The sequence below is a fragment of the Cetorhinus maximus genome, chromosome 14 (genome assembly GCF_964194155.1).
Source record: "Cetorhinus maximus chromosome 14, sCetMax3.hap1.1, whole genome shotgun sequence".
NCBI lineage: Eukaryota > Metazoa > Chordata > Chondrichthyes > Lamniformes > Cetorhinidae > Cetorhinus > Cetorhinus maximus.
Window position 1 is genome coordinate 108,241,734 of NC_135892.1, and position 121,961 is coordinate 108,363,694.

Sequence of the window (121,961 nt, forward strand, 5' to 3'; positions counted from 1 at the left end):
GATGTTAAGGATCCTGTGAAACTATCTTGAAGAAGAGCGGGGAAACTCTCCTGATGCCCTGTCCAATACTTACCCCTCAAGCAGGAGGATCATTATCACATTGCTGTTTGTGGGATCTTGCTGTATGCAAATTGGCGGCTGTGTTTCCTAAATTGCTGCGGTGGCTTTGCTTAAAAAATAGCGCTTCATTGGTTGTAAAGCACTTTGGAACATCCTGAGGTCATGGGTTATGATCTTTTAAAAATTGCTGTAGTCGAACACACTGAGTGTCGAGGGTCCTAATAGATCTCTTTCAACATTGTCCTAATCACATGGAATCACAGTCTTTTATGGGCAGAATTTTTAGGTTGGCGTGCGGGCACACGCCTGACCCGATTGGACGCGAAATGGCGCGAGGTGACGTCAGGCGAGCCAATGCAATCCTGCGCTCACGCGATATTTCGGTCGGTGGGTGACTGCGAATGCTGGAAGCACGCCTAACGACAATTAAAATTGTTACAGTTCCAATTGTCCCAGATTTTTCGTGGCCCGTCCAACATAATGTTTGGCGGACGGGCGAATCTGTCAGGCGGACTTCGCATTTTTGATGAAACCTCATCCAAGGGCGGGATGAGGTTCCCGTTATTTAAATGAAAGAAAAAAAAACCTATGGACAGGATTTTTAACACGTACACGTTCAGGTAACTGATTGTGGTGGTTGGACATTTCTTTCGTGATTTTGAAATCTTTATTTAATTGTTTTGGAGTCTTCCAGCTCCCTGAGGCAGCTCTCTGCCTTCAGGGAGCTTTCATTCAGCGCTCGCCCGTGCCCGCTCTTACGTAAGTGCCCGCCCCCCACCCGTGCTTCACGCTGGCTGGCTGTTGATTGGCCTGTCAGCGTGAAATCACGGTCGGGGGTCCGTTCACCAGCCAATCCCGGACCCACCAGACCCGACCTAAAGATTCTGCCCTATGGCACAGAAGGAGGACATTCAGCCCATTGAGCCTCTGCTGGAATATACTACGACACCATTCTTGTCCCTCACATTTTCTTCCTATGCGCTAAGACTTTATAGATACCTATAACGTATTAAACGTTATGGCCCATTGCTTTGACCACTTGTCCAAATCATTTGATGTGGACTGCAGCAGATCAGGAAGGCAGCTCACCACCTCCTTCTCAAGGGCAATTAGGGTTGGGCAATAAATGCTGGACTAGCCAGTGATGCCCACATCCCATGAATGAATAAAAAAAAGATTTCCAGACCTGTTTTCTTAGGACCAACGGCTCCCCTCATATCTCAGTGTGATTGGGCCAATTTGCTTTTAAATTTTGAATCTGAGGCTATTAATGCAAATTAAAAACAGTAGTGCTTTAGTGTGCTTTGATGTTAGATCTATTTTAGCACCTTGACTTTATAAATTATTAAATGGCAACTCAAGTACTCAGTGGTTATAAACCAATGGAGGCCTTCGAACAATATTTGATTAAAAAGTAAAGCAAGCCAATGCTGGACATCTAAAATGAAAACAAACAAACTCTTATGGGCTGCTGTGCGCTGGTAGCATCTTCAGGCAAAGCCTCAATTTTAAAATTCTCATCCTTGTGTTTAAATCCCTCCTTGGCCTCCACCCTCCATATCTCTAACTTTCTCTAGGCCTAAAACCCCCCCAAGATCTCTGCACCCCTCCAATTCTGACCTCTTGTGAATCCCTGATTTTTATCACTCCACCGTTGGTGGCCATGTCTTCCGCTGTTCAGACCCTAAGTTTTGGGAAATCCCTCCCCAAATCCATCCGCCTCTCTGTCCCCACCCTTAAAACCTACCTCAGAACCAGCTTTTGGTCACTTGTCTTAGCATGTGGCTTGGTATCAAATTCTGGCTGATTTCACTTCTCTGAAGTGCCTTGGACTATTTGCATGATACTAAAGGTACTTTATAAATGTAAGTTGCTGTAGCATAAAAGATGTGATCATGATTCGTCAGCCCATTATGCATTCACATTTTTATTTTCTTTCAAGTAGAGGCCTAAAATGCGCCACTGACTCACTATCACCAGTTTTCCACTCTTGTCCAAATTCAGCATCTATTGTATCTGAGATAATTAAATTGCGCACTATCGACAGGGTGTTTGATATTAGGAATATAAAATTGCAAGAAAAAACATTGAACGAGTGGAATCCTTTAAGAAGAAATGTTTTGGTTCGGTCCTTTGGGTGGTCTCATTTTAAAAAAAAATCATTTATGGGATGTGGGCATCACTGGCTGGGCCAACATTTATTGCCCATCCCTAATTGCCCTTCAGAAGGTGGTGGTGAGCTGCCTCCTTGAACCGCTGCAGTCCATGTGGTGTAGGTACACCCACAGTGCTGTTAGGAAGGGAGTTCCTGGATTTTGACCCAGTGACAGTGAAAGAATGACGATATATTTCCAAGTCAGGGTGGTGAGTGGCTTGGAGGGTAACCTCCAGGCAGTGGTGTTCCCATGTGTCTGCTGTCCTTGTCCTTCTAGATGCTACCAGTTGTGGGTTTGGAAGGTGCTGCCTAAGGAGTCTTGGTGAGTTCTTATGCACACATTTCAAGATTGGCTTAATCTTGCGCCCACTCAAGCTTGATGCTGAACATTTTTAGGGTCTGAATAAGAAACGGCAGTGTGAAAGGCAAAGGACCTTTATCCACACTTGAGCCCCCACCACCACCACCCCAGCCACTGTGACATTATGTTTTTCCTGGTATAATTATAGTTGTGGAACTAGCAGAATGTTAAAGTAAAACAGGTATGCTGTCAAAGTTTGATATCAGGGATTGATATGTTTGATATCAGGAACAAAACATTTGGTTAATTGGGTCATGCAGTCACTCAAATGACTTTCATAGAGTTCACTGTCTTCACCACACTTCCTGGAGCACAGGAAGTTGTGCGTTGATCTGATCAGGGTTTTTAATGTTAGAAGGACTTGACAGGGTAGATAGATACAGAGGTAGAAAACGGAGCCCAGTGAATTGTGCACCTTCTCAGCCCACTTTCTTCCTCTGCAGCAAATGCAGCACAGTAGCTCCCGACCCACACCAGGCAATGCTTAACATGGAAAACAAAAACAGAATTACCTGGAAAAACTCAGCAGGTCTGGCAGCATCGGCGGAGAAGAAAAGAGTTGACGTTTCGAGTCCTCATGACCCTTCGGCAGAACTGAGTAAAGTTAGGAGAGGGGTGAAATATAAGCTGGTTTAACTTTGTGAGGAGGGGGGAGAGAAGTTGAGGGTGGGATGGTTGTAGGGATAAGCAAGCAGTGATAGGAGCAGATAATCAAAAGATGTCACAGATAAAAGGAACAAAGAGGTGTTGAAGGTGGTGATATTATCTAAGAAAATGTGCTAATTAAGAATGGATGGCAGGACACTCAAGGTACAGCTCTAGTGGGGGTGGGGTGGAAAGACTGACGACAGGGTATTACAGTTATAGATTTAAAAATAATGGAAATAGGTGGGAAAAGAAAAATCTATATAAATTATTGGAAAAAACAAAAGGGAGGGGGAAGAAATAGGAAGGGGGTGGGAATGGGGGAGGGAGTTTAAGATCTAAAGTTGTTGAATTCAATATTCAGCCCGGAAGGCTGTAAAGTGCCTAGTCGGAAGGTGAGGTGCTGTTCCTCCAGTTTGCGTTGGGCTTCACTGGAACAATGCAGCAAGCCAAGGACAGACATGTGGGCAAGAGAGCAGGGTGGCGTGCTAAAATGGCAAGCGACAGGGAGGTGTGGGTCTTTCTTGCGGACAGACCGCAGGTGTTCTGCAAAGCGGTCGCCCAGTTTGCGTTTAGTCTCTCCAATGTAGAAGGGTCATGAGGACTCGAAACGTCAACTCTTTTCTTCTCCGCCAGTTCTGCCGAAGGGTCATGAGGACTCGAAACGTCAACTCTTTTCTTCTCCGTTTTGGATATCCAGCATCCTCAGTAATTTTTTGTTTTTATCTCAATGCTTAACATGGGGTTGACCATCACGGTGAAAACCATCATTCCACAAGATGAAAGGCCGTCAAAGTATTTCCTGTGTTGGGGAGATTCTGAAACAAGGTGCCATAATCTTCAAATTAGAGTCAGCCGATTCTAGAGGTAATCAGGTAGCACTCCTTTCTTTCAAAGTGAAGTTGAAATCTGGAACTCCATTCTGTCCAAAATGCTGAGGATGTTCAGACAATAGAAACTTTCAAGGCTGAGACTGTTAGAGTTTTATTGGATAAGACCGTGAAGGGATATGGATTAAATTGGGTTGAGGTACAGATCAGCCATGATCTTTTATAAATGGTAGGGAGAGGTTTGAGGGGCTGAATGGACTACCCTTGTTTATGTTTCACAATACAGTAAGTGTATGTGCTTCACTGAATCTTTTGAAATGGTTCTGCTTTGGCCTCCTTATATAACCGGTCTATATCTCTCTGTATTTCATCTCGTCCATTCGTGGATTCTGATGGAATCCAGCCTCGCAATTACAAAATAAAGTCAACTAAAGTCCTGCACTTTCAGTTTGTTATTCTCTTCTTGGCCTTTAGTATAGCCTCAAAACTCATTGTGCAATGATCAAACACTTCCCCATCACTGATTAATGTACAGTGGTGACTAAATACAAAAACAAATAAATCACAAAGTGTTAAGAAACAGTTTCCGGTTACTTCTTAGAAATTTCTTGTGGGTTTCACCTGTTCCCTCTGGTTATTGTCAGTCTGTCCTCTTTACCATCGGGGCGTTGAAATTCCTTGGTAATATGAGTTTGTCTTAAGCTGCTTCTATGATGGGCTGAGGAAGCTGCCAGTGTCACCAGGTCATAGTGCAACTGCTGCCAGTCCTGGAAATAAGCTCACTAAATACCAACAACTTTAAACCTGTTCACTTTTGAGCGGTTAACCTGGTTACCAAGCTCAGTTAATCTGGCTGGTTGTTTATTTTGTTATTTCTGTTGACAGCACATCATAAACTGTAAGAGACCAACTGATCCCTCAAAACTGTCCCACGTCATGATGAGTGGAACCTCAGCATAACAGAGAATCACAGAATTATTACAGTACAGAAGGAGGCCATTCGGCCCATTGTGTCTGGGCCGGCTATCCGAATGAGCATTATGACTCTGCCATCCTCCTGCCTTTTTTCCCTGTAATCCTGTACATTGTTTCTATTTAAATAATCATCTAATGCCCTCTTGAATGCCTTGATTGAACCTGCCTCCATCGCACTTTCAGGCAGCACATTCCAGACCCAAACCACTCGTGTAAAAAAGTTCCTTCTCGTATCGCATTTGCTACTTTTGCAAATCACTTTACACCTGTGCCCTCTCATTCTTGATCCTTTTATGAGCAGGAACAGTTTCTCCCTATCTACTCTGTCCAGCCCCTCATGATTTTGAACACCTCTATCTTTGTAAATGCGAGTAGGCTCTTTCCACTTAGATTAGGAGAGATAAACATGAGAGGACATGGCTTTAGGGTGAAAGGAGAAAGGTTTAGGGGGAACATTAGGGGGAACTTCTTCACTCAGAGAGTGGTGGGAGTGTGGAACAAGCTGCCATCTGACATGGTAAATGCGGGCTCACTCTTAAGTTTTAAGAATAAATTGGATAGATACATGAATGGGAGAGGTCGGGAGGGTTATGGACTGTGCGCAGGTCAATGGGATTAGCAGAATAATATTTCGGCACAGACTAGAAGGGCCGAATGGCCTGTTTTCTGTGCTGTAGTGTTCTATGGTTCTTTGGTTCGATCTAATCTCCTCTTAGCCTTCTCCTCTCCAAGGAGAACAATCCCAACTTCTCTAATCTATTTTCAGAATTGAAATTTCTCATTCCTGGAACCATTTTTGTGAACCTCTTCTGCACTCTGTCCAATGCGTTCACACCCTTCCTAAGGTGCGGCGTCCAGAAGTGTGCACAATACTCCAGCTGAGGTCTAACTAGTGTTCTATACAAGTTCAGCATAATCTCCTTGCTCTTGTATTCTATGCCCCTATTAATAAAGCCCAGAATACTGTATGCTTTATTAACTGCGCTCTCCACCTGTCCTGCCACCTTTAATGGCTTATGTACATATACACCCAGGTCTCTCTGCTCCTGCACACCCTTCAGAGTTGTACCCCTTGTTTTATATTGTCTTTAATGTTCTTCCTACCAAAATGAATCACCTCACACTTCTCTGCATTGAACTTCATCTGCCACCTATCTGCCCACTCCATCAACTTGAAGAACTTTTGAAGTTCTACACCGTCCTCCTCACAGTTTACAATGCGTCCAAGTTTTGTATCATCCGCAAACTTTGAAGTTGTCCCCTGCACACCAAGATCTAGATCATTAATATATATCAGGAAAAGCAAGGGTCCCAATATTGACCCCTGGGAAACTCCACTACAAACCTTCCTCCAGCCTGAAAAATATCCATTAACAGTTATTCGCTGTTTCCTATTACTCAGCCAATTTTGTATCCACGTTGCTACTGTCCCTTTTATTTCATGAGTTATAACTTTCCTCACAAGTCTGTTGAGTTGCATTGTATTGAATGCCTTTTGGAAGTCCATGTACACCATGTCAACAGCAATATCCTCATCAACCCTCTCTGTTATGTCTTCAAAACAATTCCAGCAAGTTAGTTAAACACGATTTTCCCTCAAGAAATCCATGCTGGGTCTTCCTAATCAACCCACGTTTTTCCATGTGACTATTAATTCTATCCTGAATAATTGTTTCTAGAAGCTTCCCCACCACCAAAGTTAAACTGACTGGTCTGTAATTGCTAGGCTTATCCTTACAAAGTTTTTTGAACAAGGGCATAATGTTTGCAATTCTGCAGTCCTCTGGCACCTCCCCTGAATCTAGGGAAGACTGGAAGATTATGGCCAGTACCTCTGCAATTTCCACTCCCTCTTCCTTCAATATCCTTCAATATGCATTTCATCAGGTCCCAGTGCCTTGTTAGCTTTAAGTACCGATCGTTTATACAATACCTCCTCCTTATCAATTTTGAACCCTCTTTTCTCATTCATAGGATGTGGGCATCACTGGTTAGGCCAGCATTTATTGCCCATCCCTAATTGCCCTTGAGAAGGTGGTGGTGACCTGCCTTCTTGAACCACTGCAATCCACTGTGCTGTTAGGGAGAGAGTTCCAGGATTTTGACCCAGCGACAGTGAAGGAACGGTGATACATTTTCAAGTCACGATGGTGCGTGGCTTGGAGGGGAATTTCCAGGTGGTGGTGTTCCCATGTGTTTGCTGCCCTTATGCTTCTAGGTTTAATGGTCGTGGGTTTGGAAGGTGCTGTCCAAGGAGCCTTGGTGAATTCCTGCAATGCATCTTGTAGATGGTACACACTGCTGCCACTGTGCATTGGTCAAGGAGGGAGTGAATGTTTGTGGATGGGGTGTCCATCAAATAGGCTGCTTTGTCCTGGATGGTGTCAAGCTTCTTGAGTGTTATTGGAGCTACACTCATCCAGGCAAGTGGAGAGTATTCCATCACACTCCTAACCTGTGCCTTGTAAATGGTGGACAGGCTTTGCGGAGTCAGGAATTCCTAGCCTCTGACCTGCTCTTGTAGCCATAGTATTTATATAGCTGGTCCAGTTCAGTTCTGGTCAATGGTAACCTCCCAGGGTTTTGATAGTGGAGAATTCAGCAATGGTAATGTTATTGAATGTCAAGGGGCGATTGCTAGATTCTCTCTTGTTGGAGATGGTCATTGCTTGGCATTTGTGTGGTGCGAATGTTACTTGCCAGCTATCAGCACAAGCCTGGATATTGTCCAGGTCTTGCTGCATTTGGACATGGACTACTTCAGTATCTGAGGAGTCGTGAATGGTAAATGCTGAACATTGTGCAATCATCAGCGAACATTCCCACTTCTGACCTTATGATGGAAGGAAGGTCATAGATGAAGCAGCTGAAGATGGTTGGGCTGAGGACACTACCCTGAAGAACTCCTGCAGTGATGTCCTGGAACTGAGATGATTGATGTCCAACAACCACAACCATCTTCCTTTGTGCTAGGTATGATTCTAATCAGCAGAGAGTTTTCCCCTTGATTCCCATTAACTTCAGTTTTGCTAGGGCTCCCTGATGCCACAGTCGGTCAAATGCTGCTTTCCTGTCAAGAGCAGTCACTCTCACCTCACCTCTGGAGTTCAGCTGTTTTGTCTATGTTTGAACCAAGGCAGTAATGAGGTCAGGAGCTGAGTGACCCTGGCAGAGCCCAACTAAGCATCAGTGAGCAGGTTGTTGCTAAGCAAGTGCCGCTTGATAGCCCAATTGATGACCCCTTCCGTTACTTTACTGATGATCGAGAGTGGACTGATGGGGCGGTAATTGGCTGGGTTGGATTTGTCCTGCTTTTTGTGTACGGGACATACCTGGGCAATTTTCCACTTGGCTGGCTAGATGCCAGTGTTGTAGCTATACTGGAACAGCTTGGCTAGGGCCGTGGCAAGTTCTGGAGCACAAGTCTTCAGTACTATCCCTGGTAACATTGTCAGGGCCCATAGCCTTTGTAGTACCCAGTGCCTTCAGCTGTTTCTTGATATCATGTGGAGTGAATCGAATTGGCTGAAGACTGACATCTGTGATGCTGGGGACCTCCGGAGGAGGCCAAGATGGGTCATTCATTCGGCCCTTCTGGCTGAAAATAGTTGCAAATGCTTCAGCCTTATCTTTTGGCACTGAGTACAGAGTTTTCTCCTCTGTCACTATGGCCTGGGTAGCATCTGTTTCCTTGGCAAAGACAGATGTAAAGCATTCATTAAACACTTCAGCCATGCCCTCTGCCTCCATGTGTAAACCCCCTTTTTGGTCCCTAATTGGCCTTACTCCTCCTTTTACCAATATTTTACAATTTATGAGCCCATTAATGTGACATTGAGATTCCCTTTTATGTTGGCTGACAGTCTTTTCTCATAATCCCTCTTCGCTTCTCTTATTTGCTTCTTCACCTCTTCTCTGAACCTCCTGTATTCAGTTTGGTTCTCAGCTGTATTTTCTACCTGCTATCTGGCATAAGCACATTTTTTCTTCTTTACCTTAATTTCTATCTCCTTTTTCATCCAGAGGGCTCTGGATTTGTTTGCCCTACCTTTCCCTTTTGAGGCAATATACCTTGATTGTGCCCAAACCATTTCTTCTTCAAAGGTGGCCCATTGTTCAGCTACAGTTTTACCTGCCAATCCTTGGATCTAGTCTATCCGGCCCAGTCCTGTTCTTGCCCCACTGAAGCCTGTTCTCCCCCAGTTAATTATCCATACTCTGGATTGTCCACTGTCCTTTTCTACCGTCATCCTAAACCTTATGATACAATGATCATTGTCTCCTAAGTGTTCCCCCACTGACATTTGATTATACGCTTTTCTAATTTGCAACTATTTAAACACACTCCCTAACAGCAGTTTCTTACCAACCAGTGAACTTACAATTTTCCTGTGATGTTACTGTTCAATTCTTTTTCAATTCTTGGAAATCTATCATGTGAAACAAAAATAAAAATACCTGGAAAAACTCAGCAGGTCTGACAGCATCTGCGGAGAGGGATACAGTTAACGTTTCGAGTCCGCAGATGCTGTCAGACCTGCTGAGTTTTTCCCAGGTATTTTTTATTTTTGTTTTGGATTTCCAGCCTCCGCAGTTTTTTTTTGCTTTTATTCATGTGAAACAAAAACATCCTTTCCCGGAAAGTGAGCAAGGCAAAACTGAAACTGTCATGACCTGCCTAGGACTCTCAATTTGAACTTCCTGCAGAGACTCCCATTCGCAAAAGCTTGAGTCATTCGTGTTTACTGCAGTCTTACAGATTTTAAATGCTTGTTTCAAGTGTGCAAGAACAGGAGGAGAGGACCTCAAAGATAAAATACAAAGATAAAATACAGAGGACCTCCCCAGTTTAGAGTCCGGTACTCCTTATGGTGCCTCAGTTTTGGGATCAGACCTTAATGTGTGCGACTGAAGTTTCTCTTTAATGCTAGCATCAACCCTTTTAAAACAGAGAGAGAGATACCCTTCAGATGCACGTGTTAAAGCTCCTATTTTCCATACAATCAGTTCAGTGTCATCCACATTGTAATCAGCACACCAGACTTCCTCCCACACGCGGGAATTCCCCGTGAGTGGGTTGGGTCCCTTTATCTGCTCTAATTACCCAACACTATCAATCCAACACAATAATACAGAATATTATACCCATTGTTATTGAAACGCTGCCACCTTCCACCCTTCCTCTTGATTTTCCTTCTTCTACACTTATTTAAAATCTGGCCATCAAAAATGCGTTCCAGTTCTGATGAAAGGTCATCAACCTGAAATGTTAACTGTTTTTCTCTCTCTCCGGAGACCTGACTTTCTGAGCGTTTTCCAGCATTTCCTGCTATTACTTCAAGTTAACAACTTCCATGGTGCTTTTCTTTTAGCGTAAGTCAGCTTCAGGTTTCTGAATTTTGAGGAGAAGCAAAATTGGATTGCAGAATTTGCTATATTCACTCACTAAAAACTGCTGGCTTTAGCCATAGCCCACTTTGCATAAACCATTGATTTCCCATTGCTAAGGAGAAAGGGGATGGGATTAAGGAATGTGAGCCTCAAAGCCCACTAAAAGTCCCAGACTCCTACCTGATACATTTGAAGCCAGTTCTGGTGAAAGGTCACAGACCAAAGACCATAAGACCATAAGACGTAGGAGCAGAAATAGGCCATTCGGCCCATCGAGTCTTCTCCGCCATTCAATGAGATCATGACTGATCTGATAATCCTCAACTCCACTTTCCTGCCTTTTCCCCATAACCCTTGATTCACTTACTGATTAAAAATCTGTCTATCTCAGCCTTGAATATACTTAATGACCCAGCATCTACAGCCCTCTGCAGTAAAGAATTCCAAAGATTAGGCAGTAAATTAAAAAGCAAGACCTCTCGGGTTGTAATCTTTGGATTACTCCCAGTGCCACGTGCTAGAGAGCTCAGAAATAGGAGAATATCGCAGATGAATACATGGCTTAAGAGTTGGTGCAGGAGGGAGGGTTTTAGATTCCTGGATCACTGGGACCATTTCTGGGGAAGGTGGGACCTGTACAAACGGGACAATCTACATCTGAACCAGAGCAGGACTAACATCCTTGCGGGCGGGTTTGTTAGTGCTGTTGCGAGGAGTTTAAACTAATTCGGCAGGGGGAGGGGACACAGAATGTTAGCAGAATAGGGACACATCATAATACATTAAAACAATCAAGTCAGAGGGAGTACAGCTGCATTAAGTTTCAAGGGAGTAAGGCAAGGCTGGATGGCCTCTACTTTAATGCCAGGAGTATTACAGGTAAAACGGATGAGTTAAGGGTGAGGATTGACACATGGAATTGCGATATAGTAGCCATCACTGAGATGTGGTTGAGGGAGGGGCAGGATTGACAGCTCAATATTCCGGGATATAGAATCTTCAGGCAAGACAGGGGAGGGTGTAAAAGTGGAGGAGGCATTACATTATTAGTTAAGGAGTCAGTTACTGCAGCAAGGAGAGATGGTATCATGGAGGGGGCATTGAATGAAGTTTTGTGTGCAGAGTTTAGGAATAAAAAAGGGGCAGTCACATTGTTAGTCGTTTATTATAGACCCCCAGATAGTCAGCAGGAAATTGAGGAGCAAATATGTGCACAATTTGCAGAGGTGTGTAAAATCAATAACAATAGGGTAATTACATTAAGTGATTTCAACTTTCCCAACATTAATTGGGATAGACATAGTGTTAAGGGCTTGGATGGAGTGGATTTCTTGAAATATTTACAGGAGAACTTTTTAGGTCAATATGTAGAAGGCCCAACAAGAGACGGCGCAGTGCTGGACCTAATTCTGGGGAATGAAGCCAGACAGGTGGCTGAGGTGGTGGTGGGGGAGCATTTTAGTGATAGCGACCACAACATGGTACAATTTAAGTTTGTTATGGACAAAGAAACAGACAAGTTACAAAACATTGTTTTGGATTGGGGGAGAGCAGATTTTAGTAAAATAAGGCAGGATTTGGCCAAGGTAGACTGGGGACAGCTACTTGTGGGGAAATCTACGGAGGAGCAGTGGGGGTGTTCAAAAAGGAAATGGGGAGGGTACAGGCTCAACACGTTCCCTCTAGGGTGATAGGAAGGAGTAACAAGCCCAGAGAACCATGGATTACCAGAGATATTCAGGTTACGATGAGAAGGAAAAGAGAGGCTTTTAGTAGGTACAAGGGAAGCAAATCAGCAGAGGCATTAGTGGACAACAGACAGTGCAGGGTGGAGCTTAAGAAAGCAATTAGGAGAACAAAGAGGGGATATGAGAAAGCTCTGGCTGGTAAAAGTAGGGAAAATCCCAAGATATTCTATAAGTATATCGATGGGAAGAGGATAACCAGGGAAAGAGCAGGGCCCATAAGGGACCAAGGGGGCAATCTATGGGTGGAGCCAGAGGACATCGCTAGAGTGTTGAACGAATACTTCACGCCCGTCTTCACTCAAGAGAATGAGGATGAAGGTATTGAACTCGGGGAGAGAGACTCCGAGGTTCTTAAGCAAATTGATATAGGGAGTGACAAGGTATTGGAGGTGTTGGCAGGCTTAAAAGTGGACAGATATCCAGGTCCGGATGATTTGTGTCCCAGACTGCTGAGGGAGGCAAGAGAGGAAATCGCAGGGGCTCTGACCCAAATTTTTAATTCCTCTCTGGCCACGGGGGTGGTACCAGAGGACTGGAGAACAGCTAATGTGGTTCCGCTATTTAAGAAGGGTTGTAGAGATAAGCCAGGGAGCTAGGCCAGTGAGTCTCACGTCAGTGGTAGGGAAACTATAGAAGAAAATTCAGAAGGAGAGAATCTATCTCCACTTGGAGAGGCAAGGTTTGATCAGGGATAGTCAACATGGCTTTGTCAGAGGGAGGTCATGCCTAACAAATTTGATTGAATTTTTTGAGGAGGTGACCAGGTGTGTAGATGAGGGTGGTGCAGTTGATGTAGTTTATATGGATTTCAGCAAAGCCTTTGACAAGGTCCCACATGGGAAACTTATAAAGAAGGCAAAGGCACATGGGATACAGGATAATTTGATAAGGTGGATTCAAAATTGGCTTAGTTGTAGGAGACAGAGGGTGAAGACAGAAGGATGTTTTAGTGACTGGAAGCCAGTGTCCAGTGGCGTAACACAGGGATCTGTGCTGTGTCCTCTATTATTTGTCATTTATATAAACGACATAGATGACTTTGTGGGGGAATAGGATTAGTAAATTTGTGGATGACACAAAGATTGGTCGGGTGGTTAACAGTGAGGTTGAGTGTCTTGGGCCACAGGAAGATACAGACGGGATGGTCAAATGGGCAGATAAGTGGCAGATGGAATTTAACCCTGTAAAGTGTGAGGTGATACACTTTGGAAGGAGTAATTTGACAAGGAAGTATTCAATGAATGGCATGACACTAGGAAGTTCTGAGGAACAAAGGGACCTTGGCGTGTGTGTCCATAGATCTCTGAAGGCGGAGGGACATGTTAGTGGGGTGGTAAAAAAGGCAAATGGGACATTTGCCTTTATCAATTGAGGCATAGATTACAAAAGTAGGGAGGTCACATTGGAGTTGTATAGAACCTTAGTGAGGCCACAGCTGGAGTACTGTGCGCAGTTCTGGTCGCCACATTATAGGAAGGATGTGATTGCCCTGGAGGGGGTGCAGAGGAGATTCACCAGGATGTTGCCTGGGATGAAACATTTAAGTTATGAAGAAAGGTAGGATAGACTTGGGTTGTTTTCGTTGGTGCAGAGAAGACTGAGGGGTGACCTGATCGAGGTGTACAAGATTATGAGGGGCCTGGACAGGGTGGATAGGGAACAGCTGTTCCCCTTATTTTAAGGGTCAGTCACAAGGGGACATAAGCTCAAGGTGAGGGGCAGGAGGTTTAGGGGGGATGTGAGGAAAAACCTTTTTACCCAGAGGGTGGTGACGGTCTGGAATGCACTGCCTGGGAGGGTAGTGGAGGCGGGTTGCCTCACATCCTTTAAAAAGTACCTGGATGAGCACTTGTCATAACATTCAAGGCTATGGGCCAAGTGCTGGTAAATGGAATTAGGTAGGTAGGTCAGGTGTTTCTCACATGTCAGTGCAGACTCGATGGGCTGAAGGGCCTCTTCTGCACTCTGTGATTCTGTGATTCTGTGATTGAATCCTTCTGAGAGAAGAAATTCTCCTCATCTCTGTTTTAAGTGGGCACCCCCTTACTCTGAGATTAGGCCCTCTGGTCCTAGACTCTACCAGAAGGGGAAACAACCTCTCAGCATCTACCCTGTCAAGCCCCCTAAGAATCTTATATGTTTCAAGAAGGTTGCCTCTCATTCTTCTAAATGCCAATGAGTACAGGCCCAACCTACTCAACTTTTCCTTATAAGAAAATCCCTCCATCCCCGGGATCAACCTAGTGAACCTTCTCCAGACTGCCTCCAATGCCAATACATCTTGGCCAGGATTTAATGGAGGCTGCTGACGCGGTCTAGGTGGCGGGCAGGCAAGCAGTGCGGTCCATGTCAATGTATCGGTAATTACATTGTCAAAGTCCAATAACAATCTTCTTGTTAACTTTTCCATCACAGATACAAACACTGGCATCTACCAGACTATGTGGAAAATTGCCCAAGTATGTCCTGTACACAAAAAGCATGACAAATCCAACATGGCCAATTACCATCCCATCAGTCTACTCTCGATCGTCAGTAAAGTAATGGAAAGGGTCAGCAACAGTGCTATCAAGCAGCACTTGCTTAGCAATAACCTGCTCACTGACATCCTGTTTTGGTTCCGCCCGGGCCACTCAGCTCCTGACCTCATTACAGTCTTGGTTCAAACATGGACAAAACAGCTGAACTCCCAAGGTGAGGTGAGACTGACTGCCCTTGACATCAAGGCAGCATTTGACTGAGCGCGGCATCAAGGAACCCTAGCAAAACTGAAGTCAATGGGAATCAGGGGGAAAACTCTCTGCAGACTGGAGTCATAGCTAGCATAAAGGAAAATGGTTGTGGTTGTTGGAGGTCAGTCATCTCAGCTCCAGGACATCACTGCAGGAGTTCCTCAGGGTAGTGTCCTAGGCCCAACCATCTTCAGCTGCTACATCAATAAACTTCGTTCCATTATAAGGTCAGAAGTGGGGACGTTCAAGGATAATTGCACAATGTTCAGCACCATTTGTGGCTCCTCAGATACTGAAGAAGTCCATGTCCAAATGCAGCAAGATCTGGACAATATCCAGACTTGGGCTGACAAGTGGCAAGTAACATTCGCGCTACACAAGTGTCAGGCAATGACCATCTCAAACAAGAGAGAATCCAACCATAACCCCTTGATGTTCAATGGCATTACCATCACTGAAATCCCCACTATCAACATCCTGGGGGTTACCATTGTCCAGAAACTGAACTGGACTAGCCATATAAATACTGTGGCTACAAGAACAGGTCAGAGACTAGGAATCGTGTGATGAGTAACTCACCTCCTGACTCTCCAAAGCCTGTTCACCATCTACAAGGCACAAGTCAGGAGTGTGGTGGAATACTCCGCACTTGCCTGGATGAGTGCAGCTCCCACAACACTCAAGAAGCTTGACACCGTCCAGGACAAAGCAGCCCACTTGGGGATTGGCACCACATCCACCAACATTCACTCCCTCCACCACCAATGCGCAGTAGCAGCAGCGTGTACCAAGAAACAAGATGCACTGCAGGAATTCATCAAGGCTCCTCCGGCAGCACCTTCCAAACCCATGACCACTACCATCTAGAAGGGCAAGGGCAGCAGATAGATGGGAACACCACCACCTGGAAATTCCCCTCCAAGTCACTCACCATCCTGACTTGGAAATATATCGCTGTTCCTTTATTGTCGCTGAGTCAAAATCCTGGAATTTCCTCCCTGACAGGACTGTGGGTGTACCTACACCACATGGACTGCAGCGGTTCAAGAAGGCAGCTCACCACCACCTTCTCAAGGGCAACTAGGGATGGGCAATAAATGCTGGCCCAGCCAGTGAAACCCACACTCTGTGAATGAATCAAAAAAAAAACTGGCAATTACATTGTGCAGCAATTACATTGCTAAGGCAATTGCATTGTTAAAACAGATGGGCATTGATTCACCAATAAGTGGGTACAGCTGTAACACCCTAGGGTGGAAGCGGCTGTGAAAACCTACTACACTGCAGAGCTGTCTTGAGAATAAACCACCTAAAAAGTAAAGGACTAGCTTGGACTCATTCTTCCATGACAAGCACATATTGTGAGTAATAGTCCATTCCTGTCGGTGGGAAAACTGGGATGGGGTTCAACAACTTCAGATCATGAACTCTCTCCTCCATCCACACCCCCTTTCTGGTCCCCCCTTTTCCAATAATTTATAATTTTTAAAATATATTTTTCTTTTCCCACCTATTTTGAAATGTATTTCGATCTGTCGTTTTACCTCCACCTTTTAGCCTATTTCGATCCCTTCCCCCCCACCCCACCCCGACTAGGGCTATCTGTCACTTGCTCGTCCTGCTTTCTACCCTTAATGTCACCATTAGCACATTCCTCAGTTAATATCACCACCATCAACACCCCTTTGTCCTTCTGTCTATGACATCTTTGGCAATCTCTTCTTTGCCTCCACCTATCACTGGCCCTCTATCCAGCTCTACCTGTCCCACCCCCCTCAACCAGCTTATATTTCACCACATTTCTATATTTCTTTAGTTCTGATGAGGAGTCATACGGACTCGAAACGTTAACTGTGTTCCTCTCCGCAGATGCTGTCAGACCTGCTGAGTTTTTCCAGGTATTTTTGTTTTTGTTTCATTACTGAGCCGCTTAAAGGCCATTATCCCTGAGTCCATAACATATATTTGGTAGCAATTCTCGACCACATGCAGAGTGTATGCTGAAGTACTCTGCAGCACTTTATCATCCCACTTCAAAGAAGGACAGCGATGAATTAGCAAACATAGAACCTTTCTTTTTTAAGGGATCCTTTTCTGAGAAACCCGATTGTGACTGGTCTTAAATATTCATCAGAGGCAGGCGGGGGAGTTTAGAAGAATGAGAGGTGACCTCACTGAAACATCTAAGGTCCTGAGGGAACTTGACAGGGTAGATGTTGAGAGATTGTTTCCTCTGGCTGGAGATGCTAGAACTAAGGGGAAAGCTAAAAGCAAAAAACTGCGGATGCTGGAAATCGAAAACAAAAACAAAAATACCTGGAAAAACTCAGCAGGTCTGGCAACATCTGTGGAAGGGAGCACAGTTAACGTTTCAAGTCTGAATGATTCTTCAAAAGAACTAATGAAAAATAGAAAAGGGGTGAAATATAAGCTGGTTTAAGGGGGGTGGGACAAGTAGAGCTGGATAGAGGGCCAGTGATAGGTGGAGATAACCAAAAGATGTCATAGACAAAAGAACAAAGAGGTGTTGAAGGTGGTGATATTATCTAAGGAATGTGCTAATTAATGGTAGAAAGCAGGACGAGCAAGGTACAGATAGCCCTAGTGGGGGTGGGGTGGGGTGAAGGAATCGAAAAAGGCTAAAAGGTAGAGATAAAACAATGGATGGAAATACATTTCAAAATAATGGAGATAGGTGGGAAAAGAAAAATCTATATAAATTATTGGAAAAAACAAAAAGGAGGGGGAAAAATCAGAAAGGGGGTGGGGATGGAGGAGAGAGTTCATGATCTAAAATTTTTGAACTCAATATTCAGTCCGGAAGGCTGTAAAGTGCCTAGTCGGAAGATGAGGTGCTATTCCTCCAGTTTGCGTTGAGCTTCACTGGAACATTGCAGCAGGCCAAGGACGGACATGTGGGCACGAGAGCAGGGTGGAGTGTTGAAATGGCAAGCAACAGGGAGGTCTGGGTAATGCTTGCGGACAGAAGGAAGGTGTTCTGCAAAGCGGTCACCCAGTCTGAGTTTGGTCTCTCCAATGTAGAGGAAACCACATTGGGAGCAACGAATGCAGTAGGCTAAGTTAAGGGAAGTACAGGTGAAATGCTGCTTCACTTGAAATGAGTGTTTGGGCCCTTGGACGGTGAGGAGAGGGGAAGTAAAGGGGCAGGTGTTGCATCTTCTGCGGTTGCATGGGAAGGTGCCGTGGGAGGGGGTTGAGGAGTAGGGGATGATGGAGGAGTGGACCAGGGTGTCCCGGAGGGAACGATCCCTGCGGAATGCCGCCGGGGGGGGTGAAGGGAAGATGTGTTTGGTTTTGTCATCATGCTGGAATGATGACAATTGGCGGAAATGGCGGAGGATGATCCTTTGAATGCGGAGGCTGGTGGGGTGATAAGTGAGGACAAGGGGCACCCTATCATGTTTCTGTGAGGGAGAGGAAGGTGTGAGGGCGGATGCGTGGGAGATGGGCCGGACACGGTTGAGGGCCCTGTCAACCACCGTGGGTGGAAAATTTCGGTTAAGGAAGAAGGAGGACATGTCAGAGGAACTGTTTTTGAAGGTAGCATCATCAGAACAGATGCGACGGTGGCGAAGGAACTGAGAGAATGGGATGGAGTCCTTACAGGAAGCGGGGTGTGAGGAGCTGTAGTCGAGGTAGCTGTGGGAGTCGGTAGGCTTGTAATGAATATTGGTGGACAGTCTATCACCAGAAATTGTGACAGAGTGGCCAAGGAAGGGAAGGGAAGTGTCGGAGATAGACCATGTCAAAATGATGGAGGGGTGGAAATTGGAAGCAAAATTAATAAAATTTTCCAGGCCCAGACGAGAGCATGAAGCAGCACCGAAGTAATCATCGATGTACCGGAGAAATAGTTGTGGGAGGGGGCTAGGGTAGGACTGGAACAAGGAGTGTTCCACATACCCCATAAAGAGACAGGCATAGAACTAAGGGGCACAGTCTCAGGGTCATTGAAGACTGAGATGAAGAGGAATTTCTTCACTTGGAGAGTTGTGAATCTTTACCTTAGAGGACTACGGATGCCCAATTGTTTAGTCTATTAAAGGTAAAGGTTTCTGTGGGAATTAAGGAATAAGGGGATCAAGCAGGAAAGTGGGGTTAAGGTAGAAAATGAGCCATGAGAGGAGCACAGTTAATGTTTCGAGTCTGTATGACTCTTGAACAGAACTAAGGAAAAATAGAAGAGAGGTGAAATATAAGCTGGTTTAAGCGGGGGTGGGACAGGTAGACCTGGATAGAGGGCCAGTGATAGGTGGAGATAACCAAAAGATGTCACAGACAAAAGGACAAAGAGGTGTTGAAGCTGGGGATATTATCTAAGGGATGTGATAATAAAGGTACAGATAGCCCTAGTGGGGGTGGGGTGGGGGGAAGGGATCGAAAAGGCTAAAAGGCAAAGATAAAACAATGGATGGAAATACATTTCAAAATAATGGAAATAGGTGGGAAAAGGAAAATCTATATAAATTATTGGAAAAAAGGGGGATCGGAAAGGGGGTGGGGATGGAGGAGAGAGTTCATGATCTAAAATTATTGAACTCAATATTCGGTCCGGAAGACTGTAAAGTGCCTAGTCAGAAGATGAGGTGCTATTCCTCCAGTTTGCGTTGAGCTTCAATAATTTATATAGATTTTTCTTTTCCCACCTATTTCCATTATTTTTAAATGTATTTCCATCCATTGTTTTATCTTTGCCTTTTAGCCTATTTCGATCCCTTCCCCCCACCCCACCCCCACTAGGGCTATCTGTACCTTTATTATCACATCCCTTAGATAATATCACCAGCTTCAACACCTCTTTGCCCTTTTGTCTATGACATCTTTTGACTATCTCCACCTATCACTGGCCCTCTATCCAGCTCTACTTGTCCCACGCCCCCTTAAACCAGCTTATATTTCACCTCTTTTCTATTTTTCCTTAGTTCTGTTGAAGAGTCATTCGGACTCGAAACGTTAACTGTGTTCCTCTCCGCAGATGCTGTCAGACCTGCTGAGTTTTTCCAGGTATTTTTGTTTTTGTTATGAAACTATCATTGATTGTTGTAAAAACCCATCTGGTTCACTGATGTCCTTTAGGGAAGGAAATCTGCCGTCCTTACCTGGTCTGGTTTACACATGACTCCAGGCCCACAGCAACGTGGTTGACTCTTAACTGCCCCCTGAAATGGCCGAGCATGCACTCAGTTCAAGGGCAACAAATGCTGGCCTTCCCGGTGACACCCAAATGCCATGAAAGAATTAAAAATAAATCCAGTCCTGAGTGATTAGCGCTGGCATTCAATCAGATGGGGAACAAACAATGCATTGTGCTTTTCAACAGTGAATTTCATTGCTGTCCAGGGTTGGATTTTATACTTTTTCTGGTGGGGCGAGGGAGGCAGAACAGAAAATGAGTGGCTCGCTCATTCCCGCCCCCACAGTCTCAGCTATGCGAATGAAGCATCAGACAGCCAATTAGCGGCTGCCCAGTGGCAAGGCAGCCAATTAGCAGTGCGAAGGGGGCCCCCGCACCCAATTGAGCGCCTAGGCCGGGATGTCAACCACCACAGAAGGCGAATTTAGGACAGGCGAAAAAAAGCTTGGGCAAGGAGGTTGGTTTTAATGAATCTCTTAAAGAAGGAAATGAGGTAGAGAGGTGGAGTTGGGTAGGGAGGGTATTCCATAGCCCAGGCAGCTGAAGACGATGGAGTAATTAAAATCAGCAATGCTCAGGAGGCCAGAATTAGAGGAGGACAGATACCTCTGTGAGGGAGGGGGTGGGTGAGGGTTTGCCATGAACAGGAAGTCAAACACAGCAACAATATAAAGGCCCCCTTATATCAGGCTCAAAATAGTGAATGAATAAAGTCAAAAAACATAGAAATGCTGTGTTCATCAGCAGGCTCTGCTGCTACATGCAGCCAGGGTCCTCGTTGGAAGGTATTTTCTTCTGCCCTTGTGCCTCCTCTTCATACCTGGCGTAAAGCAGCCCCAAACCTTTCCCTGTCCGGTGCCCGAGGAATGGAACGGCCAACAAGAAGTTGCATACAATTGGGCCTTTCACAAGCCCAATAGCTTGTTGATTGGTTATTTAAAAATTGGGGGCGGGCTTCCGATTTCCGTGTCCGCTGGCCTTCTCCAATATTGGAGACCGGCATCACGACTTCAGATTGCTGACCCGACATCATCATCACACCGTGTTTTACATTCCTGCGAGGGATGAGGTGGGAGGAGGGGTTGAGGAGAGGTGGTTTGGGAGGGGGGTGGGGGGCAGTGGTGGACTGTCGGATTTGCAGCTGTAAAACCCAATTCACCATTTCTCAGTCCCTCAAATTCAGTTTCATGCTAAAGGATGATAGCCACAGGTCAGAAATTCTGCCTCATTGTTACAATAACATCAGATGAATCACATCTTTTACTTAATGGAAGTGTAACAGGAGATTTGAAAACAATAAGCAGGATGTGAGGGAGAAGTTGCAGGCCATTTCTTTCCTGTATTACTTTGAACAAAACATAGAGAAACCAAATGATATTGTTATTCCTGACATCCACTACACACTCTGGCCCCTGTACTGATCATCAGTCGGAGAAGAGCACATGAAACAGGAGCAGGAGTAGACCACTCGGCCCATCAAGCCCGCTCCACCATTCAATTCAATCACGGCAGGTCTTGGGCTTCAACTCCCCTGAGAGACCAAAAATCTGCCTATCCCAGCCTTAAAGGCCTCAAGTGAACCAATAAACACTGCTTAGATCCTCTCCAGGGTCACCTAGGGATGGGACAAGACTTTGGGAGAGAAGCAGGTGGCCAGACAATCCTTCAGCATTTGGCCAAAGGTCACTGAAGGTACGGTTACTGAGGTGGGCTTTGAGGTAAAAGAAATGTGGAGGGGGCTTTACCTTGCTTTTAACATGCAAGAGAAAATATTGGTTTTGAGGTTGAACCTCCTTTAATGGAACTATAATTTATCAGATAAAAATGACTAAAGTACCCAAAATAATCACAGCCAATAGCTGTTGCTGTAAGATGACAGCTGTCATTCAGTCTGCTCAGAACAGTAAGGACTTAACACAGCAAAGTTTGTACCATTAAGAAGCTGTTTTATTTAACCATATTCACAACATACCAAGAGAATAGAATTACCAATACAATTGTCACAAATTCAACTCCATTTCAGGATTATAGCTTTATCTGAGAATTACACCTTATTTTTAAAGGACAGTTCGCTTCCTTTCCACTAAGCACAATAAATTTGTCCCTGTGTTTGAGCCTAGGCTGGTTGAGTGCCTACCTCTTCCAGCACAATCAAACGTTTGACAAACTTGAACGTCACTCTATTATCTGTACCTCCAGCTGAAAGTCTTGTCTTAGTCGTATCAGTTATTGCATGGCACTTTCAGTTTCTGTGTCCCTCGGTTAAAAATCATTCAAAATTGATATGTTCTTGAGGCATCTCCTGTCTTAATCTTATTACCCATTGAATCATATGATTTTATAGCACAGATGGAGGACATTGTGCTCATGACGCCTCTTGGAAAGCATCGACCCACTTCATCCCCTTTCATGTCCTTTCCCAATACCCTTTCTTTTCACAATTATTTACCTACTTTAAAAAAAAACCTATTATGGATTCTGCCATCATTTCTAGTGGGCCCTTCCTTGTCCTAACAACTTCCTGCATGTAGAAACTTCTTTCTTTATTTTCTCTCTCAAATGTTCTAATACCCTGCTTGGCCTGAATGAAGACAGGCACAGTTTCACTAGGCTTTCCTTAGAACAGCCTCTCATCTCCAATATCATCACAGTCAATCATCTTCACAACCTTCCCAATGCAAGGCCTCAAAACTGGATTTACTATTCTAAGTGCAACCCAAGCAATGCTTTGTGTAATTTAAACACTACTTTGCTTTTGTACTCACTCACTTTTCCACAGCCTAATTCAGGGTCACAGGGAGTTGGAGCCTATCCTGACAGGCAATGGGCAGCAGGCAGGGTACAGCCAGGACAGGACACCAGTCCATCACAGGGCACGATTTACCATAGCTAATCCACCTAACCAACATATCTTTGGACAGTTAACCAGAGCACCCAGCAAAAACCCACACAGACAGACAGGCATCCAAGGTCAGGATCGAACCCAGGTCCCTGGAGCTGTGAGGCAGCAGCGCTAACCACTACACCACCCTACTTTTGTACTTTGTGTTCCAATTTATAATACTGAGTATCCCGTACGCTTTACCTATTTATTTATAAACTCGTTTTAAGCTTTATAAATTCCCTATCTCTGTAACCTCCTGCATCTCCACAAATCTCTGAGATACCTGTGCTCCTCTAACTTTGGCCTCCTGAGCATTTCTGATTTTAATCGCTCCACCATTGATGGTCGCACTTTCAGCTGCCTGGGTCTTAAGCTCTGGAATACCCTCCCTTCCCAACTCTACCTTTCCACTTCGCTTCCTTGAGACATACATTAAAACCTCCCTCTTTGACCAAGCTTTTGGTCACCTGTTCTCATATCTCCTTGTGTGGCTTAGTGTCATATTTCATTTTACAATGCCCCTGTGAAGTACCCTGGGATGTTTTATTACATTAAAGGCACTATGTAAGTATAAGCTGCTATTGTTATTCTACCATTTTTAATGCGCTGGCTTGGCCACGTTCATTGGATGGATGATGGTCATATACCCAAAGGCCTTCTACACGATGAGCTGACCATTGGGTCACAACCTCCTGGGCGTCCATACATCCGCTGCAAGGACACTTGCAAGCAAGATATGGAGAGGGCGGATACTGATACTGACAACTGGGAAACAGTGGTTGATGGCGTTTCCTCTGGAGGCTGACGGGAAGGGGATTGGAAGAGGCGAGCAGAAATGAAAAGCTGGGCTGGCCCAGAAAAGCGCCCAGAGAAAGCAGAGGCCAGCAAATCATGGTCGTTCTCAGCCCATGTCTTCCTCTGCAGCAAATGCAGCAGAGACTACCATGTCAGGTGGGGCTCCTGAGCCACACCAGGTGATCCTTAACACAGGGTTGACCACCACAGTGCAAACCATCGTCTTATGAGATGGTGAGATGGAAGGCTGCCATAGCAACCATTTTTAAAGATGTCACTGAACTAAGTTCATTTGCTCCTCTTTTCTTTTTAACATTTGACCAGTTAGTGTCTATTTCCCCGTTTCCTTTCTCTCTGAGGTAGCACCTCACATTTACCGGCATTAAGTTTCATTTAATCTGCCCAAGACTGCCTATATTCTTCTCTTCACCTTCTGTATTTTGTGTCAGCTTCAATAGTCCTGATCATTTATATATATGGGGAAGAACAATGGGCCAACACTGACCCAAGGGGAATACGAATTCAAAAAGAAAATATGAATGCCTTAATTTTCTGTCATTTACCAGCTTCCTACACATGCTGCCATATTCCTCTTCATACCGTGTGCTTGAATTTTGACATCAACTTTCAGAATTTTTGACCATTTTTCTACATAAATCATTTGGAAAAAGAGTTTAAAAGCAAAGTGTGTTAGTTCAGTGACATCTTTGCACAGGTTTGGAGTGGGGAGAGGCACCTAAGCGAAATAAAGCATTTAGTTAACCCTAAAGGAATTTGTTTCCCCAAAGACTGTAAGCAATGAGGAATTATTTAGCCTGCCTGAGCAATTGATAAGCACTTCACAATCACTGTGCTGGGATGTTTCTGATCCATTCAGACTGAACAGAATCATGATACTAAAAAATGGAGAGAGAGAGACACAAACAGAAACAATAGGACAACATTGAAAGAAGGACTTGCATTTATACAGCACTTTTCACAAGTACTGGTGGTCTCAAAATACTTTACAGCCAATGAAGTACTTTTTGAAGCGTATTCACTGTTATAATGTAGGAAATAGCAAGATCCCACAAAGAGTAAATGAGACAATCAATGACCTGATAATCTGTTTTTTTTTTGTGTGATGTTGATTCAGGGTAAACAGTGGCCAAACACCCTGGCCAGGATTTTCCCCCTGGCGATTTGGGGGCGGGGCCCGGTCGCCGAGGGGAAAATGACGCGGGATGACGTCGGGAGGAATCCCCGGTCCATTTAAATTTTTAGGAAGGCGGGTGGACAGTGAAATCAGCTGTCTGCCCGCCGACCTGTCAGTGGCCAATTGAGGCCGTTGACAGGCTATTTAAAGTAATTAAAGCCCTGCCTGTCCAACCTTAAGGCTGGCGGGCAGGTCAGGAGCCCCAGCGGGCTCCAGATTATTCATAAAACTTCATCCACTGGCGGGATGAAGTTTCATGTCCGTATTTTAAAAAATTAATAAAGTTTATGTGGTCTTTATTAACATGTCCCATCTCGTGTGACATTGTCACACGAGGGGGATCATGTTAATAATTTTTTAATTTTTGTATTTTTAAAGTTTTTCGGACTGTCACTGGTCTCCCTGAGACAGCACTTAGTCTCAGGGAGCAGTGCGTACTTTGACAGATGGGGATTCCACCCCCCCCCAACCTGGAAAAGGAAGCGCATAGCGCTTCCCATCGGGGATGCTGCTGGGCAGGCCTTAATCGGCCCGCCCACTCAAAATGGCGGCGGGCCCCGTTTCAGTGGCGGGGGTCAGCTGCCCACTCACCGCCAAGCCGGTGGGGCACGCCCGCCATCCAAGGGCAAGGTTCTGCCCCCGTTTTTATTTTCGAAATAATGCATTGCGATCTTTTACATTCACCCAAGAAGGTAAACATCTCATCAGAAAGATGGCATCTCCAACACTGCAGCGCCCCCTCAGTACTGTACTGGAGTGACAGCCTTGATTTTTGTGCTCAAGCCCTGGACTGGTACTTAAAACCGGAACCTTCCCACTGAACTATGGCTCAGTCAGTTTTGCTAAACTGAAGTCCGAGAAGCAGTTTGCCCTAGCGAAGGCTGCAAGAAGGTTAGAATGCAGCAGCATAATTAGAAGTTGCATGTTTAAGGCAAGCAAGGCATCCTACTAATGTGGGCAGGTGCATTATGTTCATTATCTCACATAGACAAGTTGTACTGATTGAGTTATGCAAATCCATTCATAACAGTTGATATGTATTATCACTCACTGTGACATAAGCAGCTGAATGGTTTGTAAGAACATAAGAAATAGAAGCAGGAGTAGACCTTATGGCCCATCGAGCCTGCCCCGTCATTCAATACGATCATGGCTGATCTTTGGCTTCAATTCCACTTTCTCACCCGCTCTCCGTATCCCTTGGTACCCTGAGAGACCAAAAATCTGTCTATCCCAGCCTTAAATATATTCAATAATGGCACATCCACAACCCTCTGGGGCAGAGAATTCCAAAGATTCACAATCCCCTGGGTGAAGAACTTCTTCCTCATCTCAGTCCTAAATGCTCGGCCCCTTATCCTGTGCCCCTGGTGTTCTGGATACCCCAGCCAGGAGAAACAAAAACTGTCTACCTGTCAAGCCTGTTTTGAACCTTGTAGGTTTCAACCTCTCATTCTTCTAAACCCCAGAGAATCTAGGCCCAATTTGCTTAGCCTCTCATCACAGGGCAAACCCCTCATTCCAGGGACCAATCTATTGAGTCTTTGCTGTATCTCCTGTGATGCAAATACATCTCTCTTTAAATACAAAGAATAAAACTGTGCACAGTACTCCAGCTGTGGTCTCACGAAAGACTTCCTACATGATATTTTACTGAATGCCTTTTGACAATTCATATACACAATATCTACTGCAAATCCTTTATTGGTGCAAGCATTTATTTTCTTGTATGAGTTCAGACATTGTGGTCAATTGCAATCAAACAGATAGCTCATAAATTAAGCACATTTTCTAAATATCTACTACTTTTGGTCTGGAAGTATTTGATGAAACTGGGTACAAAAATAAAGCAGGGAAGAATTTACCAACACAACCCTCAACACAGTCACCAAAAAAACGTTTTCCCACGTAAATATATACAGAGTGACCTCGCTGGACAAAGAATCATTGAAAGGTGGAGGATTGATAGGGCTCATTGTGGTCCATCTAGCAAGTCCCAAACTCCAAAACACCGCAAATGTAACTCTCACATACCTCAATCCCCTTCTCTGCCAACTATTCATCCTGCACCCAGTTGAATTTGCCAACACTATCCTCCATCTGGGCAGTCTGCTCCATATATTCACTGCCCTGTATTTGTCATTGTATAGATCATAGCTGCTAGAACAATGCTTGACTCTAAAGATAACAACTTGAGTTACAAAGCTTCATGTGCATAAATGTTTCTTCTTGGCCAGTCAAATGTCTGACATGTGTTAAAATCCATCATCGTGTTTCGCATTTCTGACTCAAGCTGTCAAAGCCTTCGCCTGTAGTGTTCTTGTTTGTTTGATAATGAAGCTGTCCCTAAGTTTCTTAATATTAATTTTTGGGTGATGAGCATTGTTAGCAAGGCCAGCATTTATTGCCCATCTCTAGCTATCCTTGAGAAGGTGCGAGGGCCTTCTTTGTGAACTGCTGCAGTCTGTGTGGTCAAGATGCTCTGATAGTGCTGTTAGAGAGAGACTACTAGGGTATTAACTCAGCAAGAATGAAGGAACAGCATGATGCATATCCAAGGGGGGGATGATGTGTGACTTGGAGGGGAACTTGGATGTGGTGGTGTTGCCATGCACCTGCTACCCTGGTCCTTCTGGGTGATGGAGACCACAAAGGCAATATTGTCTTTAGAGAACATCTCTTGTTCAACTCTATTATTGATATCCCATAATCTCCACACCGATACTAGAGGAGTTTGCATCCTAAATGCTGAAAAGATATAGCATCTTTTATAGGACGCCCCAAAGCATTTTGCAGCTAATTACGTACTGAAGAGGTGTAGTCACTGTTGTAATATATGTAATGCTGCAGTCAATTTGTGCACAGCAAGAACCCACAAATAAGCAGACCAGATATTGACCAGATTAATCTGTTTTAGTGATGTTGGTTAAGGGATAAATATCGGCCAGCACAGAATTCACTGGGGCTTCAGAAGTGGTTGGGGACAAGCTTACTGAGATATTAGAAGGGGTATGAGTAGAATACTGTTTAATGGTTGGGAGCAGAGTACTAAGCGGGTGGTAAATGGTGGCTCCTAGAGACTGGGATTGATTGACACATATTATCTTCATTTGGTATTGTATGGAAATCTAACCCTTCAAAAAGCAAAGAGTTACAGAATTCTGACAAGATACTTGATCAATCTGGCAGACCATGAGATGGCACTGGCTGTGTCCAATATAATGCTGGCCACAATACCCAAGAGATCTTGGGGAACTGTGGCCACCGTGACAATTAGGTACTTGACCATGATGGTTAGGCAGTTGGCACAGTCGTAGATAATCCCGAAGGGGACTCTTAAAAGTGTTACAGCCAAAATGCGGACAATGTTGACAACAGTTGTGATGAGTCGGGCAAAGGCTGATGCCCCATTGGTGACTAAGGTGATCATCCTTCCAATTGGAGCCAAGGCACTGGCAGTGGTGGATTGGCAAACGCCCTCATCAACCTCTTCACCGGCTGGTTCCAATGGTGTGTCAGTTTGTTCTGTTGCCAAATCATCGCCATCGACTACTGGGCCTTGTTCTGCAGGTACTGGGGGAGAATTCTCTTCCACTGTGTCCTGATCATCTGCACTAATTACTAATTTGTGTATCAGCTCTTCAACCTCTTCGAAGGTCTCTGCCTCATCATCTTGGCTCGTTCCTCTGCAGCTGTCAAAGATTTTGACTGCACGCAGTCTGTTCTCTAACTCTCTCACTGTTAGGTGTTCTGCCTTTGTTTCTGGTTCCATTTGTTTCATGAATGCGATGGAAAAATCCTTATCGTACGTTGCTATATCCTCTCTCTCCGGTCTCATGTCCTCCTTTAGACAGGTATCATTATTCTTGTCCTGTGGGAAGGTGCAGCAAAGAGCTGTCCAGACTAGCCCAGGCACCGAGACCCTGTTTTTGATTTTATTTCCCAAGGGGTTGTCAGCCCCTGTCACCAAGTACATCGACCTATTGGACTTGTGGCATGTCTGTGCCAGCTTCTGGGCCACCAATTCCACCTCTCTTGACCACCTGACATTGGCCTCATGACTCCTGGGCACTGCGTTGGTGAGGGTGCAGGTACTTGTGGCGGTCTCGTTGTGATTCAGTGTGAATGGGTAGAGATGGCCTCGCTCATAACTCTCACCCTGGTAGTCTGAGTCAACTGCCTGCAATTCACTGGAAGACACATTGCAGCTCTTCATCTCCTCTGTATTAGCAGAATCCTCGATCTGAAACCAACATAGATGCAAGTATGAGAAAGATGCAAGCCTTATTATATGATTTCTTTATATGCCCAAACAGATCCACACCAATGACCAAAGATGGCACAGTGCCCACAGACATCACCACACCAGGGGCTGAATCTTCTGCAAGTGGCAGAGCCCGCACGCCAGCGCTTAAAAATGTCGCGCGACGTGCCGACTTCAGCGCGCGGCATCGCGATGTTTCGGTCGGTGGGCGCGCTATGCAGCGGGACTCGCGCCTGCCATTAATTAAAGGCCTTGTTAGGGCCATTAAGTCACCAATCGACCAGGATTTTGAGGGGCCCGTGCGAAATTCGGCTCGGCGCACGGGCCCAACGGGCAGGCGGGTATGTGATTTTTTTAACAAACCTCATCCACTGGCGGGATGAGGTTCGATTTTGGTTTTAAAAAAGTTTACTAGAGTTTTTGTGAATTTCATTAACATGTCCCATCTCGCGTGACCTTTTCACATGTGGGGGACATTTTAGTGATTTTTTTATTTTTCTACTTTTGAACTTCCACCACTTTTCAGTGATTTCCCTAAGGCTGCACTTAGCCTCAGCGAGCTGTGCGCTCTTTTGTGCGCATGCGCGAAAGAGCGCACTCTCGCAGTTGGGGAACTCCCCCCCCCCTGCACAGGAAGCTCTTAGCGCTTCCCGTCGGGCGACATGCTGGGCAGGCCTTAATTGGTCCGCCCACTTAAAATGGCAGCGGGGCCCGTTTCGGCTGCGGCGATTGGCTGCCCACCTGTCGGGCCCGCCCGCCCTTCAAGGGCAAAATTCAGCCCCAGGAATCACTGGAGCAATGAGATTCACTGCCAGTTCACACCTTTGTACATCTGTTTCCCCTGGTTTGAATAAATTCCAGCCATTTCTTCCATTTGCCTTATTATAAATGATTTATTTCAGAATAAACCATTATTGTGACTAATTTATTCATTTATTTAAATTCATTTGCTAGTTAAGTAAACAAATGTTTAAAAATCATAGAATCACACAGCACAGAATCATAATTTTAGAATGGCCATTCAGCCCACCATTTCCATGCTAGCTCTCTGCAAGAGCAAATACACATAGAAACATAGAAAATAGGAGCAGGAGTAGGTCATTCATCCCTTCAAGCCTGTTCTGCCATTCAATATGATCATAGCTGATCCTCTATTTCAACGCCGTACTTCCACTCTCTCCCCATATCCTTTGACAACTTTAGAGTTCAGAAATCTATTTCCTTCTTAAATATATTCACTGTCTTGGCCTCAACAGCCCTCTGTGGTAGAGAATTCCACAGGTTCACCACCCTCTGAGTGAAGAAATTTTTCTTCATCTCAGTCCTAAATGGTCTACCCCATATCCTGAGTTTGTGACCCCTTGTTCTAGACCCCCAGACAGAGGAAACATTATCCCTGCATCCAATCTGTCTATGCCTGTCAAAATTTTATATGATTTAATAAGATCCCCTCTCATTCTTCTAAACTCCCATGAAAACACGGCTAGTCGGCCCAATTTCTCCTCATACAACAATTCTGCCATCCCAGGAATCAATCTGTTGAACCTTCATTCCACTCCCTCTATGGCAAGTATATCCTTTCTTAGGTAAGGAGACCAAAACTGTACATAATATACCAGGTGTGGTCTCACCAAGGCCCTGTACAGCTGCAGTAAGACATCCTTGCTCCTGTACTCAAGTCCTCTTGCAATGAAAGCCAACATAACATTTGCCTTCTTAACTGCTTGCTGCATCTATATGCTTGCTTTCAGTAATTGGTGTACAAGGGCTCCATTTCTACCTCAACATTTCCCAATCTATCACCATTTAAATAATACTCTGCCATTCTGTTTTTCTTATCAAAGTGGATAGCTTCACACTTAACCACATTATACTGCATCTGCCATGTATTTGCCCATTCACTCAACCTGTCTAAATCGCCTTGAAGCCTCTTAACATCCCCCTCACTGCTCACATTCCCACCAAATTTTGTGTCATCAGTAAACTTGGAAATATTACATTTGGATCCCTCATCCAAATCATTGATATATATTGTGAATAGCTGGGGCCCAAGCACTGATCCCTGTGGTACCCCACTGGTCACCGCCTGCCACTCCGAAAAAGACCCATTTATTCCTACTCTGTTTCCTGTCTGCCAATTCTCAATCCATGCCAATATATTACCCCCAATCCCATGTGCTTTAATTTTATACACTAACCTCTTATGTGGGACTTTATCAAAAGCTTTCTGAAAATCCAAATACACTACATCCATTGGTTCTCCCTTATCTATTCTGCTACTTATGTCCTCAAAAAAGTCCAGTAGGTTTGTCAAACGTGATTTCCCATTCATAAATCCATGTTGACTTTGTCTAATCCCATTGATATTTTCTAAATGTCCTGTTATCACATCCTTTATAATAGGCTCTAGTATTTTCCCTACTACTGATATTAGGCTAACCAGTCTGCAATTCGCTGTTTTCTCCCTACCTCCTTTTTTAAATAGTGGGGTTACATTTGCCACCCTCCAATCTGCTGGGACTTTTCCAGAATCTACAGAATTTTATAAGATGACAACTAACCCATCCATTATTTCCATGGCAACCTCCTTTAGTACCCTGGGATGTAGATTGTCAGGCCCTGGGGACTTATCAGCTTTGAGTCCTATTCATTTCTCCAGCACGATTGTTTTAGTAATACTAATTTCCTTCAATTCCTCCTTCTCACAAGACCCTTCGTTCCCTAGCATTACTGGGAAGTTATTTGTGTCTTCCTCCATGAAGACAGAACTAAAGTAGCTGTTTAATTGCTCTGCCATTTCCTTGTTCTCTATTATAAATTCTCCTGTTTTGGATTGTAAGGGACCTACATTTGTCTTCACTAGGTTTTTTTTTTACATACTTATAGAAGCTTTTGCAGTCCACTTCTGTGTTCCTTGCAAGTTTAGCCCCATTCTCTATTTTGCCCTCTTAATCAATCTCTTGGTCCTCCTTTGCTGAATTCTAAACTGCTCCCAATCCTCAGACTTGCTATTTTTTCTAGCAACTTTATATGACTCTTCTTTGAACCCAATACTATCCTTAATTTATTTTGTTAGCCATGGTTGGGCCACTTTTCCTGTTGTATCTTTGCGCCAGAAATGAATGTATAATTGTTGCAATGCATACATTGATTCCTTAAATACTAGCCTATCCACTGCCACACCTTTTAATGAAATTCCCCAATCTATCTAAGCCAACACATGCCTCATACCTTTGTTTAGATGTAGAACCCTAGTTTCAGATTGGACTACTTCACTTTTCATCCTAATGAAGAATTCTATCATGTTATGGTCACTGTTCCCTACATCACACAACAAGATTATTAATTATCCCCTTCCGATTGTATAATATCAAATCTAGGATAACCTGTTCCCTAGTCGGTTCCTCGACATACTGGTCTAAAAAACCACCATGTATGCACTCCAGGAATTCATCTGCCACAGTATTATTGCGAATCTGGTTTGCCCAGTCTATATATAGATTAAAATCACCCATGGTTACCGTAGCACCCTTGTTACATGCATCTCTAATTTCCTGTTTAATCCTGTCCCCTGCCTTATCACTACTGTTTGGAGGCCTATAGGCAACTCCCACTCATGTTTTCTGCCCCTTGTTGCTTCTTAGCTCCACCCAGATGATTCTACATCTAGATTTTTTGACCCAATATCTTCTCTCACTATTACACTGATTTCATCCTTAACTAGCAATGGGGCGATGGTGGCAAAGTAATATTATCACTGGACTAGCACTCCAGAGACCCAGAGTAAAGTTCTGGGGACCTGGATTCGAATCCCACGACGATTAATGGTAAAATTTGAATTTAATAAAAATCTAGAATTAAAAGTCTAATGACAACCATGAAACCATTGCCGATTGTTGTAAAAACCCATCTGGTTCACTAATGTCCTTTAGTGAAATCTGCTGTCCTTACCTGGTGTGGTCTACATGTGACTCCAGACCCACAGCAATGTGGTTGACTTTTAAATGCCCTCTGAACAAGGGCAGTTAGGAATGGGCAATAAATGCTGGCCCAGCCAGTGACGTCCACATCTGATGAATGAATAAAAAAATACCCACCTCCTTTTCTATTTTGGCCTGTCCTTTCCTTTTTGGCCCGTTCGTCCTAAATATTGAGCACCCCTGGATATTCAGTTCCCAGCCCTGGTCACTCTGCAGCAAGGTCTCCGTAGTTGCAATCATGTTGTACCCATTTACATCTGTTTGTGCTGTTAATTCATCTACCTTTTTGCGAATGCTCTCTGCATTCAGATACAGTGCCTTTAGACTTGTCTTTTTAACATTTTTACACATTCTTTTTGTACTATGGCCCTATTTGCTGCTAGCCCTTGATTCCTCTGCCTTCCACTTTTGCTTTCTACTTTTCTATCTTTCATTCCTATCTTTGTTTCCCTCTCTCCCCGCTCAGGTTCCCAGCCCCCTGCCAGTCTAGTTTAAACCCTCCCCCACAGTACTAGCAAATACCTCTGCGAGGATATTGGGCCTGGTCCTGCTGGTGTGCAACCTGTCCAGCTTGTACAGGTCCCATCTTCCCCAGAATCAGTCCCTATGCCTCAGGAAGCTAACTCCCTTCCTCCTACATCATTTCTCCAGCCACGCATTTATTTGGTCTATTCTCCTATTCCTGATCTCGCTAGCATGTGGCACTAGGAGTAATCCTGAGATTACTACCTTTGATGTCCTGCTTTTTAATTTATTTCCTAGCTCCCTATATTCTGCTTTCAGGGCCTCATCCCTCTTTTTACCTATGTTATTGGTACCGATATGGACCACCCTCCCCCTTCAGAATGTCCTGCAGCTGCTCAGTGATATCCTTGACTCTGGCAGAAGGGAGGCAACATACCATCCGGGTGTCACATCTGCGGCTACAGAAACATCTATCTGTTCCCCTTACAATAGAATCCCCTATCACTATTGCTCTCCCACTCTTTTTTTCTCCCCCTCTGTGCAGCTGAGCTACTTGTGGTGCCACAGACTTGGCTTTGGCTGTGTTTCCTGAGAAACCATCTCCCCCAGCAGTATCCAAAATGGAAAATCTGTTGGACAGGGAGATGGACCTAGGGGACTCCTGCACTACAAGCCTAGTGCTTTTACTCTGTCTGGCAGTCACCTATTCCCTTCTTGCCTGTGCACTCTTTACCTGCAGTGTGACCACCTCACTGTACGTGCTACCCACCAAAATCTCAGCCTTGTGGATGCTCCACAGTGTCTCCAGCCGCAGTTCCGGCTCTGAAACGCGGATTTTGAGTGGCTGCAGCTGGAGAGACTTCCTGCACATGTGTTTGCCCTGGACACTGGAAGGGTCCCTGACTCCCCACATCGCAAGGAGGAACATTTCAGGTGGCCGAACTGCCCTGTCATGACTTACCTTAAATGACTCCCTTACTTTTACTTCCTCTAGTTTAGAGAATATTAGGGACAGAAGAAATAATTACCAGGTATTACTTACCAAAGCCGCCACTCTTCTTTCTGAGGAAAGGTAGAAAATGAAAGGATCTCTCCTTCCCTCTTCACTGAACTCCCTCCCTCACCCAACTCCAACTGAAGCATTCTAATGCAGCCCAAAGCAGCACTCCAGTGCAGGCAAAAGTAACACTGTAGATCGCTTGCTTTTATGCTGTCTGATTTTAGCTCTATAAAACCTGTTTAACTAAGTTAACCAGTTAACTAATTAACTAGCTGCAGCTGCAAGCAGAGCCTGTACAACCCCTGTTTTAAAGCTGGACTAAAACTCATCCTCTCCCAACCCAAAGAGCAACTTTTAGTTAGTTGCTAAATTAAAGCAAGATTAGACTTTAGGTAGAAATAAACCCTTAAAAGTCTCCCTGTCACCAAACTCCAACCGAAGCACTCTAATGCAGTCCAGATCAGTTGATCCCACTTCCTCACCCTTCCCCAATAGCTCTGTAATGTTCGTTTGCTCCAATTTCCTTTTGAAAGCCACAAAAGGATCAGCCTCCATCATGATCTCAGCCAGTGCATTCCAGATCCTAATCACTTACTGCGTAAACAGGTTTTTCCTCAAGTCGCTGTCCTTTCTTATGCCAATCCCCTAAAATCTGTGTCCTCTGGTTCTCAAACTTTCTGCCATTGGGAGCAGTTTCTCCTTATCTACTCTGTCTGGACTACCCATGATTTTGAGCACCTCTATTAAATCTCCTCTCGACCTTCTCTCCTCTCAGGAGAATAATCCCTCCTTCTCCAATTTATCCATGTAACATGGAGCCCCTCATTCCTCGAGTCATTCTTGTAAATCTTTTTCTGCACCCTCTCTAAAACCTCCACATTCTGCCTAAAGAACTGGACACAATACTGAAGTTGAGGCCAAACGAGTGTTCTTTAAAGGTGAAAGCAAAATACTGCGGATGCTGGAAACCTGAAACAAAAACAGGAAATGCTGGAAAAACTCAGCAGGTCTAACAGTGTCTGTGGGGAGAGAAAAAAAGTGTTAATGTTTTGAGTGCATATGACTCTTCTTCAGAGCCAAAGAGAAGTAAAAACGTAATGAAATTTATACTGTTTAAGGGGGGGTGGAGCAGGTGAAGCTGGATAGAAGGCTGGATAGATAGGTGGAGCGAAGGAGTGATTGCCAGAGATGTCGTGGACAAAGGGACAAAGGGTGTTAATGATAGTGGTACTGGCTAAAGGAGGTGCTGATGGTGGCATTAAGGTCAGAAAGCAGAATGTGATAATAGCAGGACAAGGGTAAGAATTCTGGAAAGAACAACATGAACAAGTGACAGATGGCCCTTGGGGGGTGGGGGGAGGGGACGGTGGTGGGAAAAAAGCTGAAAATAGGATAAAAGGTGGGGATAAAACAATAAATAAAAATGAAAATAATCAAAAATAAAAATAAGTGGATAAAAAATAAAAATTAAAAAATGAAAAAAATAAAAATTTTAAAATTAAAATGAATATTGAAAAAAAGGGGATAACGAGGGGTTGGGGATGGAGGAGAGAGTTCATGATCTAAAGTTGTTGAACTCAATGTTAAGTCCAGAAGGCTGTAAAGTGCCTAGTCGGAAGATGAGGTGCTGTTCCTCCAGTTTGCGTTGGGCTTCACTGGAACTATGCAGCAGGCCAAGGACGGACATGTGGGCAGGAGAACAGGAGAGGGACCTTTTCTTTATTCTTTCACGGGGTGTGGGCCTCGCTGGCTAGGCCAGCATTTATTGCCCATCTATAATGTGACCTTCTCAAGGGTAATTAAGGATGGGAAATAAATGCTGGCCTAGCCAATGATGCCCACACACGGTGAAAGAATGAAAAATAAAGTCCACCGCACTTTTTGCTATTATACACTATGCTTCTATTTAGAACAGTCAGGGTCCCGTATGCCTTTTTAATCGCTTTCTCAACCTGTCCTGCCACCTTCAATGATTTGTCTACTCACCCGCCCCTCCCCCCCCCAGGTCTCTCTGTCCCTGCATCTCATTGGAATGGCACTGTCTATTTTATTGTGCCTCTCCTTGTTCTTCTAGCCAAAATGAATCACTTCGTACTTCTCTGCATTAAATTTCATCTGCCAAATGTGTGGCTGTTCAACCAGCCTGTCTATGTCCTCTTGAAGTCTATTACTATCCTCCTCACATTTCACAATGCATAGGAACACAGGAAATAAGAGCAGGAGTAGGCCATTTGGCCCATCGACCCTGCTCCGCCATTCAGCTAGATCATGGCTGATCATCTACCTCAATGCTGCTTTCCCATGTTATTCTCATATCCCTTCATGTTTATCAATTTCTGTCTTGAACATGCTCAATGACTGAGCTTCCACAGCCCTTTGGGGTAGAGAATTCCAAAGATTCATCACCCTCTGAGTGAAGAAATTCCTCCTCATCTCATCCTAAATGGCCTCCCCCTTATTCTGAAACTGTGCCCCTTGGTTCTAGACTCACCAGCCAGGAGAAACATACTATCTACATCTACCCTGCCACGTCCTGTAAGAATTTTCTTCCAAGTTTTGTGTCATCTGCAAATTTTGAAACTGTGCCCTGTACACTGACAGTCTAGTTTATTAGTATAGATAAAGTAAAGCAATGATCTAGTGCCGATCCCTTGAGAGACCACTGTAAACATTCCTCCAGCCCAAGAAACAACCGTTCACTACTACTCTCTGTTTCCTGTCACTCAGCCAATTTGCATCTATGCTGCCACTGTCCCTTTTATTCCATGAGCTTCAACTTTGCGAACAAGTCTGTTATGTAGCACTTTATCAAAAGCCTTTTGGAAGTCCATGTATACCACATCAACTTCATTACCCTCATCAACCCTCTCTGTTACCTCATCAAAAACTCAAGCAAGTCAGTTAAAAGTGATTTGCCCTTAACAACTCTGTGCTGGCTTTCCTTAACTAATCCACATTTGTCCAAGTACATACAAAGATACGAAATAGGAGCAGGAGTAGGCCATTCGGCCCCTCGAGCCAGCTCTGTCATTCAATAAAATCATGGCTGATCTGTTTGTATTTCGAATTCCACATTCCCATCTGTCACCGATAACCTTTCATTGCCTTGCTTAACAAAATCTATCTACCTCTGCCAAAAAAATATTCAATCACCCCGCCTCCACTGCCTTCTGAGGCAGAGAGTTCCAAAGTTGCACAACCCTCTGAGAGAAAAAAAATTCTCCTCATCTCTGTCTTAAAAGGGTGACCCCTAATTTTAAGATGGTGTCCCCTAGTTCTGGACTCACCCACAAGAGGAAACATCCTTTCCATGTCCACCTTGTTAAGACCAAGTAACTGCTCATTTTGTCCCAGATTATCACTTCTAATCTAATCATTTTTAAAAGCTTTTCCACCACTGAGGTTAAAGTGACTGGTCTTTAGTTGTTGGGTTTATCCTTATATCCTTTTTTGAATAAGGGGGTAACATTTGCAATTCTCCAATCCTCTGGCACCACCCATGTGTCTAAGGAGAATTGGAAGAATATGGCCAGTGTTTCCGCAATTTCCTCCCTCACTTCCTTCAGTATCCTTGGATGAATCTCATCCGATCCTGGTGGCTTACCAACTTTAAGTGCAGCTAGCCTATCTAACACCTCTTTATTAGTGTTTAGCCCATTCAGTATCTCAACTACCTCCTCTTCTCACTATGACTTGAGCAGCACCTTCCTCCTTAGTAAAGACAGATTATTAATGTATTAATTCAGTACCTCAGCCACGTCCTCTGCCCCCATGTGTAAATTGCCTTTTTTGGTCCCTAATCGCCTCGCCCCTCCTCTTACTGCCCTTTTCGATTCCCTTGCAGAAGGCGGCCACTCTGCCCATCCTGGCCGTGCCGGCTCTTTAGCCGAACTCTCCAGTTAGTTCTGCAACACTTCTGCCATATCCAATTCCCTTTCAAAAGTTCAGATTGCATCTGCTAATGGCCGCCCTTTCAGGCAGTGCATTCCACAATTCGCTGCACACATTCTATTCATCTGGCCTTTGGTTCTTTTGCCAGTTATCTTAAACCTGGTTACGAACCTCCTGCCAATGAAAGCAGTTTCACTGCATTGACTCTTATCTCTGCTCATTAATCTGAATCGATTTGTTCATGTTAACCTGTTGTGTCCGAGGGGGTTTGATATAAAAGCAGAAAATGCTGGGGAAAAACTCAGCCAGTCTGGCAGCATCTGTGGAGAGAGAAACAGAGTTAACGTTTCGAGTCCCTATGACTCTTCTTCAGAGCTAAAGAGAAGTGGCAATGTGATGTTTTTTTATACTGTTTAAGGCGATAGAAGGTCAGGGATTGGTGGGGGCTAAGGAGAGATTGACAGTGATGTCATGGACACAAGACAAAGGGATTGTTAATAGTAGCAGTAAAGACTGAAGAAGGTGCTGATAGTGGCACAAAGGTAAAATAGCAGAGGGTGTTAATAGTGTGAAAGCACAGCACAGAAACAAGAGACAGATGGATGTTTTTTTTAGGTTGGGTCCAACTGAACCTGCAATTGCCACATTTTTTTAAGGAGCAGGGAAGTTATGGTGCAGACGAGTCTGTTACCTCTTTACCTGCGGTTCGTAAAACCAGGGGCTGGGTCTGTAACCTTCGCTCTCGCCCATGCTGCAGGGGTACCTGTAAGCGGAATAGACCGGGATCCGCAGCTCGGTATTGTACAGGGTGGCGAAGTGATAGCGGTCTTGGAGTCTCTGGCAGATGTTGACCTGGTCTGCAGTCCCGGGTAGGCGCGGTGGCATCCGGCCCTGGAAGAACCAACTGCACTTGTCAAAATCTCCGACCACTTCTCCCTGCACCGGTCCCGCTAGGAAGAGGAGCAGGAGCAGATTCCCTGCCTCTCCGCCCATGGCTCTGCAGAATGATGAGGTTTCCCCCCTCTCTCTCCCTGGGTGAAGAGCAGGCGATCAGTTGGGACTCGGAATTAATTTTTTCCTCTGCAGCGTTTAAACAGGGAGGGGTTGGTTGCCGGTATCGGATCCTTCCTCCTCTAGCGCTGTTGCATGTCTCAGCCCGTCAAGAATGCCGCTCCCCTGGGCATTGCTGAACACCCCCCCCTCTCTCCCCACCTTTTTTCACATCTCACCCCGGCTGGAGTCAGACAAGCGCAGCCTCCCAGCTAGAGGCGGATGCACCAAGCAGAGACATTGCACGACCCTTTAAAGGTCTACCTCCCCTTCGGACAGGTGCTTTCTGCACTTGTCAGACACAGTTACGCTGGTCTGACGCCCACTTGCAAAGCTCTGCATTGCGCCGGATGTTATCATTCGCTGTTTAGGGGAGGCTTCTCTTGGACCTGAGATGGAAGCTTTCTGCACCCCACGGATTCCTGGGGCTTGTAGTTTACAAACAACATCTTAAAAAGGCTGGTTATTATGACAGTGCTTTCTCCTTACAGCAACATTAACTTGCATTTATGTGGCGCCTTTAAGGTCGTCGGATGTAAATGCCTTGGAAGCAGTTCAGAGAAGGTTTGCCAGACTAATATCTGGAATTGGGGGGTTGTCTTATGAGGGAAAGGTTGGACAGATGAGGTTTGTACCCACTGGAGTTTAGAAGAGTGAGAGGCAACTTGATTGAAACATTTCAGATTCTGAGGGGTCTTGACAGGGTGGATGTGGGGAGGATGTTTCCTCTTGTGGGAGAATCTAGAACTAGGGGAGGGGTCACTGTTTAAAAATAAGGGGTCACCCATTTAAAACAGATTTGAGGAGAATTTTTTTCACTCAGAGGGTTGAGAGTCTTTGGTGCTCTCTTCCCGAAAAGGCGGTGGGAGCAGAGTCTTTGAATATTATTAAGGCAGAGGTGGATAGATTCTTGGTAAACAAGGGAGTGATAGGTTATCGGGAGTAGGTGGGATGCGGATTTCAGGTTACTATCAGACCAGCCATGAACTAATTAAATGGCGGTGGAGGCTCGAGGGGCTGAATGGCCTATTCCTGCTCCTCGTTCGTATTTTCGTAAGACACCTGACCACCACCACCTTCTCAAGGGCAATTAGGGATGGCCAATAAATGCTGGCCCAGCCTGTGATGCTCACGTCCCGTGAAAGAATAATAAAAATAAAAGTTCTAAGGTATTTCACAGGAGAAACAAAATTCAACACTAGTCACATAATAAGGAGATTAGGATGGGTGATGGTCAAAGAGGGAGGTTTTTAGGATGGTCTTAATGAAGGCTAGAAAGGTGGAGAGATTTAGGGAGGAAATCAGAGGGAAAACTCTTTGCTGGTTGGAGTCATACCTAGCACAAAGGAAGGTGGTTGTGGTTGTTGGATGTCAATCATCTCAGCTCCAGGACATCACTGCAGGAGTTCCTCAGGGTGGTGTCCTAGGCCCAATCATCGTCAGCTGCTTCATCAATGACCTTCCTTACATCATAAGGTCAGAAGTAGGGATGTTCGCTGATGATTGCACCATTCACGACTCCCCAGCTAGTGAAGCAGTTCATGTTCAAATGCAGCAAGACCTGGACAATATCCAGATAAAAGCAAAATATTGTAGATGTTGGAAATCTGAAACAAAAAGAGAAAACGCTGTAAAAACACAGCAAGTCTAACAAGATCTGTGGAGAGAAAAACAGAATTAGTGTTTCGAATCCACATGACTCTCAGCTCTGAAGAAGAGACATATGGATTCGAAACGTGGACAATATCTAGGCTTGAGCTGGCAAATGGCAAGTAACATTTATGCCACACAAGTGTCAGGCAATAACCATCTCTAATAAGAGCAAATCTAACCATCGCCCCTTGACATTCAATGGCATTATCATGGCTGAATCCCCCACTATCAACATCCTGGGGGTTACCATCGACCAGAAACTGAAATGGACTAGCCATATAAATACTGTGGTTACAAGAGCAGGTCAGAGGCTGGGAATTGTGCGACGAGTAACTCACTTCCTGACTCACCAAAGCCAGTCCACCATCTACAAGGCACAAGTCAGGAGTGTGATGGAACACCCTCTACTTGCCTGGATGAGTGCAGCTCCAACAACACTCAAGAAGCTTGACACCGTCCAGGACAAAGCAGCCCCACTTGATTGGCATCACATCCACAAACATTCACTTCCTCCACCACTGACGCACAGTGGCAGCAATGTGTACCATCTACAAGATGCACTGCAGGAACTCACCAAGGCTCCTTAAAACAGCACCTTCCAAACCCACAACCTCTACCACCTAGAAGGACAAGGGCAGCAGATACATGGGAACACCACCGCCTGGAAGTTCCTGACGCTGATTGCCACTCAGAGGAAGTTACAGCCCATTAGCTTGGGGAGGGGACACTGCTGTCGGATTGTCTTTCTTGCCACTTCCCTGCTGATGGCACTTGCCCAATACTTTGAGGTGCCTGCTGCAGGCTGTCCAACTCCCTGAAGCCTATATAGGGAATGTTCCTGAGAGGAGCTGTGAGTGGGAAAGGGAGTAGCCTGGCTCCAGTACGGTGGGTAAATGTGGAGGTTGTTGTTCAGTGTGGGTTCAGAGAGTGGCGAGAGGACTTTATCATCAGGGTATGGGGGAGGTGTTGAGGGCAAAGGGATGTGCGTCAACAGTTCTCCAATCCTCGTGGATTACAGGAACTTCCAAAAATAAACTTCTCTTATTCGCTGCTCCCAGTGGAACCGGAACAGAGGGAAGCAGCAGCCAATGCGAGCGAGACTGACCCGCTGTTCGACCGGGAGGAGAAGCTCAGTCTGCGGGATGGGGGCAATGGGGGGAGGGAGCTTCCTCTTCTTTCTGCTCCTCGCAGCCCTCGACCCCGGGACAGTGCGGGGGAAAGTGGTCCGGAACTTCGACACATGCAACTGGTTCTTTCAGGCCAAAGTCCCGCCGCAGGGGTTCCCCGTGAGAAACCGGGTCAGAATCTGCCAGAGATACAAGAACCGCTATCACTTCGCCACCCTGTACAATACCGAGCTGCGGGTCCCGGTCTATTCCGCTTACAGGTACCCCTGCAGCATGGGCGAGGGCGAAGGTTACAGACCCAGCCCCTGGTTCTATGAACCGCAGGTAAAGAGATCTTGTGTCCTTTGTCTAGTTGCACCTCTGTCCGAGAGATCACTGTCCTTTCCACCTGACAAGGCGAAACATTAGGACATAAAAGTTTGATGCACTTTCCCCGCCGCCCCCCCCCACCCCACCTTACCCAAAAATAACCTGAGCTTCTGACTCGGACCCAAGTCTGCAGGCAAGCCAAGCCCTTGTACATTCCTGGGATGTATGGCTCTCTGGCTGGTCAGCACTTATGGTTAAGTATGAAATGTTTAGCAGGGAGGTTTGTAATAAAAAAAAACAGAAGTGAGGGAAAAACTCAGCAGCTCTGGCAGAATCTGTGGGGAGAGAGACCCCCAGTTAACATTTCCAGTACAATGTGATTCCTTATCAAGGGTTGCAGAGTTCTGGATCTCCCTGGGAGCGTTTCTCGGAGGGATTAATACCCCTGATTCTATATTAGGGGTAAGGCTTGCAATGTACCTTTGCCTATCCCCCCACTTTCTTCACCGCCCTCCGTTGGCGGTCGCACCTTCGGCTGCATAGGACGGAATTTTCCAGCCCCTCAGGCCGGCAGGATGGTCCTGTCCCGCCGGTGTGAATGGACATTGCAATGGCTCGCCGGGGGTGCTGGAAATTTCCGGCCATAGGTCCTAAGCTCCAGTTCCACACCTCCCTCCCCTAAACATCTCCAGCTCCCTCCTCCTTTAAGATGCCCCTTAATACCCCCTGGACCAGGCTTTTGATCATGTGGTCGAACATGTCCTTATGTGGCTTGGTGTCAAACTATTGTCTGATAACACTCCTGTGAGCTCCTATGCTTTGCCAGGTGGGTTAGGGGAGGAGTTGTCCAACTGTCTGGAACTGGAGTGGTGTGAGAGTACATCAGGGAGTCTCATCTCACTACCCTGCGTTGAAAGTTCAGAAACAGAGTCTGGATTCAAATCTCCAAGTGTAGCTTAGACCATTTTGTACTGACACTAAACTTATAGTTTGACATTTCTTTAATTGTTTATGGGCTGTGGATGTTGCTGCCTTTATTGCCCATCCCCAATCCCCCTTGAGAAGGTGGTGGTGAGCTGCCTTCCTGAACCGCTGCAGTCCATGTGGTGTAGGTACACCCACAGTGCTGTTAGGAAGGGTGTTCCAGGATTTTGACCCAGCCACAGTGAAGGAACGGTGATATATTTTCAAGTCAGGATGGTGTGTTAGCTTGGTGGGGAGCTTCCAGGCCGTGGCGTTCCCATGTGTCTGCTGCCCTTGTCCTTCTAGATGGGAGAGGTCGTGGGTTTGAGAAATGCTCTTGAATTGTATCCCAAAACCAAAGTCGCCCTGAGACGTGGCCTCAACTGATTGGACAGTCTCAAAAGGGATTATTCGATGATTTGCACTCTTGGAACAGAGCTTTGCCTGCCAAATAGACACATTGGGAATTGGGCATGATTATCCAGGAATTTGGAGCAGAAATTATGAATGAGGAGTGGGTTAAAATCCCAATTTGCACTGGCAGCAAATGAGACAAAGTTTACAAAGCCACATCCTGAGAATGAAGACGACACAAGGAGAGCTGGGCGTTTGTAACAAAAAATACCATCAAGTTCACTAATGTCCTTCAAGGAAGTGACATGTGATAGAGTGAATCTCATTAAGACTATGCTTTGCCCACTCTGGAGTGACCTACTGAGTCCCTCAGTTGTAACAGCAATTGCTCGAGATGTAGATACACCATCATCTATTACGGGCAACTTGGGATGGACAATGAATACCTCCTTGCCCATAGCCCTTGAACGAATATAAACGGCATGTTGACAACGTGTGCACTGGGCCTGTGGCTCTTGAACGTAAGGATATAGGAACACAAGTAGGCCATTCAGCCCCTCCAGCCTGTTCCGCCATTCTATGAGATCATGGCTGATCTTTTAAATTTGCTGCCTGCCCAGCTGTGTTGATTACTGGGAGATCAGATTTTAATGAACACAATGTAAAGTTTTAGTTTTCCTAACACTTTTTATCTACTTTGATTACAGATCGACGATCAAAACGCTGCAGCTTCAATGAAAAGGAGTAGTGCACATTCCAGTGACAAGCAGGCTGTGGATGAGGATTACTACGACTCGGGCTATGACAGGGGCCATCTCTACCCCTTTGCGCTAAATGAGAGGGAGAGTGCCACAGCCACCTGTACCCTCACTAATGCAGTGCCTGAGAAGAATGCAGCCAATGTCAACTGGTACCAAGAGGCAGAATCCATTGTCCAGAAGTTGGGACGGATATGCCACAAGTCCGGCCGGTCCACGTATCTGGTGACAGGTGCTGCCGATCCCACAAGGATCAAAATGAAGAACAGGGTCTCGGTGCCTGGGCTGGTCTGGACAGCTCTTTGCTGCACCTTCCCACAGGATCAGAATAACGATCCCTGTCTCAATGACAGTGTCGGACCAGAGGGGCAGGATGTGCCAATGTACAATAGAGACTTTTCCTTCGCACTCATGAAATCAATGGTGCCAGAAAAAGACACAGTGTATGTGACTGTGAGACAGCTGCAGAAGAAACTGCGAGTGGACAAGTTGTTTGACAAATGCAGGGGGACAAGCGAAAACGATGAAATGGAAGTCTTAAAAGAAGTGAGAGGGTTGATTCAGAATAAAACAATTAATCCCGTAAACACAGCAAGTTCCCCATTGCGACCGTTCGGCTATGAGGCGGCTGTGGGAATCTTCCAATTCATCTCCTACAAGTTCCTGGCTCCTGGTAAAACCATGGCGCAAGTGGTGATGGGCGGCATGAAAGAGGTCACCAGGGTTATCACTCCGGTTTTCCTTGGCATCATCATGGTGTTTGGAGTTCTCGCTGTAAATGTGCTCGACATCCTCCTCAATAACACTGGCTACGTTGCTGAAGTTAGGGCCAGCGTCCTCTGTGTCGCCAGGTCCTGGCGTTGTAAACTCCAGGGCTTGGCACCATGAGCAAATCCGTGATTGGTGGGCAGCTAATGATTACTAGGAACTCCATGATTGTGACATTTCTCAGAAACATTAATTATTACAGAGTCAGCAGGCACTTAGGAACACTCTTAATTTTTAACAGAATCAAGGGGCAAACTACCAAAACCTCCTCATCAATCCAGAAAGATTTTGATCCCAGTAACGTAAACCATCATGAGTTCCTTCCCACAGCAACCCTGCCATTTGATTCTCAGCTGGCCATAGACTCAGAGGATCCTGTTCCCAAGCAACTTAATACCTCAAGGAATTACCTTTCAAGGGAATCAAAATCCTTGGCAGGGATTTTCCAGCCCCGCCCACCGCCGGAATCTTCCGATCCCGCCGAAAGTCAAAATCCCGCGCAGTGGGTCCTACCATGACGGGGCCAGGAAACCTTCCCAACCAGTCCAGATGCCAGAATGTTGGATCGTCAAATCTTCCAAAATCCAAGAGGATCATAAGACCATAAGACCATAAGACATAGGAGCAGAAATTAGGCCAATCGGCCCATCGAGTCTGCTCCGCCATTCAATCATGGCTGATAAGTTTCTCAAGCCCATTCTCCCACCTTCTCCCCATAACCTTTGATCCCCTTACCAATCAAGAACCTATCTATCTCGGTCTTAAATACACTCAGTGACCTGGGCTCCACAGCCTTCTGTGGCAATGAATTCCATAGATTCACCACTCTCTGGCTAAAGAGGTTTCTCCTCATCTCTATTCTAAAAGGTCTTCCCTTTACTCTGAGGCTGTGTCCTCGGGTCCTAGTCTCTCCTACTAATGGAAACATCTTCCCCACGTCCACGCTATCCAGGCCTTTCAGTATTCTGTAAGTTTCAATCAGATCCCCCCTCATCCTTCTAAACTCCATTGAGTATAGACCCAGAGTTCCTCATATGTTAAGCCTTTCATTCCTGGGATCATTCTCGTGAACCTCCTCTGGACCGTCTCCAGGGCTAGCACACCCTTCCTGAGATACGGGGCCCAAAATTGCTCACAATATTCTAAATGTGGTCTGACCAGAGCCTTATAAAGCCTCAGCAGCACATCCCTGCTTTTATCTTCTAGTCCTCTCGAAATAAATGCCAACATTGCATTTGCCTTCCTAACTACCGACTCAACCTGCAAGCTAACCTTAAGAGAATCCTGGATCCTATAGCAAATTTGTAAAAATAGCCCTTTACTGGTGTTCAGTAAGAAACCCAACATTTGGAAGGGGGCCCAGGCGTTGGACCTGTTAACATCTGGGCTGTGGGATCTCTAACTGTCCCTTCAGTATTAGTTTGCCCTTCTGCCGTGGAAGGTTTGCCTGCCTTTATAAAGGGATCCCTCTCTCAATTTAACAGCCTGGTTTGAAAACCTTCTTGTGGTAAGTATTGTCTGCAGTCACTGACTGTAGGTGAGGAACTGACACTTTCAGAACTGAAGTTGGCAGTATTGGTGTTTTTGAAAATACGGAACTATGCGGCTTGTACAGTAATCGTTTAGATCGTGTCAGAACTAGTATTTGACTGGGGGTATGTTCGCTTTTGGTTATCCACAGCCATTTTTTTTTTTACGTATTTGGTTACCGCCTTAATGGAAAATTCCATCAGGAATCTTGTTTCTCAGTGCCAGATGCTGTGCTCAATTCATTGCCATATTTATGAGGGTTGCCATTCTTTCACTGTAATCTACCTCCGAGAGATACAATGCTTTGACAGCCATCACTGTAACTATGGTGAGAATTAGTATTCTAGTTTCTCCAGTATCACTACTGGGGATGATGGCATTATTATGAGTATTAATGTATAGGAACACCAGTACCTGCAAGTTCCCCTCCAAGCCACTCACCGTCCTGACTTGGAAATATATCGCTGTTTCTTCACTGTCGCTGGATCAAAATCCTGGAACTCCCTTCCTAACAGCACTGTGGGTGTACCTACACCACATGGACTGCAGCAGTTCAAGAAGGCAGCTCACCACCACCTTCTCAAGGGCAATTAGGGATGGGCCACAAATCCTGACTTTGCCAATGATGCCCACGCCCCATGAGAGAATAAGAAAAAATATTGTTATTACTGGAAAAAATAGAGGTCCTTTAAACCCTATTAGAACAGATAAAACAGGGTGGCACTCTTTTCTCTATAAAGGACTAAAGGTGGCCTGAATGAAGGCCCAAGTGTTTGATAGGGTAGACATAGAGAGGAATTTCCACTTGCAGGCAAGACCAGAACTAGTGGCCATAAATATAAGGTAATCCCTATTAAATCCAATAGGGAATTCAGGAGAAAGTTATTTACCCAGTGAATGGTTAGAGTGTGGAATTCCCTATCACAAGGAGTGATTAAGGTGAATAGAATGGTTACATTCAAGGAGAAGCTAGGTAAGTATGTGAAGGGGGAAGGAATAGGAGGATAGGATTAGATGAAGCGGGCTGGGGAAAGAATTGTGTGGAGCATAAACACCAGCATGGGCCCATAGGACCGAACGACCTGTTTATGTGTAAATACTTTGTCATCTCCATGTGTGTGGTAGGTACTATTTGAAACTACAGGGAATATGCAGGCTGAAATCAGGCCATTTGGCCCAATCAGTTGGTGTTGGCATTTATCTTCCATAAGAGCAAATAGTCCAAATCACATCTCCCCTTCCTGTTCCCACATTCCTCCAACCCTTTTTCTGTTATCCACCTGTCTGATCTAATCTTGAATGTTGACAAACCCTGGAACACAGGAAATAGGAGGAGGAGAATGTCATTTGGCCCCTGAAGCCTGCTCTGCCATTTAAATAGATCATGGTGACCATTTACCTCATCGCCATTTTCCCGCACTACCCCTATATCGCTTGATACCTTTAATATCTAGCAATCTATTGATCTCTGCCTTGAATATCGCAATAGGACCATAGAACCTAGGAGCCATTCATCTGTTCGAGCCTGCTGCGCCATTCCAATAAGATCATGGCTCATCTGGTTGTGCTCTCAATTCCACTTTGCCATCTGCTCCCCATAAGACCTCAAGACGTAGGAGTAGAAGTAGGCCATTCGGCCCTTCGGGTCTGCTCTTCCATTCAATTCCACTTTCCTGCCTTTTCCCCATTACCCTTGATTCCCTGACTGATTAAAAATCTGCCTATCTCAGCTTTGAATATACTTAACGACCCAGCTTCTACAGCCTTCTGCGGTAAAGAATTCCACAGATTCACTACCCTCTGAGGGAAGAAACTCCTCCTCATCTCTGTCTTAAATGGGCGACCCCTTACTCTGAGATTATGCCCTCTGGTCCTAGACTCTCCCACAAGGGGAAACAACGTCTCAGCATCTACCCTGTTAAGAATCTTAGATGTTTCAATAAGGTTGCCTCTCATTCTTCTAAACTCCAATGAGTACAGGCCCAATCTACTCGACCTCTCCTCATAAGAAAATCCCTCCATACCCGGGATGGGTAAGAAAATCCCTCCATACCTGGGATCAACCTAGTGAACCTTCTCTGAACTGCCTCCAATTGCCAGTACATCTTTCCTTAGATAAGGGGGCCAAAACTGTTCACAGTATTCTAGGTGTGTTCTAACTAGTGCCTTTATAGTTTTAGGAAGACCCCCTTATTTTGATACTCCATTCCCTTGACTCCCTTGTCTATCAAAAATCTGTCTAACTCAGCCTTGCATAATCTCAATGACCCAGCCTCCAGTGCTCTCTGGAGAAGATAATTCCATAGACTAATGACCCTCTGAGAGAAAATAATTCTCCTCACCTCTGTCTTAAAGTGTAGACCTCTTAGTCTTCAACTATGCCCCCTGGTCCTAGTCTCTCCCACTAGTGGAAACATCCTCCCAGTATCTACCCTGTCAATGACTGAGCCTCCACAGCCATCTGGGGTAGGGAATCCCAAAGATTCGCCACCCTCTGAGTGAAGAAAAGTGAATTGAATTGTGAATTCTACACTTGCATTCTCTTCAAAACTTGAAGGCTTCGGAGGGGATGCAGAGGAGATTTGTTAGAGTGATTCTTGGAATGAGGAATTACAGTTACTTGGATAGTCCGAAGAAGTTGGGGTCGTTCTCCTTAGAGCAGAGAAGGCTAAGAGGACATTTGAAAGAGCTGTTTAAAACCATGAAAGGTTTTGATAGAGTAAATAAAGAGAAACTGTTTCTGATGGTTGAAGGAGCGCTAAGCGAAGGGCACAGAAGAATCAGTGTTGTCATAAGGCAAATTTTTTAGGCAGCAAGTGGTTAAAATTCTGAATGAACTGCCTGATAGAGTGGTGGGTACAGATTCAATAGTAAACTTCAAAAGAGAATTAGATAAATAATTAATGGAAGAAAAATTGCAGGGGAATCGGGAAATACCCAAGAACTGGGACTTGGAATCCTGCCAAAAAGGTTATAAATCAATGGCTCAAGGGAAAAGGATAAATGGTGGAGTCTTTGAAATGGTGTCCGCATTACACAGTTAGTCTCTCGGCACTGGCCTGGGAACAATCGATGGTTCTTGCACTACTTTTCAGGTGAACTTCGAGAAGACCTTGCAGTTTCTGAACTTAGAGCGATTTTGGAGCAGCTTCCAATCACTTCCTGTTCTGGACTGGGTCTTTTCTTTGAGGAACCTTTGTCATCTTGTCCCAAGCAGTCGGTCTCCTTCTCAGCAAAAACTTCACCAGATTTTTTTTTTGTTTAAACCCAGTTTTCAAGGTGTGGTTTTGTTTTCGAAGCCATAAACCACCATTTGACCCTTTTGTAAACCGTCCACCAGGGAAAAGGGATCTCCCAGCTTCTTAAAAAAAAGTTTAATTCCTTTTCTTGTAAAATGCTGTCTTTTCCAGGAACAGCAGCCACAAGAGCCCTTGGTTCAGTTTTCATGGTTCAGTGTCTTTTAAAAACACAAATTCTTCCAGCATGTTCTTAGTCCTTGAAGATGAACCATTTTCTGCGACTAAAGCATTTACGACAATAATATGTATGGCAGGGCAACATGTCTCACTTAACCTGGTGGGTTTATTCATGGAAAGGGAAAGATATTGTGGAGGAGGGAACAAAGTCCCAGATGTTGATTAAATTGATCTTCACCGGTAGTGATTCATAGCAGTCCATATTACACTGTGCTCTATCTTCTTGATTTCAATGTCATGCTGCTGGTTCACAATAGCCTCATTTCACACATCAACACGAAGAGCAATTTCATCCCCAAAGTGCCAAAACGAGGCAGCCCATGGCAAATATATTGTGAATCTATCAGTAGCCATGCAATGTGTTATTATAGGAAGATTGCAGTGGGCAGGGCAGGTAATGGCGCAGATCAGTTCTCAACTTGGAAAGGACCATGTAGAAGGGTCAATGTGGGGAGATTTAAGGCCATCATTACAGATGGATCTTGGTAAAGACAGGATTAGACCAACTCATTCACAAATGCTTTCCGTGTTTGGTGCATAAAGTCAATTATTTTTCTAGTAATCGTGGTTTTAACAGTTAAAAGGCCTCATGTAGAGTTTGTCATCTCAGCATGCATGTGCATGCGTATATGAGTGTGTAAGTGTGTGTGCCTACATGAGTGTGTAAGTGTGTGTGCCTACATGTGTGTGCTGCAAGTTCCAGTGGTTTTTTTCAAAGGTCTTGAAAGAATATCAGAGGTGCTTGTAAATGTCTGCTCATGGAGACTTGATCCGCACAATTATTGCTGTTAATTGACAAAACTGATCATGTAAAATTTTAGTTCCTGGGGTAAAAGCTCAATTTATATGTTTGCAAACTAACTTTTATTGAAATATTTTGGTGCAAAACAGAATAAGATTCTTAACTGATTTCAATACTGACATCGGGATCAACTGGTTTTTCTTAAATTATTTCAATGCAATGTGATTAAAGTGTACAGCAATCAAAAATAAATATGATATTCTTATTCGTTTTATGCCTTATTTAGAAGCATCAGCACCTCTTATTTAGACCTTCTTCATCAACTGGAATTTTTGACTTTATTGTCTTTCCCCATCTTAATTGGAATTCCAAAATCCTCTCCATTGCAAACTTTACCTCCAAGGATACAACAACTTATATTTATATAGCACTTTTAATGTAATAAAATGTCCCAAGGCACTTCACAGGAGCATTAAAAAAACAATGTGTGGCACTGTGCCATGTAAGGTGATATTAGGTCAGATGACCAAAAGCTTGGTCAAAGATGTAGATTATAATATGTGTCTTAATAGAGAAAAGTGAGGTAGAAATATGGAGTGGTGTGGGAAGAAACTCCAGATCTTAGGATCTAAGCAACAGAATGCACGGCCACCAATAGTAAAGCAATTAAAATCAGGGATGCTCAAGAGGCCAGAATTAGGTGAGAACAGACATCTCAGAGGGTTGAGTGATCGGAGGAGATTACAGAGATAGAGAGGGGCGAGGCAGTGGAGGGAGTAGAAAACAAGGATGAGATTTCTACAAATAAGACATTGCTTGGCTGGGAGCCAATGTAGGGCAGTGAGCCAAGGAGTGATAGGAGAACAGGCTTTGCTGCGAGTTAAGGCAGAGGAAGCAGAGTTTTGGATCGAGCTTATGGAGGGTAGAACATGGAAGACCAGCCAGGAGTGTGTTGGAATTCTAGAGGTAACATAGGCATAAATTCGGTAGCAGGTGGCGATGGCACCCCATCCACAAACCATCACTGACGCATAGTAGTAGCAGTGTGTACCATCTACAAGGTGCACTGTAGGAACACACCAATACTCCTTAGAAGGCACCTACCAAGCCCACAACCACTACCATCTGGAAGGGCAAGGGCAGCGACACATGGGAACACCACCACCTGGAAGTTCCCATCCAAGCCACACGCCATCCTGACTTGGAAATATGTTGCCATTCCTTCACTGTCGCTGGGTCAAAATGCTGGAAATCCCTTGCTAACAGCACTGTGGGTGTACCTACACCACATGGACTGCAGCGGTTCAAGAGGGCAGCTCACCATCACCTTCTCAAGGGCAGCTAGGGATGGGCAATAAATGCTGGCCTAGCCTAATTGAATAATGCAATGGGCTTGAGAAGCTGAATGATCAGCGCCTGTTCCTTTGTACCAGCTAATAAAATTAATTCATAGAATCCCAAGGAGGAGTGGGGGACGCAAAACCCATTTTCAGTGGTGCAATAATTTATCTTCAACTCCATGAGTTTTAATTTCAGCTGTCAGTCTCTTATGTGGAACCTTGTCAAACACCTTTTCATAAGATGGTGGCAAAGTGGTAATGTTGCTGGGCTAGTCATTCCTGAGGCCCAGACTAATGCTCTGGGGACCCTGGTTTCAAATCCCACCATGACAGGTGTTGGAATCTAAATTCAATTAATAAACTCGGAATATAAAACTAGTCTCAGTGATGGTAACCAAGAAACTGCCATTTAGTGTTGTAAAAACCCATCTGGTTCACTAATGCCCTTTAGGAAAGGAAATCTGCCTACATGTGCCTCCAGAACCACTCCAATGTGGTTAACTCTTAAATGGCCTAGCAAATTACTCAGTTCAAGGGCAAGTAGGGATGGGCAACATAATGAAGACCTTGCCAGTGACGCCCACATCCCACCAAAGAATAAAAACAAACCTTCTGGATGTCCATATAACCTACATCTGTTAAAAACTCCCTCTGCTGCCAATTCCTCAAAAAAAGCATTTAGCTTCATTAGATATGACCTACCCTTTACATTTCCATCTCACTAATCAACTGAAATTTCTCCAAGTGCTCAGTCACTCTGTCCTTAATTTAAAATTCAATAACTTCCTCACAGCAGGTATTAAACTAACAGGGCTATAATTTTCTGGCTTCTCTCTCTCTCTCTCTCTCTCTCGCACCTTTCTTACGTAATAAAGCTAAATTTGCAAATTTTCCAATCTAAATGGAAGATTACAGTTGAAGCATCTGCAATTTCACCACCTCTTTCTTTAATGGTGTAACATACAATGACTCAGAACCAAAAGGGGGAAGGGAGTTTGGAAATTCAGCTTACGCTAAGGACTGAACAGGCTCAAGTTCCTAAGCCCAGTGGTGACACAATATCTCAATGAAAGGCTTCTGAATGGAGCCCTGAGGTCTTGATGTTGCAACCAGGTATTCTGAAGGGTGGCCAGCATGATGGGAGGGCCTGATGCTCAAATGTGGTGGGAAGTTAATTGAATCTGTCCACCAGCCAATTAATTCCTATTTTACCAGGGTTTTCAAATTTTCCAAAGATTGCACAGGAACCAAGGAACTTCAGGGCCTCGCCAAGTACAAGGAAGTGGCGCATTAGCGGGAGTTCAGTGCTTGTTCCGGTTGGCAGCCACCATGAACACTCGCTTAGCTTGGCAGGAATGGCACAGGCATTGGCAGGGAAGAAGATGGCAGTATTTCGGGGGCATACTGTCAGAGTGCCTTCTCAGACATAGCACTTGTGTGAACAAAGTGGGAGTGGGCAGTCAGAAGCCCTGGTACTCTTGGCGCCATGTCCCCAATGTGCTGGCTCACGTCCCTGCCCCGCTTACCCAGGTATTGCTGCACAAACTCATGGATTTGCCAATGGCATGCAGGCCTGTGCGCATCTACAGCCTCCACCGAGCGGCCTGTTGGATCTGGCTCTCCATGAGTGTCACCAACCTCTCAATGGAGGACAGCATGGCGCACATACATCAGAGATGTGGCAGCACTCATGGCCTGAATGTACGCCTCCATCGCCCCCTCCTGGCTGCACACAGCCTCTGGTGGCTCCGCCAGATGTTTCCTTTCTCCTCGCTGCAACTCCAGCATTTGCCATGTTGCTGATGACACCAAAGGGGTCGGCCATTTAAGACTGAAATGAGGGGGAATGTCTTCACCCAAAGGGTGGTGAATCATTGGAATTCTCTATGCCATGGGGGCTGTGGGGGCTCAGTGATTCAGCATGTTCAAGACAGAGATCGATACATTTTTTGGATACTAATGACATCAAGGGAAGTGGGGATAGCGCAGGAAAATGGAGTTGAGGTAGATGATCAGCCATGATCCAATTGAATGGCGGAGCAGGCTCGATGGGCCAAATGGCCTTCTCTTGTTCTTATGTTCCAAAGGCCCATCATCAGCCTGGGGCTCAGCATAGGCCTGGTTACCCACAGCCCTCTGGGGGTTGGTGGCCTCGGCTGCCACAGTTGGCAGGGCTCGTCTACGGTATGCTCATCAGGTTCAAATCTACTCGCCCGGGCCCTTCGCAGAGAGGCTGACATGCCTTTCCCAAGCAATGCTGCTGCCTGTCCATCGCCAGTGCTTGGTGGGCATGCCCTTTCTACCAAGCTCGCCCTCACTCACAGCCACAATCTGTGGGATAAGCAATGTGTGGTGCACTCAACTTGGTGGATCGCATGAGGTTATTCCCCCCCTTGGGGCCCACAAGTCCAGTTTGGGAAATGCACCCACGGCTGATGACCTCCTCTGAATATAAATTGGATTTTATATTCTCTAGGGTCTAGGAGAATGAGAGTTAATCTCGTTGAACCATAATTGTGAAGGGGCTTGACAAGGTAGACACTGAGTGATTGTTTCCGCTGGTCGGGGAGTCTAAAACTCGGGGGCACAATCTCAGGATAAGGGGCCGATCATTTAGGACTGAGATAAGGAAAAATTTCTTCACTCAAAGGGTTGTGAATCTTTGGAATTCTCTACCCCAGAGGGTTGTGGATGCTCCATCGTCGAATACATTTAAGGTTGAGATAGGCAGTCTTATTGCTGAGTAAGGAACATTTTTTGTCGAGGCTTCTTGTCTTGCACTCATCAGGATATGGGGAATTGGATACTGCTACCTGTACTTTAGTGTTTTGTGCAGTCTTCTCCTGGAAGCACATTAATGTCCATCATTAGTCACCCAACAAAAGGCAAGCACAATTCCTACGCTGGTGGCAGCCTGACTGTCCATGACTCACCATACGAGCTTGATGCTGAAATAGGGCGCATCAAAGACACCCTGCGGGACAATGGCTACCCTGATCAGACCATTTCACGCTACATATCGCCCAAACTCATGAACGGGCCCAAGGCTGTCGCTTTCGGTCCTGAAAAGTGCCCGGTCTACCACAGGTTACCCTGGAAGGGCAAGATATCTCAAAAACATTTGAGCAAAATGTGAAGCGAGCTGTTTGGCTCTGCTACTGTGCAATAGCAGCATGAGTGGTATTCTCCACTAACAGGATGCTGCTGTCAAGTCAGAAAGACGTTCTTCCTATCACACAAATGAGTAATGTGTTATAGGAATTTCAATGTCAGTGTGTTGCTAGGTATGTAGGCCAGTCTGCGTTTGTTCTCCCTGATGTACAGGAGACAACATCATGAGCAACGAATACAGTATACTAAATTGAAATGTAAATCACTGGAAGGAGTGTTGGACAGTGAGGAGGGAGGAGGTAATAGGGCAGATGTTTCATCTCCTGCACGGAAAGGCACTGTGGGAAGGGGAGGGGGTGTTGGGGGCGTTTGACAGACTGCTTTATTGGCACCTCAGCTGCCACTTTACACATTCACTCCCTCCACTACCAACGCACAGCATGTACCATGTACAAGATACACTACAGCAATTCGCCAAGGCTCCTTTAACAGCACCTTCCAAATCTGGAGCCTCTACATGCATGGGAACACCACCACGTACAAATTCCCCTTCAAGTCACTCACCATCCTGTCTTGGAACTATGTCACCATTCCTTGACTGTTGCTGGTTCAAAATCCCCTCCTAACAGCACTGTGGGTGTCCCTACACTGCACGTCCTACTGCAGTTCAAGAGGTGGCTCATCATCTTCTCAAAGGCAATTAGGAATGGACAATAAATGCTGGCGTTGCCAGCACCACTCAATCCCAAGAATGAGTAAAAAAAAGTTTCCAACTTGCTTTTTTAATCACATTATCAATTTCTTAGGATGGTTCTACTTAATATGGAATTAATTTTCTTCTGAGACTCAATTACTGGGACAAAGCCCATGTACTGTTCCTGATAGAACACTGGTTCAACGAAACAGACATTATTTTATGGGAACCCAAATACAAATTGCTTCAGTCCAACATCTCTTCCCCTATTTGTGATGAGTCATTGCACTTTGGAAATGCTATCTATGCAAATGGTGGAAATTAACAGGGGTTGCACTTGAGCACATAGAAAGAGACATTTCAAAAATGATGTTGTGGTTGCGTTGGGAGATGCATATTTGTAATGTTTCACTCTGTAAACAAATGTAAGACTAATTAAAGATTGGCTCCACCACTATCCTTCACCAACTGACTTTCCAGAGAATAAGCCCCCCCCACCACACTGCTCCCAACCTAACTCTGGGCTTGTTAACTGCATGCACAGTGTGTGGCCTTGTTAATTTCACAATTATGTCTTAACCTACAAGGCACAAGTCAGGAGTGTGATGGAATACTCTCCACTTGCCTGGAATGAGTGCAGCTCCAAGAACACTCAAAAATCTTGACACCATCCAAGACAAGGCAGCCCGCTTGATTGGCACAGCTTCCACAAACATTCACTCCCTCCACCACTGACACAGTGTCTACCATCTACAAGATAGACTGCAGCAATTCACCAGAACCTTCCACACATGTGACCTCTACCAACTAGAAGGTCAAGGGCAGCAGATACCCACCACTTGGAAGTTTCCCTCCAAGCCACTCACCATCCTGACTTGGAAATATATCACCGTTCCTTCACTGTTGCTGGGTCAAAACCCTGGAACCCCCACCCCCCCCTAACAACACTGTGGGTGTACCTACACCACACGGACTGTAGCGGTTCAAGAAGGAAGCTCAACACCACCATCTCAAGGGCAATTAGGGGTAGCCTAAAATGCTCACATCCTGTAAATCAATAAATAAAAAAAACTCCGTACTTTGTTCAATTGTTATCATAAGGAAGTTATTCCAAAGATTGCAAAATTTCTCAATAATCCTACTGACGTCACACATTAGAGATACCCAGAGGCCAAGGCTAGTTAGACATTAATTAGCACCTCCAACTATGGGAAAATGGAGTCTTATTGGCTGACAAGCATTACGCAATTTTTAACAAGAAAATGAGTGACGACTCCAATGTCCGAGAGCAGTTTTGAAGGGGGAACCTTGAGTGGGAGAAGGTCCAGTTCAGAGCCAGCAGAAGTTAGTCTAAGAGTGACTCATGTGTGTGTGAGTGATGAGGGCAGCAGAGAGCGGAGGGCAGAGGGCAGAGGTTACTCGCTTTGAAGTTTGCCCTGTGAGTCTAATGGTCACTTGAGTGGTGCTGGATTTAACTGTGTCTCTCTCTAAAGCTTGTGTGCTCTGTAGAACTGGCCTGATGTTGCCTTAATGCTATGAAGCTGAGGAAAGCCGCCCCTGTAAGTGTTGGCATGAGAAGACATGAATATAAAGAATTTTTAAAAAACCTTTAATGGGATATGGGCATCGCTGGCTAGACAAACAGTTTTATTGCCCATCCCTAACTGTCCTTGAGAAGGTGGTGGTGAGCTGCCTTCTTAAACTGCTGCAGTCCCTGTGGTGTAGGTACACCCACAGTGCTGTTAGGAAGGGAGGTCCAGGATTTTCACCCAGTGACAGTGAATGAATGGTGATGTAATTCCAAGTCAGGATGGTGAGTGGCTTGGAAGGGAACTTGGTGATGGAGTTCCCATGTGTCCGCTGCCCTTGTCCTTCTAGGCGGTAGAGGACACGGGTTTGGAAATTGCTGCTGAAGGAGCCTTGATGAGTCGCTGCATTTAGATAGCACCTTTCATATTGGTAGGATGTCCTAAAGTACTTCATAGCCAATGAGTCAGTGTTACAATGTAGGAAATGCAGCAGTCAATTTGTGCACAGCAAGCTCCCACGAACAACAATAAGATAAATTTCTGGATAATCTGTGTTTAGGTGTTGGTTGAGGGATACTTACTGACCAGGGCACAGGGAGAACTCTCCACCGCTGGTCTTTGCATAGTCCAATGGGATCTTTTACATCACCTGGTAGAGGCAGAAGAGCCTCATTTTAATGTCTCATCCGATAGCTGGCACCTCTGACAGTGCAGCACTCCCTCAGCATCAGGCTGCATTATACGCTGCAGCCTCTGGAGTGGAACCTATGAACATACATACGAGCACATCAGTTAGGAGCAGGAGTAGGTCACTCGGCCCCGTGAGCCTGCTCCGCCAGTCAATAAGATCATGGCTGATCTGATTGTAACCTCAGCTCCACACTCCCGCCTACTCCAGGTAACCTTCCACCCCCTTGCTTACCAAGAATCTATCTGCCTTAAAAATATTCAATGACTCTGCTTCCACCACCTGGTGAGGAAGAGAGTTTCAAAGGCTGGGATTCTCCATGCCCGCCAGCGTCGGGCGTGTTCGGTGGCACGAGGGGACAATATGACGCGATCAGTTTCACGACGCCGTGAAACCAGTTTGTGGCCATCTGCTCAGCCCGCTGATGGAGGGCCGCGTTTCCCACCCCATCGGACGTTGGGAGCACCATAGTCAGACATCTGCATATTCATTATTAGGCCAGGCTGCTGGAATTGTCCCCCACCACTGCTGGATCATCCACCCACGTCGGCGGGAAAACACGCTGACATGTTTCACTGCAGCACATGAAAGGTGTACACTTGGTGGGCTGCACTTTGAGGGGAGCTTGGAGGTGAGTGCACAGTAACGATGTTCAGCGCTTGCCAGGGCCGCCTGTTGGACTTCAAGCTTGAGGCATGTTTGTGAGGGGGGGGGGAGGTGTCAAGGGCTGCCTTGCGGTTGAGATGATTTGTGGAGGGGCAAGTGCTGCCCTGCTGTTGAAGCGGCTTGGGGAAGGGGAGCCTTGTCGTTGAATGTAGTGCACAAGCATTGGGGGGGTGGGGTGTCGGGTGGGTGAGGGAAGCGGCCACCTTATATAAAGTGACCATTCCTCTGCAACTGAGACAGTTCAGGCACAGCCATTGGTATGATTGGAGTCGGGCTTCTGGCTTATCTGCCCAACTCAAGCAATGCAGAGGCATCAAAGTGCCACCAAGTGTTCCAGGAATTTTCACCCCTTGGGCACAAACTGCAAAGTCATGAGTGTTTTAGGGGACTGCAGAACAGTTGGATGACTGGGCACATTGTACAATCTCTTTGTTAAAGCTGGCCATGGGGCAGTCACTGGTGGAGGTGCTCACAGCCCTTTGCAATGTCATCATCCCGGTTTAGACCAGTCTTCCCCATGGTTCAAGCTAACAGTGCAGCCTTGCAGTGTGGGTTAGGAGAATGCCTGTGCCTGAGCTGAGAGCACAGTCTGCAGTCCAGTGGGTAAAGCTGCCGCCTATCAGTTGGGTGGAGTGGGGCGAAGGTGGGTGGGGTTTCGGGCAGCCATGCAGCGCACTAAACTCTGGCCATCCAAGTGGTGGCCAGTGCTCTCCGGGATGCGTTAAGGGACCTTCACACTTAACCAGGACAGGCTCTTAGTACACCCATGCTAACCATGCCTTTCATCCTGCAGGAGGAGTACATCAGGATCATGGAGCCTGGTGAACTAGCTGTATGCTTGATGGCCTCCGGAGAGTGACTGAGGGGCCTGGCTGTGCAGAGAGAGGAGCAGCACCTTCAGGAAGAAGGGGTGGCTGAGGGTCCTGCACATGCTGCTGAAGAGCTAGAGTGAGCCGCTGCCGGTCGGAGCTTAGCGACACCCAGCGTCTATAGACACTGCCTTTCATTCCTGCAGATGACCGAGAACCAGTGTCACCAAAGACTGCACATGTCTAGAGAACTGGTCCGTCACTTCTGCCCGCTAACTGCAGGATTTGGCACCATGGGGACATGGAAGGCACCCATTGCCAGTGGCTGTGAAAGTGATTGCGGTGCTCAATTTTTATGCCAGTGGCTTCTTTCAGGGCTCCACAGGGGACCTTTGTGGGGTAACGCAGGCCTCCACCCACAAGTGCATCCATGAGGTCGTGGATGCCATCTTCACGAGGGCACACAACTTTGTGCATTTCGCCCAGGACCAGGACAGCCAGGATGCGAGGTCGATTGGATTTGCCCAGATCTCAGGTTTCCTACAGGTGCAGGGTGCCATTGACTGCACGCACATGGCGCTCAGATCTCCATCGCAATACGCGGTCAACCACATCAACTGCAAGGGCTTCCATTCACTCAATGTGCAGCTTGTGTGCGACCACCAGAAACACATCCTGCAGGTCTGTACATGGTTTCCAGGGAGTCTGCACGGCTCCTACATTCTCAGTCGGTCACCAATCCCTGATGTATTCCAGGGTCCACAGAAGCTGCAGGGATGGCTCCTTGGGGACAAGGGCTACCTGCAGAGGACCTGGCTGATGACACCCGTGCGGTGGTCTCAGGCTGCAGCAGAGTGATGCTATAATGAGGCTCAGGCCGCAACTTGCAACTTGGTGGAGTGAACCGTTGGGATGCTGAAAATGAGGTTCCAGTGCCTGGACAGGTCGGGAGGAGCCCTCCAATATAGTCCACAGAGGGTGTCACACATCGTTGTTGTCTGCTGCGCCCTTTACAACCTGGTGCTGCAACGGGGAGAGGAGCTGCTTGAGGAAGAGATGGAGGAGTTGGAGGGCTCTTTGGATGAAGAGGACGCTGATGGGGAGGAGGGTGAGGAGGTCCTCAAAGGTAGCAATAACGGCAATGAGGCCCTCGCACTGACCAGACAAGGCATCGCGCTCAGGAGGCCCTCATAGCTGCTAGATTTGTGGAGGATGATGACGACATGCAGTGAGGAGACACCATAGATCCTCACATCGCATCTGTGAATGTTTGACTCCAGTCTGGCCTATGGCAGCGCGCATACCCCTTGTGATAATGCTCCTGTCATGGAGATGCAGTGGAGGCCCTAATAGTCGCTCGATTGCAGGTGGATGATGACGATCTGCAGTGAGAACACTCCATAGATCTTCACACAGCCTCTGAGAATGTCTGACTCCTGTCTGGCTGAGGGCAGCTCACTTGCACTCTGTGAGCAGGGTCATATCATAGAGATGCAGCCATGAAACTTTAGAAGCACCTGATCCTTTGTCCACCTTCAGCACCGGAGGCCTTCGGGAGCACAGCGTCACTGGTCACAGATGCTGAAGAGATGGGGGTCAGCCCCATCTTAAAGGTGCTGAGTGCACACAGAGAGAATGAGGGAACTCTGTGACACCTGCCCACGACATTCTGGCAGCAATGACCAGCACCGTCGAGGTGCAGGCATCAGTAATGTGTCCAGGGAGTGTGAGGCTGGACCATCAATTTGGTCCGGAGGCTGCACAGAGCACAGGGGAGAGTCCCTGGACTGAGACACCTGCCTTTATCTTGTGCAGAAAGGCTTCACATCTGAGTGACACGAAATCTGATCATCAGGACAAGGAGCCATAGGCAGAGAGACATTCTTGGGAGTTTATTGACAATAGTGAACATTATGTACAAGTGATTAAAACTGTGTCCAAGTTGTGCAACTACATCTTCTTAACTTTCCTAACACTGCCGCTATGTCTTGGTGCTCCCCCGACATCCACAGCAGAGGTGGAGGCAGCCTGCTGACTGCTAGACCCTGTCTGTGATGACCTTGGTGAGCGTCCGCTGGAGGAGCGAGACTTGGAGGGCCCTGGCCTGCTTTCGGGGTCCTGCTGTGTGGCAGTGACACTCTCCTCAGCTTCTGGAGCTGGAGCTGCTGAGGTCACAGGAAGAGGGGATACGGATGGGCCGGACACTCCCGGAGTCACCTGGATGGATGGGCCTGGGGTGGGACACACTGGCTGATCCTCCTTCCTATGGGTGTCCAAGGGCCCCTGGCTGACTCCTTGAGGAGAAGGGGTAGCTGGAGTGAGATCGAGCTGCCGGGTACCACTCTTGCACACACACTGTTGGAGGCCAAATATGGCATCAGCGATGGAGTTGATCCCGCGCAGCAGTGCAGGAGAGACGTCCTGGACCAAAGTCTCCACGGCAGCAACCATCCTACCAGTATTGACCTCAGTGTGTTGATATGCCGGCACAAACACCTCCGAGTGAAGGTGGACAGATTCCTCTATCGTGCCTTGCAATCTGAGGAGTGCAGCGGACATCCCTCCCTGATGTTCCCGAGCTTGCCTTTGCAGCTCCAAAAACTGTGACTTGACCAAGTCCAGAGGCAGTCCTCTGAGTGCCAGAAACCTGGAAAGTTCCTGCCTCCGCCTGCTGTGGATCAGACTGTGCGATGTGCTCACCAGATTGTGATCCCGAGGCTATTCTAAAGCTAGGTCCTACCGAGATGTGTGTCTCTGCGCTGGTGGAGGGTGTGGGTGAGCGCTGTGACGGGACTTCAAGGAGGTTGCCTCCAGGTTCCTCTTCAGAGGTTTCTTCAGGGCTTGATTAGAGGCCCTGGGTCTTGGCAGTTTCCCAGATGTGTCTCTGCGGAAGCAAGGAGAGATAATTAGTGCGTGGCAGTGGCCTGTGAAACAGGACACATCACTCACAGCATGGTTATCTGATGGATATTGCATTGCTGGACCCTCACTTGGTAGACCACTGCCGACCTCACCATCAGCACAGGAATGGTCCTGATCCTCGCCGGCCAGCTGGATGGCTCTGTTTTCAAAGTCCGTGAGGACCTTGATTTCAGGCATTCACCACCGGTCTGTGACCTCTCCCTCTTGATGTATGTCAGCTGGTTCTGCATGAAGAGAGATGGAGAGAGTGTAAGCAGGATGCCTGCCGGGCCAGATGATAAGTATGCCTGGCATGTGTGGGTGGTGAGTGGTGCCATGGATGGGATGAGTGTGAGAGAGTGAATGGTGATGTCCCTTGAACTGGCAGTGAGTGAGATCCCTGTGGATGTGTGATGGGTTTGAGAGTTGAGAGTGTGAGAAGCGTGACCTACCCTGGCGGAACAGAGGAGATCATTCATCCTCTTGTGGCACTGGGTGGCTGTCCTCTTTTGAAGGGCGTTGGCGCTAACCGCTGCTGCCAGTGCCTCCTAAGCCTGGTTGGCCACGCTGCTGACCATCCTGCGGCTGAGTGGGAGTAAAGGACATTGAGGCGGGACTCCACAGCATCCTAAAGGTATTCCAGTGATGCGTCGCTAATCCTCGGGGCTGCAGTCTTTTTGTCTTTCATGGACAGCTTCCCTGTAGCAGCCGTGGGGCTGGAATCACTGAGATGTGTCCACGTGGGTTGGAATTTAAATATAGTGCCCAGCGCGATGAAGCAGCGAGGAGATGGTGGGCGGGTGAATAAGAGCCCGTCCGCCATGGAAACAGCGTGTTTCCCGGGAATGCATAAATAACATGGTGGGTTTGGGATGATACAACGTCACCCCACAACCCACCATCACAGCCGGCAGGTAAAACGATGCTTGCCATTTTACCGCATTTAGTGCAACTCTGGGACGATTCCATCCAAAGACTCATGACCCTCTGAGAGAAAAAAAATTCTCCTCATCTCTGTCTTAAATGTCTCCCTTATCTTTAAACAGTGACCCCTAGTTCTAGATTCTCCCACAAGAGGAAACATCCTCCCCACATCCACCCTGCCAAGACCCCTCAGGATCTTAGGTTAGTCCAGTAAAACATCACTGTACTGCTTCCAATGCAATTACACCCTTCCTTAAATAAGGAGACCAATACTGTACACAGTACTCCAGATGTGGTCCTGTATAACTGAAGCATAACCTCCCTACTTTTGTACTCAATTCCCTTCACAATAAATGATAGCATTCTATTAGTTTTCTTAATTACTTGCTGTACCTGCATTCTAACCTTTTGTGATTCATGCACTAGGCTACCCAGACCCCTCTGCATCTCTGATCTCTGCAATCTCTTACCACTTAGATAATTTGTTTTCCTGCCAAGATAGACAATTTCACATTTTCTTACATTATACTCCATTTGCAAGATCTATGCCCACTCACTTAACCTATCTATGTCCCTTTGTAGCTTCCTTAAACCCACACCCTTGTGACTTAGAGTCATAGAGTCATGGAGGTCTACAGCACAGGAAAAGGCCCTTTGGCCCATCGAGTCTGCGCCAGTCAAACAAGCACCTAAATATTCTAATCCCATTTTCCAGCACTAGGCCCATAGCCTTGTATGCCATGGCATCGCAAGTGCACATCCAAATACTTCTTAAATGTTATGAGGGTTTCTCCTAGTAAAATATATTCTAAAGAGGAAGAAAGATGGTAAGAGGGGGAAAAGCATCCATGGCTCAGCAAGGAAGTTAAAGATAATGTAAAAGCAAAAACTAAGGCATGCCAAATTCCAAAGGTCAGTGACAGGCTGGAAGATTGGGAAACTTTTAAAGATCAACAAAGGGTTACTAAAAAAATAATAAAAAGAGCAAATGTAAATTATGAAAGAAAACTAGCGTAAAATGTAAAAACTGATAGCAAAAGCTTCTACAAGTATATAAAAGGAAAGAGAGCAGCTAAAGTGAATGTTGGTCCCTTGGAGAATGAGACTGGGGAGTTAATAGTGGGGAACGCAGAAATGGCAGATATGCTTAATCAATATTTTGCCTCAGTTTTCACGGTGGAGGACACTAGAATCACCCCAATAGTAACAGGTAGTGCAGAGGGTATAGAGAAGGAGGAACTTAGAACAATCACCATCACTAGAGAAAAAGTACTGAGCAAACTATTGGGATAAAGGGTGACCAGGGCCTGATGGCCTACATGCCAGGGTCTTAAAGGAAGTGGCAGCGGAGATAGTGGATGCATTGACTATAATATTCCAAAATTCCCTGGATTCAGGAAAGGTTCCAGTGGATTGGAAAAATGCTAATATAACGCCCTTATTCAAAAAGGGTGGGGGGGGTCGGAGGGGGAGGCAGAAAGCAGGAAACTATAGACCAGTTAGTTTAACGTCTGTCGTTGGGAAATTATTGGAATCCATTATTAAGGAAGTAGTAATGGGGCATTTGGAAAGTCAAAATGCAATCCATCAGAGTCAGCATGGTTTTATGAAGAGTAAATCGTGTTTGACTAATTTGCTAGAGTTCTTTGAAGATGTGACAAGCAAAGTAGATAATGGGGATCCTGTAGATGTAGTATATCTGGACTTCCAGAAGGCCTTTGATAAGGTGCTGCACAAAAGATTAATACACAAGATAAGATCACACAGAGTTAGGGATAATATATTAGCTTGGATAGAGGATTGGCTAACCAATAGAAAGCAGAGAGTCGGGATAAATGGGTCTTTTTCTGGATGGCAAGCTGTAATTAGTGGGGTGCCACATGGTTCGGTCCTTGGGCCCCAACTATTTACAATCTATATTAATGACTTGGATTCAGGGATAGAAGGTACTATAGCTAAATTTGCAGATGACACCAAAATAGAATAGAAAGTAAGTTGTAATGAAGAAATAAGAAATTTACAAATGGATATGGACAGGTTAGGTGAATGGGCCAAAATTTGGAAGATGGAGTTTAATGTGTATAAGTGTGAGGTTATCCATTTTGGTCGGAAGAATAAAAAGGTGACTTATTATTTAAATGGAGAGAAACTTCAGAATGCTTCAGTGCAGAGGGATCTGGGTGTCCTCGTGCATGAATCGCTGAAAGCTAGTATGCAGGTACAGCAGGTAATAAGGAAGGCAAACGGAATTTTGGCATTTATTGCTAAAGGAATAGAGTATAAAAATAGGGAAGTGTTGTTGCAACTGTACAAGGCATTGGTGAGACCGCACAGTATTGGTCCCCTTACTTGAGGAAGGATGTAGTTGCATTGGAGGTGGTTCAGAGGAAGTTCATTAGATTGATTCTAGAGATGTGGGGCTTGTCTTATGAGGAGAGATTGAGCAGTTTAGGTCTATACTTGCAAGAGTTTGGAAGGATGAGAGGAGATCTAATTGAGGTATATAAGATGCTAAAGGGGATAGACAAAGTAGACATGGAGCAGATGTTTCCTCTTGTGGGGCATTCTAGAACGAGAGGCCATAGTTTTAGGCTAAGAGGTGATAGATCTAAATCAGAGATGAGGAGGAATTACTTTTCTCAAAGGGTTGTGAATCTGTGGAATTCACTACCTCAGAGTGCAGTGGATGCCGGGACGCTGAATAAATTTAAGGTGGAGATAGACAGATTTTTAATTAGTAACGGGTTGAAAGGTTATGGGGAGAGGGCGGGAGATTGGAGTTGAGGCCGAAATGAGATCAGCCATGATCGTATTGAATGGTGGGGCAGGCTCGAGGGGCTGAACTGCCTACCCCTGCTCCTCGTTCTTATGTTTTTATGTTCCACCCTTTCAGGAAGAGAGTTCCAGATTCCCACCACCCTCTGGGTGAAAAAATTCTTCCTCACATCCCCTCTAAACCTCCCGCCCCTTACCTTAAATCTATGCCCCCTGGTTATTGATGCACCAAGGGGAAAAGTTCCTTCCAGTCTACCCTATCTACGGCCCTCATAATTTTATACACCTCAATCATGTCCCCACTCAATCTCCTCTGCTCCAGGGAAAATAACCCCAGTCTATCCAATCTCTCCTCATAACTAAAACTCCCCAGCCCAGGCAACATTCTGCCAAATCTCCTCTGCACTCTCTCTAGTGCAACCATATCCTTCCTGTTATGCAGATTCCAGAACTGCACACAACATTCTAAAGATGAGAGTGTTACACGTTGAACTGACGTTAATTCTTTAAACAAAATGAATCCACTGTTTGATGTTTAATTGGCAAAATTGTGAATTAACTGTAATCATCTCAGTGCTGAGACAGCGAGGGATACGACGCCCTAGTGTAACCTCTCCAGAGAAACAAGGAATAGAAACTCAGTCACAGGACCAACTATTTTTGTTCATCTGCAGATTGTTACAGAGAATTATTGAGGAAATTATAGAAACAGAAACCGTTACCTCCTGAATAACGAGGGGAATGAGTAGCACAGGCTGAGGAACACAATGTCTAATTTACACTGGACGTCGCACTGAGAACATCTTTCTCTAGGTTTTCTGAGGGTCCGAGAGTCACCCTGTTTATAGAACTTAACGCAGCAAAACCAGAAAAGCAGAAATAGACGGATCGCTCGCTATCCATCCAGGAGTGGGACATCATTCTGTGGAGACTGGGCATGGGGACAGCGAGTCTGGCCTTATTCCTGCTCTTGCCAGTCCTCGATCCAGGGGCAGTGCAGGGGGAAGTGATCCAGGATTTGAATAGATGCAGCTGGTTCTTTCAGGGCAAGACGCCTCCGCAGGGATTCGACACTCAAAACCGTATCAAGATCTGCCAGAGATACAAGAACCACTATCACTTTGTAACGCTGTACCGGACGGACCTGCGGATCCCGGTCTATTCCGCTTACAGGTATCCCTGCACCATGGGTGTTGACAAGAAGCAGAGACCCAGTCCATGGTTTTATGAGCCACAGGTGAGTGTTTGTGACTGAACCGTTCACCTTGTACCAGAAACAGTCCCATCGCTTCAGCATTCATTGCAAGGCAGTTCCAGTGAGCACCATTTATCACTGGGGTTTCTGAGATTTCTCCATGTTGTTCATTGGGAGGTCAGGTTCAGGATAAATTAAAAGCAAAATACTGCAGATGCTGGAAATCTAGAACAAAAACAAAAATACCTGGAAAAACTCAGCAGGTCTGACAGCATCTGCGGAGAGGGATACAGTTGACGTTTCGAGTCCGTATGACTCTTCGTCAGTACTAAGCTGGTAGAAGGGGGTGGGACAGGAGAGCTCGATGGGGGCCAGTGATAGGTGGAGGCCAAGAAGAGACTACCAAAGATGTCATAGACAAAAGGAAAAAGGGGTGTTGACGGTGGTGATATTATCTAAAGGATGTGCTAATGGGGACATTAAGGGAGCAAGCTAGTGGCAGATAGCCCTAGTGCAGGTGGGGTGGGGGGAAGGAATCAAAATGGGCTAAAAGGTAGAGATGAAACAATAGATTGAAATAAATTTAAAAATAGGGAAAAGAAAAAAATATAGTTGTAAAATTGTTATGGATTATTGGAAAAAGGAGGATCGGAAAGGGGATGGGGATGGAGGAGAGAGTTCATGATCTGAAATTGTTGAACTCAATATTAAATCCAGAAGATTGTAAAGTGCCTAGTCGGAAGATGAGGCGCTGTTCCTCCAGTTTGCATTGAGCTTCACTGGAACATTGCAGCAGGCCAAGGACTGACATGTGGGCATGAGAGCAGGGTGGTGTGTTGAAATGGCAAGCGACAGGGAGGTCTGGGTCATGCTTGCGGACAGACCGAAGGTGTTCCGTAAAGCGGTCACCCATTCTGCGTTTGGTCTCTCCAATGTAGAGGAAACCGCATTGGGAGCAGCGAATGCAGTAGACTAAATTGAGGGAAGTGCAAGTGAAGCACTGTTTCACTTGAAAGGAGTGTTTGGGCCCTTGGATGGTGAGGAGAGGGGAAGTAAAGGGGCAGGTGTTGCACTTTCTGCGGTTGCATGGGAAGGTGCCGTGGGAGGGGGTTGAGGTGTAGGGGGTGATGGAGGAGTGGACCAGGGTGTCCCAGAGGGAACGATCCCTGCGGAAAGCCACCGGGAGGGGGGGGGGGTGAAGGGAAGATGTGTTTGGTGGTGGCATCATGCTGGAGTTGGCGGAAATGGCGGAGGATGATCCTTTGAATGCGGAGGCTGGTGGGGTGATAAGTGAGGACAAGGGGGACCCTATCATTGATCTGGGAGGGAGAGGAAGGTGTGAGGGCGGATGTGTGGGAGATGGGCCGGACACGGTTGAGGGCCCTGTCAACCACCGTGGGTGGAAAACCTTGGTTAAGGAAGAAGGAAGACATGTCAGAGGAACTGTTTAGGAAGGTGACATCATCAGAACAAATGCGACGGAGTTGAAGGAACTGAGAGAATGGGATGGAGTCCTTACAGGAAGCAGGGTGTGAGGAGCTGTAGTCGAGGTAGCTGTGGGAGTCGGTAGGCTTGTAATGAATATTGGTGGACAGTCTATCACCAGAAATTGAGACTGAGAGGTCAAGGAAGGGAAGGGAAGTGTCAGTGATGGAGCACATGAAAATGATGGAGGGGTGGAAATTGGAAGCAAAATTAATAAATTTTTCCAGGTCCAGACGAGAGCATGAAGCAGCACCGAAGCAGTCATTGATGTACCGGAGGAAGAATTGTGGGAGGGGGCCTGAGTAGGACTGGAACAAGGAATGTTCCACATACCCCATAAAGAGACAGGTATAACTGGGGCCCCTGCAGGTACCCATAGCCACACCTTTTATTTGGAGGAAGTGAGACGAGTTTAAGGAGAAATTGTTCAGTGAGAGAACAGTTTCAGCCAGACGGAGGAGGGTAGTGGTGGATGGGGATTGTTCGGGCCTCTGTTCAAGGAAGAAGCGGAGAGCCCTCAGACCATCCCGGTGGGGGATGCAGGTGTAGAGGGATTGGACGTCCATGGTGAAGAGGAGATAGTTGGGAGCAGGGAACTGGAAATTGTTGATATGGTGTAGAGCGTGAGCAGAATCGCGGATGTAGGTGGGAAGAGACTGGACAAGGGGAGAGAGAATGGAGCCAAGATAGCAAGAAATGAGTTCCATGGGGCATGAAGAGGTTGACACGATCGGTCTGCCGGGACAGTCATGTTTGTGGATTTTGTGTAAGAGGTAAAAGCGGGCTGTCTGAGGTTGGGCGACTATGAGGTTGGAAGCTGTGGAGGGAAGATCTCCAGAGGAGATGAGGTCAGTGACAGTCCTGCAAACAATGGCACTTTACAGTCTTCCGGACTTAATATTGAGTTCAACAATTTCAGATCATGAACTCTCTCCTCCACCCCACCCCCTTTCCGATCCCCCTTTTTTTATAATTTATAATTATTTTACAACTATATATTTTTCTTTTCCCTCCTATTTTTTAATTTATTTCGATCTATTGTTTCATCTCCACCTTTTAGCCCATTTCGATCCCTTCCCCCCACCCCGGCCGCACTAGGGCCATCTGCCACTAGCTTGCTTCCCTTAATGTCCCCATTAGCACATCCTTTAGATAATATCACCACCGTCAACACCCCTTTGTCCTTTTATCTATGACATCTTTGGTAGTCTCTTCTTGGCCTCCACCTATCACTGGCCCCCTATCAAGCTCTCCTGTCCCACCCCCTTCTACCAGCTTATATTTCATCTCAATTCTATATGTCTTAGTTCTGATGAAGGGTCATACGGACTTGAAACGTCAACTGTATCCCTCTCCGCAGATGCTGTCAGACCTGCTGAGTTTTCCAGGTATTTTTGATCTGGTTCAGAGTAAATTATGTCACCATTGGTCACCAAGGAGAATACAGTTAGTATTTTTCACAATTTCATTTGTTGGCAATTTACTGTAAAAGTATTTAAAATTATGTAAGGACAGAGAAACTGTGAGAATATGGATTTAGAGAGTGCTTTTCACCCCCTTGGGATGTCTCAAAACACAAAGTATGACCCCACAAACATGGTGACACCAAGGGTCAAGATTTTAATTCACTTCAAAATCCATTCTTACAGAGTTAAAATCGACCTCTATTCACTGGGGTTGGCAGGTATTAAACCATAGTCCCAACGGGCCATTCACTTAACCTATCTATGTCACTTTGTAGCATCCTTACATCCTCTTCACAATTTACTTTCCTACCTATCTATGTGTCTTCAGCAAGTTTAGCCACCATTCCTTCTGTCCCTTCATCCAAGTCATTTATATAAATTGTAAAGGTTGGCCATCTTTTACTCAATGTCCTTGCTTGTATTTCTTTAAAAACATTCAAGTCTTGCTTAAAAAGTTCAATATGCCATAAGTAATTCATGGCTGCAATCAGCTCTTCAGGACACTCTCATGTGGCTTGGTAAGAGTATAATAGGAAAAGGTTAAAATTCATTCCCATTAACCACAACTTATTTTGTGGCCATGAGTAATTTTGTCCCTGTGCTGAGAATACCAGACTGATCTGTGAAAAGGGGATACGTTTGTTGGGGTTAATGAGCTTTTCCTTCTTGCTCATTTCTTAAATTGTGAATATTTCCTAATGTGTTATTTTATATTGGTTTTAGATTGACAATCCACGTGGCTCGGTGGAAATGATAAGCAGCAATGATACTTCCAGTAACAATCAGGCGGTGGATGCAGATTACCAATTTTCAGGATATGATCGTGGCCATCTATGCCCCTATTCCTTTAATAGGAATGACAGTGCTACAGCCACCTGTACCCTCACTAATGCAGTCCCACAGAAGCACAAGGCCAATGTGAACTGGGCGGAAGAGGCAGAAAATATTGTTCGTAAGTTGGCAGTAGAATGTGACAAATCTGGCCGGTCGATGTACGTAGTGACAGGTTCAGCCAATTCCACCAACATCAAGCTGAAGAACAAGATCATGGTGCCCGAGGTAGCCTGGACTGCCCTTTGCTGCACCTCCCCACCAGACCAGAATAATGACCCCTGTCTAAATACCAACCTGCGGTCAGAGAGGAAGAATGTGATGGTGTACGATAAAGACTTTTCTGCTGCATTCAGGAAAAGGATGATGCCAGAAGAGACTGCGGTCAGACTGACAGTCAGAGAGCTGCAGGGGCAATTGGGAGTGGGCAAGATGTTTGAGAGTTGCAGAGGAACAAGTGCAGATGATGAGGCAGAGACCTTCAAAGCGGTGACTATGTTGATCAAGGGAGAAGTGCCCATAGAAAACAGAGGAGATTCGGTCAGCAGATGGTCATGGGTGTTTGCAGTAGTGTACTGCCTCCTTTCGGAGTTGGGGCTTAAGTGGTTTTAGTGACCGAGGATTGTCACACTTGCTGTGAGTTCTCACAATAATGATAATAACAATAATAACCCCGCTTCCTGTAAGGACTCCATCCTATTCTCTCAGTTCCTTCGCCTCCGTCGCATCTGTTCTGAAACTTTCAAAAACAGTTCCTCTGACATGTCCTCCTTCTTCCTTAACTGAGGTTTTCCACCCACGGTCATTGACAGGGCCCTCAATCGTGTCCGGCCCATCTCCCGCACATCCGCCCTCACACCTTCCTCTCCCTCCCAGAAACATGATAGGGTCCCCCTTGTCCTCACTTATCACCCCAGCTGCCTCCGCGTTCAAAGGATCGTCCTCCGCCATTTCCGCCAACTCCAGCATGATGCCACCACCAAACACATTTTCCCTTCACCCCCCCGGCGGCATTCCGCAGGGATCGTTCCCTCCGGGACACCCTGGTCCACTCCTCCATGACCTCCTACACCTCAACCCCCTCCCATGGCACCTTCCCATGCAACCGCAGAAGGTGCAAATACCTGCCCCTTTACTTCCCCTCTCCTCACCGTCCAAGGGCCCAAGCACTCTTTTCAAGTGAAGCAGCATTTCACTTGCACTTCCCTCAATATAGTCTACTGCATTCATTGCTCCCAATGTGGTTTCCTCTACATTGGAGAGACCAAACGCAGACTGGGTGACCGCTTTGCAGAACACCTTCGGTCTGTCTGCAAGCATGACCTAGACCTCCCTGTCGCTTGCCATTTCAATACTCCACCCTGCTCTAATGCCCACATGTCCGTCCTTGGCTTGCTGCATTGTTCCAGCGAAGCTCAACGCAAACTGGAGGAACAACACCTTATCTTCCGACTAGGCACTTTACAGCCTTCCGGACTGAATATTGAGTTCGACAATTTTAGATCATGAACTCTCTCCTCCATCCCCATCCCCTTTCCGATCCCCCTCTTTTTTTTTCCAATAATTTATATAGATTTTTCTTTTCCCACCTATTTCCATTATTTTTAAATGTATTTCCTTTTATCTCTACCTTTTAGCCTTTTTTGATTCCTTCACCCCACCCCACCCCCAATAGTGCTATCTGTACCTTGCTTGTCCTGCTTTCTACCCTTAATTAGCACATTCCTTAGATAATATCACCACCTTCAACACCTCTTTGACCTTTTGTCTGTGACATCTTTTGGTTATCTCCACCTATCACTGGCCCTTTACCCAGCTCTACCTGTCCCACCCACCCTTAAACCAGCTTATATTTCACCTCTCTTCTAGTTTTACTTAGTTCTGTTGAAGGGTCATTCGGACTCGAAACGTTAACTGTGTTCCTCTCCGCAGATGCTGCCAGACCTGCTGAGTTTTTCCAGGTATTTTTGTTTTTGTTTTGGATTTCCAGCATCCGCAGTTTTTTGCTTTTATCTCACAATAATGATATTGGAGTGCCTTCGCCTCACTATCACTTACACTTGAATTTTGGGCACATTGTTAGTGTCACACTGTTAAACACATTACTCAGGTTCCAGCCAAAGAATTCGATGGTTTCCTCAAAATGTTAACAGCAATTCTTCACTCAATCTCATAATCTGTCACAGTCAATAATAGGATATGGGAACAGGAGGAGGTCATTCACCCCCTTGAGCCTCTTATGCCATTCAATTAGTTCGTGGCTAATCGGTATCTCAACTCCATTTACCTACTTGGTTCCATCACCCTTAATTCTCTTACCTCACAGAAAACTATCAATTTCAGTTTTCAAATTTTCAATTCAACCTCAACCTCGTCAGCACTTTTTGGGAGGAGAGAGTTCCAGATTTCCATTACCCTATGTGCTAGGAAGTTCTTCCTGCTATCACTTCTGAATGGCCTTGGGTCTCATTTTAATGTTTACTTGTTCTGGTCTCCCCAGATCACATGAACATATGAATTTGGAGCAGGTGTTGGCCATTCAGCCCCCTCAAGCCTTCTCCGCCATTTGATAAGATCACGTCTGATCTAATGGTGGCCTCAACTCCACTTTCCTGTCTACCCCCTGTACCCTTTTGACTGAATTGTCAATCAAAAATCTAACTGAGCCTGAAAAATATTGAATGACCCAGCCTTCACTGCTCTCTGGGGAAGAGAATTCCACAGCCTAATGATGCTTTGAGTGACAAAATGTCTCGTCATCTCCATCTTAAATGGGATACAGCTGATTTTTAAATTGTATACCTTAGTTCTAGTCTCTCCCTTCAGCATCCCTGTCAATTCTTTTATGTTTCAATAAGATCACTCCTCTTTCTTCTAAGTCAGAGGAAATAGTTTCTATCTATCGACCCTATCAACTTCTTTAATCATCTTGAAGATCTCAATTCGATCACTCCTTAATCTTCTCTGCTGAAGACAATGCCGCCCTTATAATTGAACTCTTCTTGCCTCTATTGCACTCTCTCCTGTGCCAGTATTTTCTTCCTGAGGCATGATGTGCAGAACTGAACTCCAAGTTGGTGCTATTCAAAACTTTATAGAAATCTAAGATGACATCCATTCCTTTGTATTGCAGTCTCTTTGCGATAAAGGCCAACATTGCATAAGCTTTATAGGTTTATTTTACACCTGTCCTCTAACTTTTAGTCATTTCTGAAGTAGAACTCTTAAGTCTCTTTGCTCCTGTACAATTCTTAGCCTCTCGCCTTTTAGAAAAAAATAATCCGACTGATCTTTCCTGCACCCAAGTGGATGACTTCACACTTCCCCATGCTGAACTCCCTCTGCCACAGTTCCACAGCTTTAATCCATCAGTGTCCCTTTGCGACGGTTCATTATCAAGCCTCTCAGCGTTTTCCTTCCATTAATTCCCAAGACCCTGAAGGGTTTCTTGGCGTATATTCACCGACAGGTTCATCCACGCCCTGACATTCTACACTAAATCGCTCAACATTATTTGTTGATTGCACTGTAATTAAACCAAAGGCAAGATTTCAGAAGACCGATTAGCCAATTCAGAATCCTAAATGAATACTGTTCCCAAGTAGTTTACTCCCTTTGAAGATCTTTCTCCAATCATAGGATCTTTTCCCCCTCTCACTCATGCATTCTGTTCTCCATCAATCCTCAAATTCAAATAGTCTTGTTCCCAATATCTCTAAAGAGATCTCTCCCTGTGCAATCCAAATTCTCACCCTAACTCAAGCTACAGTCCCAAGTTATTGAGCTAAGTTATTGAAAGCCGCTTCTCTATCTGTGTCAGACTAACAGAGGTCTTGTTAAAAAAACATTTCTGGTGGTAAAACTTAATGTTCTGTAACAAACTGTCTTTCAGCGATGCAGGCTTCATTTCCCTATCAAGAGGTGTAAATAGGTCTGTGGAGTGAGTTTGAGTGTAGCTTGACCATTTTTAGGCTATTTTCATTTTGTATTCACTGTAGCAAACTAACAAGGTCAAGAAAGCCATTTTGAGGCTAACATTAGGCTAAAGAAGCCATTTTGTATTTTGTAACTTGCAATTATCAAATGCATTGATCAGAATCACGATTTAATTACTTACTAGTCAGAAACAGATGATAACATAAGCTGTGATCCTCAACTTGTGTTGCATATAATCAATAATTAATCAATAGTTCTTTTCAAAGCTCTGTAAGCTTGCTTTAAAGTCACTAATTAGCCATTGTAGCTTCTGTGTATAAGCAAGGATTTTATGACCAGATAAAGTGAGGTGGCAATGAATCCTTCCAACCTTGATTAGCCTCAGTAAGAATCACATGATCTCACAGAGAACTGAATAATTGGAACATTGCTTGAGCAGAGAATTGTCCAAGATCAAACCTAAGGATGCTGTGAAACAGCTCCAATGTAGTCTTAACAAAAACAGAATTACCTGGAAAAACTCAGCAGGTCTGACAGCATCGGCGGAGAAGAAAAGAGTTGACATTTCGAGTCCTCATGACCCTTCTGTATTCTTGTCTGGGATAATGAGTGTAGGTGGTTGTAATGATTGGGACCCTAATTGGATTAATTCAGTAATAACATTGACCAATTATCAAGTTATAGTGAACCTAATTTGAGAAGTGGTCATGGTCATTTGGGTGTTAAAAGCAGAGGCTTTGAGGGGCTTCCTTTCCAGTTAACCACTTATTGCAGCTCTCCCGAGGCAGGAGTCCTAAAAGAATTATTGGCAAAGAAGGAGTTTGCGCTTCTACAGACTGATCACCTGCATGAAATTGTAAAGAGGCACATTGTCTTAAAGCTGTTAAATACACCTTTTTCTTTTAATAAACCACTTTTAAAATTTACTTTCCAAAGCTCTGCTTCTGTCTTACTTGGTGAATATCTTGTGTGAGTTTATTAAATGGGAAGTTGGGAGTGACTGAAACTAATTCAATTACAGATAACGTAAAAATCTCACAAAAAGTGCAAATGGATCAGGACAAGACAAACAGCTAGACATTTGGTCAGTAAATGTGAATTAGTGTTTGGGAAAGGGTGTGCACACAAATTTGCAGTGACTAGGCCATGTCAATGCCAATTATTTTACCTTCTGGCACATAGAGAAGCTGGACTGGATATCCAGAGTAGATGTTCAAACACTCCAGTCGGAATGTATGATAAAGGAAGTCCTATTCCAGGATGCTATCGCTTTCATACAGGAGAAAGTTGATCATAAAGTGTGGAAGCTAGCGAAAGGCAGGGAGCTTCTGGCATACAGTGCATATTTTTACGCTACCAAGGATGACGAGATCATCCAATGTAAGGGTCAGAGGGTACCAGAGTCAGAACAGCTGATAGAATGAGAGAAAGAGCTCAGAGCAGATTTAAAGGAACAAAGCAAACAAGATTGTCTTGGGTAGCAGCAACTCCAGACTTGAAGCCTGGAGAGAGACAACGAGCAAGCCGCTGAAATACAACAGCTAAAGCAAAGGGGTGTTCTTAAGGGGTATGTCAATGGGCGACTCTCTGAAGAAGATCACTCCCACAAATTTGCCAAGTATTGGCAAGACAATAAAGCCCTTAAGCTAGAGTCAGAAGACCCATGGAGTACCCTTAGGGACGACCATACTAAATGTCAGCTAAAGATACGAGGGGAGTTGGAAGGGCAGCACTGAGGCTAAGTGCGCTGCCATCAGCCACACAGGAGTCAGACATTCACAGATGTAAGGTGAGGATCTCAGGACTGTCCTCACTGCATCTCATCATCATCCTCCACAAATCTTGCGGCCACGAGGGCCTCCTTAGTGCACCTGCCTCCTCCGGCCAGTGCGATGGTCTCATCACCGGCATCCTCGCCTACGAGCACCTCATCATCATCATCCCCTTCATCCTCCTCATCAGAGGAGACATGCAGCTCTTCCACCTCCCTCTCAGCCAGGTCCTCCCCCTGTTGCATCACCAGATTGTGTAGCGTGCAGCAAGTGACGATGATACGCGACACTCTCGGTGGACTGTACAGCAGTGCTCCACTGGACCTGTAAGCACTTGTGCATGGAGGCTTGTGAGATCCTGCACGGGTCACCTGTGGAGCCCTGGGAGAAGCCACTGGCATAAAAATTGAGCACCACGGTAACTTTCACGGCCGCAGGTAGTGGATGCCCTCCGTGTCCCTGTGGCACCAAATCCTGCATCAGGTGGCATATGTGACCGAGCAGTTCCCTGGACATGAGCAGTTTTTGGTGACACTGATTCTCAGTCTTGTGCAGGAATGACAAGGACCATTCATAGACCCTGGGTCTAGTAAAGTGCCTACGAGCGGCAAATGTCTGCCGTGCGCAGTCGGTCCTTCTGTTCCCTTCATCATGAGGAAGGTGCTCCTCCCTTTGCTGGGCCAGGTGCCTCTGCCTCTCTCTGCTTCTTCTTCTTCACTGCTCTCTGTAAGCCATGAGACACACCACTAAATCACCAGGCTCCATCAACCATATTCTCCTCCTGCAGGATCAAGGAGAGAGATGCGTGGGTAGCCTATGTGTCCTAAGAACCTCTCTTGGTTAAGTCTGAAGGCCCCTTTACACATGCAGGAGAATGCTGGCTACCACTTGGATGGCCAGTGTGTTGTGCACTCATTGGCTGCCAAAAATCCGACCCATCTCCGCCCCACTTCACTTGACCGATTGGTGCCAGGTTCGGCCATTGGACTGCATGCTGTGCTCTCAGCTCAGGTGCAGCCATCCCCGCACTGCAAGGCTGCTCTGTTAGCTTGAACCAGGATGGATACTGGTCCAAACCTTAATAAGGACATTGCAAAGGGCTGTGATTGTCTCCCCCAGTGACTGCACCATGGCCGCCTTTCACAAGGGGATTGTACAACTTGCCCAGTTGGCCAATTATTCTTCTGCCCCCCCTAAAATTCACATTAATTTGCAGTCTGCGTCCGAGGGGTGAACAGTTCTGGAGCGTTTGATGGTAATTCCTTGCTCTTGTGTTGCTTGAGTGAAAGATTCAGAGGCCCAACTCCAATCATGTCAACGGAGCTGCAGCTGAACGGTCTCAGCTGCGGGAGAATGCTCACTTTTAACAATCTTTTCCAAGTGCGTTGCTGCTCCCCTCACTCCCGCCACCACCCCCCATTCCTGGCGTGTGCTTGTGTACTGCCTTCAGTCTGTGCTGCCTGTGCCCCCCCAACCCAGCCCAGCCGCCTGACCTGCACTGGAGCCCTTGCCATGGCACCGCACTGAAAGCCAGCCGAGAAAAAGCGACTTGCCTGTGCCCCCCAGCGAACGCGTGGCGCCTCTTCCTCGATGTCCGACAGACGATGCTCGCGAGCGCTGCACGAGGTTGCGTGATTTCGCCTCCGAGTTCCCCTCGAAGGTCAGGTCACCAGGCGAATGTCGCTCATGTACAGTTGTGAAACACGCCGACGTGCCTGGGTGATCCAGTGAGGGGGTGAGGAGGGAGGGAGGGAGGGTGAGTGGTGATTCTGGCGAGCGGGGCTGATAATGAGATGCTGAAGGATTGAAATTAGGTTCCCGATCTTCGACAGCAGGAAATGCGGCCCCGCCATTGACGGATGGAGTGGACAATCGCAAACTGGTTTCATGACAGCATGGAATTGATTTTTGGCCTTCCCGCCATATTGTCCGCTCACGCCCACCATGACACCTGACGCCAAAGGCACTGGAAAATTCCGGCCACAGATAAATTGAAACCAGAGAACCTTCTTTATCTCCGCCCATCTCCATGAAGACGTAGCTTTTCAGGGTTCACTGAATGCTTTTGAAATAATTTAGCTCTACCTCCAAAAACTAAACATCTCTCCGGACTGCACTTCTTTGCAAGCTGTGTAAACATCATGTCTCCACCTCTCCAGCTAAGTAAGCCCACCTGGTGTTTCATGGCTCTTACCTTTCTAGCTGTTAACCCCTTAAGTCAACATGACCCCAACCTTTTATTGTGTAATAGACTCCAAGCTGCTGTAGTTGCATTTATCCCATTATCTACACATAAACTTTAATCTTCCCAGAACTATAAATTACCTCTAAAATATTAACATGAACAATGAGCCACGTATTCATCTCATGGCGTATCAGACAACTCCATTTCTCCAGCCCCGAAAATCATCTTTTTGCATATACTCACCATATAGGTTTACCCCCCCCTCTATTCCCCCACGACGTGTGATACCCGAGTTAGTTGTCAGCCTCAATTTTTCACTCCTCAAATCGATGTTTTACTCACCGGTACCTTATAACTGGGCGCAAGGGACCAAGCTGGCAATGTGGGCTGTGTTGTGAAGATGCTTAGGGGGTTTAAGACATCTCACTCTTTGCGTTGGAGGACTATGATATTTCAAAATGGAGACCACCCCCACCGATGCCGACAGTTCACCTTTTGTACTCAGCAAGTGGGTCGACCCCCTGTTTTTGGAGGGATCTTCGAGGCGTCAAAGGTCGTCATAGACGCCCACATCTACGTTACCTGCGCTGGTGTCCAAGTCAAGGGAAGCATGACTTTAAAATTAGAGCCGGGGTGTTGTCAGGATGCACTTCATCACACAAAAAGGCAGAGGAAATCGGGAACCCTCTCCCACCAAACATCACGTTAAGCTGACAATCCCACCCTGATACCAGGCTAAACTTGCTGCCAGACCTGCTGAGTATTTCCAGCATTTTCTGTTTTGATTTCTGGTTCCCAGCATCCTGTTTTTGCATTCGTATAGCACCTTTCATGAGGTCCCAAGATGCTTTCGGAACAACAGGTGCTTTTGAAGGGCAGTCACTATTTTTATGTAGGAAATAGGGCAGCCAATTTACGCACAGCAAGCTCCCACCAACAGCAATGTGATAATGACCAGGTAATCTGGTTTTTTTGCATGATGTTGATTGAGGGATATGTATTGGCCAGGGCACCAGAGATAACTCCCCAGCTCTTCTTTGAAATAGTGGCCAAGAGACCTTCAAGGTCATCTGAGGGGGCAGACGGGACCTCGGTTTATAAGCTGTTTGGAAAACGGCGCCCCCGACAATGCAGCACTCAATCGGTACTGCACCAGGCGTGTCAGCCTAGGTTTTGTGCTCAATTAAAAGCAAAAATACCTGGAAAAACTCAGCAGGTCTGACAGCATCTGCGGAGAGGGATACAGTTGACGTTTCAAGTCCGTATGACTCTTCATCAGAACTAAGACATATAGAAATGAGATGAAATATAAGCTGGTAGAAGGGAGTGGGACAGGATAGCTTGATAGGGGGCCAGTGATAGGTGGAGGCCAAGAAGAGACTGCCAAAGATGCCATAGACAAAAGGACAAAGGGGTGTTGACGGTGGTGATATTATCTAAAGGATGTGCTAATGGGGACATTAAGAGAATCAAGCTAGTGGCAGATGGCTCTGGTGGGGGTGGGGTGGGGGGAAGGGATCGAAATGGGCTAAAAGGTGGAGATAAAACAATAGATCGAAATAAATTAAAAAATAGGAGGGAAAAGAAAAAAATATAGTTGTAAAATAATTATAAATTATTGGAAAAAGGGGGATTGGAAAGGTGATGGGGATGGAGGAGAGAGTTCATGATCTGAAATTGTTGAACTCAATATTAAGTCTGGAAGGCTGTAAAGTGCCTAGTTGGAAGATGAGGTGCTGTTCCTCCAGTTTGCGTTGAGCTTCACTGGAACATTGCAGCAGGACCCCTTTGTCCTTTTGTCTGTGACATCTTTGGCAGTCTCTTCTTGGCCTCCACCTACCACTGGCCCCCTATCGAGCTCTCCTGTCCCACCCCCTTTTACCAGCTTGTAATTCATCTCATTTCTCTGTTAAGTTTCACTTAACAGAGCTGTTAGAAAGCATGCTTCAGAATGGCTGGTTCTATGTTGAACTAGGTGGGAAGTGCAGCAGGTGGCATATTCAGAAGAATGGTCTTCCTCAGGGAAGCCTGCTTGCACCGCTGCAGTACAACATCTACACAAATGACCAACCTACAGACAGTGTCACATGCCGTTTTATATATGCTGATGACTTATGTGTCACTGCCCGAAGCACTGATTTTAACACCATGGGGAAAACGCTTTCTGAGGCCTTGGAGGGACTAACATCCTACTATGAAGAAAACCACCTTCGCGCAAGCCCATCAAAGACGCAAGTTTGTGCATTCCACCTCAGAAACCGTGAAGCCAAACGCCAGCTTAAAGTAACCTGGTGTGGAGCAACACTGATGCATTGCGAGCACCCCATCTACTTAGGAGTCACCATTGACAGATGCCTCACCTTCAAGAACCACATCGAAAAGACAAAGGCAAAAGTGAGCGCACGAAACAACATCCTGAATAAGCTCACTAACACAAAATAGGGAGCAAGCTCGAAAACATTGCGAACCAGTGCACTTGCTCTTTGCTATTTTACTGCCGAATACGCCTGCCCTGCATGGGAAAGATCTACTCACGCTAAGAAGATGGATGCTGTTCTGAATGCAAGCTGCTGACTTATCACAGGTTGTTTGAAACCAACAAACACCAACGGCCTATATATCCTGGCGGGTATCGCTCCCCCTGATATAAGAAGAACGGTAGCCAGCAAGAAAGAGCGACTCCGTCAAACATCAGATGAGAGGCACCCTCTACATGGTCATACACCTACACCCAGCTACCTAAAGTCAAGGAAGAGCTTCATGAACAGTGTTGTTCCATTACAATCAACCCCATCTGAAGCCTGCATCGCCTTGTGGAAAGACCGGCTCGCCAGTCTCGAACAACCCCCAGCGATGGAAATTCTACCAGATGAAAGCCTTCCCCCAGGAGCTAATTGTAACTGGGCAACCTGGAAGTGCCTTAACAGACTTAGGACTGGAGTAGGTCGTTCAAAGGTGTCACTAAGCAAATGGGGATATACAACCAGCCCGACAACTTGTGAATGTGGAACTGAGCCACAGACTATGCAACATCTCCTGCAATGTCTATCACTAAAGGAAACCTGCATTGTTGCAGATCTTGTCGAATTCAACAACAAGGCACAAAAATGTGTCCAGTTCTGGCTGGGCCGTGTATAGACTGTCCGTGGACATGATAAGAGGAAGATCTCATTTCTATATGTCTTAGTCCTGATGAAGGGTCATACGGACTCGAAACGTCAACTGTATCCCTTTCCGCAGATGCTGTCAGACCTGCTGAGTTTTTCCAGGTATTTTTGTTTTTGTTCTAGATTTCCAGCATCCGCAGTTTTTGCTTTTATCTTTGTGCTCAAGTGTCTGGAGTGGGCCTAGAACCCATGACTTTCTGACATAGAAGGCGAGAGTGATCCAGTGAGCAAAGATTTCTTAACCAGTAAATTAATTTTTTTTTTTTCTTCGGGCAAAAACTGATGTAGGGACCTGATATGAATGCCCAGCATGTTCTGCTTTTATTTAAAGATTTTCCTGCATTTATCATTTAAAATATATTTCCGAGACTTGTAATGCTGTTAGTCCGCCACCAGGTGGTGGTGCCAGATCATCAAGGTGAAATTTCAGATTCGTGCACTGAGAACAATGGGACTGATGATCTGTTTTTGGGAGCTAGTTAAGTGAGAAACCTCCTTTCTGCTTTTCAACTAATTATACCACAGGGTCTTTGCCATTCACCAGAGCTGTCAGATGGGTCTCCTCCTTGATGTCTTCCCAGGGCCTGCTTTTAAAGCTCTCAATAGCAAAATACTGCAGATGCAGGAAATCTGAAATAACAGTGTACACTGGGTTGGGGGAGGTGGGTGTACACTGGGTTTGGGAGGTGAGTGTACACTGGGTTGGGGGAGGTGAATGCACACTGGGTTGGGGAGATGGGTGTACACTGGGTTAGGGAGGTGTGTGTGCACTGGGTTGTGGGAGGTGGGTATACACTGGGTTGGGGGAGTTGTGTGTACACTGGGCTTGGGAGCTGGGTGTACACTGGGTTGGAGAGGTAACTGTACACTGGGTTGGGGGGCTGTTTGTACACTGGGTTGGGGAGGTGGGTGTACACTGGGTTGGGGGAGGTGGGTGTACACTGGGTTGGGGAGGTGAGTGTACACTGGGTTGGGGGCTGTGAGTGTACACTAGGTTGGTGGAGGTGGGTGTACACTGGGTTGGGGGAGGTGGGTGTACACTGGGTTGGGGGAGGTGAGTGTACACTGGGTTTGGGGAGGCGGGTGTACACTGGGTTTGGGAGGTGGGTGTACACTGGGTTTGGGAGGCGGGTGTACACTGCGTTGGGGGAGTTGTGTGTGCAATGGGTTGGGGAGTTGAGTATGCACTGGGTTGGGGGAGTTGTGTGTACACTGGGTTTGGGAGTTGGGTGTACACTGGGTTTGGGAGGTGGGTGTGCACTGGGTTGGGGATATGAGTATACACTGGGTTGTGGGAGTTGTGTGTACACTGGGTTTTGGAGGTGGGTGTAAACTGGGTTGGGGAGGTGGGTGTGCACTGGGTTGGGGAGGTGAGTATACACTGGGTTGGGGGAGGTGAGTGTACACTGGGTTAAAGAGGTGGGTGTACACTGGGTTGGGGGAGGGGGGTGTACATTTGGTTGGGGATGTTGGGTGTGCACTGGGTTGGGGAGATGAGTGTACACTGCGTTGGGGGAGGTGAGTGCACTCTGGGTTTGGGAGGCGGGTGTGCACTGGGTTGGGGAGGTGGGTGTACATTGGGTTGGGGGAGGTGGGTGTACATTGGGTTGGGGGAGGTGGGTGTACACTGGGTTGGGGGAGGTGAGTGTACACTGGGTTGGGGGAGGTGAGTGTACACTGGGTTGGGGGAGGTGAGTGTACAGTGGGTTGGGGGAGGTGAGTGTACACTGGGTTGGGGATGTGAGTGTACACTGGTTTGGGGATGTGAGTGTACACTGGGTTGGGGATGTGAGTGTACACTGGGTTGGGGATGTGAGTGTACACTGGGTTGGGGGAGGAGGGTGTACATAGGATTGGGGAAAATGGGTGTAGACTGGGTTGGGGTGGTGGGTGTACACTGGGTTGGGGAGTTGGGTGTACACTGGGTTGGGGAGTTGGGTGTACACTGGGTTGGGGGAGGTGGGTGTACACTGGGTTGGGGGAGGTGGGTGTACACTGGGTTGGGGGAGGTGGGTGTACACTGGGTTGGGGGAGGTGGGTGTACACTGGGTTGGGGGAGGTGGGTGTACACTGGGTTGGGGGAGGTGGGTGTACACTGGATTGGGGAGTTGGGTGTACACTGGGTTGGGGGAGGTGGGTGTACACTGGGTTGGGGGAGGTGGGTGTACACTGGGTTGGGGGAGGTGGGTGTACACTGGGTTGGGGGAGGTGGGTGTACACTGGGTTGGGGGAGGTGGGTGTACACTGGGTTGGGGAGTTGGGTGTACACTGGGTTGGGGAGTTGGGTGTACACTGGGTTGGGGGAGGTGGGTGTACACTGGGTTGGGGGAGGTGGGTGTACACTGGGTTGGGGGAGGTGGGTTTGTAGGGAGGGAACTAGGAGCTGAATTTTTCTGTCCCAATGGGCTCAGACGTGTAAATTTGCGCAGCCATCAGTGTGACTGTTTCCTGGCTCCATTCCACACCCAGACCATTCACCTGGGAGCGGTGTGTCGGGAGTGAGGTCTGTCCCTCTCCCACCCCTGCAAAGTGTTGAGGCTGACTGGGGGTTTCCAGTTGACTGTGTGACTCCCCAAGGTGTCAGGGACTGGGGCAGCTGCCTGGAGGCAGCCCAGGAGGACCAGTGCATCAGGCAGAGTTTGAGGCCCTCCCTGCCTGCCTTGCTTCAGCAGCAGCTGCAGACCACCTGGCAGAGGGGTTCCCTCCCCCCCACCACCCCACCCCAACCCCCTTATCCCCCTGCACCCCGCCCCCCACCCCCCCCCTTCAAGAATGGTGGCCCGGCTGCTAAAACCGTTTTCAGTTTTAAAGTTAAAGTTGAAGATTGGGCTCCTCCAAATGGCTGCACCCTCTCTCTGTCTCACTTTGAAAGGTCACTTTTGCTCCTTCAGGCCTGGGGACCCCCTATGGGCTCTCCAGCTGTGAAAGACCACCCACCCACCGTCTTTAATGGGGCAGTGAGCCCTCCCTCTGGCCACTCCTGGGGCAATGTGGGGAAAATCACGGCCAGGTGACTGTCTGCCCCACCGTGTGGGGCTTCTGAGTCCCATCTGAGCTTGAGGATGGGGGTCCCAAAGACAGGCGGGGAAAGCCCTGCCTCGATCTTTAAAGTGCTGAATGTGGTTTTGTAAACAGGTCAAACCTGTCTGCGCAGCTGCAGGGATTGGACTGACAGACGTTATCTGTATTTACTCAGCTCCGAGGCTGAGCGCGTTATTGAGCTCAAGACTGGTACTGAAACCCAACCCCACCCAAGTCTAGAAACAGAAACAGAAATACCTGGAAAAACTCAGCAGGTCCGGCAGCATCGGCGGAGAAGAGCACAGTTGACGTTTCGAGTCCTCGTGACCCTTCAACAGTTTTTGTTTTGGATTTCCAGCATCCGCAGTTCTTTGCTTTTATCCCAACCCCACCCAAGTCTAACTACACTCTTCAGAAACGCTTCAGGGCTAATGCTTGAATCAGTTGCTATGTTACCAGAGCGAAACAGGAGAAAGTCACACACACACACACACACACACACACATGTTCGGGCACATTCATCATGTGTGTGCATGAAGACTTTTCTGCCTGAATGCCCAATATTTCCAAACATGATTAGACTTGTGTGAAAGCCAACATCAGATTGACTGAAGAGTCTGTGAACACCTTGTTCTCGACTATTATTGTTTGCATTTGTGAATGTGCTTCATGTGTTTTTTTTACTTGCTTTTCGAGCGTAATGAAGCTCTGCGTGGGCCAACACAGAAGCCATTCTGTGCACAGCAAGATCCCACAGACAGAAATGGAGGGAATGCTGAAGTTATTTTGTCAATGGATACTGATTTTTCTCAGTGACCGTCAGGCTGCTGGTTCTGGGATCCTGCTGTGCCTAAATTGGCTGCCCCATTTCCTACCTTCCAAACAGTGACTTCATTGACTGTAGAGCACTTCCGGGATGTCCTAAAGTCTTGAAAGGCGCTATACAAAAGCAAGCTGTGACCGAGAGGGGGCGGGAAAGGGTAACTGGTACTGCGGCAGTAGCTGTGTTATTCCCTTGATGAATGGCTTCACCAACAGGGGGCAGTATTTGTGGTGACTGAAACCACAATAACCCAGCGTGTGATCATTAATAACGACGAGCAATTTAATTCCAGATTTGTTAATGAATTGAATTTGAATTTCCCCCAGCCCCCCAGCTGCTGCTGGTGGGATTTGGACCCACGTTTCCAGAGTATTAGTCCAGGTGTCTGGATTACTCATCCAGTAACATTACCACCATGCTGCCTGCGCAAGCACATGCAGTCCGTCAATTCTATCAACTGTAACTTGGCGTCGCTGCGCCCTTTAATTGCGCACACTCTGAATAGTGCGTTTTATTAAATTGCCCTCGGATCAAAATGTCTGTGCACGGTTGAGTTTGCACAATGAAAGGGCTGATATTCTGCCTGTCACACAGTGAGACTTGGTTAATGAATAATAGACAGGCCCAGGTTCCACTGATGAGACGAGCTTTGCAAAAATGAACTTGTGTTAAAAGACTGAGCAATGCCAGGGATAAAGTTAAAATATGACAGCATTGGTGACCCTACAGAGAACAATTAAACAGAGACTAGCCACCCACTGATTTACAATCGTTCCCTTATCACTCCATTATACAGATTCCAAAGTCCAGGTGCCCGTGGAAACTACACCCTCGATCCAGTGATAACCTAGGGACTGTCTCAAAAGCTCATATGCCATTTCCAGAAATCTAAAGTTTCAAATAGAGCTACAGCCTGTGTTTTTTTTAAACACAAAAACAAAAATACCTGGAAAAACTCAGCAGGTCTGGCAGCATCTGCGGAGAGGAGCACAGTTAACTGTGTTCCTCTCCGCAGATGCTTCCAGACCTGCTGAGTTTTTCCAGGTATTTCTGTTTTTGTTTTGGATTTCCAGCATCCGCAGTTTTTTGCTTTTATCTCTGTGTTTTTTTTAATTCATTCACAAGATGTGGGCTTCGCTGGCTGGACCAGCATTCATTGCACATCCCTAGTTGCCCCTTGAGAAGGTGGTGGTGAGCTGCCTCCTTGAACCGCTGCAGTCCATGTGGTGTAGGTACACCCCCAGTGCTGTTAGGAAGAGAGCTCCAGGATTTTGACCCAGCGACAGTGAAGGGACGGCTGATATATTTCCAAGTCAAGATGGTGAGTGACTTGGAGGGGAAATTCCAGGTAGTGGTGTTTCCATCTATCCGCTGCCCTTGTCCTTCTAGATGGTAGTGGCCATGGGTTTGGAAGGTGCTGTCGAAGGAGCCTTGGTGAATTCCTGCAGTGCATCTTGTAGATGGTACACACTGCTGCTACTGTGCGTCGGTGGTGGAGGGAGTGAATATTTGTGGATGTGGTGCCAATCAAGCGGGGCTGCTTTGTCCTGGACGGTGTCAAGCATCTTGAGTGTTGTAGGAGCTGCACTCATCCAGGCAAGTGGGGAGTATTCCATCACACTCCTGACTTGTGCCTTGTCGATGGTGGACAGGCTTTGGGGAGCCAGGAGGTGAGTTACCACAGGATTCATAGCCTCTGTGCCTCCTACTCTTGTAGCCACAGTATTTATATGGCTTGTCCAGTTCAGTCACAGTTTTTTACCCTGATGTTTACAAAAGGAATGACTGACTTGTATTTATATAGTGCCTTTCATGACCCTGTACATCCCGTTGTGCCTTACAGCCAATATAGCACTTCTAAGGTATAGTCAAAGGAAACACGGAGATCAATCTGTGCACAGTGAGATCCACAAACAGACCAGGTTATCTGTTCTCAGTGATGTTGGAGGGATGAATATTGGTCAGGACATCACAGGAGAACTCTACTGCTCCTCTTCAACAAGTGTCATGAAATCTTGTATGTCTATCTGAGAGGGTGGATTTACCTTCAGTTCAACTCTCGTCCGAAAGGTGACACATTTGACTTGAGCCCATCATCTTCCGGCTTGGAACTGAGATTGTTACTCACTTGAGCCAGGGGCTGGCGCAAAGAGAGGGGAAAACAAGCTTACGATTGTATAGCACCTCACCACGGGAGATCGGAAAACACTTCGCACACAGAGGGTAGCCTTTCTTGGTGAGCGAGTAAGCAGCAGCCAATTTGCGCACAGCAGGATCCCACAAATAGCCACACGGGTTTTTTTTGCCTCCAGCATTCAGGGAGAGGCCAAGTTTAGCATCTTATCCGACGGACAGATGCAAACTTCACCGGAGCATTCCTTCAATTCCCGATTTTCCTTGCTCCTTCAATGGTGACGGTGCCTTCAGCTGCCAAGGCCCTTAAGCTCTGGAATCTCCACCTCTCTGCCTCGCTTTCCTCCTCAAAACTCTTTGGACAAGCTTTTGGTCATCTGACCGTACATCTCCTTTTGGCTCAGTCTCATGTTTTATCAGATAGCACACTCCTGTCCAGTGCCTCGGAGCGTTATGTTAAAGGCATCACCTTCTGAAGGGCAGTTCGGTTTGGGCAACAAATGCTAGCCTTGCCAGCGATGCCCTCAACCCATGGACAGATAAAAAAAAAGGGAGATGTTGTTGTCGAATGCCATTCAGAACTAGAAATCCTGATTAAATTTTCCCTAAGTCAGTGGCACTGAGGCAAGTTGCGGTACTCTTAAGAGCATCGTAGCTGTAACTGGTCAGCTCCAACTGAGATTGAACCTGCAATGTTGCTGCCAGTGGGATACTCACCACCAGTTAGTCCTTAATCCCAAACTGACTGCATTGTACTAACCCTGACATCCTCTACTATCCTGTCAGGTTGGAATCTTGCTTTGCTGTTGTGGCGTGGATTTGTTTTATTGTTTATTCTTTCACAGGATGTGAATGTCGCTGGCGAGGCCAGTAGGTGCTGCCCATCCCTAATTACCCCTTGCACCTTCTTGAACCGCTGCGGTACACATGGTGTAGGTACACACGAATTAGGAGCAGGAGTAGGCCTCAAGACTGCTCCGCCATTCTATAAGATCATGGCTGATCTGATTGTAACCTCAACCCCACATCCCTGCCTACCCCCAATAACCTTTCACCCCCTTACCAAGTATCTATCCAGCTCTGCCTTGAAAATACTCAGAGACTCTGCTTCCACCGCCTCTTGAGGAGGAGAGGTCCAAAGACTCCTGACCCTCAGAAAAATTTCTCCGCTTCTCTGTCTTAAATGGGTGACCCCTTATTTTTAAACAGTAACCCCTAGTTCTGGATTCTCCTCTCCACATCCACCCTATCAAGAGCCCTCAGGATCTTGTATGTTTCAATCAAGTCGTCTCTTACTCTTCTAAACTCTAGATACTCTAGGTACACCCATAGTGCTGCTAGGGAGGGAGTTCCAGGATTTTGACCCAGCGACAGTGAAGGAACGGTGATATATTTCCAAGTCAGGATGGTGTGGGGCTTGGAGGGGAACTTGCAGGTGGTGGTGTTCCAGCCAATGTCACTGGGCTCTGACAATCCCAACAGCGATGCAGGACATATCCGATGTCTGGGAGACTCTCTCAAAGAGGGAGGAAGCAAGACCCTCTCCCCAAACCCGGAATAAAAAGCGATATTTATAACAGCAAGTACAATAAGCCCCATCCCAGACATTGGGCAAGGTTTTCTGGCCCCAACCCCTGCCGGGGTCACCCGGCCCCACCTAAAGTCAACGGGCTCTTTGCTGGGCCTCCTCAGCGGGTCCCACCATAACAGGGCCGGAAAATCCCGGCCATCGAGTTAACAGACCTGTGAGCTGGACGGAGGGTGGCGCAGGTTAATATAACTTCACTATCAATGAGCTTATATTTGCTGACGTCGTATTTCTGTAACAGGGGCTTATAGGCTCATCAGTAGAAACGGAAAGAATACTGAGGCATGAAAAACAGGTGGGGGCTCTGCTTGGGTTCCTGCTTCACGCTGACAAATCTGATCTGAAATCAGGGTGGCTGTGATCCAACGCCATTGGTTCACAGAGCAGGAAAATAGTCCCCATGCCCGATGGGCACCCAGTGCTCAGAGAGGTGGAGGATTGAGCTTACTTGTGATGCCCTACGTAGCCGAATTGCCCAGCGGAAACCTTCCAACTAGAGCTCACGTACGCAGCGTGGGCGACTGTTGAACTGAACCACCAGCAAGGAGTCAGTGCCTTCAGGAGAGGAGGGGGTGGGGGCAAAACTGGGGGGTGTGGAAGGGAGATGGAAGTGCAAATTCGACTCGGAAGGCAGCACAGTAAAGGCAATAGTGAACCTGTAGACTCAATAGGGCAGGAGGTTTAACAGGCTGTCATGCCGGTCGCTCACTTGATAACGCCCGCTTTGTGTGGCCGTTCAATTCCTACCGCTACATCTTTTAGTTGGCAGAGATACAAGCGAATGGATCTCAGAACGCGCGTGGTGTTGGAGAGGGTTAATGGGGAACGAGTGTGACATCCTGCTACGTCAATGATTCGAATATGGTGGGAGAGACGTAGTCATCCAGTGTGAAGCAGTTTGAGGTGATGCATTTTACAGCTGAGGGTGGGTTACACCCAGAATGAGTCAATCTCTGCCAGTAACTGCACGTCCTCCCTGGGAATCCAACTCTGTTTTTCCCCTTTGAAACAAAGGTAGAAACACTCCTTCGTCTGAAAGCTGCTGCGCAAGCAAAGCTCAAACCCTCTCACTTGTTGCAACATGTATCGCAGCTCCAATGGCCACTGACGTCAGCTGCCTCAGAGGTACAAAGGCCACACGTTCAAATCCCGTTCTAGAGACTCGGGAACAGGATCCAGGCTGGCACCCCCAGCGCAGGATGGAGGGAGTGCTGCACTGTCGGAGGTGCCAACTTTCAGTCGAGACGTTAAACCGATGCCACACGTGGATATAAAAGATCCCAGTGCATTAACTAGAAGAACAGAGGCATTCTCCCCACTCTCCGAGACACCATCACGATAACAGATTATCTGGTCAGTATCACATTGCCACTTTGTGGGCTCTTGCTGTGTGCAAATTGGCTGCACGCATTCCCATCGTCACAGCGACAGTCCAAAAGTACTTCCTTGGCTGCGAAGCGCTTTGGGACGCCCTGAGATTAGCAAAGGTGCTACGCAAATGCAAGTTTTGTTCTTCAGCGGAATTGGTGTCTCACAGCCTCCTGACTCAGTGATGAGAGTTATACTGACAGAGCCCAGCTAACATTTAAAATGTAATAACATAAAACCTAACAACTCAGGAAGCCCCTCGTGCCTGTGACGAGATTCTGAAAGAGCGCTAACCTTCACAACCATCTCCCCGATCCATGTACCTTCTCATGTTCAAATCTTTAACCATTTCTCTTTTTTTAAAACTATTCTGGATCCTACATTCACTTACTCTGTCCCAACAATCTCTGTGTATATAAGTATTTTTCTCTAACCTCCCCCTCCCTCTCCTTTTGAGGAGTTTAAGTTTACACAGGCTCTCTGACCAATGCAAGTAATATTTTTGCATAGTTACCTTATCAAAAACCCTCACTTTTCAAAGCAGCATTTCCCCCCATACCTTATGTCCACAAGTACCTTAACAATCTGGAGCAGAACCAAAAGCCATGGAAAAGCTGTGAAAAGGTATAATATATAGTGGAATGATATAGCACAGGAGGCTATTTGGCCCATCATGCCAGTGCCAGCTCTTTGAAAGAACCATATAATTAGCCCCATTCCCCCCCTGCTCTTTCCCCATAACCCTGCTAATTTCTCCTTTTCAACTATTTCCCAAATTGCCTTTTTAACATTAATAGTGGACCTGCTGCCCCAGTGCCTTTTCGGGCAGTGCATTACAGATCGGATTAAAATACAAATTAGGAGCAGGAGTAGGCCATTCGGCCCCTCAAGCCTGTTCCGCCATTCAATAAGATCATGGCTGATCCGATTGTGGCCTCAACTCCACTGTCCTGACTACCCACCCCGATACCCCTTGACACCCCCCCCCCACCTCATCAATCAAGGATCTATCTACCTCAGCCTTAAAAATATTCAATGACCCAGCCTCCACCGGTCTCTGGGGAAAGAGGATTTCACACACTCACGAACCCCAGAGAAAAAATTTCTCCTCGTCTCCATATTAAGTGGGAGACCCCTTATTTTCAAACGGTGTTGCCCGGTTCTAGTCTCTCCCACAAGTGGAAGCATCCTCTCAGGATCTTATATGTTTCAATAAGATCGCCTCCCATTCTTCTAAACTCCAGTGGGTACAGGCCCAGCCTATCCAAACTGTCCACATAAGAAAACCCCTTCAACCCAGAAATCAGCTGAGTGAACCTTCTCTGAATTGCTTCCAATGCAATTATATGCTTTCTTAAGTAAGAGACTAAAACTGTACACAGTACCCCAGATGTGGTCTCACCAACGCCCTGTACAACTGTAGCAAAACTTCCCTACTTTTATTCTCAATTCCCCTTGCATAATATTATAAGATATTGGATCACACTAGCTCACTGTGTAAAAATAATCACCCCCACCATCCAACCTCTGGATCGTTTCCCAGTTATCTTAAATCTGCTCCCTTTGGTTATTGACTGACCCACCAGCGGAGACAGTTTATATCAACTCCCCCTTATCCTCTCTGCCCTCTCCCATTAAAGCATACAACATTCTTACAGGGCTCGACGGGGTAGATGCCGGAAGGATGTTTGCCCTGGTTGGGGGGGCCTGGGTCTAGAACCAGGGGGACGTAGTCTCAGAATAAGGGGTCGGTCATTTAGGATTGAGAAGAGGAGGAATTTCTTCACTCAGAGGGTGGTGAATCCCTGGAATTCTCTACCCCAGAGGGCTGTGGAGGCTCAGTCATTGAGTATGTTCAAGGCAGAGATCGATAGATTTCTAGTTATTAAAGATAAAGGGATATGAGGAGAGCGTAGGGAAAATGGCACTGAGGTAGATCAGCCACGACATAGTTGAGGCGGATCAGACTCGATGGGCAGAATGGCCTATTCCTGCTCCTATTTCCTACGTTCCCATGTTCCTGAGAACAACCCCAGCATCACATTTGAGTAGAAATAACCTGGAGACAATGAGTAGACTGTGCACTGTTTAATACAATGGTAAAATTCAAAGTTCCCAATGTTGATTTTTTTTTTTTGTACAATGTTACTTCAATATCAGAAACCTTTTCTTCCAAACTGAATGAGCAAATAGATGTTTTTGGTCAAAGATGAAAGTATAAAAGGAACATAACCAGGTGTAACAGCATCATCCTACATACAGTATGGTCCTTGCATAAAAATCTCACTATTTTCCCAACCAGAAATAATTCCCGTCTTATCCCATTCTGTCCTCAGGGACACCGCAATAGACTCTTGCAACCCCACAATCAACATTATTCCAACCTCTCCTGCTACCTGCAATTACCAGAACTCGTTTTGTCCTTATCCAGACCATAATTTAAATTATTAAAAGGAGTAGATACCAGAAAGGGAAGAGAAATGAGTTGTAATTTCGATCTTTAGGTTCGGGCGCTGGCTATAAATTGTATTTGATGATGGTCTTGTGTCTAAATCCTGCCCCGGCTCACCCCACCCACCCACCCACCCCAACACCTGCCAAGTCTATTTAGAGGCAAACCCCTTAAAAACTACTTTAACATAAAAACAGAGCTTAGATAGATCCAGTACTTGTGCATAATAGAACGTGCATGTACTTAAAAATAAAGAACACACTGTTCCTCTTGCATATTGAAAGAACAAATGTACGTGTGTGTGTGCAGGGCACCAGAGTCAAGCAGAGCCAAATCGGAGCCAAATCTTTGCAGCTGGTGGTCCTGAGGCTCACCCTTCGTAAATGTAGATGGGCTTCGCTTGGCCATAGAGTTCGTCCTCGTAGTTAGGAAGGCAACAGAAGAAAATGCTGCAGCCGATCATCAGGATCGTCGCGCCCCATCCGAAGCCATAGCTCCAGCTGTATTCGTAGTCGCCGTTTTGGATCAGAGTCTCAGTGAACTTGGTTGGGTAAACGATGAGCGAAATGACCTGGAACAGGACTGCAGAGAGGAGGAAGAAAAATGGCCTCGTCACTTGGGAGGGAGGGGAACATATTCGCTCACAAGCAAGCAAGCAAGCAAGTGGGAGCTTTAATTGGAGGAAGGTTTGGCATTCTGAAACCCTTCCCCACCATGCATTAAAAGACCAATATTTAAAATGGCCGACGTCACCCACCTCTGCACTTTGACCCCCGCATGGTTATGTCAAAGAGCAGATTTCCGGGGGCGGGGGAAAGAAAATCGGCGCCCAATGCATTGTGCCGATCCAAGAGATGTTCAAATGGGCTCAATCTTAACACTGTACAAGTGGGTGAGTTTTGAATGGGTTAAAATCAGGCCCAATATCTTTGCTTCTTTGTGACTGGAACCTAACTTGCCGATGAAGGCCCACCCATGTGCATTTAGAACCAAATCTAAACAACAGATTTAACCTTCCCGTTCTGCCATTGACTGGGACTGTGTTCTCAAGGGTGGGAAATTTGAATTTCATTCTGATTTAAACTCAAGTTCTACAAGCACGCAAGGCGTTGACAATTGATTCTCGATGCCACAGATTAGCTAAATTGATTAATCTCACGGAAAGGAGGTCGGCCATTTTGGACTGAGAGAAGGAAAAATTGCTTCACTCAGAGGGTTGTGAATCCTTGGAATTCTCTACCCTAGAGAGCTGTGGGTGTTGCTGTGAAGTATATTCAAATCTGAGATTGATAGATTGTTTGGAATCAAAGGTTTATGGGGGATAGGGCAGGAAAGTGGAATTGAGGCATAAGATCAGGTATGAATGACAGAGTAGGTTCTTTATTAATACATATTTCCTAAACGACAAGACTTGTACTTACTAACGCTGCTTTTCGAGGGGGTGGAAGGCAAATCAACGAGCCATCAGTGCATCGTATACTTAATGACAACACCCACAGCTCTCTGGGGTGGAGAATTCCAAGATTCACAACCCTCTGAGTGAAGCAAATTTTCCTTCTCTCATTCTAAAATGGCCGACCCCTTTTTCTGAGATTAGTCAATTTAGCTAATCTGTGGCATTGAGAATTAACCGTCAGCGCCTTGCGTGCCTGTGGAACTTGCAGGCTGCCATGGTTCTGCCCATTAGACAGAGGCCCCCGGTCTTAATCAGGACTTGCTGGATGTAACATGGAGTGGCACCTTGGGTCTCCAGTTGAGGGGCAGAGCTGGGGGTGGGGTGCCCCCCGTAACCGGACTGCCGTTCCTGCTTTGACCAACCCTGCCTGTAACTAGCTGGCCATTCTTCTTATTGCCTTGTCTATGGGGGGGGTCCCTGCTGCACACAGCACAGCACAGCCGCGTATTAACACCGAACACCATACTCAGCCAGTCATTGGAATGTGTTTGGGGCACTGCCAAGAGACGCCGAAACTAAGCACTCTCAGTGAACGAGTGGGCGAGCTGTGGAACAGGCTGGCTAGGCAGATGGTGGAAAGAGTCCGAATGGATTCATTCCAAGTAAACTGTTTTCAAAAAATAATATTTTGGGATACAATATCTGAGTAATTTGAGGAAGGTTAAGTCTAATGTGGTTGGGAGGAACCAAAGCTCTCCATTATTGGGATAATCCTTGCATTATGTCTGGGTCTGTTGTGGGCTAATTGATTGAGTTTGTTTCCAATGATTAGTCACCAACCCAACAATTGTTGTGTTACATGTCTATCAGGAAGGTAATTAGATGGATCTTGGGTGTTTTTTTTCTCTAGTAACTCCTACGTCTTTCGAATAAGGACTCCAGAAATACTTAAATTGAAATATTCCCCTTCATTCAAAAGTGGTTATCCTCCTCTTCAGGAATCCCTACCTGGTTCCTGTGCACAGTCAGTTCATGGCAAGTGTAAATCTCCTGGCTTTAAGGTGTTGGGAAACAAAATTCTGGTTCATCAGGAGATTATTGTTCAACTTGTTTGATGGTAACAAGAGCCAAACAGCCAATAGGCCGCTTAGTAAAATTCGAATATCCCTCCTACCCTAAGCCAATGTTCCTGAGCTCCTGAGGTGCAGTGGCCCAAATGGAGTGTAGTATTCTGGATACATAGTGGCAGGTACATCAGGGATAGTTTTCCTGGCTTCTCTCTGTCCTGTGATGGACAGGAGCCATGCCGTGAACTGCTATTTTAACACATATCAGCCAAACCGTCCTGGGAGGGCTCAGCAAAAACCTCTTCAATTCCCATCGGGTTGTCCCCCGGGGGCCTTCTGCAGATAATTTTGCATTTGCTCACAGGATGTGGGCTTCGCTGGCTGGGCCAGCATTTATTGCTCACCCCCAATTGCCCTTGAGACGGTGGTGGTGAGTTGCCATCTTGAGCCGCTGCATTCCACGTGTTGTAGGTACACCCACAGTGCTGTTAGGGAGGGAGTTCCAGGATTTTGACCCAGCGACAGTGAAGGAACGGCGATATATTTCCAAGTCAGGATGGTGAGTGGCTTGGAGGGGAATTTTCAGGTGGTGGGTGTTCCTATGCATCTGTTGCCCTTGTTCTTCTAGGTGGTAGAAGTCATGGGTTTGGAAGGTGCTGTCGAAGGGAGCTTGACAAACCCTTCAAGGGTGCCACAGTAACATCAGGGCAATGTATGCGGGAAGGAGCCTGGGTGAAATCCATCTCCTTTAGGACTGAGGGGAGAAATTTCTTCACTCAGGGTTATGAAGCATTGGAATCTTCCACCTCGGAGGGCTGTGGATGCTCAGTTCTTGAGGGATTTGGGGATTGAGAGGCAATTGGAGCTGTAGTGGAGGATCAGATATTGGAAGGTGTAGCAGGGTTGAGGCACTGTATGGCCAACTGCTGCTCTTTTTCCTTTTCTTCTTTTCCTGGAAATGAGAGTTCCCTGGGGAAGAAGGGCAGCTACCAGAGCAGGTCAGAGGCTGGGAATCGTGCGATGAGAAACTCACTTCCTGACTGCCCAAAGCCTGTCCACAAGTCAGGAGTGTGATGGAATACTCCCCACTTGCCTGGGTGAGTGCAGCTCCCACAACACTCAAGAAGTTCGACACCATCCAGGACAAAGCAGCCCACTTGATTGGCATCCCATCGACAAACATTCACTCCCTCCACCGCTGACGCACAGTAGCAGCAGTGTGTACCGTCTACAAGTTGCACTGCAGGAATTCACCAAGGCTTCTTCGACAGCACCTTTCAAACCCACGGCTACTGTCATCTGGAAGGACGAGGGCAGCAGATAGATGGGAAAACCACCACCCGGAAATTCCCCTCCAAGCCACTCACCATCCTGACTTGGAAATATGTCGCTGTTCCTTCACTGTCGCTGGGTCAAAATCCTGGAGCTCCCTCCTTAACAGCACTGTGGGTGTACCTACACCACATGGACTGCAGCGGTTCAAGAAGACAGCTCACCAACACCTTCTCAAGGACAACTGGGGATGGGCAATAAATGCTGGTCCAGCCAGCGAAGCCCACATCCCGTGAATGAATAAAAGAAAAAGAAAAATGGCATTGGTCTGATGCAGAGATAGTCGGGACCTTGGGGAGGGAGGCACTTACGATACAGACATTAAAATGAACTCTTACTAGCAACGCAGAGGACGATACCAATCACTCTCAACAGACCGGCTTGCTGTTTGCAAAGAGCCAGGAAGGACAGGATGAAACAGATGATCAACAGGATACAACCAATAATCAGCATAGCTGCAGAAGCTTTGGCCCAACCTGTCACAAATAAAGGAGAAGAGAATTATCAACTGTCAGTCTCAACTTAATTTTTATAAAAATCCAGTAAAGATAACCCTGGTAAATGAGGTAAATCTCTTTTGTTTTAAAACACGAGGGGCCACAGGTCGAAATTTACGAAATTAGCAATTGGGAAGAACTTTGACACGTCCCAGCGACAAACTCACTCGGGGGCAATGCCTCGAACACAGATTATGTGACTTTCCTCCCTCAGATGGAAACTGCATGCCGAGGGAGTGAGGTAGGGGGCGGGTGTGAGTGGAATTGGTCCTTCTGATGCTTCCACAGTTGAATAGCTTACGTCCAGGCTTGCATACGAAGAATGATCATTTGGGTGAAGTGTCAGGTTTGGCGGTGGTGGTTGGTCTACTGACATGTTTGGAGCCATAAACTATTAGGAGCCAGTGCCTTCGCTAGAGAAGAGCACCAAGGTGTCAGGGTGGGTTGAGAAAAGCTGTTCATAAAGTGCACAGGAGTCTGGGCTTAATAAACACAAACATGGAACACAAAAGTAAGGAAGTAATGATGAGCTTTTATAAAACACTGGTTTGGCCTCAACTGCAACCTTGCAGGCAATTCTGTACACCACACTTTAGGAAGGATGTGGAGGCATTAGAGGAGGGTGCAGGAAAAGATTCACAAGAACGGTTCCCGGGATGCGAGACTTCAGTTATGTGGATAGATTGGAGCAGCTGAGGCTGCTCCCCTTAGAGAAGCGAAGGCTGAGAGGAGAGAGGTGTTCAAAATCAATGAGGGGGTCAGGACGATTAGAAAGAGAGAAACAGTTCCCATGGGCCAAAGGGTTGAGAACCAGAGGGCACTGATATAAAAGGTGATCGGCAAAAGAGCCAACGGTGACACGAGGAAAAGCATTATTGTGCGGCCAGTGTTTAGGGTCTGGAATGTACTGCCCGAGAGTGTGGCGGAGGCAGATTCAATTGCGGCTTTCAACAGGGAATTGGAGGATTATCTGAAGCTGCTTCTCTCCCTGGTTGAAAGCCTCACCCAAGAGAAAAGAAACAGCTGTTTTAAGGGATGGGAGGTTTATGCTTTCTTTGGGAAAGTGAGTCATTGGGGAGCAGGCTGTCACTTCACAATGTGGCACAATGTTTCTAGATTGAGAGGCCTCACACCCCCGTCTCAATCAAATATTTTGCAGCTCTGAATCTATAAATGGCATCTGATCACATTTCAGAATAAGCGAGCATTTAGAGTGTGCGGATGACATGACAGTTTGGTAACTCGATAACTCTTTGTGCTCCCTACGTGGGACTGAGAGGCAATCCTCTGTACAACTGCTCAATGAACGGTGGAACTTTCCAGAAAGTGATGACAGAGCGTCACAGACAGACAGACAGACAGAGGGTCCATCCAGGCCATAAAAGTTTTACCATTTGTTCTCCACCATGTCACGTTACTGTGGTATCAGTTCCATAGTTATCAATAGTACAGTGATCTTTCCCTTCTCATTCCTTCCCCAGTGCGTTGGAGTTCACATTCTCTGCGCCACATCCCATTCATTCCCCCCCTCCCAAAAATTGTGGAATTCCTTAATTCCTGCTGCTACCTCCCAAAATCTTCCTTCCTTTAAAATCCAAGTCCACGGGCACCTGGTCCCTAACTGATCTCGTCTGCTCCCGTGTCCTGTCCGCCGGTCGTTCAGCTGTTGGAATTACTGGCGCACCCTGGTCACAAGGAGATTGGCGAAGACAACTTGCATTTGTATAGCGCCTTTCACAGCTTCAGGCCTTTCTGAAGCGCCATGCAGACGCCGAAGTTTTGAGTTTTGTTCTTGAAGAGTAGGCATCGTCGTCACCTCGGGGTTTCCCTTGCTCTTCTTTGGATGGGACTGCGGAGAGAAGGCCCATCCCCCACTGGGCAGGATCCTTCCCTGACCTCTCTCCTCTCACTAAAACAGCAAAAAGTGGGGCTGCAGGGCGGGACACGAACCGAGGGTTTGCGACCCGTGTAGCAGAGCTGCAGAGGGGGGACAGATCAAACCGGCGCAGGCTGCCCGTGACCCCCCCAGGTCGTATTTTAAATAAAACTGCGTGAGGTGGTCAGATATCAGCTGTGGCTCAATGGGGTGAGCTTCTCGCTTTGGAATCAGGGGGGCCGCGAATTTGTGTCCCATTCCTGAGACTCCAGAGGACCCTTTAGGCTGACGCTGCCACTGCATCCTCTGGCAGTGATGAGGAGTGCTGCTCTGCAGGAGGCGCTGTCTTCCTCACAAATTGACCGCCACATTCTCACATTACAACAGTAGCTGCATTTCAAAAGTACTTCATTGGCTGTGAGACACCTTGGGGCGTGCTGAGGTTGTTTAAGGTGCCTTTTAACTTGCAGGTTGAGTCGGTAGTCAGGAAGGCAAATGCAATGTTAGCATTTATTTCGAGAGGACTAGAATATAAAAGCAGGGATGTGCCGCTGAGGCTTTATAAGGCTCTGGTCAGGCCACATTTAGAATATTGTGAGCAATTTTGGGCCCCGTATCTCAGGAAGGATGTGCTAACCCTGGAGAGGGTCCAAGAGGAGGTTCATGAGAACGATCCCAGGAATGAAAGGCTTAACATATGAGGAACGTTTGAGGACTCTGGGTCTATACTCGATGGAGTTTAGAAGGATGAGGGGAGGATCTGATTGAAACTTACAGAATACTGAAAGGCCTGGATAGAGTGGACGTGGGGAAGATGTTTCCATTAGTAGGAGAGACTAGGGCCCGAGGGCACAGCCTCAGAGTAAAGGGAAGACCTTTTAGAACAGAGATGAGGAGAAACTTCTTTAGCCAGAGAGTGGTGAATCTATGGAATTCATTGCCACAGAAGGCTGTGGAGGCCAGGTCATTGAGTGTATTTAAGACCGAGATGGATAGGTTCTTGATTGGTAAGGGGATCAAAGGTTACGGGGAGAAGGCGGGAGAATGAGGTTGAGAAACTTATCAGCCATGATTGAATGGCGGAGCAGACTCGATGGGCCGAATGGCCTAATTTCTGCTCCTATGTCTTATGGTCTTTATAAATGCAAGTCATTTCACACAGAAACTGGGAAACATGGTTAGTGGAGGGTGTGTCCCCAGTAAGATGATTTCTCAAGGTCAGTGCTGATTATACAGACTTACAAAGGCGATGTTCACAGTACTAAGGTGTTGTATAAGGTTAAAAGAATGTGAGCTGACTCACACTACAGCAGCTGTATCTACCTGGCAACTCCCTCACACAGAGACGCCCATTCAAACTGTAAATAATGCAACCATTGTCTCGCTCAGTGCCACCCAGTGACAAAACCCACAAGGCATCCGGTACACAATACACCTCCCTCCCCAAGGATCAGAGCCTCCACCATGAGTGTGTTCACTGGATTCTTTGAGAAGGTTTAAAGGAGACCTGATGGAGGTCTTTAAAATTAAAAATGGGTTGAAAAAAAAAAACCGAAAGACTTGCATTTCTACCGTGCCTTTCAAACCACAGGACATCCCAGAGCTATTTATAGCCACTGAAATCCTTTCGAAGTGCAGTCACTGCTGTAATGTAGGGTAATGCCAATTTGCACACAGCAAGCTCCCACAAACAGCAATGTGATAGTGAACAGATAATCTGTTCTATTGTAACTCCCCTGCTCGTCTTCAAAATAGTGCGATGGGATCTCTTACATCCCTCCGAGGGGGCAGACAAGGCCTCGGTTTTAACGTCACACCCAAAAGGCAGCGCCCCTGACAGTACAGCACTCCCTCAGTACTGCACTGGAGTGTCAGCCCAGATTTGCATGCTCGCGTCTCTGGAGCGGGACTTGAACCCACAACCTTCTGACTCCGAATCGCAGAGCGGTCACAGCACAGGAGGAGGGCATGTGGCTCGGCGTGTCTGTGCTGGATCTCTGAAGGGGCAATTAACATAGTGCCACTCCCCCCGCCTTCTCCCCCTGGCCCTGCACATCCTTCCTTCTCAGATGATAATCCAATTTCCTCTAGCATCCCTCGACTGAACCTGCCTCCACCACACACTCAGGCAGTGCATTCCAGATCCTAACCACTCGCTGTGTGACTCAGAGGCTAAAGTGCTACCAGTTGAGCCCAGTGGGGATAGGGTAGATGCGGAGAGAACATTTCCCTGTTGGGTGAATCCAAAGCCATAAATACAAAGGAAATAATGAGGAATTTCTCTACTCAGTGTGTGGTGAGAGTGTGAAACTCGCCATCGTAGGAAGGAGTTGAAGCAAATAAGCTGAGATGCTTGCAAAAAGAAACTAGGGACAGAAGAGAATAAAAAGGTATGTGGAAAGGTTGGGATGAGGTAGATAGAATGGGAGGTGACTCATGGAGTCAACCCGAATTCTTTTTTTCTTTCATGGGATGTGGGTGCCGCTGGCAAGACCAGCATTTGTCGCCCATCCCTAATTGTCCTCGATCCTAGTGGCTTGCTAGGCCATTTCAGAGGGCAGTTAAGAGTCAACTGCATTGCTGTGGGTCTGGAGTCACATGTAGGCCAGACCAGGTAAGGAGGGCAGATTTCCTTCCCTAAAGGACATCAGTGAACCAGATGGGCTTTTACAACAATCAATGATAGTTGCTATTGTCACCATTGCTGAGACGAGCTTTATGTTGCAGGTTTGTTAATTGAATTCAAATTCCATTAAGTCCCAACATGGTGGGATTTGAACTCATGTGCCTGGAACATTAGCCTGGGCCTTTGTATTACCCATCCAGTGTCATTACCACTACACCATCACCCCCACAATGCCTTACCCCTAGTGTGGGGCAGATATAATGGATCAGTGGACCTCTCTCCGCCCACCATTTGTGTGTGTTTAACATAGGTCAGGTTGGGGCTATTCTGGATGCATGCAAGGATCTAAAACAGTTTAAATTTCAAGTCAGCGTACAGAAGAAACACTGTGTGGTAAACTGGGGATGGCTCCATAGGGCATCCAGATATTGAGTTAAAGAATGCAGCCAAGATATTGGAATGTGTGGAGCCTGACAGTGGGCATCATTGACAGTGATTATGCTGGAGGCCTGTGATGAATGTGGGACTAACTGAATTTAATTGGGAAAAGTGATTATTTTCTGGCAGGAGAAAAGGATATTGCAAATTATTTCCACTCCCTGCAAGTCTTAGATCCGAGGGACATGACCCCTTAGAGACAGAAGCCCTTTTGTTGGGACAATCCTGATTTCTAAACAAACAAAAGATTTGTGCTGAAGGCTCTTGAAGTGCATGAGGAATGGTGCAATTAAATCTTATACTGTAAAAAAAATTGGTTGAGTGTCTTTTCTTAAAGTAGGTCAAACAAAAGAAGCCTGTTGCTAAAATGGGAACCATAGTAACAAAGGCCTATTTTATGTAAGAGACAGTAAAGGGTCCGATAGGACATTTCAAATGGGAGAAAAGCCAGGCTTTGCCTACATAAGAACAGTGACTGGACTACAGGCAAATATTAGCCTGAATTTTACTCTTGGGGTGCCCCTCCAGTAAACCCCACTCCCGGCCGAGATCGCACTGTGATGCCATATTACGCTGGGTGGCCAATTAAGGCCTGCCCAGGGTGAAACGTGACCGACCGCTGGATGTGTTTTCCGGGCATGGGGGCGGGAACACGTCAGGGGCCGGGTCCAATGGGGACCCAGCGGGGAGTTCAAAAACAGAGGAGGCAGCTCCCTGCCGGCTGCCAGGAATTGTCGGGGAGGCTGAGGGAGCTGTCTGGAAGCTGTTCAAGAAGAAGTGTCCTGGTGTGTGCAGTCATGGTCTCAGCACCTAGTGGTCATGGAAGACAGGAGGGCAAGTCAGGTGGGCAATCTGCCCCCCCACCCCCCTCCAATTTCTCAAATGAATGCCTGGGAGTGATCGAGGTGGTCAGTGCCAGGTGCCATATCTTAATGCCCAGCGAGGGCAAGAGAAGGCCGCCCCAACCTGACCACGAAGGCCTGGACAGAGGCCTCCGTCCAGGTCAGTGAGCACGGCGTGGGGTGCCACACATGGCTTCAGTGTCGCAAACAGTTCGATGACCTTCTGTGTCAGCAAGGGTAAGTGCAGAGCACTGACCCGTGCAGAGAACTTTAGTCGGGTGCCCATTGCTCAGGATGTTCAGGGGCCTAAGAGTGTGAACGCCAACTGGCACTGAAGCCTGCCCTGCCAAGGCTGGGATGTCAGCACGACTGGCCTCAGTGCATTGCAGGGTGAGATGTGCCACAGCCTGCCTAATGCCCGGGGGTGAGCAGGGGGTCGGAAACCAGGAAAGGACCTTCAGGAAGGCGGAGCAATAACGAGGCTTTCCATTTTCCCCTGTCAGGAGAAGAGCAGTTATAACGCTGCCGAACAGGGGGAGGAGTGCCAAATCCGTGCTTCCTCACGGAGCATGAAAGAGATGTACCGGAGCTGGAATGCCACTGGCCAGCTGGCTCCTCCGGTCACGGTGAGGGAGGGGTATTGGATGAAGGTAAGAGTGCAGGTGACAGATGCGTGTGCAGTGGGCACTGGAAACATAACAGGCTCCTCTCATCAGAAACTGAACTGTTGTAGGCAGAGAGCCCATTGAAGCTCCAATGCAGGTGACACCATGCAACAGGTCTCCACTGTCTCCTCAGCCCGTCTAGCCTGCGTGGTGACTATGAAGATTGAATGTACTGATCTTTTGCCTTCCTCCCGCAGATGGGCCATTGGCAGGAGCTGCCAGCGACCCCGAGGACCCGTCATTGAGCTCTGAGGAAGACATCACTCCTGCTCCAGCATCACACTGTCTCTCATATCGACGTGTCTAAAGATAGCATCAGTCATGAGCTTGACACAACTGCATGCAGCTGATTGAGAAACGCTGCACAGATCCCCCACTGAGCCCTGAAAAGAACCAGAGGCAGAGAAGCTGAGGGCCACTGTGACCATCACAGCCACCGGCATGTGGTGGCTGCCCACGCAGTTGGAGGTGATTTCATGTGACATGTTGCTGTCACTGCGTCCCTGGAGAGGCAGAGCCTCCTGCGGCACTGAACCTCAGACATCTGGAGGTAGTTGGAATGCTGCCTGAACACTCTAGACGATGGGTAGTGGCGTCTTTGGCCTGCCCTCCTGCCTTGTCCTCCCTGCTGGCCCTGCACCAACTGAGCCCGGGCCTCTCCTCTTACCGGTCTGTCCCTGGGATGCTGCTCGTGTTCACCAGGCCTCCTCTCCCTCTTGCCCCTCTCTTCCTCTTCAGAGGAGGTTCCACCTGCAGAATCGCCATCAGATGGGACGCAGAGGGGCAGGGCCTTGAAAACCAGGGAGCACTGGGCTGCAGTACTCAGGGGAACCTTCCAGGGAAGACGAGGACCCGAGAATGCTGAAAGGCAGGCTGGACAATCGAGCGAGATGCAAAGCAGCTCTGGGACGGCTCGGCATAGGACTGGCAACGACAGAGGAAGCGCTGCTGCTCCAGGGGTCTTTTATCCCACCTGTGGATGAGCAAACGATTAAAATGTGATCTCCGCCCACCCCTTTTGCCCGTGGGGACGAGCTAAAAAGTCGCACAGGCAACGTAAAATTTCAGTCAATAGACTTTTTAATGGCCTTAAATCGGCACGCGGGGGAGTTGGAGCCAAGGCCGCCGATCTCAATACTACACCTGTTCGCGATGACATCGGGACGCACGCCTGACGTCACTTTGCGTGCGTTCAGGTCAGGCACGCGCCCAACCTCAGGACGTAAAATTCAGGCCCCTGCCCCCAGCAAGGGTCAGCGCTTAAAAGGGGAGGGGCAGTTCCCATGGAATCGGACCTCAAAAAGAGGGAGTGATTTCAGAGGTAAAAGTGGAGGGGGACAAAAGGAAATCAGCACCCTAAAGTTATATCAAATCAAATGCAAAAATATAGAAAATCTGCTTTCAGTCAGAAAACATCCACAAACAGGGAAGGACAGGCCGTGAAAGGGAAAATTAATGAGAGGACGAGGCGGAATAGCACATTGCCTGGCCTGGCTTTGCTTAGTTGATCATTCCCAATGCCGGCCTGCTCAGGGGTCAGCCAGGATCAAATTCCTCCACTGTGTGTGCCTTCTCTCCCCTCTGCCGAGAGTCGATATGAATGTTTGCACAAGGGCAGAGATACACATTCCCCGAATAGTTCCTCCTCCTCCTCCTCCCCACCTCCCCAACTGGGAGGAAAGAGGCTAACAGCATTCTGCTACTAGGCCAGTGCTAGATCACAGGGACAGAAGAAACAGGAGCAGGAGTGGATCATATGGGCCCCTTGAGACTGTTCCACCATTCCATACCATCACAGGAGGCCATTCAGCCTGTCATGTCTGTGCTGGCTCTCTACAGCAGCAGCAGCAGCTCAGATAAGTCCCACTCCCCCCCCCAACCCCGCCCTTTCCACGTAACCCGCCAAACTTTCTCTCCTTAGACTATTATCCAATTCCCTTTTGAAAGCCACAATTAAATCTCCCTCCACCACACTCTCGGGCCGTACATTCCAGATCCTAACCACTTGCGGCCGGTGTAAGAAAAGATTTCTCTCATGTCACATTTGTTTTTTTTTGCCTGAACAGACTGCTGCTATCTGTTTCTAAACTTCAGAAAATGTCTTAACCCCCCCTCAGTCTGAGACTTCACCTTTCCTATTAGTAGTTTTCGGTTTGTAATGCGCAAATTTGATATTTTCCCCTACAGTGGTAAAATCCCACGAATGTTTAGAATTAAAAACCATGGGGAAAAAGTTAACATGAAGCTACAGAACTAACCAGAAAAGAATGGCAGACAGACAATAAACTGAGGATAGACAGTTTGTACTGTAAACACTTCAGCAAAACAGAACCTGTAGTCAGACTGAAGGCTGACTCACTCTGAGCTTGATCATGGTCAGGGACTATCTCCAAAACTCACCCGATTACTCTAAACGTACAACTATGTGTTGGTTGGTTTCTGGCTTTGATCCGCATTAAGATCAAAAGAAACAGGAGCAGGAGTAGGCCATTCGGCCCATCGAGCCTGCTCTGCCATTCAATAAGATCAATGACTGATCTGACTGTGGCCTTAATTCCACTTTCCTGCCTGTCTCCCATTGCCCTGACTCCCTTGTCAATCAAAAACCTGCCCAACTCAGCCTAGAGTATATTCAATGACCCAGCCTCCACTGCTCTCTGGGGAAGAAAATTCCAAAGACCAATTGACCCTCAAGAGAAGAAATTCCTCCTCATCTCCATCTTAAATGGGAGGCCCCTTATTTTTAAGATGTGCCCCCCCTCCCCACTAGTTTTAGATTCCCCCACAAGGGGAAACATCCTTTCAGTACCCACGCTGTCTAGCCCCCTTAGAATCTTAGATATTTCAATAAGATCACTTCTCATTCTTCTGAACTCCAATGAATTTAGGGCCAACTTGCTCAACCTCTCCTCATAAGAGAAACCCCTTCATCCCAGGAATCAGCCTGGGATGAAGGGGTCTGAACTGCTTCCAATGCAAGTATATCCCTCCTTAAGTAAGGAGACCAGAATTCCAGGTGCGGTCTCACCAATGCCCTGTACAGTTGTAGCAAGACTTCTATACTTTTATACTCCACACCCCCTTGCAATAAACACCATCATCCCATTTGCTTTCCTCACTCCTTTGTCCGCCTGCCTGCTAACTTTTGTGATTCACGTACAAGGACACCCAGATCCCTCAGCACTGCAGCGTCCTGCAACTTGAGTCAGTGGGTGGGAGTTTCCGGTCCCACCTGAAGTCAATGGACCTTTAGCTGGTCCATCGAATTTTCCCACCTGCTACGATTCCAACGGCAAACGGGACCGGAAAATCCCGCCCAGTATTTGGGAATATGAGCAGCCCGAACTAAATTAATCTGGTTCTTGAGTATTTCTGGCTCTCAACCAGTGCCCTGGTCAATAGTCACCCCCCAGCCAACATTGTTATGAACAGATTATCTGGTCGTCATCGTATTGCTGTTTGTGGGATCTCGCTGTGCATAAACTGGCTGCCACAATTCCTACAATACAACAGTGACTACACTTTAAAAAAATGTTTTGTTGGCTTTAGAGAGCTCTGGGGCCCAAGTTAGCGAAAGGCGCTATAAAAATGTAAGTCATTTCACGCCAGGGACCAGAGAGCATCATTAGTAAACAGTTTATCATTCCCTCTTCCTGTATGAGGATGTGAAAGGTGCTATATAAATGCAAGTTCTTTCTACTAAAGGAAGATAATGCAAATCCACCGTGACAGTGACTGCAAAGACTTGCAGGGTATAAAGTTTTATAATAACTAGGCTGATAGCGACAATGTGAAAACTGACAGGAAATAAATACGACATTACAGGAAGTGGACACTTTGTGCTAATGTTTTAATATATTACAGTACTAGAAAGATAATGTAAATAAACAGAACAGTGTGCCAGTTCCTGAATATATTTTAGGTTATTCCACTCATGCAGAACTTGCCTAATGTCCTCATCCCTCTTAAGAACATCAATAATGTAAAGAATAGTTCAAAAGCCAGGAGGCCAAAACTAGTCTGTTCCACTTTGATAGATGCCAACCCCACCGATTCACCATAACCCACAAGTCTTGATGTCTCCTAAATGCATCAAACCAACTTATGAATCCAACTTTTCCTGGTGATTTGCCTTATTACCTTTGCTTTCCAAGTCCTTAACTTGCATTCCATCATGTCTGAATCCACACCTTAGTGAATATGCTGTCAGGTGTAGCTCAGCGGGTAGCACGCTCCCCTCAGTCAGAAAGTTGTGGTTTCAAATCCCAATCCAGGGATTTGAGCATGAAAATCTAGGCCGACACTCCATATCGGTGCTGAGGGTGTGCTGTACAGTCAGAGGTACATGTCTTTCTGACGAAACATTAAACTGAGGCCTTGCCTGCCCTCTCAGCTAGATGTAAAAGGTCCCATGGCACTATTTTGAAGAAGAGTATGAAAATTATCCCAGCCAATAGTTATCCCTCAACCAGGACCGCACAAACAGATGATAATTATCACATTGCTGTTTGTGGGAGTTTGTTGTCAGCAAGTTGTCCGTCATGTTTTTCTACATTACAACAGTGACTACACCTCAAAAATATCTCATTGGCTATAAAGCACTTTGGGGCTTCCTGTGGTCGTGAAAGGCGTTATATAGATGCAAGTCTTTAATTCACCTCATCAATATTGTCAATTCTTTCACAATGTTGAAAACTTCAACTAGGCCACAGTGAAGTCTCCATTTTCTAAAAGAAAACAAACTTTTCCTGACAGTTTAAGCTCTTGATGGCCTGAACCATTTTTGTCAAACCAATTTACATCCTCTCACGATGGGAGGAGTCCCCTTGCCGAGCTTTTATTCCCTCTTTCCCTGATGGGATTAGCATAGGATCAGTGATATATAACAGCACAGGAACAGGGCTTTTGATCCATCAGGGCCACATGTTTTCTATGCAATACATGTTCCAATTCCACTTACCCACTCACCGTCACGATATGTCATATACATTTTCGAGCAAACAGCCCATTCCTTTTCCCAGAGTTTGGTTCAACAATATTTTGCATTCATGTAGCACCTTTCAACATACTAAAACATCCCAAGGTGCTTCACAGGAGCTCTCACAAAATTTGCCACTGAGCCACAAAAGGAGACGTTAGGACGGGCGGCCACAAGCTTGGTTAAAGAGTTCGGGTTTTAAGGAGCATCTTAAAGGAGTATGAGGCAGAGAGGTTTAGCAACGACAGTTTGCGGCCGGAGAATTCCACATTCTAACCAGAATGTTTTTCTAACTTCTCCATTAATTGCTTATGCACTTGTCTTAAATTTGTACCATCGCACCAAGCTGTGGAATTAATCTGTCACTTTACCCTACCACAACCTATTAATTGTGGAATTCTCCATCAGATCACCCTTTAACCTTCTCAGTTTAAATACTCTAACTTCTAATGTTTCTTTTCCTAACTGTAACTCCTCAACTCCTGCTAATGCCCTCATGATTCAATGCTTCTCTTTTCCAATCGCTTTATATCCTTCCTGTAAGACTTGCCCAAAGCAGTGCACAATAATCCCAAGTGTTGTCCAACTAAGAGGTTTGCAGAAATTCGATATTCCCTCCATGTGTTTGTATTCTTTGCCTTTACATAAGTACCACCTGTCTTAATATCTGCTCCTTCAGTGGCAATATTTGTCTGATTACCTTCCTGTGAAAGACCTTGGGACTTTTTCCTATGTTAAAGGCGCCATAGAAATGCAAGTTGTTGTAGGCTCGTGATTTGCCTATATGTTGTCTTATCGACTTGCGCAGCCACCTTAATGACCCGTGCACACCAAGGTCCATCTGCCCATCCATTTCAAATCTTGCCATTTCTGTTGTTATCACCCTTCCCTAGTTTTACATGGAATTTACAGCATAAAAACAAGGGCATTCAGTGTTTATGATCTACATGAGTCTTCTGCCACCTTGCTTTATCTAACCCCATCAATATAACTTTTACTCCTTTCTGCCTCATGTACTTAGCTAGCTTCTCCGTTAATGCACCCATGTTATTTGCTTCAAACACTCCATGATAGCGAGTTCCACATTCTAGCCATTCTCTGGTAAAGAAGTTTTTCCAGAATTCCCTATTGGGATTGATTAGTGACTATCTCATGACCTGTACTTCTAGTCTCCACACAAGCGGAAACATCCTCTCTACCATCTACACTGTCAAAAGTCTTCCATAATCTTAAAGAGCTTCATCGTCTAATAAGTCTTTATTTTTTCCTTCTGCTGTAGGAAATGTGTTGTAAATATTCTAAATTCCAAAACAGGGACACTGCCACCACACTTCCCAGATACTGAAAGCCTAATTCTGAGGAACACTGTCCCCCTGCCCAATCCCCACTCCTGATGCTCTACTGTTGGTCGGGTGACTATAGCTTTTGAGGTACCTTAATCAAGCAGTTATTTCTAAGGAGTGGTCCCAGATATTTACTGACAGTGGATGCTGAAGTACAGAAGGAAGAGAGGGTGCAGTGAGGGAGAAATAGGAAGATGACATCAAGACTCAAGACACAATTCCATCGTAATCAGACGTGTACACCATGTGCTCTCAGTAGGGGTCACACTAAGTTAAAACACAAGAAATAGGAGCAAGAGTAGGGTATTCGGCCCCTCAAGCCTGCTCCACCATTCAATAAGATCATGGCTAATCTGATCTAGTCTTCAACTCCACTTTCCTTCTCGTGCCCCATTAGCCTGGACTCCCCTAGAGTTCAGAAATCTGTCCAAAGCAGCCTTGAATAGATTCAATGACCCATCGTCCACTGCTCTCTGGGGTAGAGAATTCCAAGGATTAATAGCCCTCAGAGGAGAAATTGCTCCTCATCTCCATCTTTAACAGGCGATCCCTTATTCTGAAACTATGCCCTGGTTCTAGATAGCTTCATGACAGGAAACATCCTTTTAACATCCACCCTGTCAAGCCTCCTCAGAATTTTGTATGTTTTAAGACGATCACCTCTCATTCTCCTAAACACCAATGGGTAACCTGCTGGCCCTTTCCTCATAAAACAACCCCTCCATCCCAGGAAACAACCTAGTGAACCTTCTCTGATTGGCCTCTAATTCAAGTACCTATTATCTTAAAAAAGGGAGACCAAAACTGTGTGCAATACTCTAGGCATGGTCTCACCAACGCTCTGTACAGGTGTAGTGAGACTTCCCTTCCTTTTACATTCCATCCTCCTGCAATAAAAACGCCTTCCTGTTTACTTACTGTATCTGCATGCTAACTTCTTGAGTTTCATGTACAAGGACATCCAAAGTTGTGATTTTTAAACAAAACACAAACTGGGATCCAAGCTTGTATCGAGAATGTTTGGAGAAGACATAATAAACTCAGGGCCTTGTCAATCGATGGAACTCAGCACCAGTTATCAGGCAGTGTTAACAACTCATGGAGTCAGGTTGGAATTCACGAATATAGCAATGAGTAACAGCACAAGTATGATGGGCTGAATGGTCACATGCTGTGTTGTATCGTACTAGGAGTCTCTGTGATGTTGCTGCTCCACTCTGTCAATTGCTTTGTTAGAATTGCAAATTTTGCATAAGATAAAAGTAAAACATTTTTTTTATAGCCAAGTGAAATTCCTCACGTTTATTTGGTTCCAGACTGACTGCAGTTCCCCCCCACTGCCCAATCACTGAGGAATGGGTATAGTTAAGTATGGTCATTGACCTCATGGGTGCCGAGAACAACAAACACACGTGATCAGGAACTGAGATGAAATGAGAGAAAGAATTTGCATTCACATAGCACCTAACTGGTCCCAACGTCAAGGATGTGCAGTCCTGAAGCGTAATCACTGTTGCACTGCAGGAAGTGTCGCAGCTGAAAGGGCTTTGAACACAAAGCTCCAGAAAGCAACGTTTTCTTTCAAGTTTACAGGTTTATCAAAAAAAAATTATTTTTCCCCCATCAATGACAACAACTTAGAAATCCACTGCCCCAAAGGAAATGCATCACCTCTTTGCAGATGGTTGCTGGGCCCATAGTTAACAACCAATCTACAATTGCTTTTTCTCTCTTTTCAGTATTTCGTTCTATTTTTGTCTTCCGTTACACATTCCCTCCCTCCCTCCCTCCCCATTTCCACTCTGTGTCCACCTCGCTAGAATCTCCTTCCTTTCACAGTTCTTAGAAGTGAGAGTTCCTAGAATTGTCCACAGCGTTCTAAATATGACCAAAGTGAATCTGGAAATAACTTGTACTGCATTACATTTAGTTCCACTTATCTGATCCATCAGCTTTACGTTTTATCATGCTTTTCCCTAACATTTTTTTCTCCTCCCCCTTTTCCTCTCTTTATCTCCCTCTTTTAACTTTTACGTTCCTCCGTCACTATCTGCATTTTCACCTTCTTCACTTTCACCCTCGTCCCTGCTGTCTCCATGGCCTCGCCCCTCCCTAGCTCCCTCTCAGTTCAAGGGGCAATTAAGGATGAGCAACAAATGCTGGCCTTGCCAGCGACACCCACATCCCGTGAAAGAATAATAAAAAACTTGTCTCTGTGGCCACGCCTCAGCTAATCTGGTCTAATATCTCTGTGGCTTGGCGTTAAATTTTGTTCCATAATGCTCCCGTAAAGCACCTCGGGGCATTTTATTACATTAAAAGGTGCTACGTAAATTAAGGCGTTGTTGTTGCCGACAGGTTCCACTGCGTCTTAGAGAACAGACTTTACAATCCTGATCTTCAAACCTGTCCAATGCTTTGGGCCCACCCTACCTCAGTAATTGCCTGGCCTCCCACACATTTCCTGGCCTATCCTTCTATCTCTCCCGCCCTGTCTAGGCCTCTCCCAGGCCCACTTCATTTGCTCTTGAAGAGCACTCGCCCTACATTCAATCTTCTCACCAGATTTCTGAGCCTCTTTCTGCTCGCTAAATCGCTTTTTTCTACTTTGTTGAAGGGTTTAATGGTATGGGTGTCCAGAGAATGGTGGGAGGGTTTATTCCTCTGCACAGCATGAACACCCTGCCACTGGGGGAACCATAGTGTGGGTCTAAGAATGTATAATACAGGCACAGGCAGCTAGTTACTCATGTTTGGACTGACAGAGCAGTGGATCGTGGCATTAAACATTCAACTGAAAAAGTAAAATGGAGAGAAACGCAGGTTGAGGACAATAAAACTATTAGAAAACCACTTTTATTTGTTCTTTTGTTAGCTTTCTAAATGATGTTTCTTCGCACCCTGTTCTCTCCAGATTTCTTTTTTCTCCTTCTCTCTCCTTTCCTTTTCACACCATGTCTGGTCTGACCTCTCCTTTGTGCATACCTTCACCCTTTCTGTTCATTTCCATGTTTTTCTCAATGGTCTTACTCTCCTTTCATTTGTTCCCCTCTTGCTTTATCTCACCCACTGTTCCTTATGTGTACAAAATCTTTGTTTTTCTCACAGTTTCTCACTATTTTCTGAGTCACTTGGTCTTCATTTCTCATGTGCTGTCTCCTGAGTTTACCTTCCTTCTCAGATTCTTCTGTTAGTGTTTATATTTCACTCTCTCAGTCTTCTTTCACCCTCTCTCTGACATACTCCCTCCATCTGCTTTTCTTGGATTTCCCTCAATCCCTTCCTGCTTTTCTCACTCACTGTCTTCTCCCTCGTTCAGTTTTTCTTTCATTTTTCCCCTTTCAATGGTGTTGTCTCAGTCAGTTTCTCTTCTCTTTACAACCTTTTTTTGCTGATATTCTTAGTTTTTCTTTTCTTTCTCACTCAGTCTTCCCCCAACCACGTATTCTTTATTTCTGTTTTCCTCATCTGTTTCTCACTTTTCTGCCTTTCTTTGGTTCCATTTCTTATATTTCTCACATTTTCTTTCTGTTCTCCATCCTACTTTCCACTCCCTTTGTGGTTTGCTTCCCTCTCATTCTTTTTCTCATTCCCCTTCTCTATGTTCTCCACTCCTCCTTTTGTTTTTTCCTCATTCCCTTTTCCTGTCTTTCTCTCCTGTTTATTTCCTCCTTTGCTTTCTGTTCACTTCATTCTCCCCTCCCTCTTTTCTCAACTCTGTTTTCTCACTTTCTCTTCTCCCTCTTTTCTCCCCACTCTCTATCCCTCACACCCGGTTTTCTCACTCTTTCACTCCACCCTCACTCCCTTTTTTCTCACTCTTTCCCTCCTCCCTCACTCCCGGTTTTCTCACTCTTTCCCTCCACCCTCACTCCCGGTTTTCTCACTCTTTCCCTCCACCCTCACTCCCGGTTTTCTCACTCTTTCCCTCCACCCTCACTCCCTTTTTTCTCACTCTTTCCCTCCTCCCTCACTCCCTGTTTTCTCACTCTTTCCCTCCTCCCTCACACCCGGTTTTCTCACTCTTTCCCTCCTCCCTCACTCCCGGTTTTCTCACTCTTTCCCTCCTCCCTCACTCCCGGTTTTCTCACTCTTTCCCTCCTCCCTCACTCCCGGTTTTCTCACTCTTTCCCTCCACCCTCACTCCTGGTTTTCTCACTCTTTCCCTCCACCCTCACTCCCTTTTTTCTCACTCTTTCCCTCCTCCCTCACTCCCTGTTTTCTCACTCTTTCCCTCCTCCCTCACACCCGGTTTTCTCACTCTTTCCCTCCTCCCTCACTCACGGTTTTCTCACTATATTTCTCCTCCCCTTTTCCTCACCCTCCTTGTTTTTCTCACTCTTTCTCTCCTCCCTCTCTCACTTCCCATTTTTCTCTCCCATCTTTTCCTCACTCCCCATTTTTCTCTATTTCTTTCCTCCCTCTCTCCTCACTCCCCTCTTATCCTCACTCCCCCTATTTTTTCTCACTCTCTTTCCTCCCCTCCTCCTGGTTTGTCCCTCACTCTTTCCCCCCCTCCATTTGTGCTTCCCCCTCCCTCCCTCCCTCCTCCCTCCCTCTTTTCCCAGTCCCACTCCTTACCGTACACCATGAGAGAGCTGGATTCCCAGTTGGGTTCCCTGCCCCGGTACTGGTCCCACAGGGAGGCATAATGATACTTGGAGTCCACCCAGCCGGAGCTGGCAGCCAGGGCAATGATGTCGAAGATGATGGCCAGAAGCAGCAGCAAAGGCAGAATCCACCGGCAGCGGGGGAAGGCGAGACCGCACTTAAACATGGCCAGGCAAAGGTGGGCAACCAGACCAGATACAGACCCAGACACAGACACAGGTCCAACCAGCAAACAGGGAGCAGGACAATCTAGCGGGACTCCGGACCTGCAGCCAGTTCCTCTTCCCAGCTACAGAGTGTGAGAGCAGAGCAGCGATCACTGCCTTTCCCTCAGTCAGTCCACACCCCCCAAAAAAAAACCTGTCGGGCTGCAGGGAGGGAGGGGCAAACACCACTTTATGTTTGAAGGCATCACACACACAACACAGCCGGCATCGGGTTACAGCAGCTGCAAACTTTCTGTTAACCCTTTGGGAGCTCAAAATTTTGTACACATCTGTCAGGTCTCCCCCCCACCCCCCCAACTCAGTTCCCCTCCAGCGTTTCAGGGCAGACGGTAGCAGGATGTCTCTGGGCTCATACTCTTCAGCTCCTCTCCAGGGGGGAAAGACCTGACAGGGGTGTACAAAATTATGAGAGGCATAGAGAGGAAGAAACTTTTCCCCCTTTGGCAGAGGTGTCAATAACCTTGGGGTGGGGTGGGGTGGGGTGTGAGATTTAAGGGAAGGGGATTTGGGGGAAAGCTTTTTCACCCAGAGGGTGGTTGGAATCTGCCTGAAGTGGGGTGGTGGTAGAGACAGGAACCCTCACAACATTTAAGAAGTATTTACTTGAAACACCGTATCACCCAGGGCTACGGGCCAAGTGCTGGAAAATGGAATTAGAATAGCTTGATGGCCGGCAGGGAAAAGATGGGCCGAAGGGCCTGTTTCTGTGCTGTATAACTCTATGATCCTAGTGCTGGGGACATGGGTTCAATTAATAAATTACATTAATTAATAAAATCTGCAATTGAAAGCTAATATCAGTAATGGTGTTCATAGCAAACTATCATCGATTGTTGTAAAATCCCACCTGGTTCACTAGTGCCCTTTAGGGAAGGAAATCTGCCATCCTTACCTGTGGTTGACTCTTAATTGCCCTCTGAAATGCTGGACAGATGGGTTGATCAGTAGCAACTCTTTTTGCGTATAATCACAGTTCTTGGTTTCCAGGAGTGGGACATGAACCCACAACCTTCTGATTCAAAGGCGAGGGTGCTATGGACTGAGCCACAACTGACACCCTGATCAGTGGCAAATGGAACTTAATCTGGATATGTGTGAAGTGATGCACTTGGGCAGGACAAACAAGGCACAATGAATGGTAGGACCCTGGGAAGTACCGAGGATCAGAAGGACCTTGGTGTACGTGTCCACTGGTCCCTTAAGGTAGTGAGACAGGTAGATAAGCTGGTTAAGAAGGCATATGGGATACTTGCCTTCATTAGCCCAGACATAGAATGTAAGAGTAGGGAGATTATGCTGGAACTGTATAAAATGCTGATTAGGCCATATTGTGTGCAGTTCTGGAATCCACGTTATAGGAAGGATGTGATTGCACTAGAGAGAGTGCAGAGGAGATTTACCAGGATGTTGCCTGGGCTGGAGAGTTTTAGTTATGAGGAGAGATTGGATAGACTGGGGTTATTTTCCCTGGAGCAGAGGAGATTGAGGGGGGACATGATTGAGGTGTATAAAATTATGAGGGGCATAGATAGGGTAGACAGGAAGGAAGTTTTCCCCTTGGTGGAGGGCTCAATAACCAGGGGGCATAGATTTAAGGTAAGGAGAAGGAGGTTTAGAGGGGATGTGAGGAAGAATTCTTTTCACCCAGAGGGTGGTGGGAATCTAGAAGTCACTGCCTGAAAGGGTGGTAGAGGCACCTCATAACCCTCTCATAACATTTAAGAAGTATTTGGATGTGCACTTGCGATGCCATGGCATACAAGGCTAATGGGCCTAGTGCTGGAAAATGGGATTAGAATAGTTAGGTACTTGTTTGACCAATGCAGACTCGATGGGCCAAAGGGCCTTTTTCTGTGCTGTAGACCTCTATTGACTCTGTGACTTTAAATGGCTGAGCAAGCAACTCCATTGAACCAAACCAAACAGATAAGCAAAAACCAGGTGGGCTGCAGCGGTTCAAGAAGGTGACTCACCACCACCTTCTCAAGGTCAATTAGGGATGGGCAATAAACGCTGGCCTAGCCAGTGATGCCCACATCCCATGAAAGAATATATACTTAAAAAATCAGTACAGTCTCTAACACAGCCAAGCATGCTGCCTCCCATCACCTGAGGTATAGTTTTACTTATTATACACATACACAGCAGGCAACAGTGCGTTTATACAATGTCAGCTTTGATTCCGTGAGTAGAGCTCTAAGTCAGAAAGTGGTGAGCTCAAGTCCCACTTTAGAACTTGAGGACAAAAATCCCAGCTGGTCCTCCAGTGTAGCACTGAGCAAATATTTCACTGTCATGGAGTGCCATTTTTCAAGTCAAACATTAAACCGAGGCCCCACCTGCTCTCTCTGGATGAATGTGAAAGATCCTATGACACTATTTTGAGGAAGAGCCGGGGAGTTATCCCTGATGTCCTGGCCAATATTAATCCCTCCATCGACACCACGAAAAAGGAAACAGTTAATCTGGTCATTATCATGTTGCTGTTTGTGGGATCTTGCTGTGCATAAATTAATGGCTGCGTTTCCTACATTATGACAGTACATTAAACTTCGAAAAGTATTTAATTGACTGTAAAGTGCTTTGGATTGTTCTGAGGTCGTGAAAGGCACTAGATAAATGCAAGTATTTCTTCCTGTACACACACACATACACACAAGTTTAGCTCACATTTTGACTGGTGTCCATGTGCTCACTCTCCATATTTGCACCATTAAATACTGATGTGCTATCCTGCACTGCAATCATAGGCTCACTTCACCATGGAATGGTAGGAAAGAGGCTAACTGATGCATTGTGCTGTCATTAGCTGTATAACCGAATCTGATTCTCCCATGTTGTGATATAACCCTCTATGGGGGAAAAAAAGGAGCTCTATTTTAGCCGCATTCGAGCCACAAGTGCCTGTCTTCCACGATCTGAAGTATTCAAGTGCCAATGCCAGAGCATCTTTACACTGCCAGTATCTCCAGGCATTTTCATACACCCTGGCCTGACAATCCTTTTGTTAGGATTTCTGTCAGGTACACGACTGCTGCTATACCTGATTCCTCAATGATTTCTGGAAACAAGACACCAAATCCATTGTTTTCAATATAAATGTGGATTTTGCACTTTGTTTCCTATGGAGACCTTAATTACTGAAGTTGTTAAGGGTTTCCTTGGGTTTCCACTGCCTGGAAAACAGCTGAAGATGTGATATGGTCTATTGGGTTCAGATGACTGAAGTTGTCAAATTCTGTTTTCACTACATATGATAATTGAATTTTTACTAGAGGTTTGGGAATCAGATTCCTCTAACCTATTCCAGGCCTATTGGATTATGATAAACCACTGGGTCAAATTCCAGGATTGCAGGATTTTTACTAGCATTTTAGGAGTTCACATTCAATGATTCCAGTCATTTGTCCGTGCAAATGACTCCTACACTAGCTACTCCCTCCCTCCTCCTCTCCCCCTCCCCCATACCTCCTCTAGCCCTCCAGTTTTTTGACCTGGCAAAGGCTGGGAACTGTACTTACGTACTAGGATAGGGGCATGAACTGACCAACATCAGCAGCTGAACTAACATCACAGCACCATTGATTGCACTCAGTACCACATTTCACGGAAAGGAGCTATTCCTTAAACACACATGGAAAACAGAGATTTAAGAAGGGCGCTATTGTTACACACAGAGAGTTGTTAAGTTAGTTGAATGGGTTGTTGGTGAGTTTGCTGGTGTGTTCATAGATGAGTCTGCCATGTTATGGTGAGCTTGTTGGTCGATTTATCGGTCTTATTCATTGGATTGATTGTTAAGTCGATTGCCATTATTTGTGGATCAATTTAACAGATACGATTTGCTAATGTTAAAGGTTTTATTGTTGCTTTATGTTATAGAGTGCTTGTATCAGCCATGCTTCAGTTGGTGCAACTTGCACCTGGATCAGTAGGTCATGGGTTCAAGACTCACTCTGGACTTGAGCATAAAATCTAAGTTGATGCCCCAGAATTGAGGGATGCTGCACTGTCGGATGTGTAGTCTCTGATGAGACATTATACTGAGACTCTATCTGCTCCCCCTCAAGTGGACTAAAAGATTCTGTGGTGCTAGTTTGAAGAAGACAAGAGTTCTGGTCAATATTTATCACTGAAGTAGACTATGTGGACACTGCTACTGCCACAGTTCCTACATTACGGAAGTAACTTCACTTTAAAGTACTTCATTAGCTATAAAACAATTTTTCAGTGTTCTGAGGTTGTGAAAGGTGTTATATCAACGCAAGTCTTTTCTTTCCTTTGATAACTTTGCTGATGTTATCTGTAATTTGTTGATACTATTTGTGAACTCCACCTACTTTTCTACCTTTATTTCTTTCGGTTAGACCTATCTTGTAAAAAGAGGGGCTTCTCTTGCTTGATTGCGCCAGTTCTGACATAGAATTCAATATGATGTTAACTCATCTTTGTAGCAGGGATCAGGCTTGGTGGGGCCCCAGGAATTCAAGTTGAGCACTGGATTGAATAAAACAGTGAGTCTATTGCATTCAGCCTGAATGAGCAGACAGAGAGATTGACGGCTTCTCCGTACCAGCCAAACTTGAAAATGCTTGGCATCCTAGGGCTGATTTCCGGAGTTTGCGCTTTTGGTGAGAAGCCTCACCACACTGGAAGTTCAAGAGTTTTTTCAGATATTCGTTCATGGGATGTGGGCGTCGCTGGCTAGGCCCAGCACTTATTGCCCTTCCCTAATTGCCCTTGAATAGGTGATAGTGAGCCACCTTCTTGAACCAATATGGTGTAGGTACACCCACAGTGCTGTTAGGGAGGGCATTCCAGGATTTTGACTCAGCGACAATGAAGGAACGGTGATATATTTCCAAGTCAAAGTGGCGAGTGGCTTGGAGAGGAACTTCCAGGTGGTGGTGTTCCCATGCTGCCTCTGTCCTCTAGGTGGCAGAGGTCATGGGTTTGGAAGGTACGATTGAAGAAGCCTTGGCGAGTTCCTGCAGTGTGTCTTGTAGATGACGCATCCCTCTGCCATTGTTTTTAACAATTTAAATTAATAATCAGAAAAATCCCACATCTCCCACAACCAAAATTCCAATTTGCAATCCTGGCGGGCATGGAGCAAGAAATTGGAAAATTATCCCTTAGGTATCTGGACTTCAAGAGTGTCCTATCTGTGACAAATATTTAAAACAATTTACTTGGCGAAAGGCTAATCATCAGTTTGTGAAAGGTTTTAGAAGGAGTATAAACATGTAAAAACTGAGATTCCTTTGTCCAGTGTTTTAATGGAGATGCTAACTAGTTATTTTAAATTCCCTTAAAATAGTGGAGAGGGAAATTCACACAAATACTGTAAACTGTTTAAACACTAGTATTACACATTGGAATTTCACCCTTATTGTCTAATCTGCGTTTTTCACAGTCAGAAATATTTGCTCTAATCTGTAGTATCCTTAAAAAGTCTCCTTAATAGCTGACAGTAAGACTGTAAACCAAGCATTAAAAAAATGCTGACCATTGATATTCTCATACTGATGTGCATGCATAATTCATCAAAAATGTTAATAGCTGTCCCTCCTCAAATCAACTTGCCCTCCATCATCACTTTACATGCCAGCAATTCACGTTAAACTGCAGATTAATTTATCGTCCTTAGAATATATTAGGTTGCCAAGGCGACTGTGAAGGAGACACTGGTTTCTAAACATTAGAGGCCTGAGTCAGCGTAGTAAATGTCTTCATGAGTTAAACTGCAATTGGTTAGCTTTCTATCCCTGTACACTTTAAGCTCCACGGGTTTTTATATCAGGCACATTATCTGCCCTTGATAGAATCATAGAATGGTTACAACACAGAAGGAGGCCATATGGCCCGTCATATTCATGCTAGCTCTCTCTGTTAGAGCAACTCAGCGAGCCCCATTTCCCCGCCTTTTCCCAATAGCCCTGCAAACT

The 121,961-nt window shown here is 46.3% G+C and overlaps 4 protein-coding genes across 5 annotated transcripts; 2 read left to right on the plus strand and 2 right to left on the minus strand.

Moving 5' to 3' along the window:
- Window positions 1-21,976: 21,976 nt before the first annotated feature.
- Window positions 21,977-39,879, minus strand: LOC144689940 (uncharacterized). Its single transcript, XM_078557458.1, has 2 exons — window positions 39,226-39,879; window positions 21,977-29,169 (listed from the first exon to the last, which is right to left on the minus strand). The coding sequence occupies exons 1-2, from the start codon at window positions 39,517-39,519 to the stop codon at window positions 28,078-28,080; spliced, it is 1,386 nt and encodes a 461-aa protein (XP_078413584.1). The 5' UTR covers window positions 39,520-39,879; the 3' UTR covers window positions 21,977-28,077.
- Window positions 39,880-42,342: 2,463 nt separating this feature from the next.
- LOC144690169 (endonuclease domain-containing 1 protein-like) lies at window positions 42,343-45,818 on the plus strand. The gene is made up of 2 exons (XM_078557621.1): window positions 42,343-42,680; window positions 44,690-45,818. The coding sequence occupies exons 1-2, from the start codon at window positions 42,372-42,374 to the stop codon at window positions 45,626-45,628; spliced, it is 1,248 nt and encodes a 415-aa protein (XP_078413747.1). The 5' UTR covers window positions 42,343-42,371; the 3' UTR covers window positions 45,629-45,818.
- Window positions 45,819-67,468: 21,650 nt separating this feature from the next.
- On the plus strand, window positions 67,469-76,533 carry LOC144689941 (endonuclease domain-containing 1 protein-like). 2 transcript variants are annotated; one of them, XM_078557461.1, is made up of 4 exons: window positions 67,469-67,930; window positions 71,563-72,159; window positions 74,926-76,095; window positions 76,217-76,533. In XM_078557461.1, the coding sequence occupies exons 1-3, from the start codon at window positions 67,631-67,633 to the stop codon at window positions 74,938-74,940; spliced, it is 912 nt and encodes a 303-aa protein (XP_078413587.1). In that variant the 5' UTR covers window positions 67,469-67,630; the 3' UTR covers window positions 74,941-76,095; window positions 76,217-76,533. The 2 variants fall into 2 exon arrangements, with proteins under 2 accessions (XP_078413587.1, XP_078413586.1); XM_078557460.1 differs by lacking the exons at window positions 74,926-76,095; window positions 76,217-76,533 and having other exon boundaries at window positions 71,563-72,430.
- A 17,203-nt stretch (window positions 76,534-93,736) lies between these two features.
- perp (p53 apoptosis effector related to pmp22) lies at window positions 93,737-116,084 on the minus strand. Its single transcript, XM_078557462.1, has 3 exons — window positions 115,757-116,084; window positions 98,249-98,386; window positions 93,737-94,697 (listed from the first exon to the last, which is right to left on the minus strand). The coding sequence occupies exons 1-3, from the start codon at window positions 115,950-115,952 to the stop codon at window positions 94,486-94,488; spliced, it is 546 nt and encodes a 181-aa protein (XP_078413588.1). The 5' UTR covers window positions 115,953-116,084; the 3' UTR covers window positions 93,737-94,485.
- Window positions 116,085-121,961: the final 5,877 nt, after the last annotated feature.

Excerpts from the sequence above, each read along its gene's own strand:
- LOC144689940 (XM_078557458.1), bottom strand. The coding sequence starts at position 39,519 with ATGGGCGGAGAGGCAGGGAATCTGCTCCTGCTCCTCTTCCTAGCGGGA. Across the intron at positions 29,170-39,225 it reads CCTGGTTTTACGAACCGCAG|ATCGAGGATTCTGCTAATAC; the intron begins GTAAAGAGGTAA and ends TGTTGGTTTCAG.
- LOC144689941 (XM_078557460.1), top strand. The coding sequence starts at position 67,631 with ATGGGGACAGCGAGTCTGGCCTTATTCCTGCTCTTGCCAGTCCTCGAT. Across the intron at positions 67,931-71,562 it reads CATGGTTTTATGAGCCACAG|ATTGACAATCCACGTGGCTC; the intron begins GTGAGTGTTTGT and ends TATTGGTTTTAG.
- perp (XM_078557462.1), bottom strand. The coding sequence starts at position 115,952 with ATGTTTAAGTGCGGTCTCGCCTTCCCCCGCTGCCGGTGGATTCTGCCT. Across the intron at positions 98,387-115,756 it reads CAGCTCTCTCATGGTGTACG|GTTGGGCCAAAGCTTCTGCA; the intron begins GTAAGGAGTGGG and ends TATTTGTGACAG. Across the intron at positions 94,698-98,248 it reads TATCGTCCTCTGCGTTGCTA|TCCTGTTCCAGGTCATTTCG; the intron begins GTAAGAGTTCAT and ends TCCTCTCTGCAG.
- LOC144690169 (XM_078557621.1), top strand. The coding sequence starts at position 42,372 with ATGGGGGCAATGGGGGGAGGGAGCTTCCTCTTCTTTCTGCTCCTCGCA. Across the intron at positions 42,681-44,689 it reads CCTGGTTCTATGAACCGCAG|ATCGACGATCAAAACGCTGC; the intron begins GTAAAGAGATCT and ends CTTTGATTACAG.